The sequence below is a fragment of the Cololabis saira genome, chromosome 3 (assembly GCF_033807715.1).
Source record: "Cololabis saira isolate AMF1-May2022 chromosome 3, fColSai1.1, whole genome shotgun sequence".
Lineage (NCBI taxonomy): Eukaryota > Metazoa > Chordata > Actinopteri > Beloniformes > Belonidae > Cololabis > Cololabis saira.
In genome coordinates, this window is record NC_084589.1 from 19,539,062 (window position 1) to 19,683,240 (window position 144,179).

A 144,179-nucleotide genomic window follows, 5' to 3' on the forward strand; every position below is an offset into this window, starting at 1 on the left:
AACAGATGCGTTTAGAAAGCAATGCTTTGAAGGCACAAATCTACAGATGCGATGTGATTAAAGCCCGATACACAGTTCAAAAGAATCATTATGCAAGAAAATGGAGTCCGTTACTGAGTATTTACTTAAGCATGTTAACTGGTACTTGGGATCGTTTTTAAATGTATTGAACTTCTTCACCAGCTAACTAATGTTAATTTGGTCAGTTCTGATGTCGCTTTCATCATCAAATCCACTAAATGTGCTCAATGAGAAATGATGCTCTGACATGAAGAAACACATAAAAAAAGTAATGTTGTGACATGTGTAAGTAGTTTTAATCTTCCTTCTGTGTTACCATGGAGATGATGTCCATGTTTTTACTTGTAAACTTTATTTCATAATTACATTACATCCATCCCTGTAACCCTTAAAAAAAAAACGGTTGAGACAGAAGCAACTTAGAACTTTGAATTAATTTAGAAAATAATCAGCATCAACAATTATAATTCAACAAAAGAGATTACTTCGGAAAGCACTTTAAAACAGCCACATTTGCAAATGCCAGCTGAAATTTTCCTCCACAGAAACAAGTGGGTTTCCATTACTGAGTGTCCATGGCATAACCTACAGTATGAGGATAGAATTGTAGCAGTAAAACTCCCTTTTTGATCCTCTCAGCCACTGTTTTCATCATAGTGTTAGACCTGTAGGATGCTCTGACTTAAGAAAATAACAGCCCATACCACTGGTGCGTGGTAATGCATTCCTTGCTGTTTTCCAGATGCCAATAAAAAAAAGAGAAGATCTTCCGCATTGATGGTCACGCGGAGCTAAGATCCGTTGCAGTTCCTCGACTGGCCGCTAGAGGCTGGTTGCAAAAGCGAGTCAATCTCCATTGACTCCTGTGTTAAAGTGTCCAATTTAAGAGCAGAAATAAACTTATTTACAGCCTGATTAAAAAAACCATTTTGGTCTTTATCATTTGATTTCAAACATATGACAACTCTGATGCCAGGACAGTTTATATCAAGCAATAAATATATTTTAAATATGATTGAGTGTCGGCTCAGCCAATCGCTAGCTGTTATCGCTTCCTCATCTGTAATCGTCATGCTACCGTGCTTAGCTAAGAAACCACCCGTTTGTTTTAACCCAGCGTCGGCTAAACACGATAGTCATTTTTGACTTCACCGCTGAGTCGACATTTAAACTGTATATCCCACTGGAAATGTTGCTTAAGATATTCCAGCGGGGTTCGGCTGAAGGAGCTGGGAGCAAAGCTAACTTTGCCTGAAGTGCACTGGGCGTGTGCCCTTTGGCCTGCTGAACAACATGAATGTGTCCTGTACGAATTAAAACGGGCTTGAGAAACCACTGAGTCACGTGACCAAATGGTTTGTCCATTGTTATATAGTCTGTGTGAAGGAAGAATAAATACAAACTAAAACATTGTGATCAACAGAGATGGTTTCCTTGTTTTTGTTCACTTTGTTTGCACACACAGTGATGGTGGCTGTGAATAAGAGAAAAGACTCAAACTTTAAGAGTACATCAAGATGGATGAACAACAGAGAAAATCTGATTCTGATACCAGCATCGGATGGATTCCGCCAGGAAAAGGATATCTTGATCTGTGAGTATTTACATCTATTTACCATCTGATACCACATGAATTTTACAAACAAAATCCCCGTTCTTCTTCATGCTGTCAAAGCCGGCAGAGGAGTTGAGCAATATTGGCTTGCAAGTTCCTGTTTTGGGTATGCAGTTTGAGAAGCAGTGAGTTGTTCAACTGGCTTGCTATCTAAAGTTAGTATTATGTTAGAAATATGTTTTCATTTTAATACTGGAATACTCTTTGGTTAAAGGTGGCACAAGTGCAGCAGCCACATAAAGTACTGTATATGAGGAGAATATTAAGTCAAGGGGGAAGACAGAGGAACCACAACAACCGACTCCCCCCACAAAAAGCCATTAAGCCACCAAATAATGTTAAAAATGTAAAAATCAATGAGTCATTGGAAGGAAATCTTAGTTTTACAAGTTAAATTAAACATTTGAAGTCAAAGTACAGTTGAGGGTAGGGCTGGGCGATATGGACCAAAAGTCATATCTCGATATTTTCTAGCTAAATGGCGATACTCGATATATATCTCGATATTTTTTCCGTGCCTTAATTAGGGTTTCCCCCAAAGCATTATAGCATAGCATCTCTGTTAGCTTCATTTTTTTCTGAGGTAAACCCTTAAAAAAGTATTGTATTAAAAAAGTTTTAATACAAAGCCTCGTGCCAAATGTCACACAGGTACCTTTGTTAACAGAGGTCTGCACAATATCAAAATGTATAAAACAAATGAAATAAAAATAAACTGCCTGCATATATAGAATAAAAATGCTTCTTGAATACAATAAAACAAATATCCCTTTCCTGCATAACAATTACATTAAAATACACTGTGCAATTAATACAATGTAGACAGTAACAGGCAGACTTTTCCACTGAGGTTGACAGTTGTGCAAATAACAAACATTTGTGCAAATCTCAAATAAAACATTCAAGTCAATTTGTCAGAAAAAATAAGCTATATCAAAATCATTTAAAAAAAAAATGTTAAAAAAAAAAGTAAAAAAAAAAAAAAACAATTTAAAAATCGATATAAACGATATTGTCTCGTACCATATCGTGTTTGAAAATATATCGATATATATATAAATCTCGATATATCGCCCAGCCCTAGTTAAGGGGATTAGAAATACATCTCTTTAAACATCATGACACTTTGAACATGCTGTTTCTCATGTAAACTTAAAGAAGTACAGTCACACAGCTTTGTGATGGACCTCCAGCCTGATATCACACTGATATCTGATTGGTACTCATTATCTGCTGATACTCAAAGCCCAGGTAACAGAATTTGGAAGATGTTATGGAGTTGAATCAGTGCCCTTGGGAAAGGTCATTTACACTTCTGTGATACCAGCATTATGTTGAAAAGTACATCAAGATATTGAAGGAACACATGCTGTCTTCAACACCTCATCTTTTTCATGGACGTCGATAAATCCGTGAAAAAGTTGGTGTCATGAGGCATCTTCTTATGCACATGCACACCCTAACCCTTATCCAGTAATGCAATATCACCCTCTGCACACATTACTAAGCCCTATCTGTGAGGAAAGAGGTTACAGGTATTGAATTGGCCTGTGTGCAATCCTGAGCTGTCCCTCGTAGAGAACAAGCAGAAAAATTTGAAATGAAAAATGATGTGTTCACAATGTATCAAGACTATGTGAACTGATTCATTTCTTAATTTTAGATTGGACTGGATGGATTCTCAGTTTTTTTTTCTTTTTTGTTTCACATCTCACTTTTTTAAAGAGCTTTTATTGTGTGTTGGTGCTTTAGAAATAAACTCAGTACCTGAAGATCCACTGCGTGTTATGTAAACAAATAGCAACATTTAAACTATTAACAGAAAAGGTGAATCAACAGATTACAGGATCATTATTAGTATTTTCATTAACAGTCCTGTCTATCTAGTCCTGCATTCTCTATCTTTTAATTTCCCCACCTGAAATATATAATGTTAGAAATCATAACTCTATCTTTTGTGGACTGTAGAGGTAAATGAAGATTTGATAGATACAGGGTAAATCCGTTTCCTGAATGCCGAGTGGATGCTGACAGCATGAAAGAAAACCCGGAGTGAGGGGCATTATGACTGATTGATTGTACCTACTGAGCAATTAGAGTTTGATTAATTACTTGGTTGTCACTTCATTGGCCTGTTATTAGCCAAGGAACTCCTCTCAGGAAACCATTTCAATGTGAGGTAATTGACATAATTGTTTTGGAGATGACAGAACTCCTGTGGTATTACAGAACACTCGCTTTACCCTCAGTAGGTTCATATTGAGCTAAATGGCAATTGACAAAATGTTGCAATTCAAAGAGAGGATGCATCAGCATGAGATGGAAGCCAGCGGTGAAAAAAGTCATAAAAGAGTAAATCCGTGTGTGTGTGTGTGTGTGTGTGTGTGTGTGTGTGTGTGTGTGTGTGTGTGTGTGTGTGTGTGTGTGTGTGTGTGTGTGTGTGTGTGTGTGTGTGTGTCTGCATGCATGCACATGCGTCCATGCTTGAACAGCATGGAGTTTAGGTCATGGAAACATAGCTGCCTCTGTATTTTGGCCTGTGGATTAGTTGGCACATGGCTTCAAACTGGCTGGAATGGCAAATATACCACACACCATCCACACACTCATACATGGTAATCAAGCCAGAGTTTGAGTGACCTTGCAAGTCTACTCCTGTTAACCACCTAAAAAGTTTGTAGGATATATAAATGATCCATGTAAAGCACTAACACATATCACATCATTTTTACAGCTCATACTCATTGTGTATTTATGATCTTCCTCGGTCATACACTTTAATATTAAAGGTATAATAAATATTTGATTATTTGGGTGTAATGAGTGCAATATTCGCTGAATTAAAGCAGAAAGGATCACATATAGTATCTTTGGTGCAGCTTTAGCACAGGAAGTGTAGTGGTCATCTTTCAATTGGAAGGCTTCAAACATCAATTTCCCCCAATTCATGAGTGTCCTTGAGCAAGACACTGAAGCCCCTCAATATGTTCTCCACCTGTGAGTCGCTTTGGAAAAAACGTCATCTCACTTAATGGGATGTAATCTTCTCTTTGAATTATCAATTTGCATGAAAGATTTGAATTTCCACATTCCACAAATCACTGAAGGAGATAAGACTGGATCAGCGGTCCATTTTTTATGTTTGTTTTTGTGTGTGCGTGTGAGTGTGCGTGTGTTTCTCATAGATGTCATAAAACTATTAGAACTGTTCCCACAAGATAACTGAGATCATGAGTGAGATAAATAAAGTGAAGACATGATGTATCCGCTCCAATTTGCTAATAAGTGACGAGTTTACTGTAACTTGGCTGCTGTGATGTGTTCAGAAACAAATTTGTTTTAACCCACACAGATCAGGAGCATCTATAAAAAGTCTAGAAAATTACATGTATTTTGACTCTTTTCTCTCACAGCAATAACACACAGTTGCAACAATAAAGTATCTCAGCTAAATTGCAGAAAGCTCCTGTGTCACTCACTCAAGCATCTCACACTTTGTTGTAGAATTGGCTTCATTAATTCAGGTAATAAAGGGGAGGGTCTTGCATGGTTTCTCATGGGTTTTTTTTGTATTTGTCTTTCATCTACGGAGAGAAATAAGCAAGCACCACAATGTTTATCGGAATAGGATCTTGTAGAAACTCCATATGGTTTGCAAATGAAACAACTTTACTATGTACTGTAGGGTTGAGGCGTAGGCATACTCAGGCAAGGAATCTGGGTGATCAGTATCTAGATGGTATTTGCTGGATAATGATCTGATTTGAAATATTTATGCATGATGATATGAATGCCACAAAAAAAGACAAAAAAATCAAACTCTTAAAAGGTTTTCAATTATAATTGATGGAAGCATGTGTTAAAGAGTCTGCATTAGTGAGTATGCGTCCTGTGCAATCTCCTACAAGATAAAATGCATTTGCCATCTGGAAAAAATTAGTGTGTTACAGTTGGGCATATCTTTCCCTCAGCAAGCAGGAAATGGCTTATTTCTCCTGAGTAGAGCCTGTCCCAGCTCGGGAAGTGGCTAACCACATGAAACTCGTGTGATCCTGTCTGTTTACACTCAGTAATTTGCACAGGTGAGAGAGCATGGGCTGCAGGGATGAATGCAGCAGGCTTGTTTTCGGCCCCACCTCTAAGGAAGTGAGAGGGTTTGGAAAAGTCATGAATTGATTTCTTTCTTCAATCCCAGACCAAGATTTGTTTAGGCATTATATCAAATTTGTTAAAACCCATATTTGAGTCAATTTGAGTTTTTTTCAAATGGGAACATTAATGAAACACAGACCATTAAATGTGGAATGTGTAGGCTGTTTGGTCTGATTCTAACTGACCTAAATATACACAGTACATCCATATACAACACACACATACAGCACTTTTTAAACTTTAAATTAAAGTGACTGTTTAATGGCAAATCTGCATAAAGCAGGACCCGTTTAAAGCATGGATTAGACAGTCTTTAACTTTGGTTCTAAGAGTGGAACCAGCGGTCATAGCAGAGGCGGTACACTGGACCAGTGGTCTACCCATTCAAAGCAAAAATGTTTTTGGTTTGATCCAGACACAGCGGTCAACTGGGGATTTTCTTCCATAATTATTTGATCAGCTTGTGCTCTATTTTCCTTTGAGTCAGATTTTAGTAAATTAATGCAAATATATCTGTTGAGAAAAAGAAAAAGAAAATTGCTCTTAAACATCTTGTGATTAGCTGGTTATTTTTTTAAATATCCTTTATATCCTATAAATAGATGGTTGAGCATGTTCTTTTGGTCCATCAGCGACTTATGGATGTTATCGAGCCATCAATGTTTCAACACTGTGCAGAACGGTATCCAGTTGTTTCCTGGTGCTTAGACTATAAACACAATAAATATCACTTCTGCAGTAATAAACCAGTGGCAGTAATGCTTTAACATATGCATTTTATGTTATTTGTTCATCATTCTTTTTTGCCATCAATTAAAAAAATGCATGATACTGAAAGTGAGAGCAAAATTGTCAATAATGATCGGCTTCATTCTAAGGTTTATTCTACAAAATTGAAAAATAGATGCAGTTACCTGCATTGTCTGCATTTTTAAGCAAATACTGTGTAATCCGAGTATATATAGTAAAATTCTTAGATAAACATGAAAAAATTTAGATAAGTTTTGAGTGGTACGGCAAGTAATCTGTTTAAATTCTTGGTTTTTTTATTTTTTTTCTAGGTTACTACAATAAAAGAAAACATACTTTTTCCTGAACAAATATCAGTTTCAACTTAATTCGAAGAAATATTTGATGGCTTTTAGGCAGCATCACATGGCTCTGACCAACTCTCTTTCCTACTTTCTGCAAAATCCAGCCAAAATAACCATCCCGGTCGTATCCCTTTACTATGTTATGCCCCACATCAACAATGACTAGCTCACAGAGCTGCAGCGGACATCTTGGCAGAAGCAACTAAGAGACTCCAAAAAGTAATAACGAGGGAGAAAATGCGATCCCCTGTAAATACCTTTGACTCTAACAAACTATAATACAGATGTGGAATGTGCCTTCAACACATATTTGCAAATGCATGTGCACCAGTTCACACTGGCTCACAGACAGTGATTCACTTCCATACTCAGTTTGTTTATTTTACTTTATTTTAATTTCAGAAATAGTTGAGGGAGGTCTACTAAACTGGACGATTCATGGTCATAGCTTGCTACATAAATTACAGCATCTAAAGACACATTTTCTTATCTTTAAATATCTATGATGTACAATTATTTCTTCATTATTCTCTGTTTATTAACCGTAGACAACCTTTCTCCTCATATGTGCTCCTTTTCGGTTTCTTAGCCCCCCTCCCCACTTCACCCCATCCCACCACTCCCAACCTCCCACTCCTTTCAGGCCTTATTCAAGGTCACTGAGAGGTTACTTCATCCCGACTTTCTTTTATCTTTTGCATAACAATTTACCGTCCATCCAGCCTCCTGCAGATTTACCTCCCTTATGAGCTTATTCAGCCTTGTTTACAACCTCTTCTCCCCTTTCCTCTCCTCCAATCATTCTTTCATCCGTCATCATTGCTGATCATCCATCACTGATGCAGCCCTTCCTCCAGCTTTATCGTTCATCTTTAGTTTATGTCTGCTCTATATGCCGCTTACTGACCACCCTTACTTTTATTGGGGGCGGGGGGTGAGCGTCTGCTCTCACCCTTGTCTTATATCCCATTTCATCCATCAATCATTTCAGCATAGTCTTTTTAGAATACACAAATATATCTTCTTTACATAAATCCATCAAGATTGCTCACCTTTACATTCCTGTTTCAGGTCCCCCTCCTCGTGTCCCCAACATCATTTTTAGCCTATTTGGCTTTGTCATCATTTCTCACCCAGATTCCCTGCCTGAGTATGCCGACGCCTCAACCCTACATAGTTTCATTTGCAAACCATATGGAATTTCTACAAGATGTTATTCTGATAAACATTGCGGTGCTTGCTTATTTCTCTCCGTAGATGAAAGACAAATTTAAAAAAAAATCACCCATTTTTGACCACGAGGAACCATGCAAGACCCTCCCACATGATGGGGGCATGTTGGGAGTGGTGGAAGGACATGTGTGTGGGTGAAGTGTGCCTTTTGAAAGCTGACTGGGAGGGAAGCATGTACTTACACACATGCACACAAACACACACAAACACACACATCAGACCCTGTCAGGCGCCCATCTCGCACTCCAGTATTTATTTTTTCAGACATATTTATGCAGCAATCTCCTTCCACATCCAACTCACACCCTCCATTCTCTCTGAGCAGCTGGCCCTACTTTTGAAAGTGTAACATTTCATAGACATTGAGCAAAGACAGGAGAACGGGCGAGAGGGAGAGGGAAGGAACACAGCTAAGGTAATAACCTGATTTCGCCTCAGTTTGGTTTTGATTTAAGAGAGGAAGAGTGTGTCAGAGACACAGCAGGCGCTCTCCTGTCTGGGGTCCATGCCAAATTTTTGGTGAGCACGTGAGAGAAGGATGGAGACGCAGCGTGAAAGGAGAGACAAAGTGAACAAAGAGAGACAGAGATGTTGAATCAAGACCCGTGCCAGTAAAATGAAGTGAAGTGACACAAAGAAACAGATACCACTGAAAATATGAGCTTTCAATGAAGGAAGACAGGGGACAGGGACATGGAAAAGGATGGGTGGGAGGGTATTACTGGTGAAAGAACGTTTGACAACGCTAAGATCAACCGTATAAAGGAGCTCAAACAGAAATGAATATCTTTCTTCCATGTTTTAAACTCTTTTTTTTATGTTGTAACATTACCTTTATTTTTTGGGTTTTGTTTAATACCAGTTTGATTCTTAATCAGTACATTTGACAGAGTACCTGACACCAGAAAGCAAGATTCTCTCTCTCTCTCTCACACACACACACACACACACACACACACACACACACACACACGCACACACACACACACATACACTCAAAGAACATGAATCCCCAAAAAACATGTCAGCCCTCACCCATCTGTCTGTCATCCTGAGAGGCCCAGACAATAACATGAGCACAATTAACTTAAGCTTGGAGAATAAGCTAATTTATCTCCCCATTTCCTGCTTACAGTGTCAGATTTGGTTTCAGATGTGTATTTTTTTCAGCATAATCTTTAGGCATTCCATTTTCCTTGCCAAACGAATCTCCATATGAACGAGGATGTCCCAATTTGCTGATTTTCAGGGATTTTACAACTCACTGCTTAAGCATCAGTGTTCAGTTCCAGTGTAGCTACATCCCAACATGAAAAGGCTGTTTTAGTCATCAAGCAATCCAATTTGACCAATTTAGACAATTTTTATTTGCACCTGTGTTCTTTCTGAAAATGCATATTCATAGAAATAAATAATTGCAAATCATACTTTGCATAAAAGTATCACGTATACATTGGTAGCATGTTAGCAGAGTCAGAAATATCAATGGTATTGCTAATGGATTTAAAAAAATTAAAGCTATTGATTGTATTCTTGATTTAAAAGCACCAATGACCCGGGAAAATGGATATGACTCCTTGTTTTGTGTATTGTGATTAAAGTAATTCAACACCGTCACTGTCACTAAACAGTGTGATAATAGTTTATTGTAATAAAAATAATAATGGGATCGGTTTAGCATAATGCATTTACCTTCTTTAATACAACAAAAGAGTCTTTCCCAGAGTTGGATAGTTACTATCCTCCATGTGGCTGACAGCAGTCAACAAGACGAGATGTGCAAAATGAAATGAGAAATATTTTTACTTTATCTGTTAAAGATGAGACTGAAAATCTGTGTAACTTTGCAAAAACTCAACAGCTGTGTCCTGCATTCACACTGGTTTTTATTTTCTACAGTTCTTATGATAAAAAGTTGACTTGTAGAACGATGTGGCAGCCTGTTGCAGTTTCTCTGTCTTTCTTTGTAACCAGGGCAACAGGAAAGTTGTTTAAATGTGAGGCAGCTGAGAGTGATATAAAGCCAGAGTAGTTCCCCCAGTGGGATCCTAAACCCCTACGGTCTGGTGCGGAGACGCTGAGGATGTATGGCAGAAGAAACTGGAGAGCAAGGATGAGGATAAGTGTAAAACATTTCTTTGTACGATCGCTGGCAAATAAAAGGAACAAGCTATGAGCACTGATGAGACCACAGTTCTGGCAATGAAGTGCTATATCTGGACTCCAACGCTTCTTCGTCTCGCTATCAGATTACAATGTAATAGCAGAAACATCACACAGACAGAGCAGCAACAGTAGAGGAGGAGGGATGTCAGTCCATGTCAACAACAGATGTCCAAATAATCTGACCATCTATGCACTTCAAGGTGCTCAAGTGCTTGGCTTTAAGTTAGTGGAGGGAGTTCACCGGTGTTGGCTCTGGACACTATGTTACATCATAAGCTCAGTTGCTGCCAAGATACAAAACATAATCACCATGCTTTACATTTCAGAGGAAATGGTTTAGCAGCCATGCCTTACATCCTCCCTGGATGTGAAAAGAACTAAATAAGGTTTAGAAATCAGAAGCACGGCACATGGTTCAGGTTAGCGGGGGGAAATCACGACTTGGTCCAAATTCAGTTCTTTCAATAATATATTGTTTTATTAATATGCCTTTTTTTGATTGATTGATTTGATTTGATTTTGTACATGTAAAAGTCAACAATTAAAAGAGAATATATGAAAACAAAAAAAAAATACAAAACAAAGAATTTCATCCTTTAACACTTAATATCTTAATTGGTTTTTGATCGCTTTAGTGACAAATCAACACAAAATCCAAGACATTAACCAACAGGAACAACAGGTACCTACTGGCTCATATGAATGGCAGGATTCTGCAATTTCATCACTTACTAAATGGTCATAATGATAATATTCCCTGAAAAGTTTCAGATTTTGAGGTCAACTGTTTTTGCATGTCTACATTGCTACATTGCTATAACTAAAGCACCGGGAACAAAAAAAGCCCATTTGTCAAATGAATATATTCAGGACGACATGTGGAATTCTCTGAGAACAGATTAACACTGGAACAAAACCAAAAGCTGATTACATGAGTGTTGTCTTATGTCAGAGATGGAATTTACTTTATTCTTTACATATGAAACAGAGCAGTAAAATGATCAATGTACTTTCCAGAGTCTGAGAGATTTACATTTTTGATTTAAGGTGTGATTAAGGCTCCAAACATCCATTTCAGAATGTCATTTTTATTGTTTGGTTGTTGTCTTTTCTTTTCAAGGGAGATGAAGTCGAGGTTTTCTTCTGACTTTGGGAAACATACACTTCATCCCACTTGAAGTGGGATGAAGTTAATCAATGTAGCTTTTATACTGTATGTGTGCAGCTTCTCTTGTAATCTTAAACATTAACACATAATTGAATGATAGGAAAAAAGACTCAAGGATGCACTAAAGCAATAATCAATTTCATTAAGTCAGTGTTTGTTTATAATTTTCTTTTGTCTAAATGTACATTGTACCACTAACCCTCCCTGTTTTCACACATTTATATGCCAATCAGGTTTCAAGACATTTATTCAAAAGCCATTATTTACGAAAAAAAAAAAGAAAAGTATCTTTGTTTGTGCTTGTTATGCACTCCTGCTCACATCTGCTATGAGGAAAACTAAGTAGACCACAAGTGATGATGTCATGTCCTAAATAAGTTGAATGACAGTGAAAATGTTCTCTGTGAGAAAAAGACAATACATGACAGCATATGAACAGAATTCCATTATTTTGCAGAAATTTACTGTAATCTTTACTCTATAAAGAGCTGAAGATTTTGGTGAGAGTGAACGAAAACAATGAGTTATCTTGTTTAGTTGCTTATTTTTTAGTCAGGATGCCTTCTGGATGCTTCCCCAGGGGAGTGTTTCAGGCATATCCAACCAGGGGGAGAGATGATGCAGACCCAAGACGCACTTCGGCAAGCTTGGATGGACCTTGGTTATGTTGCCATCACTTCATGTGGCTAGATCACACTGGAGCCTGATGGGTCTAATTTAAACAATAATGTGAAAAGCCACACACAAATAATGGGTCAGAGACAAAAAAATGTAAAAAATCTGAATTGAGCATTAAGACCTGGAGTCTGAATGTAGACTTTAGACCGCAAACACTCACTCTGGTCATGGATCAGAGAACGTGGTTGTTTTGTCTCTGTTTTACAGCCATCTGTCCAGTCATACATTGCACATTTATTTCAATAATATTACTGTAAATGGGAAGCACAGTAAGCATCTGTGAAAGTGCACAACATTGTGATCAAAAGTCTCCCTGTTTTTCATCTTCTTACAAGTTATTACTTTTTTACTCAGAAAAGGTGTACTGTTTTTGTTTCAACTTCAGATTTTTAAGGGTAACTAGCTATAAAGAAGCGTATTAAAGAAAAAAAGTAAACAACCATTAATGATTCTATACTTTATTACAATCGATCATGCAAAAAAAGTGTTTTTCATAATTTACACTGAAATGTTGATTGACATGAAAAATATTTAATGCTTTCAAAATAAAAGTTTCTAACTAGTATCTAGCAGAATGTTTGACCGGTTTTTAAATAAGCTTTCATTTATTTGTACCCATTATCAATAAAAGACAAATGGAAAAGAAAAAAACAATGGTGACAATTTGATGAATATATAGTGGCTTTCATTTGTTAGTTTGTTCCATTATCTTACAAATATGTTTCCTTCGTGCAATGCAGTTAACTAGCTGCCTTTGAGAGGACTGACAGATTATTTCCTGGTAACGGTAAACTTCAAAGACATACAAAGTTTTCTTTTTCATCTATCTTTAGTAAGAAAAAAAGTAGTACAGTACATCTGTAATACATTTAAAATACAGTGATATTCTTTCCTGACCTGTTCTTATAACCAAGGGCTCTTATAATGACTCAAATTAAAACTTCTATTAATCCAACAATGTAATCCCTCCACTGCATGGGGCACTCTTTTCATCCAGAATGTGGATTAGAGAACACTGAGACCCTGTGTTGGTGGTCACTGGTGTATAACACCTCATAAAGATAATACGCTATTTGCTGTGTGCGTGTGCGTGTGTGCTTGTGTTTCCTGCAGTGCTGGTGGTCAGCATTATGCAGCCCAGAGAGCTTGTGTGCGTGGGAGGGGCAGGGTGCTGTACATGTGGATAATGTGCTTCTTTTCCTCTTTGTGGCTACCTGGTGAAGAGGAAAATCCCTGTGAGGTGGTCTTCTTTCAATGTGGACCACAATGGCTGGGGCCTGTAACAGAGGAAACAGTGAATTATTAAAATAAGCCCCCTGAGTCGAACACTGTTTGACTAGTCAGAGGACACAGACGCAGGGTGGAGGGAAGGGTTTGGTCCGCAAAAGAAAACATGAGGCCATGCTTAAAATGCCACTATCTGAAAATGTTTTTTGGCCACCTGGAGGGTTACAATGGTGCTCTGATTGTGTTTAAGCTCGATACATGCCATATTTTGTTCCTTATCAAATAAAGAAGAACATATTGCTATATACAGTTTTATTTCACATTTTTTTCTCAATGTTGGGAACTTTGATTCTCATAAATGATATTTTTGTTTAAAGTGAATTCAGCTCACTGGACACACTTCAGCATCCACCTTTGCTCCAGCAGCACATACTGCTGCAGTAATTACAGTATAGTATCTATATATAATAGCCTAGCACAACCCCCACCCTGGAGGTGAGGACAAGTGCACCTTTTGATCCAAAGAGCTGCCTGTTTCTATGATATATTTAATTAAAGGCAAACGATACTGGTGGGCAGACACACAGGTGGTGTGAATGAAAAATTCAAACGGTAATAATAGTAAACATTTATATCCCTCTATTTCTCAGTATGGGAATATCGATAGCCTGTAGCAACAATGAAATTATACTGGTAAGAACTGCAGGCCTGCAGACCTGTCATTGGAGCTTAAAATGAATGTTTTCATCACTCATAGTCATTGCATCCCAAATGAGGGCAATCTTAAAAGGTTGTCTTAAACATAAAAACTGTTTATCTTTATTGAGGCAATGGTGCATAGTGTGCGTGGGTATGAACAATATGAGGATGCGCATCTAATGCAGTATAAATGTATTCATAGCTTGCTTTTATAGCCATGAAAATGATGCCCATGGGTCTCCAGAGGCAAACAAGGAAATAGCATGTCTTTTTACATCACTGTGAATGTACAGAACAATAAAAGTGAATGCTGATGGTTTGTTATTAAACATATGCCCAGGCAAGTATGTGTGCTTGTAGAAACTAAATTTATGATTTTGTCTAGTCTGGTAATGGGATGTTTTAAAGCAGATAATGACAACGTATATGAGTTAAACTAAAATAAAAATAACTTTCAAACCTTAGTTTATGTGTTTTTCAAACTTCAACTGGCAGATTTAATGGAAAGCACTTATTTTCAGATGTTAGCTTGGAGTTACACCTTATGCACCAATTCACTTTAGACCAACCCTTTTTTTGAACCTTATATTTCTGCACTGCAGCCAGTTATGCACCACTGTAATACTGCTGGAATGTCCCCAAAAGAAACTAAACTACTTCTATAACTAACTACTACAAAAGCAACTAAACTACTCCCAGAAAGTGTTGTTTTATCAGTGCAGACTAGACCTACTTTTTTAGGCTTTAAACAATACAAAGGTAGAAACGTATAAGGTGTCAGGTATGGTGCTGAGCAAAAATCTGCTAATCTTCTAACTCTTTGCTATTCATTATTATTTCACAGAGCGGCCACCCCACTCAGCCAGTCTGCCAAGCTCCAACCCAGAGTTTGATGTTCCTCCAACATCCAACAGGCTATGATTATTTCATTCCTTTTTTAACATAATGCATCAATTATTCAACTTTTGCTAGGCCAGATTTGATTTTTTTTTTTTTTATGTAACAGAAATTAGTCTGTGTGTGCATGTGCTTGTGTGTGTCTCCACCAATATAAGTGAAGACTGAATGTGAAATGTTCCACAAAGATAATACCTCATGTCTCAGATGAGAGATGGATGGTGAATAGGTGGAGGAGAAAGAAAAAAAATACAAGTATTCAGGAATAAATGATTGCTGCATTAGCATATGATGGCAAATACTACTTGCACTCTGCAATAAATTGCTCCCTTCCACAAGACAAACTGTCCACACAAGATTCGTAATGGTGACAGTGGAAGGTTTGTGTGGATATTCTATTGCTCGTACGACTGAAGGGCAACACTGATGGCAGCATGAACACAAACACATGACATTCATTTACAGAAATCGTTTAGTTGGTTCTTGTAGTTCAAATACTTACTGCTTAACTGGGCTAAACTTTTATTATGGAATCCTAAAACGCAAATCTTACCGGTAGCATTTTATTCTTTAATTAATTTGCAGAAGTCTCTCATTAATTCACACCTTTACAAAAATGATTCTTTTATCCTTCGGCCTCATTTCCTCCCTCTTGCCCTTGCGCGCTCTCTCACTACAGTATATCTTCCTCCCTCCTGCCATTCCTCTCCTCTTCTTACATCCTCATTTCAGCTAATGAGCCCACTTAAATCCAAGCCAAAACACAAACAGCACGGGAAAAGGAAATAGGTGCGGTGCTTAGTCTGTTTGTTAAAGGATTCATCATGTGAGCTGTTTTCAATAAATAATAAATGCAAACTCTGACTTTTGTCTGTAGACGAGACTTCAGTGCATGAATTATGCATTGTTATTCTTGGATAGGGCAATATGAGGACAGGGTGGCAGTGTGTGCGCTGTGCATGTAAGTGTGTTAGATCCGCGATGTGCACTGTGAACACACTTTCTGAGGCTGAGAATCAAGGCATTTATGAGGATGCCACGCACTGTGATTACAACTCTAAAGACACTGTTTTGCTTGCAAATACATGTGCGGCCTGAACCTTAAGCTCCTCAAAGCTCAATTTAAGTCCATTCAAACTTAACTCCAAAGGATGCAAACTTCCCTGCTCAGCTATTATTAATAGGTTATCTTTTCATCAAGTCTCTTTAATGGTTAAGTAATGAAGAACGGGATGTGTGTGTGTTTTATCTAACCTGTCCTTTGTGTTTGAGATGTGTGAGGTAGCCCTCCCAGCACATTTGTGTTTGTGGCATTTTTCCATTTGATATCTACTCTTTTCCTTTTCTCGCCATTTTTTTCCCAAATTTTTCCAACTTTTAATTACAAAAACAAAGGAATCTACATTCCCAATAGACAGGGGAATGATCCCAACAGAAATGCAAAAATATGTGGGTTTTCTTTTCTGTTTCTCCCCCCTTTTCTCATCTATAGGCAGCAGGAAACATGAGAGAAAAAGTTGACTGAAAAAGCAGGAAAAAAGAGAACAATTACAAAGAAGAGAAAGACACTCATCCACCCGCGACAGCAATCATGATCTCTACTGTCATTTCAATCCATGGTAAATAATTCATCAAAAGAAACAAAGGGGAAACAAATATGCAAATAAACCCTAAAAAGGCCAGGAACACTGGCCTGCCACCACAGGGGGAGAACAGTGCTGGATTATTATCATGGCAGGTTACAACTGTGATGAATCTGAATGCCTCTTGTTTCATCTACCTTGACAGTACTGAAGTGACACAGACACAGAGGAAAAGAAAACCTGAAGGGATTTGAGGGTTTGATTGAGGAGGGGAGGGGAGGGGAGGGAGGGATGGAGGGATTAAGGACAAGCGGAATGGAAAGATAGGGGGTGGGGTGGGGGCAGAGGCAGGGAAGAGAGGTAGTAGACATCGGAGGAAAGAAGAAAGAGATTTGGGAGGGGATGGGAGGAAAGGAGGGAGGGAAGCTTTTGAGGGTGTATTCGGCAGTTCTGTGAAAGGTAGCCATCAAGGGCTTTGATGAAAAGTGCAGGCCTTCTAAAGCTTAGGAGTGACAGCATATGATTTGGTCAAAGCATGAAGCTTTTCAAAGGTAGACATTCTCACTCTCATTCATCTCTCTCACGTTGAATATAACTTTTGGGCTGAGCTCTGGCAAAAATGTCCAATTGGTTTGACAGATTGACTGCATGGGGTATTGCCCCAGCGACATACAGACAGTAGGCTGCCAGGAAATGTAGACATCTTGAAATGAGGGGGGATTATTGGCTATGTAATGTTTCAACAAGCTGCCCAAGATCTGCAGCAGTGCGGGAAGACAAATTTTGATCTAGGAGGTCACATAAGAGGTGTAATTCCCTAGTCACCAAATTATCTTTGCCCTTGGTTCTTTAACACTAATGTGATGAATGTTTGTGCCTGTTTCACTCACTCCTTCAAGAAAAAGGGAGGGTGGGTATTGTATTTCTATTTAATACCTGAGAAAAATGTCTTCCTCATGCTATTTCCTGCATTTTGTCACATTTATGTAGCAACATGGGAAGATTTCATGAGCAAAGAGTAGTTAAATTCAGGGTAAAGTGACTATGTTATGCCCATTTTCTCTCTGGTACCGCTACAGACGCTTTGAAGCATAACTCCATATAGGCCCCTGATTTATTTCAGAACGACATAAACTGAGAGTCACAAGGAGAGGCTTTCTTCTTCAGACAAGCAGATGTGAAGGCTTGTCAGTGGCCAGTGTAATGCTTCATGAATACTACAGACACTCTGTCATCATATCAACATCCTGTTAACGCTACATTTTCAACACCTCCTGTAAATGACCTCCACACCTTAAATCTTCCTGACGTGTTTAAGTCAGAACTGGATTGTGATTCCGAATGTGTGTGACATGCATTTTTTTCCACTCCTTTTTTAAATGCTAACATGAGAAAGGGCATAAAAGTTTGAGACTTGGCAACTGCGGTCACTGCCGCCACAATGTTTGCACTAAAATGTACACATACTGTATCAGCTGCCAACACAACGCAGTTTCTTTACTACCTGCAAATGAGCCTCAAAAGCTTTTAGCTTTGAAACAGCATCAACTTTCCGCTTTAGTCTTTTTGAAAATTCAACAACATGCAGAGACTTATTCATACAACAGACTGCCCTGAAGTGTCAAGAAAAACATTTGCTCCGCTACTGCCCAGAAACACAATTTGCATCATGGTTGGACGATTTTCAATCACATAACGTATTCCTTTAAAGACATTTTGGAAGTGAAAGTGCAATACTTTAAGTAAGATCCACGGATGGAAAACATACATGATCCGTGCTACACACTCTTGTAAACTTCCGCTTTTAAAATGCTGCTGAGGCTCCTGCTCTCTAGTGGATGTAAACTGTCTGGAGAATATGACAGTACAAGGAAATTCTGTCCTGTAGTATGTCATAAGAGAGCAGTCACTAGAAAAAGCAGGTCTTTTATGCATATAAATACTACAGTATACATAAATTTCATTTTTGGGGGCCTCCAACTACTTCTAAAATAACAAACACTCCAAAAAACAAAGTGGAAAAACATGGAAAAGCCACTCTAGACTTTACATTCCCGGGTCAGGGGTGAGAGGCAACAAACCCACCACATAATACCAGCATGTCATTTTTACTCACATACTGTACATAAATATATCATGCTAGAAATGGCATGCAATTTTAACACCGACACACATCGATGGACAGGCACAATCGCAGCACCCCTTTTTACATGAAAAAGCATGCATGTGCACGGAAATGAAAGCACATGCCTATGAGGCTCTTGTCTGATAATTTTCTCTATCTCTTTTTCTCATACATGCACACACATACGTACACGCATAGATAATTGTGTCTAATTTAGGCCCTCATATCTGTAGGGTTCTCCAGAGGACTAGACTTCATCAGGAACATACTGGTGACCTACATACTGCAGTGGAGACAGACAGACATATACACACACACACACACACACGCACACACACACATGCATACCAGCATGATAATTGCCCATACTTCAACACTGGAAACTAATCTACAGCTCTGGGATTTTGTGGGTGATACTGTGGCCACACAAGACACACACATGCAGGGACTGGAAGCATGACTAAATGCAGTTTGCATGTCTACCCCCCAACTGAAACACAGTTTATACAAAACCATAATCACTTAAATCTTCTATGAGAGATTAAGAGGGTCTTCACACAGCCCTGTAACCTGAAAAAAATAGAATAAAATATTAAGATGTTCAATGATGGACAGAAAAAAAACTCTGGGTTTAAGAGTTTCCACACAGTCCCACCATTTTCACCGACTCAACACTAATTGGGCAATTGCCTGATAAGCGGCTCCTTTCCTGGGTCTGACATGCTTCCAAATAATTTTGTGACAAACTAAGGAGATAAAAGGTCTGGAGTAGATTTCAAGTGTTGCATTTGGCAGCTGCTCATGGGAACTCCCCTTCTGTTGTCCAAAGAGGTGTTGATTTGAGCGAAGGAAGCCAGCCGAAGGATAAAAAAGAAAAGTAAAACAAAGAGATCACAGAAACTGAAGACATTTACAAAATGAACAGTTTGGTTAATTCTTAAAACAAATGGACACAGTAGTGGGTCTGTGTCTGTGTAGAAGTAAATATGCTACATCAGCTAACAAAGTCAACAACATTATTTGAAAATAAGTATTTAAATGTCACTTTTTTGTACTTGAGAGCATATGTTAGTTTTTGAAGTAGCTAGCACTTCCATAATTAGAGTTAATAGAAACTTGGCACCACTTAAATCTGAAAATGTGTCCTCAGGCGAACCATTCAGATTTGCAGGGTACTGTGACGTCACAAAACAAGATCAGAGTAAAACTATGCAGATTTTCCATCTTTGTCTCCACCCAATTTCACATTTTTACATTTGCTGGAGCTCTGAAGTGCTTAGTGCACAACAGTAACACCAGTTAAAAAAAAAGGTGAGGGGTGGTGTCAAATGCAAGTGGATGAATCCATCCATTAAAGTAGCAGCTATGAAGAGAGCTGTAAAGGTCTCTTCATAGCTGTAAAGAGATTTTGTACTTTATTTTTGCAAATAAAATACAGATATTTCACTAATAGTCTCTATTTTAAAAAAAATAGTCATAGGTCTCTCTCATTGTTTGAGTTTTCCAAATGATCAGAATTGTGCTTTAATTTAAAGTATACAGTTAAAGACATCACTGTTCTGATCACTAAAATGCTTATGAGTGTGGAAAATAAACTTGAAAGTGCCCCATAAAAAAAGAACAAATCTTGCGACAGTAAACTGGTTATTTGCAATAAGACAATAGAAAATACACATTCCTGTTATGGCTGACTAGAAATATAATGACGTGATGCGACATGATTGTACCTGTGCCCATATTTAGAGGATGCCTCGGGTCTCAGCGTGTTTAACATTATCCAGGACACATCTGCTTTAATTTTACAGTTCATTTGAAAACCCACCAGCCAGCTCTTCATTTAACATTCTATGCAGAAAAACACTCCTGATTGCAGTTTGGTGGGTAATTTCTACTTCAAGTGGTCCTGGTATCTTGCTAGGAGCAAATCCTCCATTAATATGGTACAGAATCTCACCAAGTTTGTGGGAAGGAAGGCTGGAATTGCTGTGTCTATTTTGCATTATGCATTTTGTTGGCACCAAAAAGACCCCCAGTTATCATTCATCATTCATGGGCATCGTCTGTCAGCTTTTGAATCGTATAAATGTCCTAGACCTGATGCAGAGCTGGAAAAGGCAAAAGGGGGAAAAAAATCTCCACTTAATACACCAGAAGGCATGACTCATGCAGTTATCAAACACTTAGTCAGAGATTAAGCCAGAGACAGTGACAAAGTGAAAGATAAGAGACCCAGTGAAATGTGAAGCTTTATGAAAGGGAGAGAGTAAAAAGGGGATGATTATTACTTCTATGAAATCTGCAAATCCTTTAATTATCTCCTATCATCAAAACAGTCGAACTTTACAGTATGTTCAAAGGCAGGTTAAAGGCACATCCAGACTCCTTGCAGTAAGGTCTCTGGCAAGATTTGGAGACATAAGCAGACATTTATGGATGACTATGTTTATAAATGGCTTAAAAAAAACTGACTCATACACATTATTGGTTTAAAGAAGAAGGGACTGAGGTCGGAACCACATCTGATGCAGAAATAGACATTTGAACCAGCATGGAAACACATTAACTATTTTCACATTTATGGGTGGTTGGAGGACTCGGCTCAATGGTGGAGAGGACCTGACTCATGCATAATGGTGTCTTTACTTCGCACCACAGCTAAAATGTAATAGTAGCTTTTGCAGCTGGTGTTGGACCACAGCTGATGGAGAACTCATTCACTGCAATTACTATTAAAGAGGCACACTGCCTGTTCTATGATGTATTTAAAATAAAGGAAATACTCAATTAAATTCCTAAAAAGTCTCCAAGGACAGATAACAGAAATATGGATTTGATAATTGAAAGGAAAACATTTCTTGATGCTTATGAACAAATATTTAGTCCCTTATCAATCACATATGAAGCTTTTTCCAGAAAGATTTAAATCCAGTAAATCAGGCAAAATTGCAGTCAGACTACATTTATGTACTCAAATCTGGCTTGTAGAGCCAATGGACCTTGATGTTTGTTGAACATTAAGAGCTAATCATGATGAACAGGCATGAGGGAACCTTCTTGCTATCCCAAAAAAGGAAATGTTAATTTAGAAATTTAAAAAAAGGAGAAAAGCATTAAAAACAGTTTGCTGAGGCATGACTTATGAATAAGGCATGCTGAAGACCTTCAGTTTTATTTAGCCACCATGTCACATGAGGGAGAAACCGATATAAAGTACTCTGTATGCACATAGGAATTATAACTACCTTATTGAAGCTAAAAATATGGCTGAGATCAATTCATCCATTATCTTTACGAGCTTATTCCTATTCGGGGTCACGGGGGTCATCTAGAGTCTAACCCAATGGTCTTTGGACGGAAGGCAAAGTTACACCACAATCAAGTTGCCAGTCTACTGCAGTAATACAAACCGTACAGACAACCAACTATACACTCTTTCTTATTGTAATTTTGCCATTGGCTTAACGTATATGTCTTTGGACTGTGGGAGGAAACTGGGGGAACTTAGAGAAAGCCCATGCAAGCACAGGGAGAGCATGGAAGGTCCGCACAGACAGGTCCCTGCCAGGAATTCAAATCAGGAACCTACTAGCTGTAAAGCAAAAGCGCTAACCACCAAGCCACCTCTTTAAAATAAAACCTCAACACTGACAGATTACATCAAGTTTGGCCAGGCGGGCGAAGACCTTTCAGGTTTATTGAAAGGCAATCTAGCAAGGCTGATTCTTCTTTCTGTGAGAAATAATAAGCAGAATTAAGTGCCTCCCATTAGAGGTTTGGAGATCTTATATCTCTATCGGTATCAGCAGCATTCTCTTGGAAAATATATGCATATCGGGCTATACATGCCCCCTCTGGCCAGCCGGGGCGCCAGATGGGGTGGGGAGGATCTGGCCGGAATATCGTGATCCTTCCACGCGCTACATCTGGCCGGAGAAACCCCACCCTGTCTGGTGAAAAGAAGCGGCCTGATCACTACTCAAGTTAAGGAGGAGACTTGAGCTCAGTATAGGGCCTCCTGGGGTTGGTAGAGGGTGAACAATGCCCAGGACTTAGATAGGACCGCTGGGTGATAAAATTGGGAAAAAATCAGGATAAAAATATTTGAAAAAAAAATAAAATATATATATATATTTATATATGCATATGGAATATCAACTGTTCAGAAAAATGCACAGTTGTGCAATCATGGAGTTAACTCTAGCTTTCTTCTCCAGCTCCCACTCAAACCCTTCTTTTTGCATTCTGCCAAGTAGCTGGGGTATCTAGAAGTAGCCGCGGTCTAAAGGCTGAAATATGGTTCTGCGTCAAAACGACGCCGTGCCTATGGCGTGTGGTTTGGGTCCACGCAGACCACACGCCGTCACTGACGCCGTCACTGACGCCGTCACTGACGTGCACCTCCCGAAAATTGTAACTACGCGTCGAGCGACGCAGACCACACGCAGACGGAGAGGGCTGTGATTGGTTCGCTTGGAAGCAACGCATTTCCGGTTTCCGGTTTGAAGCAGTCGTGAACTTTCAGGACTCTTTTCTTCGTGTATGCTTGATTTTTTTTGTTTTGGTTTTTTGCACAATAGTTGTCCTTATCTCTTTGATTTACTGTGACTGTAAAAAGTCGTATAAACCATTCAGAAAAAGATTGCTAACTAGCGGTCGCGGGGGGTACTGCACCGCGACGAAATGGAGTGACGGAGAAGTCCGAAGGGTTCACGACGGCGTCACGGCGACGGTGTGTGCTCTGCGTTGGTTTGACGCAGAACCATAATTCAGCCTTAACTCTTAAGTTGGGGAAGGGGCTAATTGGTGTTGTACATATTCGTGCCATCACTTTTTAATCACCATTTTCACCGTCAGGACAAACAATTCTGGCAAACTGCAAGGTCAGTAACACCACTGTTGACAAGTATCACAGTTTTCAATCACTTTTTGTAATATCTACATTAATTCAATTCTTATACGTGTTTTTCATTATTATCCTGTTCTAAAAGCCCTCTTCTTTAAACTAGCTTTTTTTCCCTCTCAGACAGTGCAGTGTTTGCTTTCAGAATTTGAACACATTGTGTTGAATCCAGTCCTCCCTCCAACAGAGATACAATCCCTGTAGCACTGACTGCAACAAAGACCAAATGATCGATCCTGCCTTGGAAAGGTTTCTGTGTCTTTCCAACTGCCTTTTGTATCCCGTTTTTTTTTCAGTTTATTACAGCTCAAAACTTCTGTTTCAACTTCATCAGTATGCTGTGTTTTGAAAATGCCTCAAACTCATTTATTCTGACAACTCTTCCAAAGTCCAGCAAATCTTTCTTAACATATTCTGTTGGTAGGGACTACTACTACTAATACTACTACTGTCATTAAGCAGACGCTTTTATCCAAAGCGACTTACATCTGAGACACACACCATGGAGCAAATACGGTGAAGGCCTCTCTCAGGGGCCCAGAGTGGTTCATCTTGGTTGCCATTCCGGGGTTGAACCTGGTCCTCCAGACCCAAGCCCAGCTCTGTAGCCTCTAGACCAGTAGACTACCCCACCCCCTCTGGGACGAAGGAATATACTGCATAGATCTCACACAAAGCTGCATTGCTCTTGTATTGAACTCCACCATTATTGCATCATCTTTTATTGATGATACTACAACGCGATCAAACCACTATAAAAGACTTCCTTCAGCTTTTTCTTGCTTTGAGGTGTTGGTTCTTCTAATTTTGCTAAGCAAGATTTGGGATGTGGCTCTTGACTATGTTTCTGGGGTTAGAGGACGATAAAGCTTAAACCAAACGTCCCTTTATTTAGAGTATGTTCAATACCACAATGGTGGAACGTAATACTTCAGAACCTGTTAGAAAGGTTTTGTCAAATCTCAGGAATGGACATCCCCAATCCTCACGGAATTCTTCTCATCTGTACTCCTGTTTATAGGCCTTTGACAGAGAAGTCAAACATTTGTTTGGTGGGAGCAGTGACATTTTCCACAGCTTGCCACACAGCCCAACATCGTAAAAAATGAAGGCAGCTCCTGTCCAGTATCACATGCAGCGAGCAGCAGACCCTCCCGCTACAAGACCTCGCCTCCAGAGAGCATCTGTGAACAAGCTGTAGCCATTAACTATTAACATTTGGAGACTTTTGGTAAAAGTTATCTCAGAGTTCTGAACTCATGGACTGTCCAAGCTTCTACTCCTTTCCTTTTAGTTTTTATAACAAAACTATTGAAAAATTATATTTCTAACTTCAACTTGGATATTAAGTCACACAGCAGCAGAAATGTTATCCTAACTTCTCTGGTCAAAAATCTCCAACTATGTCTGTAGGATTTTTTGAAACATTATTCATATATCGTATTACATTTATTACTTTTTGTGATTTCAAACGGACTACATTTAATTTCTTTAACACTTACTACCGTGAATATCTTTTTTTTTTTTTTTTAAATATCTTTTTATTTCACAATAATTTTCACAATTCACATTTTCACATGCATGATTTCTATTATACCCACATTCCTACCCTCCCCATAATTACCCTAGGGGAAAAAAAAAAAAAAACATACATTAAGGGAGAACAAAATTAAATAAATAAAAAAATAAATAAATAAATAAAAATTAAAAAAAAAAAATATATAATGGCAGCAACAGCGATATCAAACTATATATATATATATATATATATATATATATATATATATATATATATATATATATATATATATATATATATATATATATATCCATATATACATACAAACATACATACCTATAAGGCACAAGTTCGAAAAAAAATAAAGATACTCATTGGTCCCCTTTGGAAAAATTATCCAGTTTTGAGAGTAACGGGAACCAAAATTCTTGAAAAATATGAGCACGGTTGTATTTTTCTAAAGTTAATTTTTCCAATGGTAAAAAAACTGAAATTTGATTCAAAAAAAACTTGAAAGTTGGAGGGGAATCATCTTTCCAAAGTAAAGTACCGTGAATATCTTTAAAAAACTCAACCTGATGAGATTTAGGCAACTTGAAACTAAAATACAGCAGCAATGAGGAATACTGTGTGACGGCTGATGGCGATGTGTCGATATATGTCAGTTACGTGGTGTTGTAAATACTATTTTGAATGAAATTAGGCAAAGAGTTAAGGAAAAGCAAATTTGAAGGGATGGAAAGTAAGAAAAAGACTTTCACAGGCCCAAAGTAACAAGAGGGTAAATGAGGCAGACAGCATCTTACGATCATATATTCAGTGTGTGCCAACAAAGAGCTGAGCCACTGTTATGTAAACCGGAATGAAACATTCATGAGCAAACCGTCATCTTACTCTAAACCTATTGGGACGCATGAATGACCCATATGGCGTGTTGGTCACTATCTCCAATTCATCCGTGTCGTAGCAAATGGGGGTACAAAGGTCAAGTGTGTTATCAAACTCAGAGAGAAAGCAGGAACGGAAGTTGACTTCAATCCTATAAATTAAAAAAAAATGTCTAAGAAGAAGTAGGGAGAAGGCTTGTCGGAGTTAGTGAAGGACAAAAAAGGGAGGTGTATTAAGAGGAAGAGAGAAATGAGAGAAGCGAGGAGGATTAGGCAATAAAACGACAGATGAGATCAAGAGACAGTTCTGACACGCTCGGGCAGAGAATACTTTCTGTGAGCCTTGAAGCAGCTGAGCTTACACACCCACACAAACACACAGGCAAACAGACACCCACACAGATGCACAAAGTTTTGATGTGGTTAGCTGTAACTTTGTGCTTGACTGCTTGTATATATGAAACGTTCCGAGAGGGGCTGCGCTGTAGGAAGTTGTGCCAGATCCATGGCACCACAACCCACCAACATGAGGAGAGGAGGACTTAGTGGACTTTGGGCTTCTGTTGTGGTTTCTTTAATTCTCTCCCCCTCTTTTTTTCTGTCTCTGACTCTCACTCCATCTCTCCCCTGGCCGTCTGTTCCTCAGCCCCATGCTCTGCTTCCCTTTGGCTCTTTTCTCTCCATTTTCTTCCCTATAGACCTGGCAATTTCCTATCATTCTTCACCCATTCATCTCTCATTTTCTTTGAAGCATCCATGAATAATATTTGTGTTCTTGTATCACGGCTTCTGCATTGAAGCAGATTTTAGATTAGCAATGTAAATTCAGTCAAAGAAGAGTGAATATCAGGCAAGTAGAGTAAGAACTTCAGAGGTTTTTCAGAGAAACCTCTTTTAGACATGTGCTGGTCCAAGTACTGTAACACCAACACAGGAGGAGTTTAGATTCTAACAGTAATAAGTGAAGGAGCCTCCTGTGAGGTAAACAGCACCACTCTGTCATCATGAGGCGGTGGGCTTCATTGAGGTTTTGGGCTTCTGTTGTGGTTTCTTTGTTCTTCATTGCCATTTTACTTTTTTTTCCCTCACAGATTATCATGACATTCTGTTCATCATTACACAACCTTTTCTCCCTCTCACTCTATCCCTTTTTCCTTCAGCAGAGTCTGGTTTAATTGCCCTTCAATGACTGCAGCATGAGCAATAACCAGACCTACATGTTCACAGGGATGTAGCCGGCTTTAAACTTTCCTCCTCCCTCTCTTCTCTTTCTATTTACTTTCATACAAACCTTTCCAATAGGGGGGGTCGGTGGGGTTAAATAAAAGCGACTACACCTAAAATGTTTCCACCAGGATCAGCTCCAAAGACTGTATGGACCCCCTGCTCACATGTGCTCACATGTGCTCAGACCTACACATCCTGTGACTGCACTAATGCGTACAATACAGAACCCAACAGTCAGATTTTCTATCTTTACCCATACAACTGTCTACCCAGTTCCCCTACATTTGCTTATACTAGTGATGCACCGAAATGAAAATTTGTGGCCGAAACCGAAACCGAAAATAATAATAAACACTTGGCCGAATACCGAACAATACCGAATATGGTTCTTTGCAGTTTTTCATTTATTTTGCCAATTTTTTCACCATTGCATAAATCAAATAAATTAGATTTAGGCATGCTTTTAAAAGAAAAATATCTTTTACAAAATTACAAGGTAGAAAACATTTGTTGAACATAAAAAACTGAACATTTTTTAATTTCCCAGCATTTCTTAAATATTCCAGCAGACATTATACCAGCAAAGAACAATAACTTAAAATAAATAAATTGGCAAAATAAATTTTTTGGCCATCTTTGAGCTTACGTTAGGCTTAACTGACTGAACATTGTAACATAGGCCTTAAAACAATAAAAATGCATTCAAGCTTCTTTGCCACTCTAAAATACTTCCACACTGCTGACATGTTTGCACCACACCACTTCACTCCACGCTCTTCGCTGTTTGATTTCGTCATCTAAACGCACCTGTAATAGATTGATTTATGTTGTTTTGGTTCCACCTGCTGGTGAATGTTAGGTAAAATTCTTATGTGGTTAGTTTTTTGTTGGCCAACGATGTATGTGTTGCGCAACAGTTACGGAGCGGCCAGTCTATTTCCTTATATTACAACGCCGTTATTAATTGTTCGGTTTTTTTCCCACTTATTCCACCGAACACCTAAAGTGTTTTTTTGCCATTTTCGGCCGAACAATTTCAGTTACCGAACAATCGGTGCATCACTAACTTATACCACATTTTCTAAACCCCCAACACCCACACACTGACTCCTCAGTCAACGAGACCACAGTGAAGCCTGGACTGTGATACACATACATGTCACAAACAAAAACATGACATCAGTGTGTGCATTCATTTAGGTTGTAAGAAGGAGTGGCCCAGATATTACTCATTTCACGGGGGCACGTGTTTACGTTCATAGTAAAGTAAGGGTTAGGTAACTACAAATTGTGATTTTGTTTATGGTAAATATACAGGCAATGACACGAAACCAATATAATGCCCTCTAAAGTTTGTATCCGTGTGTGGGCATCTGTTCAGTGGCACAGGTTTTTATTGGCCCACCCTAAACCAGACCATCTGCAACCTGAGCAGGAACCAGAATGACTCTTCCTCCAGGCTTCATATTTTTTTATATGCTCTGGTTCAGGTCCAATTCTATTGCTGTGAGTCTTCAAGTCTACTTTACACTTTTTGTAAAAACCCATGTGGATACAAAAGAACCCTGCCAAGATCAGACATCCCACATCATGATGGATGCGCTCTATGTACTTCAGCGGCTCCAAAGTTCAAGAAACAAGTTGGTATCAAGTATCGTGAACACTGCTCAGGTGGTGAAGGGTCAGAGAGCAGAGGTCAGCTTTGGCCTTGAGAGCACAGATAATAGAAAATTAGCACAGCTAATGGTAGTAACAATGATAATAAAGCAGCTGTCAGTATTACAGTTCAAAGGGCTTAATTGTCAAAGTTATCTTCGTCTTTCTAAATGCATCAAAACACGTGATTTTAAATATATGACATATGTAATATATCATCATGACAGCGAACATTCTCTTGAGGCGAAATGAGGAGTACATTAGTCATGCTGTTTAAATCAGCATGAAAAGAGAGACAAAAAAACCTGGATGGATCATATGCAGCACAGCAAGAGACATGGCTGATTATACTGACATCAGATCCAGTGAGACAAAGTTCTGCTTTCAAAATTTCTGGATTTGTGATTAGTTATTACTAGCAATATGAACGTTTGGCTCTTTGAAAGCCCCTTCCACTTACCTAGCATACTTGTGCACTTCTGCACCTTTAAAGGGACCACTTGGTTTTAGCCGGAGAGTTTTCAGCTGCTTGAGGATTGATCGTTTTGGTTTTGGGTTAGGGTTGGAGTAAGGTCAGGATAAGGGTTGGCCATTCAGTTAGGGTGATGAAGTGTTAGTGAATGCAGCATATCTGGACACATCTCCAGAAAAATCGGAGTACAAAGATGTGTGTGTGTGTGGGTCTGTGTGAATTAGAGAACATTTTGACCTCTTTTGCCATGGCTCTTCCTGCTCATTGTGATAATTGATGAGTGACCTTTGACCCTCTAATACATTCTGGCTACCCTTACTCAGCTGCTCCCCGTCTCTCTTTCTCCTCATCCTATCTTTTTTTTTCTTTCACTGCCTTTCTGTCTGTCTGTCTCCTGTCTCACTCTCAGTCTCCCTTCCCTAATGAGACAGAGACTTCCCTCCCTGTTGGGAAAGAGGTCAGTGCTCCTGACACACACATGTTCCCTCTCTCCCTCTCTCTCTCTCACACACACACACACACACACACAGAAACACACACAGACCTGCATGACACATGCACATCTAGATAGGATGCATGCAGACATCCACACATCCGTGCGGATAAAAGGACAAACCCCTACCAATACTGCTACTGCTACTGCCACCCACCCACACACGCACATGCACACACACACACACACACACACACACACACACACACACACACACACACACACACACACACACACACACTGACCTAGAAATCCCATCTCTATTATGCAGAATATCAGTGAGCTGATAGTAGAGCTGATTATGCAGCTACCCTCTGCTTGCCCACAACTCCCTCGTGGATATCTGCCTTTAAAACTCGCAATCCCAAATGCCTTTTTAGCATATCAATGGAGAATTATTTATTCCTAAACAGTAGGACTTGCATTTATACAGCTTTTCACAACTTCCTCGTCTTAGCATGTGCCAGTGTGAGCCTGATTTTTTTTTAAGAGACAACTTTAAGCAAACATTTCACACACACAAAATAAAAATAATAATGAAAAAATATTTAGCTGTCACGCTGATATAAAAACTCCAGGGGTTTCTGTCACATTTTGTTTTTCCATCTATCAGCATATTTGCCCTGAATGTTGTATAAGCAAGTTCAGATATTTCATTTACTGAATTAAAATGAGAAAAACCTGATATGATAATATATCTATTTTCTGTGATGTTTCACCATTGGTCAAGCAACCATGAAGTAAACTCTTGAGTGACTGTGACGATAAGTAATGCTGATCACACAGAAAATGCAACATTTGAACAGTTTGGACTTATTCTGTCAGTGACAGGGATTTTCCCAAAAGTTACTGTAAAAACACCTTTCATTATAAGTGAGGTATGACTTATCAAAGTTGTGGTAAACCTCTACTGCCTAGGCAAAAGGCAGGGGTACCTGGACAGCCTACCAGTCCATCACAGGGCCACATATATACAAACGACCACACAAGCTCACACTCACTCCTATGGGCAAATTAGGATAACCAATCAAACTAACACATAAAGTTTTTAGACTTCAGAAAACCAAAGCAATCAGGATGCGCACATGCAAACTCCACACAGACTGCTGGGAGTTGAACCCGTAACATTCTCGCTGTGAAGCGACATGCTGCCCCATTTTCTATTAAACTGCAATCATTTGTATTCACATACAGTCTACTGTTTACACTGGAGGCCTATCTTACCTGTCCTGAGAGCAGTCACACACCTCATGGGGAATTTCTGTCATCGTTTTCAGAAAGGAATTGGGTTATTTACTGCTCAGGAGAAAGATTTTCTTTTTTCTCTCTCTTTTCTTTTTTGTTCAAATGATAGTTAAAGTAAAATTTTCTGAAGTGTGTTATCACATTTTTCCTGATGATGTGCTAACAACAAGATATCCTAAAGTAAATCAACTCTGACAATTGATATGGCTCCAACATCCCTGTGACCCTGAAAAGGATGAAAAGGGTTTAGCAAATGGCTGAAAATCAAGATTATTTTTTTATAACTAAATAGCAATTACTTTGTTCTTTTTTGTTATTATTATTATTAATAATAATCATCATTTTAGTTGTAAATTGCTCATTTTTGTCCTGAAGACAGAGCCAAATGTAATACATTGAATGAATTTAACACCTTTCTTTGAGTAATGACACAAAGTCACTGTGAGAGTATTTTCTAAGCAGAAAAATGCTACTATGTTCCCCAGTGCTTTTGGAAAACGAACAAAAAAATCACTATCACTGTTAACGACAGAGCTCACAGAGAGATTTCAACTCATATTCTGGTAAAACACACTCACAGCCAAAATTCTGCACAGAAACTGCTCCTACAGCCGAGTTCTGTGCTCGATGTGACCATTATACCATTTAAGCCGGGGTAGACATTTATAGCCAGACATTTCCTGTCCGTTTCTTGATTCAGACTTCTGGTTGTCTAAAAAATGGCTTCTGTGGAAAGTTCTCTAAAATCTCCAAAAGGTAGAGGTTGCAGCGCTTTACATATACACCTTCTACTCATTAGGAGCAATAACAAAGAAATGCACGTGTTCATACTAGACAAAAGCTCTTTTTCCTTGATCAAAAGACTGGACCAAACGTTTAACAGCTCCCTGGGAATTCTTCTGAAACACCTGATTGGTTACGACCGCAAAAGCTCAGCAAATAGTGCAGCTTAGCCATTTTTTGCATGGTTGCTGGTTTAATCCTCCACTCCATATATGTCTACTCTGGTATACATGAAGGAAAGATTCATCTTTGGCCCTTCTTTTCACTTTCTCCCCTCATTGGGTGAAAAATGATGCTAAAATGACAGTTTTCTGGTTTCAGTGGTACTCATTGGCTTTGGAGTGAAACAGTCTACTATCATGTTCTTTCTCTGAGCGAGCCTCAGTTGGATCACCTGGACTGCTCTCTAGCTGTCTAGGCCTCAGGGACAGGTGTAGGTATGGGCAACAGGAGCAGGCGCCAAGGATGGCATCTTGACAGGCGCAATGCGAGCACACCAAAACAAAACAAAAAAACAAACAAACAAAAAAAAAAAAAACGCCATAAGCATTTTTTAATCACTATTTTGAAGCACACCACCGTAATGATGTATCAGTCATCAAGTCATGCTCATTGGATAAGAGCGAAAGAGTGTAAATAGCTGAAAGGTTGAGTAGAAAAAATAAAATATAATGTAAAATCTTTCGTCCAGCACATGTAGACAATTCTACCTTTTAGTTTGGATTAAAAAAAAACTGTGTTGAGCTACTGGAAGCAATTTAGAAAAACCACCAACCAGGAATACAACCATTCCTGTGACATCATCGCCCTACCTCCCTAAAAAAAAGGTAGCTGCTTACTGCCTAGTTCATCATGTCTATTTTTTGTCAGAAAAGACACTTTTTTTTAACTTTGTCTTCATTTCAATTGAAGGTGGTATATCCTGACATAAATATCCAGTACTTCAGTTCCACCTATATAAAAAGAGTGACCAGAATTGGCAAACTGATGTTAGGTGGGGGTCCTAACATCACAAGAATAAGTTCATAGCTTGAGAATCACAGTCCCGAAAGTCAATTTCATTTTCCTGCATGCTGGTTTTGAGTCAGCAGCAGCAAAGCCACCAACTTCAGATCACTCTCCAAATGCATTGGCTCAACTGGGCCCCAGAGGTCTGGGTTTATAGATTGGTGCTGTGTGGAGGTGAGGGCTGGTGACCCTTAGAAAGATTGCTTGCTAAGCAAATAAGCAAAGTAATCAGGCCTTCAGTGCTTGCACATGTGAGTGTCCTTATGTTCACACATGCCGTGTGCTAGCCTATTTGTCTGTGCATATCTGCAAATGTGTGTACGTATGTGCATGTGTTTGTACCTTACTCATGAGGGCATATGAATGTGGTCCTTCTTGCGTGTTTATTGATAATACTATGCATTGCCATTCTGCATGTTTTTGCTTGTTAATTGAAAGGCCATCTGTGGTCTACTGGGGAGATTTAGTAAGGGGTAAACTCCAAGGCTCATTATTTTTTTGGGGAAGGAAGCCCTTAGAGGCCAAAATAAATTAGTCTTGTGCCCAATTTAACCTTCGGAGAACTCACTTGGCTGTAGGTGAGGTGTATACATGTGCACTATTTATGCATGTTCTGGAGTAGTTTAAGGAGGCTTTCACACATGCTCTCAGATAGCAGCTATAAAACAATGTCAAAACTGGCCTGTTTCTAAGGGAAAGTAAAACCAAACAGAAGTACTGTTTTGTCAAAGAGAAAAAAGTTTTGGCTCTAACTTTTTCCAACTGTCCACAAAAGAAATACAACTTTTCAACACTACGTTGTGTGTGCCTGCTGCTGTCTGTCTGCAGGAACCATAGTCTTGGAAACAGACTTGACCTGCATGTCTCAGCAGTTTCCTGTGTAAGCTGAGCTATGTGTGTGTGTGCTTAAGTGCCCCTGTGGTTCGCTTGTCACTCCTCAGGCCTGCAGAACAACCTTTCTACTTTATTAGTTTGTCTCAGTGCCTGAGAACCAGCACATGTGTGCCTGCTTTTACATATATGCTCCTTTCCATCTGTCTCCTGTCACCAGCAATCCTCTCTGCATAATTAGGACCTGTTAAGATCTTGGGTCATTTCTCTAGAGGTCAGAAGTCACTCTTCTTTAGGTGGAAAGCCATCAGGGTCAGGTTTGGTGTGAGGTGACATTGAACACGCACACAGCTGCAGCACAGACGCCTTGGGCAACATCTAATATATCGAGTACTAAAGCATGCCGGTGTTATATAAAATAAGACAACTTAAAGGGCATGAAGTTAATATAAAATCTAATGAAAGATGATTTCATGTTGGAGCCAAAATGTGTGTAAACCATTTTGGCAACTCCTTAGTAGTACTCCTTAGTAGTACTGAACTCAATGGAAATAGTTGGACTTAAACACTCAGATTTTGCTGTGAAAGTCGGTCCAATCGCCACCTGAAAATGGTCAACTGTGACTGAAACAGGCCTAAGTGGTCTGCAGACACTCAGCAGTTTTCAATCCAGGTCTTTGACCCCGAAAGTAACAGATGAAGCTGATACATAAAAGAAAAACAGCATGTCTTGGGTGAACCAAGGGGCCCATTCGCTACGGTGCAGACTTGTTAGTCCAATACGGACAAGCTGTTAGCGGGAACTATCGCTACCTATCATTGCAGATGCTGACATACTCTGGTGTGTTAATCTATTTATTTTGCATGCGTGCATGTTGGGAGTTCAGAGAAAGAAAGTCGTCCAATTAAAAGGCTGAGACGAAGTAAACCTGCAGCCTGACAAGACTGCATATGTACACTACTGACTATCATGAATGGAATAAAACCAAGCCCAACATCAGGCATTACCATCATTTTAACTTTTGATCAACTGAAAATGTATGCCTTTACAATAATTTAGCAGACGAAGTCATGATACTTGATATTTAGTCCTCACATAAACTGTTTAAGCATGATGCAGTTGCTCAATAAACTGCTGGATATTGAAACATCATTCTCAAAGTTCAAAAAGAGGCCGACACGGGCAGCCAGATGAGCCACATATTCGCTATTATCAGGTTTCTAACAATGTTTGGATGCACACTTGAATTTGGACAAAAGGTTTATTAGAATGGCAAATTTTGAGAAATTTTATTTGGGAGTGATGGAAAGACCTAATGTGAACACAGATCACTGAATGATTGCTTGAGCAATCAGATGGTTTTGCTTCTGGAAAATAAACACAAGCAATACTCGCTGACATGAAATAATAAACACAACTTACTCAGTTGTAAACAAATCCTGAAAAAAAGAAAGAGAAAAGAAAATTATCCACAGTTGTCCCTCAAACGGTCAAAGCTTTTGCTTGTGTGGTCTTTCTTCAATTCCAGTTAGTTATTTCTTTGTTCTCTTCGTTACAGTCAGCTGTGTATTTTATTCACTTCAAACCAGCCAGTTAATGGAAACAGGTTGGACTTTTATCCCATAAAGCAACATTTCCAAAGCCAAATGTCTCAAATGTATTTCACCACTGGATGGAAACCATGCTTCTTCATCTTCTTTCGTTTCATGTTACATCACCACATCATCCTCAACACCCCCACAACATTCATGACGATTATACATGCTTCGCCTGCATTGTTGACATCCGCATTCCGGTTCTGTTCTTTGTCACAACAAGTCTGAATATAATAATCTGCTCAGGCTCTAATACTTTGCATGAATACAGTTTTGCCACATTATGCAAGTCTCGTTGGGACAAAATAGAGACACGCTGTAAAAACAAGCATCTCAGTCAGGAGGAAATTGGCAGAAATGCCTAAAAGATGACTCAGTTTAAAATGACGTGTGTTTAAAAAGAAATAAAAAAAAAAAGACTTGAAAGTTGAGGAAGTTCAAGTTCACCCTGAAATTAAGGATAGGGGCTGTTTGGCTTATATACACAGACATCTGTTAACATCCACACACAAACGCACCGTGCCCTCGCAGTGACACAGTTGCACACACACTGCCCAAACAAACATTTTACAAAAGTACCTAGTCAACCTATTCACCCAATCCAGGCGGTTAAAAAGCCAAGTTTCCCCCTCCAGCTAAACTCAACAGCTGACCATAATTGAGTCCACGCATTCAAGTGATTTTATTGAGTTCCACTTCACTGCTGCGTTTTTGGTGCTTTCATTCTACTTTCTGCACGGTTGTATTGACAGTTTCCGTGTCTGACATCTTGAAACAAGGGCCTTTGTGTGATAATACATTCTTTTTTGTGTGTGTGTGTCTTTTGATCCATTTTCCCTAACTGGGACATTTGCAATACGGCATTAGAAAATAAATCGCAGGGTTAACAGAAGAGCTAACTGACTAATCCTTAATACAGTATGTATGATACCGCTGGAATAAACGGTAATTTACTAGAGAGTCGACACAATAGCCACACTTCTGTGAAAACATCTGCAAAGCAGGAATTGTGGGCTTTTTAGATTGTACTGGGGAGCCAGCAAAAATGAGATGAGCCTAGATGGTGCAATAAAAACAGGTCTTTCTACTTCGCCTTTACACAGAGGCTTATTTTATATGGCACAAATGAATGTGAAGCTTTGGATGACATAGCTTGACAAACTGTAAAAGCCCTACATGAATGCTACTGCTCCGTGATACTCCTACAAACAATCACAGCAGGAGTCTAGACAGCTACAGGACTGCAGGGAAAGGATTCAAGACCTATTCCTAATGTTCTGCTCTACTGTATTGGTCACCAAGGCAACAGATCATATCTTTGTGGTCATTTTATTGAATTAACAACATCCAGGTGAAGTAATCTGCAATTATTTTCCCTTATTAGCATCATAAAATGTTTACTTCCTGGCCTTTGCCACTTTCTCTGCCACTCAGTCTGCCTTTCCATAGTCAACTATAGAGGTAAATAACTTACAAAGAAAAAAAATACAAATATAAGCTGTGACATAGGTTCTTAAAACATCTTTTATCAGTTATTTTGTACATTCTTAAAACTTTGGTGATATTTGTTCCAAGATGAACTGAAAATGATCTAAATCACTGCAAACGTACACAGACGAAACCCCTTGGAGGTCAGAGAACATCGATGTGTGTCTGCGTGGGTGTGTGTTTGAAGGAAAGGTATGTGGATGTTCATATGTATGAATGCATGTCCATCTCCTCAGTTGAACAGGATGTGGGAGGTCAAAGGAGAGGGTCAGAGGTTGAAGCCTGACTAAATAATTACCAGATAGTCTTTCCAACACACATACATGCGCACACATGTCCACACGAACACACAGACACTCCATACAACCATAAGAGTTGTTATTTTTGAAAAGTCTGGCCAGTGTCTTCCTTTGTGACCTCCTTGCTCAAAACCACACTTGAACATCATTCCCTTCCCCACTCGTCTCCGCGGGACCCACCCGGCTTCACACACACAATGGAGTGTCACACACATAATATGGTGACAGAAGGGGTATCAGTGAGGAAACAGAGGGAACGAGAGGATACGAGCGCAAAAGTGGGGCAGGGCGGACACATTTAGCTTGTCGATTCTGAAAGGTCAAAGGTTGCAATATAAGCCCTATATATATAACTATATGTGCACAGGAAGATATACAAGCACTTAGACACGTACATGCATGCACACACAGATCCACACATGCAGAGAGGTTAACCACAATAAGGTCAAAACTGGAAGGTAGACAGTTGGCTGGGTTTACTGAGAGGAGGTGAGAGCAGACAGCTGGGGAGGTTTACTAGTGTCTGCCTTTAAAGAGTCTGGATGAAAGTTTAAAGAGACCACGGGTGAGTGTTTATGGCAGGGTGAAAGGGGGAAGAGCTTATCTCAATTGCTCTCAGTAACCTTGATATCGATAACACCGCTCTTAAACAAACATTCTTGGATGCCTTCTCAGTAAATAATGTGATCAGCAAAAAGAGGCAGTGAAAGATGCCACCGTGCGATGGGATCAAAGGGATCCAAGCGGTTCTGTTTCCATATTTTGCCCCTTTCTTTGTTACTGGTTATTGTTAAAACAGAGGAATGAAGCAGGTAAAACATAAACACTCCCTTTGTCTCACTGCAGCGCATCTTCCAAACATCCAGATATATGGGCTCAAATTAAAGCCAGTAACTTCTTGTGATCGTAAATTAATGTGCACAAATGATTCCAGGGACTGTAGATGTAAATCACGATTCGTCACCCTGTGATATAAATCTCCCTGAGAAACTCATGTTTTTGCATGTGTAGAAAAGAATTTGTGCCTTGATTTACAACTTAAAACTTAGGAATCATTTGTGAACATTAAAATAGAATCGGAAAATGATACTGGCTTTAATTTGACCCCATTCAGATCAGCTTACATCAGGAAACACGGCTCCCATCTCTGGACTCAAAGTCTCCTCCCCTCCTAAATCCATCCATCCATCCATAATCTATCCCAGCGTCCTCCTGTTCATGGTCTCTGGGGTCTGCAGCTTACCCCAGCTGTCTTCAGGCCAAAGTAGGGGTACCCTCTGGACAGACTGACCGTCCTTCCCAGAGCTCTCTAAACTCCATCCACAAAAAAAAAGATAGACCAAAAAGACCTGTATGGTAAACATTCTCACAAATAGGTACTGAATACTTAATTTATCACACAAAATGCACATGTCTACTGACAACAAATGACACCCTGCCTTCAGACAGAGAAGGTCACCCACTGACACATGTACTTCCCTTTGATTCCAGCCAACAATATGGCCTCCAGGTCAGGTAATTGCACTTGCGACTTCAGGCCAAGATAAATTAGTGCCGACGTCCTCTTAACGACAATTTTTTTAACGCATGATTAACACCCAGGATAAAAAAAAGCGCATTACATAATTTCTGGTGGTGGACGGCATCCGTAGCTTGAGGAATAGTAGCCTATACTGAACTACTGCGTGAACTTTTTTGAAAATCGAAGAAAGATGGAGAATGAAAAGGGACTTTTGAACGGCAAGTTCACTTTCAAAAAGATACCACCCCCCATCGTCAAAAGCAGACAACGCTGGATACATGTGAGGGGAGGAGGCTGGTTCCTCACCTGAATACATTAGAGGAGCAAAGACAGATCTGTTCCAAAGAATCTGAAGTATTAGCTAATTATAGCCCAACTGCACTTTATAGGTTGAGTTACACTCGCTGCTGTTACATGTGCACTTTATTTGTTTGTAATTTATTTTTTGTATCACTGTTACGTGCCATGTGGCACGTAACAATCACCCTGTTTTGATCCCACTTAGGAGAAGGAGATATTTTTTGAGCCTTTTATTTTCCTCCATATGAGGTTAGACATAATTACATGGAAAATTTAACTAACCAATGCACTTCTTGTACAATTTTTGTGATGCATATGGTTCATTGTTTTACATTGAGCTGCTTAAAAAATCTTAGGAATCTTAAAGGAGCTTGAGGCAGGATTGAGGCAGGATTTATGAAAAAAATTCGTATACGTTTTAAGTTTTCTAGTAATAATGTCAGATGAAGCGTTTCAAACCAAAAAGAATTAGCCCACTAGCGTATCTCTCTGTTGCCTTGAACAGGCTGTGTGCTGCAAAATGTGCTGCAATTCGGGGTCCAAATTTCCCGCGCTGGGCTGTGGATGTGACGTCACATGACGCTGCATGCACGTTCTCCCCGTTCTCCCGTGCCGGCTTCACTGTTGGCTGCAGTACCCCCGACGGCCGTCGTGGTGAAGGGTGGCGCTAGAGAGTCTCATTTCTTAAAAGGAGCCTCAAGCTCCTTTAAGTTCTACATTGTGTTTGTATTTATGAAGGAATGTTTACAGTCAGGTCAAAAGCTTTTTTTGTGGAAAGTTGAATAAACAATAAAGCAAGCATATTTACCCTTTCTCATATTAACAGTATTAAAAACATTAAAAAAAATACCTCAAGGTAATTTAGAACAGCAAAGAATGTGTCAATAAATGTGCGATTAATATGCGATTAATCACAAGTTAACTATGGACAACATGCGATTAATCACGATTAAAAAAAATAATCGTTTGACAGCCCTAATATATATATATTTTATATATATATTACATTTCTTTCTTTCACTGACCCCTTTTTACATGCGGGGACCCCTGATGCGCCCCCAAACAGCACGGATGGAAAAGCCTGAATAACATGACCATTCACAACAAAATGAGAAGCCGAGCCAGACAGAGCAACGTGGCCAGTCAAGGACGGGCAGCCAAGTGGGGTGTAGAAGGAGACTGGAAGGGAAGAATATGGAGCCGAGCATGTGGTCAACACAGCAGGAAAGCCAGTGGTCATTTCACCCATGGACACACACAGGCGCACTCAGCCTGATGGACTTGCTGATAAAATGAAAGATGCATGATCAACCAAACATGGAGACAAACAGAAAGAGGCCTGAAGCTAGATGAAAAGATATCAATGCACACACACACACACACACACACACACACACACACACACACACACACACACACGCACACACACACACACACACACACACATGAATGCACGCATACACACGCACACACACAAATAAAAACACAAGAAACACAGACAAATGAGTGGAACTAGCCAGACCAGAGAGAGTGAGTGTGATTTGTCTCTTGTCTGAGTCATAAATCCAATTTTCCCACACAATTTTATAATTTTATATTAGCATTCCATCTCTCAATCCACCATTAATTATGCAGAATGTAAAGGAAACGTGAAAAATAAGTGAAGCTTTAAAAAAGTCAACAAAACACTCGGCAAAAGTCAATATTATGTACATGTTATTGATGTGCAAAAGGTATAATAAAGGTGCAAGGTGAATACTGAAGCAAGGTCAGGGTTAATATTACATTTATAACATCGTTTCTATTTTTAATAGGCTGTGCCAAGTACATACAAAAAACATCCATCTTAATAAGTAATTTCATTTCGCATTCAGCCTTCAAATCTGTGTGAGACTGTTTTCAATACCACACCTGCCCACAATGCTATTTCTAATAAAAAAGAGCCCCGTCCCACAGGACAAACAAGACAGATATTGCCCTTCTGGATGATTTTAATCTAAAAAATATGCAAATGAAGTGCTTCGGCTTTGTCAAAACCCGAAGGCTTTCAAAGTAAAGAGATATCTTTAATACTACCTCAGGGCTAGGAACATTTCTTTCTTTCTTTCTTTCTTTCTTTCTTTCTTTCTTTCTTTCTTTCTTTCTTTCTTTCTTTCTTTCTTTCTTTCTTTCTTTCTTTCTTTCTTTCTTTCTTTCTTTCTTTCTTTCTTTCTTTCTTTCTTTCTTTCTTTCTTTCTTTCCTTCTTTCCTTCTTTCTTTCTTTCTTTCTTTGTAATTTGGGTTGACTGAAGTACTTACTAACGGGTAGTTAGCTTCTGACCTGCAATATAGTGGTCATAATTCACTCATGTAAGAGTCAAGGAGAAATTAAGATGAGGCGCAAAACTAACTGCTACCCAGAATGAGGGCCATGTAGGAGACTATTTTTATCATCCAACAATTCCTATCTGAAAAGTTTCTGAGTGGCTCACGTGATTTTGTGGTGTGGATTTGTTTTTTTCACACTTTTGCATCAGAGAGTTACAAGGAATGGGTCACATTTTGGGACATAATGTTTGAACACAGACAGCGGGGCGTGTTGCAGCAGTCGCTCCATGACCAAAAATTAAAAGAAATAATAGAAATGGTGTTTCCACACTTTTAGGTCGGCCTAAACAAGCTCATTAATTAAGGCCAGTTGTCATGAAGCATGATGCTCAGGCAAGGGTGATATTGACCAATGGCAGCAATGACTGTTGTCATGTAGCTTGTTGCGTAGTGTTTAGGCTAAAGTGAACACAACACTTGTGAACACGATCCAAACTAGATGAAAAAGGGATCGATATCAGCATTTCTTCACGATTCTCCAGAGTGAAAATGTTGTGAGCCATGTTTTCCACAGACCATGCCTGCAAGGTTCACACAGCCTCACTTCATGAAACCCAAATATTCCCTCAAAGGTGATGATATTTATCATCTAGCCTGATCTCACTAAATCATCTAGCAGCTACAATAATTCACAGAACAAAGGTTGCAGTTTTTACAACAAATGTTCAAATCATTTGCACAATGACAATTATTTCCTGATCTTTCTCTTAAACCTATGTAGCTACATACCTATGTCACTCTTAAACTAGTTGCAACGTAATGTATGGTCAATGTCTTGCAGGGATGCTATGTGGTGTAGTGTTACTGCATCCACACTTCCCTCCATTACAGTGTACAGTTTTGACAAAATCTGTCTGGACCGGCATAAGAAGGAAGAGAGAGGCTTTCATGAGATTAGGACTCATCTAACACTGTCCTTTCATTTTTTACTTTGCTCTAGTTCAAGAATGATTAGGGTAAAGGATAAAAAAAGAACATACGGTTGAGATTAAATATACAGGTTAAATATTTGTGGTGAGGATTGGATATTACAAAATATATGGGTTTCCACATTTGAATATTTATGGATGGTGGGTACATTGGTCCTATGCAAAACAACATCCCATATATATTCTTCCTGCCTTCTCACAACTAACCATGCATTGTGATGCTTTACTACTACATTTCAGAGATGTGGACAAACACAGCTATTGTGTGTTTTCCTGTAAAATGTTCTAGGTTATACATCTGTAATTATTAAATAAATGATTAATGTAAATATTATTCAACAATCTTCCTCTCAGGGAGTGGGGGGGGGATGCACCTAACTTGGCCAGTCACACTAATTCACTTCACAAAATCTTTCTCTTGAGGAATTGGTTTGTTAAACCTTCCATTCCCAGCCGTTTCCATTGGTACAGAATGTACCAATAAATTGCAGCCGGGTGGAGTTGGCTTTATGTAATGTCACTATTCAAAACAACCAATACGGCTGCAGAATTGCCAATAATACCTGTATCAACAACGTTTTAACAGGAAAACCAGCGATAGTTACCTACCAGCGTTACTACTCCACAGCACGCTGGTTGGTGACTTTGTTGGTACCGGTCTGGTTGTTGCTTCATTTCTCTGATTGGTTGTTTGCTTACCCAGTGGTGTTCAGCTCTAGTTTCCTCTGCGTCCATTGGTCCTGCCCTCTGTAACTCAAAATGGAATCCAGAGAAACCAAACGGATTCTTTGTACTGAAGAGCATGAACGTTGGGATGGCTGGCCAGGCTACCTTGAGTGTGTTCCCACAGAAATCTTAAAAGGTCAATGAACTTGTGATGTGATTAGACAAACTCAGTTAGAGCACCAAGCCCACATAAAACACATCTGTAATGTCTCTACTACTTCATGAATGTACTATATAAAGAGCAGAAATGAAGAAGAGAGCTTGGTTTTCTAAGGAGCTGTAGGTTAAATGTGAGGCTGAATGAAGCAACGGGCACTCATACATATATTATGATCTGTTTTCCAGGTATTGTTTACATCTAGGTTGCAGTGGTAAATTAAAGGGTCTGTTATGGTTATAGCATGAACATACCTTTACCTCAAAAGCTTTTCTCAACTCCTCCACATTTTATATGTTTTTTGTTGTAAAATCAAGCATAGATATAATGATTTCTTTCTATTGTCTTTATTACTCTAAAACTTAAACTTCTGTGTTCTGTTTCCTCGTGCTATCATTCACTCTCTGCTAGAAGTTCCTGTTTACATATGTGTACATGTGTATCTGAGTCAGAAAGCCTCTCTCATCATATACTGCTTTTTTACATGCTTGTCTACAGTAGACACACGTGCACAAATAACTGTTTATGCATCACTAAAGTCTGTCTAGAGCTGCCTTTGATATTCTGACAATATTTTAACTTTATATCAATTATTTCACAGACTTGCATCACAACTGAAAGGAGATTTTTTTTTTGCTTGTTTGCTCCAGATCAAGATAGACACACATAAAAAAATATTGTGCAGTGGCTTCAAGCAAGAGAACAGTTATCTATGTATTCATGTTCATCTATGCCAGACTTTAATAGTGCATCATGATGATGTGGTGTGACAATCTAATCTGATGGCAGTAAAAACCTCCACCTAATCACACTGGGAGGGGAAAGATTGCATGCAAACGCTTTCTCGCTTGCTAAATCAGGCGAGGGGAAACGGCACGTTATACAATGGCTCTGTTGTATTATTAGCCCCTCAGAGGAAGCTCTGCAAAATCTTTGGATCAGACTCCAAAAAAAAGAGTAAAGTAAGTCTGGGAAAATATCAGCTTCCTGCCCATGACTTCAGGGTTTTGTCTGGAGTATGTGTGTGCCTTTGTGTGAGTGGCTGAGAAAGACTAACAGTAAAATGACACAAAGTGTGTTTATCTTATTGTTTTGATTACAATACTTGTTTTTTTCTTGTGTAGTAGTTGCAGTCTTAGTGATATTTGTGCAAATACTGTATTTTCCTAAATCTCTTGGGCTCCAGTTCAAGTGAAAGAGTGAATACCAGTAGATCTTCCTCCTACTTCCTTTGGTTGGTGTTCCAGTCTGTATATCCCCGGGGCCGCACACACTATCTGTCTGACCTCAGCTGAACTCAGCTCAGCTGCAACAGCAGCCTCACCGCTGATGACGTGGAGCTGAAAGCGAAGGGGTATGAAGAGCTAAAGAGAGCAGCAAAGCCAGGGCAGCAGGGAAAGAAACTAATTCCCTTCACATGTTACTGGTGTAGATGTTAAACCAAGGACATACCCTCTGTTAAATCGCTGTACAGAAAAATAGCAAACTCAATAGAAGAAGACCAACAGTAATTATGCATCACTGTTTAAAAAAAAAACAGTTCAATACAAGAAATTTGCTGAAATGCTGCAATTATGCGCCAAGTAAAAGAACATTATGTAAAGCATTGGACTGAGAAAACATTTGAGTTGTTCAAACTATGGCTGAACCTAAAATGATAACAACAGAACATTAATGATGGACAACTCTCCTAGTGAGAGTCAGACTCTCCAAAAGTAACAAATGCGAAGTAAATGCAAATAACAGTAAAGGGGAGCTTGGGATAGGATAGGATATGCTCACTGCAGGGGTTAGGATCATCGCGGTAGAGGAGGGGAGGGGGCACACACACAAGCCATGGCCATCTCGGCAGTTAGCTGCAGGCTTTCCAGGAGGTCAATAGCAGATATGAACTAGTTATCCCAGTTTCTGACTTGGATCCATGATATATCTTTCTACATATCAGTGTAGTTCTGACTTTTGATGAATAGGAGAAAGACGGGTTGCAGCAAAGAGGAAGAGGGTGTGGCTCCACGATATCCTTAAGTAAAGACAGGCGTTGGGAGAGTTTATGCTTGTTCAGGAGCTGCAGCTGCACACTGATCATTCTCAGATGTACTGCAGGCCGACAGCCTTATGGAGACTTTCAGTCGACACTATTTTAGGCCCAATTTGCCTGTTGCAGAGCTTACAGATCGGTCAACGGCAAATCAGCAGGCAATTGGCGGTCAGAAGTTGGAAACTGGTTATTTGTGAACAACTCAAAGACTTGTAAAAGATGCTCAGCAGCGCCTCCCTGAGCCATTGCTAACAGCAAATGGATAGCAGACGTGCCAAATATCTGGAACTGTTGGGGGAAATTCTATTTAAGTTACAGCCAAAGTAAGAGCAAGGAATCTGGTGAAGTCACCGTGAGGAAAGGAACCCAAAATGAGAAATCAACAAAGCAAGGGGAAATGCAAACAACACCATGCCATAATAAGGAAAGGCAGTTGGATGTTTTTTTTTTAACTTATCTTCACCTTTCTAATATCCACATATGCTTATCCATTCTTTTACTCATGTTCTTTGCAGTTTCTTCTTTCCTTTGCGTCCTGAACAAATCCTGTCTCAAACAGCAACACCACTGCTGGTTTCCTTTCTCAGACCAATTTCAGAAAAATCAAGTTCTCCTACATTTTAACAACAGTCAGTTGACAGAGTCATTGTCATGTACTTTGTGACCCTCAGTTAGTTGGCAGTCACATAATGTGATCAGGGAAAAAACTTCAAGACTCCCAGTTATAAATGAGTAAGTCATGTAATCTGAACAGCCTGACGATCTAATTCTGTATTCTGAAAATGGTCTGAGGGGGAGATCTGTCAGATCTGTCTGCTTCAAGGTGCTCCCTGTTCCACAGAGTTCCACAGTTTGTTGAATTTCTGAAGCACAAGTATTAAAGGTAGAAAGAAGTTGAATTTGAATGGTAGAGGCAACACTGACAATGAAAACGACACTGAGAAACTCCTTCACAACACCAAATGACCCATTTTGCAATGTTAAACGGAAAACCTCTAAATGTCTGTTAGATCCAAAAAGAGACACACAATCACAGCTACCTTTTCAAGATGTTAACGGGGTGGAGTCACCACCCCTCTCTTCCGTGAGGCATGCATCTTTTGAAATAAATGTTGAAAATTAACACTACCGACTTCAGAGCAACAGCAATTGCTCTATGATGTCAAGTTGGGAGGAGCTAAAAATAGCAATTCTGTCACTGCTCTGGGTTTCTGATGTCACAGAACTCTTCAGATCTGGACTCACTGATTTGTTAGATACTGATTGATAGTCATGTCAGACTAAGATCCTCTGCATATGGGGAAGAAACAAAGACAAATAACTAAGGCAAGATTTAGAGATTTTTTCTTTTGTCTATTCTCTGCCCTAGAGTTTGGTAGGATTTGTGTATTCTTACTTAAAACTGTGACATAATAATAGAAAAAATACAGAGGCAAAGAAAATGTGGTGGAGAATGGACAAATTAGGTGGTATAAAACAGAAGAAAAAGGTGACTAAGACAGAAAAATACGGAGAAAAAGGTGAGTGGGTGTTCTTAGGCCTTCAGAGATGGAGCAAAGGTAAAGGAGGGGAGTTATAAAGTGGGAAAAAGGGTCCGGCAAAGGCCTTAGATCCAATAAAATGACTGTTTTTGATTTGGTTTTTCATTTCACATCAAGTAATGTTCAACCCCCACTTGCCCAAAGCCAATAACCAAGCAAACGCTTTCAGTGGGTACCTGGTTTGAGCAAAACACTTCTCAGTGCCCCCAGATGAACTGTGCAAACTTGCTGCAGCTGCAGGTCGGGAGACAAATTCTGTAGGATTAACTAACTATATTTCACAACTGCAACTGATGAAGATTTCTTTTTAAACTTATAAATATGTAATTACAACATGGGATCTCATTTTAAAATGTAGCTTTATCTTGTCAATCCTAATTTGGCTATATACACAACTACTACTACTGTCAATTAGCAGATGCTTTTATCCAAAGTGAATTACATCTGAGACACACACCATGGAGCAATTAGGGTTAAGGCCTTTCTCAGGGGCCCAAGGTGGTTCATCTTGGTTGCCAATCCCGGGGCTTGAACCTGGTCCTCCAGACAGAGGCCCATCTCTGTATATATATATATATATATATACATAACAATATATAAAGAATGCTTTCCATAATAATGTGCAAGACAGGACAAGACGGATTAAAAGACAGTAGGGTGTGTAGTGTGGTAATTGCTGTTTGTGAGATGTGTCTTAGTGCTGAATTGTGTTGTGGTAAAAAGAACAGACGTGCTAACAAGACAAACAGACAGAAAAAAAGGTATAGAATATAAAATAATATATATACACAGTATATATATATTTATATGTTTTTGTTTGTAATTGTGTGTGTGTGTGTGTGTGAGGGAGAGGTACACATACCTGTAAATACACGGGTACAAAAATAATAATTACAGTAAACGCAGTGAAGAAAACTACAGGGACAACAACAACAACAACAACATGAGACCAGTATCATGATTGCTAGTATTATAATTAGTACTAGTACTACTGTTCTGGATCCCCCACAGTTATGCATCCACCGGCCGGTCCCACACAACAGCAGGGAGACGAGCCCAAGAGCTGCATGCAGCCCCTGAGCCATCACCCCTACAAGGGCCGCAGCCCCATCAGCAGGCCTCCATTCACCAGCAGCTGACCCAACGGACTACCACTCTGCACAGGCTGGCAGCAGTAGCACCACTCCTGCCACCTGCCAAATGCCAGCAGATGAAAGGGGAAAAAGATAGCTGAGAAGGAGAGAGGGAAGGAAGGAAGAACAGGGGGAACACGAGCAACACCAGAAGGGCCATGACGCCCACCGCCAACAAGAGGGCGCAAAAGAAAACATCAGGACAGTCTCATGCATCCCCCACACCAGGATTCACCAGTTAACAACAAGCCAACACACCACGTTAGCCAAAACTCCCCAAGGCCACCCCAAGCACCCAATCCACCAGCAGAAACATGCCTCAGCCCCACACAAGCCCCCAAAGGTCCCTGGTCCAAGCCAGGTCCTGACATCAGACACACACATCAACATCCCAGCCACCCCGGACCTCCCTGGGACCCATCTGGAAGAATAGGTCCTAAACACACCCTGATCAAACCGGCCGTTAAATATATTACATTTTTATAATTTCAAGTTTGTGTGTTGATTTTGGAATGTAATAATAATAAATAACTTTATTTATCCGTTAGGAACTTCGTTTGTGCAAAAGCATCAGCATCAGTGCGTGTACAGCCAACATATGTAACAGGACAACACAAAAACAAACCACACAATCAATGCAAAGCAACATCCACTGGGCAATCACAAGTACTGCTGGACTTAGATGCTGTAAACCATAGCATAGCAATGTGTGTGTCTGAGTGCATTAAAAAAAATGTAATGTGCAAAACTGCAAAACTTACCTTTTTTACCAATCTTATATAATCAGTTTAAGATTAAATTGAACATTCTGTTCTACTGGACATTGACATGGATGAATCCTTCAATGATTTAAGTGGTGAATGATCAGTCAGTTGTGCTGCTGCATATACATTACCCACATCTTTAAACAACAAAAGTCCTGCTACAAACAGGGGCTACGTTAGCAGGTTGTTCTACTACCAGGCAGAACAACTAACATTTGAATGGATCTTCATATATGACAGGCTATTTACATGAGACATTAAAACCAACTCCAAAGTTTTATTTCTAATGTGTTTAAAATAAAGATCAATTTACATTCAATCTCATCAACATAGTCTAAGCAGCTTCTGTTAAAATAGCTTTATTTTTTTACCCTAAAAGAGAGTATTTTACATAAGAAACTGTAATTTATAAACAATTTTTTTTTTTCAATTTCTGCTAGAGGTGGATTTATCCAGCAATGTTCCACAGCGAGGAAAACCAACTGTTTCAGTTCATGTGTACCCTTTGGCGAGATACTTAACCTAGGTCCCACGACTGCATACGATTATGTTAAATTCGCTGCTAAAGTGACTATTAAATGAATGTAAAGTAGAATTAGTTGTTTGTGAATGCCCTCATATTAAAGCTGAGAGTCTGCACTTAAACCTCATAATCATTACATAACTGTTACCAAAATGTGTTTCAGCAAACAGCAGAAAATATATCAGTTAAAGATCACTTGATGGTTCCAGTAAGAGAAGAGAGTATCTGCTTCTTCCAGATGCACATTCAAAACCAGTCAACAAGAAAACATATCTGCTAATGTTACATCATTCTACGTCAAATTATCTGCTCATCATGTGCTTACAAGTCATTTCAAATTATGACTGTACCACCTGTGTTTTGATTTTTCATCCCTTGCGCACCAGCTTCCATCAAAGCACTGGCAGAAGGTGTCAGAAAGATGAGTGAGAAGCTGCTTCTCTACAACTCACATTCAAAACCAATGGCAATATCACTTTCAACAACAACAAAAAACACATCTGCTGATGTTATGCCATCTTAAGCCACACATTGTCTCTTTATGTAATCATTTTAAGTCGGTCTAAATGACCTCTGAATTGTCAGTGTCCATTTCAGGGTCATTAAAGTTAGCTGATAATGAGTGCAAGCTTCTGTCAACACACTGCAGCTGTCCAGATATCCAGTTCTGGCGGGTTTTAGCAGCTGAACTTTTATTGCAAAATTCCCCATGTAAAACGTGTATAGGTTGTGCTAGATATTCTGTTTCATTACAACTACACAGACAGATGCTCAGACAAACTGCGTGCTCGCTATTCAGGGGCCTGTGCAGGGTATTCAGGTGCAAGTGAAACCTTGCTTTAACTCACATTATGAAGTTATTTAACTGTTAGGATCAATCAAAAGGGGAGAAAAAGAATCATCAACATGTAAAGGATGTTTAAGGACTAGATAAAACAGTTTAAATGCCACACATTTAGTTGTTATTTATTTAATTATTAAAGGTAAGGTAAAGTAGGTAAGGTAAGTAACTAACCCTAACCCCGAATGGAAGAAACTGATACAGATGGTGGATATTAAAGGTAGGGTACAGGTTTTTTTGTTTTTATTTTATGGCGTCAGTTGCCTTTATTGAAAGTGAAATGACAGGAAATGAAGGCAGTGATAAGCAGCAAAAGGCCACAGACTGTGAAACGAACCTGGGACAGCCGCACAAGAGCATCAGTCTGTGCTAAGGGCACTTGCTTAACCAAGCAACCTGTCTTGTTGACTTAAAATAGAAATAAATAAATAAATAAATAAATAAACATCAAGAAAACACAAGATATCTCTCCTTTGCTGCAGTGCTCCCCAAGAAAACACACCCAGTCATGAACTCTCATAAGACCACTTCCCAATTTATGTGCATTAGTACCAGTATGAACCTTCCCCCGTCACGCCTTCACTCTATTTGTTCAAGTTTATAAAATCAGGGTTGTGTAGAAGACGGTGTTTCCTGTATACTGTCTTGTTTACAGTATACTCATGAGATGGGCAGCGGATAGTGAAATATGGCAATAACATGTTCTGGGTTAGAAAGCGTATAGAAATGCGTACCCTACCTTTAATGTAAAACAAGTTGTTATTGTCTTGAAAGTTTTGTAAAGTTTTAACAATAACATCTTGTACTTACTTTTAAAATGGACAGTTGGTGCTAGAACTTAAAACATGTCAATATATACCCTCACCCCTGCTTATGAAACCATAAAAGTAATGATAAAAACTATTTTTCACTTATTTGGAAAAGCATATTGCCAGTCTTTTCAAAGTCTAAGGAGAATGCAGTGGGACACTGAAAAGTTAAGAATCGGCTGCAACTGTCATGAATACTGCATGATGCATTACTACAACAAATTCTGATTGAAATTTCCGTGTGGTTCATATTAATCCTCACAAGAAATGAAATATTGATTAGGAGTGATATAAAGGTTGTGAGTAGTACACACAGACAAACATGCAAAAAGAAAACAAAAAATATATAGTTGTTTTCTACAACCTGTGTGAGGTCTCAGTGGCAGCTGTTTACAAGAAATAAGTAAGAACCGGTTGCAAACAAACTGTACACACCTACATGGTACTCAGAACTACATGCTGTTACATCAAATGCACAAAATGAAACTAAATTCCCCAGAGACTGACTTTTTTCTGTTATTATTGTAACAAAAAACCAACCAAAGGAGGTCAGATTTCCTGCAAACACATAAACACACTTATAAGTTTCCTTCCAACATGGATTTTCCCAAAATCGACTCACTGGTAAACACACATGACGTCTTGAACAAGTGCATAACACAGCTCATACATAAATACAGAGTCTCACATGTTCACATGTGCAGCCAGGCTGTTTGCCTCCCACGTGCACTGTTTGTGACGCATAGGAAAAGTCATTACACTCGCACTTCCTCTCCAAACAGAAGAGAAGGAAGAAAGACTGTCTTACATGAAACAGACAGGAAATGTGTGGGTGAATGCCCACGCAAGTGTGTGTGTGTGTGTGTTTGTATGTGTATGCACATGTCTCACAGTCTGAAGTTCTGCCCCTAGGGCTGGCGACCATGGTCTTGTAATTGCTTGCTTTGATTGTCTTCATGGAGTAGACTAAAGCTACAATTACAGCAAATTAGGATACTCAGTTATAAAAGGGTCGGTTTGCTCGGCCGACAAGATCTTGTGGGTTCAACTTTGGTCCAAAGGTCTCCCCCAAATTTTCAGACTTATACTTACTTGAATTATAATCATGCACTATTTATAGTTATAATTAGGCAAGAATAAATTCTTATTACTGTAGCATTACACATTTGTTGAGTTAAATGAGGTTCCGAAATGTAAAACATCTACACTCACATGTGCTCTGAGCAGTTTCACAAGTTTCATTTCTCCCCATGAAGATACAAACATATAGAGCTTCTGCTTTTTAATGAAACTTGTACTTCTAATTGTGTAAGTAATCACTTGACATGTAAGGGTGTGTGTGTGTGTGTGTGTTTCTCATGTGTCTTCCTTTGCAGGAGCAACGATTTTGCATAACGTCCAAACCAGCACTTCCGTGTGTGTCTGCTGGTGTGTGGGTGCGTGTTTTATCTGCATCCTCAGTAAGCACTGACAGTTTGTGGTGTGTGTGTGTGTGTGTTCCCGTATATGAATGTGTTTATGATGTTTGTCGAGAAGGTGAATATACCATGTGTATGTGTCAGCTGAGCCGTCTGATCTGCTTCAGCATAGTCAGAGAATAAACGGGCGAAGGAGGGCAAAACAAGTGAACAGAAATAGACTCTAGGAGCTCACAAAGACACGAGTCAACAAAGACAGGAAGAGGGGGAAAGAAAAATAGTCCAAGGGAGGCAGAGGGAGAATCCTGGGGTTTGGACATCTGCAGAAGCTTCAGGAAACTCAATCACTTCTTGGCTGCGAGTGGAGATTTGACCTATGTGCACGAAAGCATATCAGCCTCTGCACAGACGCCTACACACACTCGTGTGTGTGTGCATGTGTGCGTGTGTGCATGTGTGTGTGTGTGTATGTGTGTGTGCCTGCGTGCGTGTGTGTGTGCGCGTGCGTGCGTGTGTGTGTGTGTGTGTGTGTGTGTGTGTGTGTGTGTGTGTGTGTGCATTGAAGACTACAAAGACAGGTGAAGGACAGCTTTCTGACTTCTGCAAAGGAAGCTTATTTCCTTTCACACAGACACGCACGCACACACCAGTGGATTAATTTGGACACTCTGAGTCTCTGCTTGTCACTGCTATGAACATCTGTCACCTCAGCATGATCCAGACTGCCAGTAAACATACAAACGCATGGCTTTGCGCGTGCGTGCGCACGCACACACACACACACACACACACACACACACACACACACACACACACACACACACAGTATCTCTATGTCTGAATCCTTTGGTATATTACACACAAAGCCGTATATCCGTGACTTTAGGGGACATTAAATTGACTTAAGGCTCCTACAGACTGAGAAATTTCTGCAATCCTATAAGTTTATTGCAAGTCACACTGTGGAGCATGGATCTAATAAACATGGGTACGACAACATGTTTGATATATGTGGCGTGCACGGTGATAATACCCTCTGAACCACAGGTTACAGCTCAACACTCCAACTCCCTTTTTTTTCCATGTTTTATTCTCCATGATAACAGCAGGAGGACACATAACGCAAACACGCCTCTGCTAACACAATGCTACTATCTTGTTCTTTTTTCTTTTAACCTCCCTCTGTTTTGTTTGGGTCGCTAACGACCGGACTGTTGTGTGGAACGGTGCCTTATTTCAGGTCACAGAAGGATTAAAATCGCAAGGTGGCCGTCTAGGATTTTTGACATTTTCTCACAGTACACTGTAATGCTGCTATTTTGGACACAAAGACCAAAGATATTGTCGCACTGGTTTTTATTTTCTCCCAGAGACTGAACGGTACAGGGCCAAACATACTATTCAGTTTGAAAATGTACGTTTTGATTCCGTATTTGATCACCTTGTTCACACACACCTGAACTCACAACCAAAATAGATGTCCTAATCTGTTTTACGAGCACTTACTGACTTGAGGGGGGAAAACAAACCGCTTCAAAAACAAACAGCATCACGGTGGAGGAACTAAAACACCTGTCTTTCCAGATTCCCAGGGGTGTAACTTTCTGCACTGCTAGCTGAAAACACTGTCAGGTGCTGTTTATTGGCACGTAACTGGAGGAAGGCCGTGCGAGGTTCACGTCTGAGTCTTCCAAACCAGAATGGGAAATCCCCACTGCACAACAAACGATTAAAACATGCGTAAACATGCAACATATGATCTTGAACTTTTCAGCTGCAGGGTGAAGATTTTGTTTTGCACTGTTCAGTTTTGTTTAACTTCATTGCACACAGTGTCTGTTCTCATCCACAATAAATATAAAGATATATTCCTTTAAAAAAGCTTGACACCAATGCGTTCCACTTACTCAAGAAATGCTATTCTAAACATTTTATCCTGAAACTGATATGTTGCGGTGGGAGAGACTGAGTGGAAAGTTGATGTAAGAGCAACCCAGTGAAGCAGAACACTAAACCACCATGAAAAGGCTTTTTAAAATGTCTCTCAACATTAACTTTACTTTGCACGTGAATCTTAGCAGTCGGTGAGCTGGTTGGAAAGCATCTGGCAAGCCACTGTGGGCTGCTTTCGAACTCGCAGAACCGTTCGCTCACCTCACTTTCACCATCAGACTTTGGTTGAGGAGTTTGTTGCAGCTTAAAGGTTAGCTTTGACGAACTGAACCTATCCCCTTTTCTGTAAGCAAGGTATCAGATAACTCTATTTGACTCTATTTTTCTATCCTAGCATCAATTCAACTGAATGTTATAGTGTTCCCTTCCGGTATATTGTATATTCCCTGCCAACTTGTAAGATCTACTTAGCTCTTTAGTTCTTACATTGCCATTTCCGTAAAATGCTGTTAAACTGTATGTATTCTAGTAATTTTTGCCTTTAGTATTACCATCTCATTACATCACAACGGCAGGAAGCACAATTCCTCTAAACTCAAGGGTTGTTAGTGTAAATTGCCGCTTTAAAAAAAAAGAAAAGAAAAAAAAGATACATTACAATCGTGCCTCACCTGTGCAATCCAGCTCCTCAGTACATTCTTGCTGCAGAAGTCTGGAGTCAGTGAAGAATCCTCATGTGTTAATTAAACCGTCTGTCTTGGAGAGAATTAAGGTCATGATCTCTCAGACCTCACAACACCCACACACCCTGAGAAAGAAAGAGAGAGAAGAAAGGAGACTTAATGAAGGAGTTAAAAGATGAAATGGCTTAATGAACCGCCTAACGAGGCCTGCGGCCGTTTAATAAGGGCTTATTACAGCTTAATTAGAGCAATAATCCAGCTTGTTTGGAGGCATTCACTGTTGACTTGTGGCTGATTGCGTTTTATGGCAACTGGATAAACAAGGAAGAGTTGTCATTTCTTAGGAGAGAAGACAAATTTACCAGTGTGTCTGTTTGCTTGTATCTTTTATGATTCGAAAACCGATGTTTTCGAGTCACGCTCGCAATCAAAGGGGAACCCTGCCTTTCTCATTTAGTTTGATTCATGTCTCTCATCCTGTCTTACTATTCTCCCATGTCCTCCTGAGCATAAACGCAATCAAATATTGCTCCACATCTTATGGATGATTACCATGTGTACTCCATGAGTGGTGCAACCACGATGTCTGCACTTGCTCTTCTTCCAGGTCTGTAGGGCACAGGGATAAAAGTTGTCCAGACACATTGAAAGTGATAAGGGCCTTAAATGTAAAGGCAGGTTATTTTGCTTAAAGGAGCATGGGGCTCCTTTTAAGAAATGAGACTCATTAGCGCCACCCTTCGCCACGACGGCCATCGGGGGTACTGCAGCCAACAGTGAAGCCGGCACGGGACAACGGGGAGAACGCACATGCAGCGTCATGTGACGTCACATCCGCAGGACAGCGCGGGAAATTCCGGTCACAATTGCAGCACATTTTGCAGCACACAGCCTGTTCAAGGCAACGGAGAGATACACTAGAGGGCTCATTCTTTTGGGTTTGGAACGCTTCATCTGACATTATTACTACAAAACTTAAAACGTATACGAATTTTTTTCATAAATCCTGCCTCAATCCTGCCTCATGCTCCTTTAAAGATTGCCTTTATTTACGTAAGAACTCAAACTCAACAGATGTAGTTACTTTATTTTATGCCAGTACTCAAAATCTAATTAGATAAGTGTGAGACTTTTAGATGACAGTGTCAAATCATAGAATACAGTCTGTTACACGGCTTGAGGGTGAAATGATTCAACTGCACATTTATTTACTCACTGAATTCATAACAATGCACAATGTTTTCACTATAGATTATTGGCATGACTCATATGAGTCACAGACCGACCGTAATGCCCAGGGAGCCATTTAAAGAGTGTGAAACAAGCAGAGTGTATGAGGCATCACATTTTCATTATTCAGACAGCGATGTCAACCCCCACTGGAGAACAAAATCAAGTTGTGTACAGCTGGTATTTGGAAGCCACGTTCTGCCGTCATCCCTGTGGTTTTTTTGCCCTCTGAGTGATTCATGTTGCATCATTCCCTCTGGATGCTAAAAGTCATACTCTACCAGCTTGTATGGGCTTTATGAAAGGAGGTTATCGTGATTCTTCCTGGTCACAACGACTCTGATTCTTCATGGCTCTGACAGACAATTCTACATCCTGAATCGGTAGAATGCTTACATACATAAGCATTCTACTTTATAAAGTAGGTTTTCCTATAGTAGACACAAAGTGGCCTATATGGCGGAACTACTGTTGCCATAGTAACGTGGAATGTTTTGAATGGCTCTTTTTATGCCGGATTGTTATATGTTGTGTGCTTGTCAATAAATAAATATTACGGATCAAGCCGACCCTCAATCATTTTACACAAAGTTTCCGTATTGTATGGACTTTTTTTTTGTTAGATCACTTTGAGGACGAAGAAAAATAAAATAAAAAATGAAACCTGCAAAAGTCAGTGCAGTGAGGGTGTGGACATTTCTTTTACTTACTGCATCTACTTGCCATTCAAGGAGCCGCACTTTAAGACGGAGCAGAAAAGGGGAATTAAACTTAATAGTGTGTGTTTGTGGGTTGTTCGGTAGGTGGCCAAAAATTACTCATGTGTAAACATGCACAATGGGAAGGAATGAAACGGAAATGTGTATAACTTGTGTGTGTGCTTCTACACTTTGACTTCTTTCATTTAATGTATTTCATAAAAAAAAAAATAATAATAATAATCTGACGTGAGATTGACAGTCAGCACAATCACGACCATATCGGTGTGTGTGTTTGTTCATGAATATTTACCTGACATTTGGAGGATTAGGGGTTTCTGTTGTAATAATTATGATTTGCTACATGCACGGACACACACACAGAAGAAAATACGGACAGCAAACAAACACACACCTGCCTCATACTGTGGTCGAGATTATCCGCTATGCTGTCACTCAGGATGTGATGCCAGAACATCCACCCTTCTTTGACACTGTCGGCATTAACTAGACTAACATTCATTTCACTTCTGGCCCAAATAGCTTTCCTTTAAGGAAGTTTACGTCAAGGTGTCCTGCTGCCAATTTTTATGTTTTAAGTTGCCATATTGACACTCTTTTTCTGTAGAGTAGCCTTACTGTATTACCCTGAAAGCCTGTTAACAAAAAGACAGAGAATCACAGACAGACTCGTAAAAACAAGATTTGGCTCAAGTGTTTTCCTATTGGTTGAATTCCTGGAGGCTTGTCGACGGGCAGAACTAATGGCTCTTGAAAAGATAACAGGTGGATGTCTCTGCTGAGGAAATTCTATATTTAATATCAGTGTTGGCAGATTCCAGTCCTCAATGTTTTAGAAGTCACCTTGCTTCAACAGACTTTATCCAAATTAATGTGTTGATAACAACCTTGATAAAAAACTGATGATGATAAATTCATTTGAATCAGGTCTGTTGAAACAAGGAAACATGTGACACGCAGAGGTCACTGTCCCTCGAAGACCGTAGTTTAGCAACACTGGTGTCTACAGATAATTTTCTGCATATGTGTGGTAAAAGGTGTAGATTTGGGAAAAGTGGAGACATTGAGTCAGAAACATAAAAAGTTAATGGAAAAACTACTTTTGACTCCATTCTTGCCAACAGTTCAGACCGTGTTGTGTTTTAATCAGCGAAACTGATTGCTTTTTTCAATGAGATGCATTGAATTGAATTGTTTTTCCTGCCACTATGAGACAGAGCATAAAAGTGTGAAACCCAGCAGCTGTGATCTATGTGCACTAATAGTAAACAACACAGGTAGTTCACTCACCACTTGTGCTTTAGACACACAAGCTTCTAACATTGAAACAGGATTTTCTGCAAATCCAGCAGTGTACTGTACTTGTTCATAAAACAGTCCTCTATGAAGTGTTGCAAAAAAACAAATGCATTTGTTCTGCTGGTCCAGATAAACACACTGCATCAAAGAGCAGAGATCAGCTAACTTTCTCTTACAACCAAAACCACATTTATTTGAAGAAACAAAACCAAAATACCATTTAAGAAGTACGTGGTTGAGCCAATGGACAATATCACCATCCACTGTGGTGGCTGATTGACATCATGATGGGGAACCACCATTGTTATAACACCCTTGCAGGCACATACTAATTATGTCCTATAGTCCCAGTAATACTTCACATAAAGACTTTGCAGGAAATTCCCTGAATATTAAACTGAGCATAGAACTGATTGGTGTACAGGGTACGTTATAGGGACTAATGAAGTTAAAAGAGGTTTCATGCAGAGTGTCCCCATCCTGCAGACCCCATCAGGACGAAAAACATATGCAGTCCAAGCTGCACAGTCATAAACGCATCCCTATAAACCGTTGCTTAAGTGTGTGCTCTTATGGACGTGCATTGCAGGGAGAATACGACCAAATAAAGAAATGCTGCCCTCTATGAAATCATGCAGAATCTCATTTAGAAAAAATTAAGTATCTAGAAGAAAGCTTTTTCAGCACGCTGAACACTGAGTACTTTGTGCATAGTCAGAAAACACAGTGAAGCATAATATGGCCACTTGAGAGATTTTAGCCTGGAGCTCTCTAATAAGGTTGTAACTTTTCTGTTTACTTTTTATGTAAGCTTAAAGTTTTACATTAAATTACCGCTGCTTGGGAACTCATACAATTTTGCCGGAGGGCAGACTAAAGTCACCCTCTTGAGGGTTATTAAGCGATTTACACTTGGAACATCACACATGGATGTATGACAGCGTTTCATGAAGAAATGTTTGAACTCTTCCAGTCACAGTTCACGGACCATGTCTCTGGCAAGTCTGCCGCCCCGCTAAAATAAAATCCCATCTGTTCATTTCCAGAACGCCAAACAGCTGATGATTCCTGTAGAAGGGCCAGCAATTTCCATACTTGTCATATAGTTTACCCCCTGGACGCATGTCAGTTTTATGTCAGAGGATGAGGGATGCCAGTCCTGGGGCGTGTGAATGATGTCAGTTTTCCTACAGGGCCTTCTCTGTGAGATGTAGACAAGCAAAGAATCTGACAATTCCTAGAAAGATGCCAGGCCATCACATCATTTACACAGCTCAGTCAGCTGCTCTTCAGCTCAGTCAGTTATGTGCTGCTGTAAAAGGAGAGAAAAGGGGGGGAAATGACGTCATCTTTCCGAGAGGGCTTTCAGTTTCGGAGTTACTTTTGGGCTGCTCTGAGCCTTGAGAGGAGGACTGGTGGTGATGATGATGATGATGATGATGATGATGATGATGATGATGATGATGATGATGATGAGAATGATGATGATGATGATGATGATGATGATGATTACGGAATGGTGTTGATGATAGTGCTGGTGACCGGACCGGTCACGGTGGACATCACAACGATGATGTTATTTTCCATAAAGATTTTCCATTGCAAATAAACATGTGATCAGCTTTTCTCATCTCTCTTGGCAGTATTATGAACTTTTACAAACAAGATTTCAATTCCTTCCTTCAAACGTCTATCCATATGTTTCCATTGAATTAGCACCACCCATACACACCATCTTGCTGTTCAAGGACTGCTCGTGACTGACACATTCTGTATTTGGGATTTATAGCCTTCAAGCAGGGGAACTGAGTTCAGGCATACTGACGGGACCCTGAAGTCTTGTATTGTTTCATTTTTGTTTGCATTTCTGATTGCGATTGCTATCACGTTATGTTTAGTCTCTACAACCACTTGGAAAAACATAAAGCTCTGAGTGAAAGTGCCACAAGTCTGCATGAAATACTTGCTTGATCTCATTGTGTCATAAGTCAAGTGAGTTCGGTTTAGGTCTTTAAAGTAAGTGATCTTGCATGCTGAAAAATGACATGATAACAACTAAAACAATGAGATCTCAACCATGCATCCATATTTGGTAAGATGGGTCTAAGGAAAAACTGGAACCTCACTCTCGGCTGTGACCTGATATGCTGGAGGAAATTCTTAAAAGATGTTATTGGGGTGATCTAATGGTATTACCAGTGTTTTGTTGCACAAAGGCAACTTCCTTTTGTGAAGTCTAAATTGCAGACCCCGGTGCTGAAGAGGCCATCCATCTTCGATTGCACTACTCAGCACTGATGAGACACTGCACTCACTGTTTGTATTCTTGTCAAAAGCAATTACTTCAACATGCTGAAGTTTCTCCTGTGAGTGAATTACAGCGTATCATCATGCTTTTTTCCCCTCTCAGAAAAGAAAATGTAACCATCACTGTTTCCATTGTTTTTAACTTTCTTAATGTTCCCTCATTTCCAAAGATTCCCTGCTATTTTCCAGTTCCACCCTTGTGTGTTAGCTAAATTATAAATTATGTTACTGGGCTCCTTGCTCATTATGGCTAAACTGATAGCACATGCAGAGGAGTTTTTTGCTGTTAAAACTTTTAAGCACAAAACAGCTGACTAAGCCAGAGTTAAAAATGAATTATGCTACTTTCCACAGTCTTTTATTATAAAGGGTTCATTGAGCTTGAATGTTCTCAAACGGCTTCCTTTCATCTTTTGCAATTCATAAACTGATGTGCTTGCTATATACTTTTGCATTTAATCTTATTAGTGGACACAAAAGCCAAAACTGGGACTCGCTATCAAAAAATAAATAAAAGTCAGTATCTTTATTTGTTTCCATTAGACTCTGCTGATTTCAACCATCTCTCCCATTTCCTACCCTCTCCCAGCTACACCCGTGTGTGTTCAAATATATCCACTTTTACAGGGAGTATGATGTCATTCTGCCTGCGGGGCTTTCCCACATTCATGGCTCAGCTGATAACACATGTGGTGGAAAACTGTTAAAACACATGGGTGTGTAGCGGTTCTAAACTCCTAACCCATATCAACCTTCCATGAGAAACAGAGCAAGGAGGGGATTTGGCAAGGAAAACAGGGCTATTTTCCCCCCGCCAGCAACCAGCAGCTTTAAAGCTCATCAAGATTGTGATTACATTGGCTAAATACAATAACCCAGCCCATGTTGTTACAGGCAGGCTACAGCTGCGCTTTGCTCCATAAAAACCTTCTAAAAAACATCTCATACTATAGTTATTCCTCTTACCTTGCTGATTCACAGAACTACAACTTTGAGGACAAGTGTTTTTCATCTTTAGTGGTCCTGATGTAAGAAGCCTGTTCGTATGTTTTGTCACACACAGTAGAACTAAACACAATCTGGTGCAGATATGGTCACATGAAGCTGTAGAAAACACGTTTAAAGTAACACTGACTTCAGCTATAGTTTTAAGGGAGAGAAGAGCACTGAAACAAATTCAAGTCCCACGGGTTCACTCACATGGCAAACTCAGCAGATATGGACCCTCAAGAGGAAACTGGAGTTGTTTATGAAGGAAATGACATCACCGGGCTTGGCTCAGACAATGACTTCATGCTGACTTGATAATGGCTGAGAGGGAGGAGAGGGAGGAGAGAGAGCAGCGTTAGGAGGGGTCATATCTAAAGATAAAAGGTGAATGAGTGCAATGTGTTTATTTTAATCACAATAAGAGACTATTTATTGCAATACATTTGGTAAGTGTCTGAAATGAAAGACTGCCTCATTATTTAAGCAATAGCACATTACAAATGCATATTTTTATTCCTTAAAAAACAACATATACTACCTATTTACAGGATGTGAGACATGCAACAAATATGCATTTAAAACATTTATGGACAAGAAAGAAAAGGAGAAGTCTCAATATGATCCATCAATGGTGTTTTCATGGCTCAAGGCTTGGTTAGATGTACTGAACACTGTGTTAGGCTGCAATGGGTCACAGTATAAGAAGGGGATTTACATTTCCAGATCACTTAAAGTAGTGAAAGGAAGCCATGTTGAAGGCGATTGGTTTATATTAGGGCTGCAAATTGTGTTTAATGCCTTTATTGCATGTGCCTTTTGGGACACATGACCCTCGGGCCAACTCGCAGTTTGTAGAAACGAGATGTGATGCAGCTATAATAGGCTATAAAACAATTGATGAAGCATTAAGTCACATGAGCCATTGGTTTCTGAAGAGCAGGTTTGAGGCCTCTTTATCCTCTTATACTCTGCACAGTGATGTTGCTGAGGGAACACGCCCACTGTATGTCGAAGTTAGCTGTGGCTACCAGCTCCTTCTGCAAATCCCAGGGTTGCCGGCGGATGTTTACACCAGAATATCTCGTTTCACATGTTGATTTGGATGGTGAAATCAAATATCACTGCTGTATGTAGCTAATGCTGAGTGAGTACAAACAGCTGGTTGCTTTGCTAAGTGCGGCAGCGTAACGATTATGGATCAGGAAGTCATAATAGCCAACAACTAGCTCAACTGACTGTCAATAAATCTTTATTAAAAATACATGAATTGCTTTAAATAAACTATCCTGATGTGCTGCAAAAAAGAATCACGCCTAAAAAAACTCAAAATATTTCTCATAATGTGATGGATCTCTGTGGAAAAGTCTTAACATTAGCAGTTAGACAACATAAAAGGCTCTGTGAACACTAGCACCACTGAGGTGATCTCACTGACGTTAGACGGTTAAGGGTTTTATTTTTTGAATAACATTTTTGTGAATAACCCCCATTTTATCCTTGTTTTCCTTATATTACAATGTATATCCTGATATGAAGACGGAAAGAGAAAAGAAGAAGCGAAAAGATCACAATTTTACCGATCCGATTTGGAAAGATAGCAAACAAACACAAAAAAAAATGTGGATAGAGGCAAAAGAAAAAACTGTTCTCTATAGAAGATACTTGTCAACTTTTGCAAGAAATGAGTGGGTTAGTGATGCAGGAGATGTTTCAGACTTCAGTGATGAGGACTGGATTGATGAGAAACCCTCCGGCCCTGAGCTGGACCCTCGCAGAGAAAAAAAAAGGCAGCTGACACAGCTGTTAGATCTACGATGGCCATGCAAGGTAGGGAGGGTTTCTACACAGACATTATTTTGTTGATACAAATTGATTTCGTAGCCTGAATATATAAATTGACCGCAACAAATAAAGAATTACAGCAACGCTGTTTTTCTCAACAGCGTAACCAGCGGCTCACTACAATAAAAAGATCTATAACTATTATTAATATCATTATAATAAAACCACAAACACACAAGTAAGCAATTACGAAAATAATAATAACACTGTAAACCCAATAAATCGCAACAGAATTGAGAGAAACAGTTTGTCCATAGCACGCGCACATTATCCTCTGTGTGTGGATTGTGACCGTGTTGCGTGTTTGTTTTATATGTTTGTTAAAATAATGTTCTATTGAGGAGTGTGCAGGTATATATTTTGACACTTAATATTTTTCACTTCACGGCTTAATCGGCAATACATTTCAAATAAAAAAATGAAACAATCAGTCACAATATCAGTCCCCCCACCTCACACACACGCCACACACACACAGATGGGCACAGACAAAATAGGAACTGATTTCTGTACCCTAACAAGGAAATTATATCTGATGGTCTGTGAGATGGCTTTGGCCCTTGTTTGGGGGGTGCTAGAAATCTAGTGGTTTTAGTGATAACGATGAAACACTTGAGTTCTTTTTTTTCATCTGGGCTCTGATCTAATAAATAAATATTTTTAAAACATATGAAGAAATATTGGCACGATAGGCTAGGGGTGGGCGGTACACCGGTGTCATAGTCTACACCGGTGTGAAACTGCGCCACGACATGGATTTTGCAATACCGTCAATACCGTAATAAATCAATTATAAAATAATAAGCCTAAATAAGGCATTAAAAACGTCGGTGATATGCAAGGTTTGCTGCCGTGTTGTGACAGCAAGAGGTTGAAACACAAGCAACCTGTTTCATCACTTAAAAAACACGCACGCCCGTGAATATGAAGAGGCAACCCGGGCCAAAACGAGCGCAAGTGGGACCAGCAGCTGGTCCCGCTGGGACCGCTGCTCCGCTGGTGCTGCCCAGCAGCACCAGCGGAGCACGTCCCAAGAGTACACAGCTTTCACTGCAGGCATCCTTACTGCTGCTACACCTTACGACAAGAGTAGTAAGAAATGACAGGGCTTAAAGTATTCCGGCACCGTGCCGGATCCCCGGCGTATGGAGTTTTTTTTCTCGGCGTGCGAGTTTGACTGCTTAAAAAAAAAAAAAAAAAAAGTTTGAGAGAAAAAAAAAGTCTTAGTCAACCGTATTCGTCTACCAATGGAATGAGAGGAAAGCAGCTCTGGCGCTCAACCAAACTAACACTAGCCAATCAGAAGTGGAGCTGGGCGGGTCTTTGACGGCAGCGGAGCGCAGAGCGCTGTTTCAACCTGCTGGAATACCAGTCACCCACTTCAAGATGGAGAAAAAATTAATGAATGTCGGTTTAAAATAATCTTTTTGCCCAGAAAAAAAAGGAGTGACAAAAAAATACCCATAACCATGTTCTTCTCTCGAAAAAACACACCTTTACTGCGGGCTTTAGAAGAAAAAGACGCTGCAGCGCGAGTCGGGATGGAGCGGCTCAGAAGAGCAGTGAAATACGTGCGAGGCGGTGTTGAACTCCGCAATTTGAAGCTTTGTATAATAATTATAAAAAAAAAAAAAAGGGTTGCTACTATGTGAATATCACTTATCACGGGTTCTTTTTGGAACGTAACCCTCTCGAAAAACAAGGGATTACTCTATATGAATACTCATGGCATAAACCTGTCAAGTTTTGGATTTAAAATTAAGGGACATTTTCCACCACCCGCTGTCCAACCAGCCCAACCGAGGTTCAGTATTAGATTTTAAGACGGGTTTACAAAATATTTAAAATATAATATAATAAAAATAAATATAATATAATATATATATATATATATATATATATATATATATATATATATATATATATATATATATATATATATATATATAATAAAATATATATAAAAATATTAACCTTATTCACATAAAGGGACAGGACAGGCTACTCCTCCCAAAACGTACCAAAAAATACCGTGATATTATACCGTCACCGTTCAAAAGATGAAAAATACCGTGATATTAATTTTAGGTCATATCGCCCACCCCTACGATAGGCAAAGCTTCCATAGAATGTGAGCCTACATACCAGTGGGGCTGGGGGGGGGTATTGTGAACTTCCATATAATGCAACTTATCTTGTTTGGCTGGACTAACTGGGAGGAGTCGCTGCATAGTTGGTGCTGCTTGTGGACTGAAGCAAATATAATTAACAAAACCATTGGGAGGAGGAAACAATAGTCCTCCTCCTAAATTTATGGAAAGACTTTACTTCTCTTTTGAGAATCTCACTTTGTTCATTTTAGAGGAATTTAGATAAACTGATGAATTTAAGTTTTCTACTTAAATCAAACAAAGCTAAGTTAAGTACATTTCATGTTGCTGTACTGGATTTATATTACTTAAAATGTTGCTGTTCCAGACTCATTTACTCAAACGAGCGGTCACTTTAACTTTCCAAATCCGATTTTTCTTGCTCTGCACTTTCTGTAAACTGCTCTGCGATGACCTCTGATGACCCCCAGGGATTTGGACAATGTGACTGAAAAAGAAAATCTTTCCCACTGAAAAAATGACCAGACTTGGTTTGAAGGAGGTCTTGGACCTCCCGAGAGTAGAGCTGGACCAAAGCCCAAAAACAAGGGATCTTTGAAAATGCCCTGGATTATGGAGTCAGAGAGCCAGAACATGCCTGGAGACCATGATGGAACAATAATACTAATTTTGGAATTTTGGGTTGTGCGATTTTGAGTTTGGCTTTATCCAACAATAAGTAATTACATTCGGTAACATGATGTTACAAATATTTGTTTTCCCTATAATGAATCAATGTGTATTGGGTTACAAAAATTAGAAGTGATCACCGAAGACAAATTAAAGTGTAATATAAAAGTAAGTCTTCAAAAAGCATGGCACCATTACTTTGTATATGGAAAAATCTTTCCCGTTTTAATACGGTTTTGCTTTAAAAGAAAAAAAAATATTTTTCATTTCAAAAACTGACAAAAGTCTGTATTTAATATAATAAATTCATTGAAAGGGATCAAATCAATTTATAAACCCAATACTCCCCCCCAAACTGCAATGTTGGGAACCTTGTTTTATATGTTAACAAGACAGAAAGCAGTGAGTTGCATATTATATGTTATTCACAAGAGGACACAAAAAACTTATGAAATGTTGTAAATGTAACATTTCACCATTTCATGAAACATATGACCTCATTTTAAACATGATGGCAGAAACACATCTCAAAAAAGTTAGGACATGGACAACTCAAAACTGGAAAAGTTGTAGTACTAAAAATAAACTACTGAAGGAAAATCTGCAACTAATTTGGTTAATTGGCAACAGATCAGTGACAAGACAAGGGGTAAAAATAACACCTTAGAGAGGTAGAGTCTTTCAGAAGAAAAGATGGGCAGAGGTTCACCAGTCTGAGGATAACTAAGTCTAATTGTGAAACTGTTTCTGGAAAATTTGTCCTCAACATAAAACTGTAAATACCCGCGTGATCTTGTCATGGAAATCGCTGCATGGGTTTAGGAATACTTCCAGAACAAACCATCCAGAAATATATCATAAATTAATAAAATAGAGGAAAGATGAAACCATATGTGAACATGACCAAGAGACTCAGCCATCTCTGGGCCAAAGCTCATTTAAAAAGGACTACAAAGCTGTCCTGTGGTCAGACAAATCAAATTTCTTTTGTTTTTTGGGATTGTTTTTTTTTTTTTCTTTTTTAGGGAAACCATGGACAACGCATCGCAGAGCCAAGGAGGAGAGTGGCCATCCAGCTTGTTATCTGTGCATAGTTTACAAAGCCTGCATCTCTGATGGTATCAGTATTAGTGGCTTTAGAACGGGCAGCTTGTACTGGAATGTAAACATCAAAGCTGAAAAGAATATAGAGTTTTAAGAGCGGCATATCAATGCAATGTATTTTTCAGCAAGATGATGCTCAACTGCATATTGTATCAGTTACAAACACATAGCTTTATAGCATAAGAGTCTTGGTACTGAACTGACCTGCCCACAGTCCAGACATTTCAAAAGTTGGAGTCACTGTGAAATAAGAGGGGGAAAAAAAGTAAATAAATCAACAAGGAAGGCCCAGGGGCCTCATTTATAAAAGAGTGCGTAGGATTCATACTAAAAGTGTACGTGCGCTCAAAAGCCGAAAATGGCGTGCAAACAAAAAAATCCTGATTTATGAAACCGTGTGTACGCACACTTGCACGCAATGTTCGCTTTATAAATCACAGTCCACCTGGAAGGTTGCGCACGTGAATTCGCCTCATACCCCGCCCTCTACACGCCCACTTCATACCATGAATGGGCAATGCAAACTACTTGATGACTGTATTTGCATATAAATGAGCCTGCTGAGCATGCGCTCACGGAGACTGAGATCGACTGAGATGTTGTGGATGAGGTGGAGGCCAGGAAAACGACATTATTTGGTGGTCACAGTAGTGGCATCACTAACAAAAATAAAGCGAGTGAGTGGCAGCACGTCGTTGCAGCTGTAAACGCTGTGAGTGCCACGGACAGATCCTTCAGATTATGAAGCTCAAGAATGAGATCAAGTCCTATTTAGGCAGAAACAACTTTTCATTAACTGTATTAGGCCTTCAATCAATTTTTGACAGGTAAAAAGACCCATTTTAAGGGGAAAAATCAGATTCTGGCAGGCAATCACTTTTTGGCACGACACCGGCACGGCGTGTCCTGCACCGCGGCTGCAGCAGCAGTTCCAGACAGAAGAGTCTTGACTGACGCTGTGCTTCAAACACAGAGGGACACGATCAGCGCTTTTATATTATAAGTCTGACATGGGACGACATTAAAAGTATGACATGAATCTGGCTTCATTTCACCAGCTCACCGTCTGCGTCGCCAGTTCCCCATATCTTCAAAATGTTTGTGCACTAGGATCAAAGTTTGCATAAAGATACGCACATTTTCCCGTTAGTTTTTTTTTTTTAAATCCCAACCTTTGCGTAGAAGGTGGCGTGCGCATCTTTCAAGCCCTGTTTTGTGCGCACGCAAGCTTTATAAATGAGGCCCCAGGACAGTTGAGCTGCTTGAATCCTGTATCAGGCAAGAATGGAACAACGTTCATCTTCCTAAAAGTCCAACAGCCGGTCTCCACACATACAAGAACTGTTGTTAAAAGGAGAAGAGGAGATGCTCCACGGTTGCAAATATAATCCAGTCACATTGTTTTCGAGATGTGTTGCTACCATTAAATTGAAAACAAAAAAGGAAACGGAGAGTCTTCGCATCGTAAGTGTTTAATAGCTCAGCATTCATGAGTTATTCTTCTTGTTTACCAAAGCTAAGAGGGTAAAATTACAATTTTCTGAAGCACAACTAGAGTTAATATGGTGAGACTCAGTTGGCTGCTCCACAGTCCAACTGTGTTTCATGTTTAAAGTGCGAAAACCACACCAACCAGCTGGACTGCTGGCAGGTAGAAAATTGGGGAAAAAAGGAGCTGACCTATAGCTTACAGAAAACCACATAAAACCCCACGTTCAGACATAAATACATAGAGTTGTAAACATAACAGCAGCTGAGTGCTTAAAGCTTGCTCAGTCACATAAGCCATCAATACAAATGTGCATACTGTGTACATTTCCTGAAGATAGTAGTTCCTGCAAAAAGGAAAGATTATCAGGTTTGACATATTTACACTCATATTAGTCACAACTTTATAATTAAAATGATTTAAATCCCTTTAAAAATGAATAAATAATGAAAACCCTTTAGTTTAGTGCTGCATTTTTACAAAAGATTGTTATAAAATAAATACCTTACAGGAAATTGGATCAAGAAACAACTCCTGGCATTTACTGGAAAATCCAACAAGATCTTTGAAGATTTTTATTCTTAAAAATGTATATTTCAATAAATATCTTTCATTAATTGTGCTTCATGGAAACATGTTGTATTTCTAATGAAAAAATGTTCTAAAGCCTGTCAAGGATTATCTTTCGAGGTCTAACGACTCACAAGTAGAGGGAGTTAATTTACACAAACAGAATGGTCCCATCTGGGCTTATTAGCATACTACACTGCTAATGCTAACTTTTAATGGTGTGATCATCTCACACGCTCATTTTCACTGAATCTGTAATGCAAAATTAGCATATTCGAACAACATATTGTCTCTCACCAGCCCAGGGGCCCTGATGCACAGTGGTGTCTGATTTCATTTCTGTCTTAAGGTGAAGTTTCAACAATGAACAGTGGCTTGCTATTCATTTAGACACGCACACACACACACACACACACACGAATAGAAGATAATGTCAAAACATGTTCCCTCCAATGAGAGAGTAATTAAAGTAAATGATCAAATCATAACTTGTTTTTAAGCAATCAAATCAATGAGACCACTGGCATTTGCGGAGGTGTTTCCAGAGATATTGGTGGTAAACAACTGTTATTAGTATTCATGGTGGGTTTGTACAAATACATCTCTTTTTTTCCTAATCAATATGTCTTGTAGGATGAAAAATGTTTTTGACGAATACAAATGCTGTTCAATATTTTATTTATTTTATTTATAAACCCAAGCACATTACTTAATACTAATACTAATACTAATACTAATAATAATAATAATAATAATAATAATAATAATAATAATAATAATAATAATAATAATAATAAAATAATAATGATAAAAATAATAATAATTAGTCAGTTTCATTTTTTTTGGCACCTTTCTGCACCCAAGGTTACAGACATACCTCTCACATATTTATAGCACAGAAATGTGAAGGAAATAGTGATATATCTGTAATATCAAGCAATATATATATATATATATATATATATATATATATATATATATATATATATATATATATATATATATATATATATATATATATATATATATATATATATATATATATATACATATATATATATATAGTGTATATATAGAGTGTATATATATATATATATATATATATATATATATATATATATATATATATATATACACTCTATATATACACTCTATATATACAGTGTGTATATAGATAGATAGATAGATAGATAGATAGATAGATAGATAGATAGATAGATAGATAGATAGATAGATAGATAGATAGATAGATAGATAGATAGATAGATAGACAGACAGACAGACAGACAGACAGACAGACAGACAGACAGACAGACAGACAGACAGACAGACAGACAGACAGACAGACAGACAGACAGACAGACAGACAGACAGACAGACAGACAGACAGACAGACAGACAGACAGACAGACAGACAGACAGACAGACAGACAGACATATGTTTGATTATCAAAACAGAAACTGGCTTTCTGTTCAGCTCAGAAAGCGAGGACTTGGGCAGGTGATGGTGGGGAGAGGCGGAGAGGCGGAGAGCTGGTAGTCGGGGAACCACATATTTCACCTTCGTTCACCTGCTGACACGGCCTCTCAAAGAAACCTTTCATTAGACTCTCTGAGCAAGTAGCTTAGTCTGCCCAGTGCCGTCAATTTAGCTGTCATATTACACCGGCTCACTTTTTGCTCTTTCATCTTGGGGATTTTTCATTCGATGATTTTCATTCGGGAGGACTGCTAAAGAGGCGCATGTATGGGCAGCTCAGAGGCTGAACTATCTAATACATCCATTACGTGATTTAAGGTTTGCGTCGTTATCTGAATACCCCCAAGAATAAAAACGTGCCTGGTAAGGAAACACCTTGAAAGAGAATATTTCAGCACATCTTCAGTCAGAAAGGATATCTCTGCTTTACTTTTATTATCAAAGTATACTGTATCTAGTCCAGTGTTATAAATTGAACAACCAGGGAACTATTTTGGGACTGTTTCTTTATATCACAGTAGCTTCAAATTTGGCCATCATCTAAATTCTATAAAATTCATCCTACATTTACGTTTAACTATTGTTGTCAAGCGATTAAAAAAATTGAGATTAATTCATAAGGATCTGTAATTAATTAATCTAATTTTGAGCTATCATCATCAACTTGAAGTATCATTTTATGTTGCAACTACACGGAGCATATGTACGGGAGCTACGATGTAGCATTCATGCTATTGTTGTTTGTGTTGCGCTGTGTTTACATTAACACACTCAAGATGGCGCTGCAGGTTGTTTGTGCTGAGTTTCCCATCGTTTCGCAAATAAAGCATAACTAATGATGGTTGAAACGGATAACCACACAAACAAAGAAAATCAAGATTTATTTTCCATATTTTATATTTTGCAATGTTCTGGCTGTCACAATAATAGTTCTGAAGACCTTAGTTATCATGTTTCTCACCACAGCACCTCATTTTATGTGTGTGTTTATACAAGCTTTGTTTCAGCTTAGCAACCACTACTTTTAAGTACAGCCAAGCTTAGCTTATACCACCACTCTCTTTGCCCAAAACAAGGTAATGGAAATGTGCCCTAGCAACAAAAAAGCATTTACAAGCTTGAAAAATATGCTACTACCAAGTTCTGATCACACAAGGAGAACGACTTACGTTCCCTTTTTTGTCTGTTTTTGTGACTGTATTTAAAAATGGCACACAAAAATGATTTAAAAATATTAAAGAAATGTGTAATTTCTGATTGCCACCAGGTACTTTTCCGCAGTAACAGGAGTTGTGGGCAGGTGTGCCCAAACTTTTGCATGCCACTGAACAGGATCTCAATGGGGCCTTTCAGAAGGCAATAAATTAGTCTGCCAACACCTCTTCTCAATCATTAACTTTAAAGAAAAATAGTCAAGCCAGCTTATTTTTTTTCACATAGCTGCGCCGTTTGAGGAATGCTGAAAGCACACACACATGCGCACAAACACACACATGCAGAGGACCTAAAGTAAGACAGAGTTATACAGAAAGTGAGATGGAGAGCCTCTCAACGCTCTCACCTTAAAATAGAGCACATCAATAACATTCTGATGTTGATGTAAGACTTCAGAGGATTGGCCGGTTTCACTTTCCACAAAACAAGTTCAAACTAGCCTCCTGCTTCTAAGTGTTTTAGGCCACCCACAGATCACTCTTCATATCCTTGACATGTAAAGGGTGGTGTCAGCAACTTCTCATACCATCCTGCTCTGATGTCTCCCAGCTGATCTTAAGGGATTTTTTTTCTTTTTCATGTTCATGTCATACAAGCAAAACCATACATGTTTATATATATATATATATATATATTTGGGAAGGGCACCTGCGCACAAGCACCTCACAAGGTCGCCTTTATTAGCAAAGCTTTGCAGCCCGGCTCTGTTTTATATTTCCCTTAGCTTTTAAAGCTGACTTCAGGAATCTCTTTCAGAGAGCTGCCAACTGTGTCCAATTTGAACTCAAAATTCCTGAACAAAAATGACATGAGATACAGAGAAGATGATGGGAAAGGAGTTTAAGGCACATAGCAGACCTACCAATTTCACACACACACACACACACACACACACACACACACACACACACTCCTGAACTGTTTTCATTCAGACAGAGGAGACCTGACAGCCCAGAGACACCGTAAAACTCCACAGTCCCACTGTTTATGCAAATATCACAGCATCTTACTCTAGCAGGAATACTCTGCAGACAGCAGTTCATTAGAAAGTGGAAGGTGAAAACTGTGATCCAAGAGTAGAAACATGTGCAACAGACAAAACAGAAGTGCTTCACACTGGTAAGTAAAATGTTTTATGACATGAATTATTCTTATTTTCATTTTGCTCTGGAGTCCATTTCTGCTGTGATAATATTCTTAAAAAGGTTACAATACCTCACTGGGGAAAGGTGAGGCTGTAATAACTAAAACCACACTTTTTTTTAAAGCTGCCCTACAGACTTATGGTCTGCAAGTTAAAAAAAAGTACTATATTATAAAAAATATAAATCCACTATATAATAACAATAAATCAGAGACAGGTTTTTTAATGGAAATGCGAGAGAAAGGGATAACTTTAAGTGGGAGTGACGTAAAATGTCAGGAACAGGAAAATTCCAAATCATGGAAGTGACATCTTTATTTTGACATGTCAAAATAAATTGTTGCCAGTGAGATTGCATACTATTTAAGTGTGATGGGGACAAATAAAAATAAGTGGATGGTTTCGACAAACTTAACTCAGCTTCCTATAAGAATGAGATATGTTTATCACCTTACGTAGCAGTTGCATGTAATATGTTGACATTGAGTGGTGGTACTAAAGAAAAAAGTAACAGTAAACCTGATGAAAATATTTGAGGCAATACAGATTTATGGTTTAGGCAGTCTGACTGCATTTGTAAATAATAAATAAATAAATATGGAACTCTTTCTGCTCTCCACTGAATGTATGAATCTACAACATCATCATCACCTCAGGTAGGTGATGCTTAGCAACTTTGCAAGAACCAGAAGAATTTTGAAGTTCCTTTTAACCTCCACCAGAAGCCGCAGAAATAAGGTAAAAGGACGTTTACCTGTCCATCAGAAATGCAGTTCCAACCTGTCCGTTCCCTCAAGTGTAGCAGTCGAAAAAACATCAAATCAGCATAACTCTTGTTTTACTTCTTCAATTATCCACCCTTATTTGGCCGTAGCTATGTCAGAAACAGATTTTCTTTTTTTGACCCGTACCGTTTTTAGTGCTTTTTGCCACTGAGCTTATTCGCTAAGCCAGCACGATGTGCTGCCATTAGACCTGACAACTATGATAGCTCCACCTGGCCCTGCTTGTCTACAACACCAGTCATGCACACTGAGTATGCATGACAAAAGTAAAGATAACCACCACTGAAACAATAAAAAAAAAACTGTTAATTGACATAAAGGAACCAAAAATGTTTTTTCCTCGAACCAGGTGGGGTAATAGGGCACTTTTTTTTTTACAATGCCCCAGCCTTGACAGATGAAATGTGTTGTTCATGTTAATCTTTGAATACTTATTGAATTACTTACTGTATATTGAAAGGTCAATATGATTTTAATCAATGTAAATGAAAAAATGCTTCTTGAAATTATCACCTACTCCACTTTTTCAGCAGATTAAATAAAATTAGTAGACAAGCCACAGGAATTTTTGGTGCACAGTGCTTAGATAGTGACAGTAACTCTGCCCTGCTCTTTTTAGATGTTTCCCTGTTCCTGCACAGTTTAACCAAATGGATGGGTCATTAACAAACGTATTCAGACCTTAATGACAAGCTGATTCACGTAAATTGTGTCAGCTGTACTGGAGAATGGAAACATCTAAAGCATGCAGGGCAGCGGGCCTCGAGGACGGATGTGGAAGCCGGAGAAACCACTGGCAGTAGTAAATGTAAAAGGAAGGAAAAGTAAAAGGATTTGATTTGATCCTTCATGGCTCGTTATATTTCATTTGTCATTTGATTTTATGCTTCTCCAAGTGACTTTTGTTTCCAGATTTTGAAGGACTGCTTTCCAGTTTCAAAATGTGCATGTCATTTGGCAGTCGTGAACCACTGACTGACAAGTCACCATGCTCACTCATTCCTCTCATTCAAACAAGAATAATGGCAGGTTTCCAAGGGAAACATTTAGTGATGAGAGTCTAGAGACCATAAGACCATACACGGAGTCTACGGTAGCATCGGTCAGCTGTAATTATTCAGGTCAGTCTCATAATTTTCAGTCACCATGTGTTTGTTACTTAAGTATGTACGGTTCAGAAAACATCACCCAACACAGATTATCCGTTGCCGTCCTTTAAGTTGTGTGGGTAGGTAGGTGTATAAAAAATACAAATACAAATACAAAATAAAAAATAATTTTATTTTCAAATATGTTTTAATTGTTTAAAAAAAAAAAAAAATATATATATATATATATATATATATATATATATATATATATATATATATATATATATATATATATATATATATTTAAAAAAAAAAACTCTCATGGCTTTAAATGGCATTTGTTCATGCCCACATCACCAGCAGAAGACACTGGTCTACTCTGTCTCCTGCAGCTCTGTGATGCTGTTATTTCTCCAGTTCTGATAACAGAATGAATCCATCCACACCTGTTTGATCCAGATCGGGATTCTCAAGAAGAAGGATTTAGGCAAGCAGAAATATGAAAGTGGGAACACCTTCACTTAATATCACTTACAATTACATTAGATGTGCACTGCTGCCGGCAGGCGCTGCAAGCTCCCGCCACGGGAGTGAGCAGTGCTGCTCAAACGATCCATGCATTGAGTACAATTGGTATTTAAGTAAAACAGAGGAAAATGGCATGTAAAAGAGGAAAGAAGAAAAAGAAGAATATATGTTAACTCACAGACTCAGAAGAATGGCTTAAATAGAATTAAAAGTTTAATGGTAAAACCCTGCTGTCAAATAATTACAATAAGTCTACAGAACGGGAACAGTGTCTTCTGTAGTAGTTAAATAGTTAAACATCTTTTTATTTTTTTCCCTTTTTCCCCCCATTTTATCACCCAGTGCTCCTACCTAAGTGACAGTCCTGGGCATTGCTCCCTCTACCAACCCCGGGAGGGCCCTGCACTGAGCTCAGGTCTCCTTCTTATCCTGATGAGTGAGCAGGCTGCTTTTTTTCACCAGACAGGGTGGGGTTTCTCCGGCCGGACGTAGCGCGTGGAAGGATCACGTTATTCCGGCCAGAAACTCCCCACCCCATCTGGCGCCCCGGCTGGCCAGAGGGGGCATGTACAGAGCCCACAGCGTCCTCCTTACTCCAACTACTTTCTCCACCTACAGTAGCTTGTGCTAACTTCTCCTCGTAACTTGCTTGCTTCTGACTTTGTTGATTCCTCACAGTGCATACAAATTGGCTGCGACAGTGGTCAGGATTTGTTCCCCCAATACTTAAATAGATAGACAATAAACAATATAGCATGGATGTACAAGGATAAAAACATCATTTATAATATGGTGGCAGGCTTCAGCGGAAGCAGTACTGTACGTTCATTATTAGTTTATTTACTGCAATAACTGCTTATGTTAACTGAAAAATGTCCTTTAAAATAAAACTAATAATAATTACAAATTATGACCATGTTTTGTGTATTTATTGACATTCAGTGGTGCATTTGTAAATAAATTCAAACTACTTCAATTTCAGTTTTGTGAAATATCATCAAATTGGAGTCCAGTGTGTAAAAAGACAGCACTCATCTTCTGATATGCAAACGTGCAAGCTAAAGAGTGAAAGAAGCAAAAAAACATTTTTTAAATAAAAACTCCACACATTCATACAGACAGCTACGCGCACAGTTCGGCCACCCAAGATGAGAGAGTGAGATGGAAACTTTAACTGTGTTTATGACTTAACTGTGGATTATAGGGTAGACTGAGAAAGAGAGAGGGAGAAGGAGAAACGGTGGGGAGTGGGGGAGTTTGTTGCGGTTGCTCAGCTGTAAATAATTAAAGTGCGGGCCTCCCCTGCTCTCTTCGAACCCCTACCTCACCCCTGAAAACACAAGCACACACCCACATACACAGTAACCCCTATTATGTTTATTATGACTTCCCCACCTGATGTATAGTAGCTGTCACTTTTACAGAGAACAAGCACAATTGGCCTATCTTGTTAAAATGCAAGGTGTGTGTATCTGTGAGTGTGGTTCTCCGTGATAAGGGAGCTGGGGCTGGCGGAAACTATGGCACAGCTACTGACAAAGGCACCCGTTCTATAAGACACATCTGCATCTCGAATAAGAAAAATAGACTTCCAAATTTACATCCAATGTTTTTGTTTAGTTTTTTTTTATCCTGAAGGCTGCCGACATTGCAGGCAGGGTGACTGACACTTTGCCATATCGGAGGTCAGGAAACCTTTGTGCTCCTCAAAATCAATGACAGACTCTGCAACAAATATCATTTTGAAGCGTTTGAAACCACTGTGCATAAAAGTCAGCTGCGACCCATTTAGTTTGGAGGCTGGAGACTAGCTGCCAAGTCTTAAACAGCATGTCTTATTGGCAAAGCTAACACACAGCTGAAAGTCTTATAGATGAAAGACTTACAGGCTGTACAAGGCCTGAGGCTCATAAAAGCATTTATAGTGTGAACAAGGCTGGGAAGATTACTTTTGGAATGTAATCTACTACAGATAACAGATCACCTGCTTTAAAACTGTAATCAGAGAGGAATTTCGTTGGAAGTACTCGGTCTTGGAAAGTGAACAGAGACTGGTTTTCCAAGTTGTTGGAAGTGCAAGTGAACCAGCCGTTAAACTTGATCGATCTCCACATGGCAAACAGTGACATATTTCTGTTTAAAGGGCCTGGCTAAGGAAAACAGACACGATGCAGATGTAGTTCAATGGTTTAACTTAAAAGGAAAATGCTAATGTTGCATTTCTGAGAATAGCAGCGTTGGCTGGTAGGCACACCATAGACGTATCAGTTTTTATTAGTTGCTAAAGAGGCAAGAGTTCATAAGACCACATCCTGCACCTCACAGTCTTCATTCAAAGACACAAAATGAGAAACATAAGAAGAACTTGCAGCAGCGCCTGAATGTTGATATATGTGGTCTTGAATGTAGCTTTCTTAGGAAGTTTTTTTCCATTTCTTTGATGCAAAAAGAATCCCAACTCAAACCTAAGCGAGTACACACCTCTCCCACACACCTAGCAAACACACACATGAGAGCACACGCTCGCACACCGTTGGTGTTTCCATGGTAGTCTGCCAAGCAATGCGGGTCCAGAGCCAGAGCTTTACACTGCAAGAAGTTCAGGGTTCAGTGCATGTCACATTAGTGGTTGACTAGAGACATTAAAATGTGTTCTCTGCAGCCCATATCCTTCTAAACTCAAACAGGCCAAGGAGTCATGAACTCTAAATACTTTAAAGACTTAATGTTTTTTTTGTGTTTTTTTTAATGGAAAAACTTATTTTACTTGTGAGGTAACTTCAGTCTTGACTTCTGCCAGCTATACGTTCCACATTTTCTTTCTTCTTCTTCCCATTTTTTTCTATTCTGTGATATTTTACAACCAGTTGACCCTAAAGAGTAATACATACTGTATTTGAAGTTTAAAGTGAATTAATGAATCTTGCTGTTTCTGCCCCCCAAGTATAATTCACCAGCTGGTTTCACTTTCTCAGCCCTTCTCCTTTATTAACAGTCCCTAATGTCATCATTCAGCACATCTTTGCCTTCATCGAATAACACTGGTCTTTTGCTCCCATTGTGCAGTCACATCTGGATTACTAATCCTGTGTGTGTCAGTTTTCATCAGCTGTTTTCATCATGCCTCTCACAGGTGGAGACAGTAATAAAGAGAATAAGACATAGAGGATTATAAATTATAAGTGAAGGTTCAAATTATTGAGAAAGTGTAGAAAAAGACAATAGAATCCCGATTCTGCAGGTGCGCAGATGTGCCTCAGAAGCAAATTAGTACATCTCTAGGAAAGTTGGACTAACATATGTACCTGAAAACGAGCCGAAACAACTCAATATTTGTGTTTGGGCAAAGAATCCATACACTCCAGCTCCGCGTAGAACCCTCGTAACTCTCTTTAGTGCAGCCCTTGATCTGAGACGTAGATATATGGATTCATCACTTCAAAGCATTTTTTGAACTACCTGTAAACAATAACACGGGGCCCAGAAGAAAAACAGCAAAAAACCAAACGGAGCATAAACACAGATGAATATCATGAGAATTCACCACGTTTCCACAACATACAAGGATTGAAAAGTAAACTTAAGACCCCGAGGTATAAAAAAATCCGCCAGAACAGACAGCATGTTCAATAAAATTTTAAGCACATTGTAAATAAATGTAAGCAGTTGTAAAATATAGTGAAATCCTTGTAACAGGTTGTAAATTCAATAAATGGTGCATGGGCCAAATGCATGGTACAGTATTTAATTTCTCAGCTACAGGGGCTGATATCTGTCACCGTGACATCATGATGTAAAGGTTATGTAACCGATTATATAACACATGTATTTAATGCCAAAACATGTTGTTTTCCTTATTCCTAAATCAGCATTTTATTCCCTGATCTTAATAGGTGTTTAAATTAAAATAATTTAAAAAAAATACTGTGGAACAATAGTTTCTGACAAATTCAATTCTTCCGTGAGCTGCCTTCACATGAAATGATTGTAGGCAGGAATTACAATTAATTGAGTTTGCTGGCAAACACAAATGATGAAAACCAGCAAGCACTAGTTGGCATTCAGTTGTTATATTTGAAATTCCAAGGATGCAGGCCAATATGTTGCCGAGCCATCTGCGATATCAGACAAGTATGTGGCACCTGCTAAATATCTGGAGCAGTTGGGGACCCCACATCTGAGCTACAGGTAGTGAGAAGGCAAGGGATAGGGTGAGCTAAAGTACAAGGAAGGAAACCCATGAGGCAAGGGAGAGAGGTCGTACAACACTCCACGGACACACAACAACAAAGAAAAACGAGTAATATGGGAACAAGAAAAAAGTTTGAACTCGACAAGTAAACAGCTTGCACCTCTGTTATTTTTCCAATAAACAACTTCTGTTTCTGTCTTATTGTTTTGGTTGGGGGTCATTTCCCATGTCATCTCTGGTATGTGTTCTGTTGACAAAACATGGTTTGGTGAGCAGTTGGGTGACCAAGTCACTGACAGATCACGTTGTGTGTGACCTCCTTTGATCAGTCCCACGACCACAACAGCTTCAAGGCTTCAGATTAAAAGACAGTGAGTCATGTAGTCTGAAAGCAAACGGATGTGCTGGAGCACTTTGTTGGTTAGTCAAGCAATAAAGCTTACAGGTAGGTGAGTTGTGTTCCGAAGGATTCATATTAACATATTATCCTGTTGACTGTTGAATTAAGTATTTAAACAATATTATGAAATCGACAGAAAACACTTCTGATGCACTAATTGACTTAATTTTTTAATAGATCAATAATTGTCCAATTGGCACGAGGGTCATATGGTTTCAATATGTCTGACCCCAAATAAGAAGCCTAAATGTGGACTAGGAATGGGCGATATTTTACCGTTCACGATAAACCGTCAAAGAAATTCCCCACGGTAAGAATTTGTCATCTCGCGGTAAAAACAATAAATTCCCGTTGATGACGTTTTTGTGTAAAGCTGATTTATGGTTCTGCGTTAAATCCACGCAGAAAGGAAGGAAGGAAGGAAGGAAGGAAGGAAGGAAGGAAGGAAGGAAGGAAGGAAGGAAGGAAGGAAGGAAGGAAGGAAGGAAGGAAGGAAGGAAGGAAGGAAGAAAAGAGGAAGGAAGGAAGGAAGGAAGGAAGGAAGGAAGGAAGGAAGGAAGGAAGGAAGGAAGGAAGGAAGGAAGGAAGGAAGGAAGGAAGGAAGGAAGGAAGGAAGGAAGAAAGAAAGAAAGAAAGAAAGAAAGAAAGAAAGAAAGAAAGAAAGAAAGAAAGAAAGAAAGAAAGAAAGAAAGAAAGAAAGAAAGAAAGAAAGAAAGAAAGAAAGAAAGAAAGAAAGAAAGAAAGAAAGAAAGAAGGATCAATTCAATGTAATTGGTGTAGTTTAGTAGTATTTAGTATCTTTTAGAGCAGTGATTTGGCTGCAAAGACTGAATGTGGTTATAGATTTATAGTTACAAAGATGGAGTTGAATTGGTATTTTTTTATCGTTATTTTTATCGTTATCGGGAGAAATGCCAGAAATTATCGTGATACATTTTTTAGTCCATACCGCCCATCCCTAATGTGGACCAAATATTTGGGGCCCATAGGGGATCGACTGAACTAAATAGTTATGATCTAAGAAAGGGGTAAATTATGTGGGTGCTATAGTGTCAGTCACATATACCTCACCTTAGAACATAGACCAGTTGAGCCCCACCAAAAAGCTAGAGAGATCCCACTCAAAGTCCATATGGGCAAACACGTCAGGGCCCCAGGATCCTGTGGACAGACCCATGTGGGACCCATTTTGCAGCACATTTATAGATCATATGGAGCTCACATATAAATGATGTCTGGGGGAGAAGATATTGCTCCTTAAAGAAGCATAACCTTTGTAGGTATTTGGTCTTATATGCTGTAAAAAGAGAGAAAGGCTTAAGCAATTGCTTAAAAGAGAAAAAGAGAGAAAAGAGGGGAAGGGCACGGTGGAAAGAGAGTGTTCGGGGGCATGTTCTCACAGCTTCATCTTCATTACTTTGCAGTGATAAAGAGAAATGGGAAAAGAGCATGACCCAGTGGTCGGAGCTGGCACAGAGAAGCCAACCATGTCAAATGAATGACCTTTCAGTGACCTCTCAGATCAACCTGGTCAGTTTTTTCTCTTTCTTGCTGTCAACCCACTCACCGCCTATTTCAAGCTCCTGCTGTCTCTTATCTTGCCTTCTCATTTTTACTACCTATCTCTCCTTGGTCTCCTTCCCCCTCCATCTCTAGCAATCCCATCCACATAGAGTAACTACCCACACACCGTTCCCTCATTCATGCTGTTCAATAAGTCTAACATTGGCATTATCATTAGGTTTTTCATTTCGTTTACACAATAACCCTCTTGCCTTTCTTCCTCTCTGTCAGCCACAACAGCTGTGATTATAATATCCATCTCCTGAACATTTTTATGCAGGAAATTATCAATTTCATTTCTATCCCTTAATTTCACTCTCAGTTGCTACAATCTTTCTTCATCAGTAACAAAGTAACTGCTGTGTTCCTACTCACCAAAAGAAAAAAAGAGTTCTTCAGACTGTGCTGAACACACCAAGTAGTAATTGTCATCATTAAAAACATCAATGTTTTATTGGAATGAAATTTTTACAAATCAGACAAATACTTGGGAAGAATGCAATAACCAACAACCACACAATAACTAACATACTATCCATCCAGACTATATTCTCTCTATCACCGTGCTTGTTTTTGGCAATTGTTAACTGCATTACCTCCACGAGGGCATTCATGCACGCCTGTTTGTTTACAGGCTGACCTTCTGGAAATCTAGCACTTACATGCATTGATGGATAAAGGACGATTACGAGGACGAAAGAAAGTCATATCACTCTGACGGTCAGACATATTTATCAGATTTGTACTTCAGAGAGGAGGACTGGAATAAATTAGAAGACAAGGCACAGATAATGAAGGCAGTTAACATATAAGAGGATTCTGCTGGTGTTCCTGTGCTGCCAAATGAGGAGGAAAAGTTTAACTTCGAAATGAATCAGTTTTGGTAGGCATTCATATTGTAGAGATACTATTTTGCCTCCTCTACATCAACTTGAGGTAAAGACAAGGCCAGCTGAACTGAGATGTCAACTCTCAGAGGTGAGTAAAGAGGTGAGTAAAGCTACTTGGTGAATATACTTTCACCAGATTTTTGTAATTTGGAAACATGAAGACATGAGTCATTTTATCTGGTTATCCATGTTACAACACAGTTTGCTGTCCTGGTTACGTGGTTTGTGTACAACAACGTTGTAACATTGACCACGTTACACAGTCTGAGTCAATATTTCTGTTTGATATAAAGATCCCCTCCTTATAAAAAATCCACAGTTCAGGGTTTCTCAAACAGTTGTGAAGCCTGTGAAATCTTTAGTTGTTTTTGATGGTGAAAAGAGACAGTTCTATACCCCCAGTGCCAGGAGAGCTTTACGTAGCTCTCTATCGGAATTCCCTCTGTTTCTTCAAACTTCAACCACTTTGACCACTGTCTACTGTACGGGTACGGGGTACAAGGTACTTCACCCCATAACCTCTCGAAGACAAAGGAAGGAGGCACTTTGACATTGTACTTAATGTTCTCACTCTTGTTGGACAATGTTCGTGAGTGTTTTTCTTAGTTAATAATTCAGAGCAAATGAAAAAAATGTCATGTGGACTCAATGAAACACGCTATATCAAAATGTCCTGTGTTGCGAAGATGTGGTCAAAGTTAAACAAAATGAATCACTCTAACTTTCTGTGCTACCTCTCACCATGTCTGGCCATAACAAAACCTCTTTCTACAAAGCCATTACCTCTGCTACAGCTATACCCTTATCTCCCAAATGGGTCTCATACACAGACACACAATCATCATATACATCAGTGGCACCTGGCTGGACAAACACACACAAAGTACACGACCCACACACACGCCTTCATTGGCACTGGATTTGATCTCTTTACTGCTGTCCATTTGTGGTGAAAAATGCAACACTTTAAAAGAAAGAGGGGAGGTGGGGGGACTTTTTTTTGCTGATGAAAAGAAAGGCTTGTGTTGCAGCAATCTGTCAAAGCAGGCAAAGGTTCAACCGTGGGTCAGTCTACTGGGGGATTTTTTTTTTTCACTGTTTTCCTTCTCAACCTAAATAGTCAAACAGTGGGACATGAGGAGAGGAATGAAGTCATACACTCAGGTGAAAAAAGAGAGCATATTTCATATTTAAGCAACTCGGTGTACATCATACATATACATAATTATCCAGCAGCAGTAAATGAAGAACAACACTTTAAAAATAATCGTCTGTGCTCATTTTCTTCTCGTTATCCTGTCACTTTCTACCACTGTGTCCTCTTTACTGAATCCTGCTATCTGTCCCAGTCCTCCTGTTTCAAATCAACAAACTGAAAATAACCACAGGCACTGAGGAAGAAAGGGAGGGAATTGTGAGAAGGGGGTACAGAGAGGTAATGAGATGGAGAATGAAAGGTGTGTGTATGCATGTGTGTGTGCGGGGGGTGTTTAGGAGAGCGAATGAAGGAAGGACACGAGACAGAAAAGGGCACTCCTTGGTCCAATGGGGTTTGGGGTTAAAAAGTCACCGGCATCACGGCAGACGCAGACCTCAGAGCCCATTCTTTCTGCTATCGGTCCTCTCTTTTCAAACAAGGATATAGTGTGAGATAAAAATGTGGTTCATGCTTACAGGGTGGCAGTGTTTTGCTTATATGGTCTGAATAAAGGACTGCCATCTAACACTGAAAAATCCTTTTAATATTCACTTTGTGCGTCAATTGGGCTTCTAATCTTCCCATGGGCTGTGATGATTTACTTTTATTCATTTCAGCAAGACAGAGTTACGACTTCAAGAACAATACCTGCTGGACTGTATGGAAACAATATCGTTCATAAAATACTTCCTTTACTGCAGGTTTGAATGACTGATACTGGTTTCAAAGGTCAATTCTTACAAAAAGAAATGCATTAGCCATGATTTTAAAATGATCATGCCAACCCAAAAGATACCGCTAAGATGTTGCTTAGCAACCACCAAGTGTCTGGCCACTGATCAAGGACTTTGCATTACTAAAAAGAACTATCTTGCTCACTTGCCCTTTCTTATTGCTCCATAATATTTTATTTAGTTTTGTTTACAAAAAAAAACATGTCAAGTTGTGTTGACCATTTGAACAACCAGAATAAATTATTGTCATTGCAATGCATCAGCAATGTATAATATAATTTAGTGTATGACAAAAAAGAAATCCTTCATTGTGTTCAAAACTGAACTCTTGGGATAAGTTGAGCTTTGAAGAACATCTCCCAATAAGCAAAAACAGTCAAAGAGGAGTTGGTGCAGCTTTAAAACATTACCAGAGGGAAAACACATAGGGAACAATATCCCATTTCACCTATCGATTCTCACCATGTAACATCTGACGACGCCGAACTCCCATAAAAAAATAATCCGCAGGAAAATGAGAGACGAGTGTGCCAAGCATCGGGAAAATGATTACATTTCTCTCTGCACTGTTTGTCAGAGAAAATAAGTCAGGGATGGGAATGGAATATTTAGGAGTTGTAAGTAACTTGCCAAGAGATCACACGAAAGCAAAACAGCAGAGGGGAGAAATCACAGAGCACCGTTCAGAAAAAAAAAACAAAATGTGAGTGGAAAAAACAACAAGATACAGTTTAGAAACAGACAAGTGTGTAGTTACAAAAAAAGTACTGAGATGAGAAGATAATACTGGCACTGATACATAGGGCACAGGAATATGAAGAGTATTAAGATGGAGATGAGGAGAGAAACTGGCATGAGAGAAGGAGTGTTGCTTGTTTGTGTATTTTCCCTTATTGAGATCATTTTACAGCTGTTTTATCTCCCACAATATTGGCCAACAGTTAAAAAAAAATGTTTCTTGTGAGAACAGGCAATCAAGTTTATAAGATATTAACTATTTCAGTCAGGTTCTTGCAGAAAATTGTATTCCACCCCGTGTGGAGCCACATGGAAGTATTTCGAACACTGCTCATTTTTCCTTTTGCTATAAATTCAAAGAACACCCAAGAAGTTACAGCAGGATTCTTTTACAGCAACGTTTCCCTGTTATAATTACCCCCAGCTGCAGCCGGATCTGCCTGCTGGTATACCAAGGACCTGTGTCCTAAAAGTCTTCTTACTGACAGATTATCATCTAAATCAAGAGCCCCTTTCACACAGAGATTCCGCAATATTGGTGTAAAGAAGTCCTGCCAATACGCCGCCTTTGTTGATTCACACAGAACCATACAACGCCGGCATAACACCGCTCCCGTCTGTAAATTCACACAGCATGCCGGCGTTCCGCAATCAGAGGCGTGACGACAGCGTCAGCGTCTAGTGGCATGCCGGCATGCCGGCTGTGTCATTCACACAGACCCCGTTTCGGCTCTGTGACTACCTCCGCTGCCGGCTTATTGGTGGGGCCACTTGGCCCCCCCATTCCGCCTCCGTGACTTTCACACAGAACAGCGAGGCGGCTTAAAGGCGCAACGTTCCCGCCTCGAACTGGCTGTGTGAAAGGGGCTAAGGTCTGCTATTGCAGACTCACAAGGTAAAGGTGAAGCAGACATAATAGGTCTTGCATCAATAGTCTATGATTGTAAAAGCTTCATATCATCAAGTGGATCACTACACCATATGTTATGTGACACCTAAAATATATCACTGGATAGATCACTGTTTAGCTGAGATGATGTTATTCAGTAATTGGCTGCAGGTTTACCAGACTGGTTTCCAACACTTTACATAGCAGATTGTAACATCAGTGCTTCAGTTGAAAAGAAAGGAGTCTCATAAGTATGCAGACAGAACTGACCACATGATAACCTGCAGGTCAACAGAGCCTAGCAGCCCAGTTGACTGAGCTACAGGTAGTCAAACACAGTGCAGCATGCACATCAACCCACTGGCTAGTAATCACTCAGCTTGGAAGGGTCTCAGGCAAAGGTCGTTCAACTGGACGACCTCCCTGCTGCAAGAAGTAGAATCTAATGAGCCAGAGGCAATCCAGCTGGCATCCTCCAGTTACTGGAGAGCAGTGTTCAACCAGGGTGAAGATAGCTGCTTCAGGCATCTTTGCTAAGCTCTGCCCCCCAAACCCTTCCAAGCCAACCCAGAACCGGTTGCAGCAGGTTTCCACAGTTACAGCACAATACGAATGATTATGCTTGTTAGGTCTTTATTCACAGCTTAGAAGGGAAGCTCACTGAAGATTTGAAATCATTTGACTCCATAGACTTAAATTGTCAATCAAGACCACAGCCCTAATTATGCATGTGTCTTTATACCGATTTAAAGACAGTTGCATATGGGCAATATAACAGGTACATGAAAATTAACCCCCTGTCATCAGTACTCGAGTTGAAGGGGGATGAGGGGGGATGGCATCCCCCCTGAAATAAAAACGGTCCAAATCATCCCCCCTGTAAAACTGCCATCCCCCCTTTCCATCCCTTATGTCATTTCATCAATGAATGAGGTTTTACTGCTATTTCAACATTTAGAGTCATCACCAGAAAAATAACACCAGAAAAATAACTTATTTGACCATTTTCAGCTGTTTCAAGTAAATTTTCACTTGAAATTAGTAGAAAAATCTGCCAGTGGAACAAGATTTATCTTCTCATTACAAGCAAAAAAAATATTGTTCCCCTGGCAGATTTTTCTACTTATTTCAAGTGAAAATCTACTTGAAACAGGTGAAAATTGTTGTTTTTTTCCAGTGATGAGTCTTGTTTTAAGTGTAATAAGATTTTTTACTAAAATGAGACATTTTAACTAGAAATAGGACAAATATTCTTATTTTGAGTTTTTGCCGTGAACCATTTTACTGTGAAGGACAGAATCATATTGATAATTTCAGAAAAGTGTTTTTTATTGTTATGTTTTGATGTATTTGATGTAAGCCCAGTGGATATTTAAGGCTTACAGAAAGCTGCATTTAACTGCTGCTATGTCATTCCTGCAGTATTTCTGCAGGTGTTTTGGTCAGTGCTATTATTTGTAATATATTATATTATTTGTAATCAGCACAAATTATCTGTCCCCATATGATAAAATCCACCATCCCCCCTGATTTTTTTTTACAACTCGAGTACTGCCTGTCATAGATGTGTACTGTAAGTATAGAGACCAAAACCCTTTTTTTTTTGTTCATAAATCAGGCTGTAAATATGTTTATTTCTGCTGCAAAGTTACAGTTTAACATGGGAGGTCAGTGGAGAGTGACTCACTTTTGGAGGCAGTCCCGAGTATTCAGTCGAGGAACCACTGGTTGCCAAGAACGGTTTGCTGCAGTTTTCTTTTTTCCTTTTCCAGGATTGTGTCACATTAGCAATCCAGATGTACCACCCTGATCCGAACACATATATGTATTCAGGTTTTCCCTGAATTACAAAAAAGAGAGAGAGGAGATAGTCTTTATTGTAAGATTTGCAGACTGTAAGATTTGCAGACTGTTATTTTGACTGAGATTTGTTCTGTTGAATTCCTCCAATTGGTTGCTGAGTGCTGTAGCAGGGGGATAGTCACGGTAGAGCTGTTTTGTATGAATAACATTTCATGTGCAATAATCTGTAGCTTCCTTGTCACAAATTTCCTCTGTCAGGCCGACTGACAACAACAGAAAGATGCATAAAACTGTTATTTGCATTTTCTTCTCCTTTCTGACACTCACTGTTTTCTTTTTGACAGGAGTGAGGAGTTTGTTCTGTCAGGAATTGCATTTATAGACCACATCCACTCAGAAGTGTCTTGGGCTCATTACTTCAGCGGGAAGTTTGCCATTCACTGTGCAAAATGACGTGGTCCGTTTGACATGAGAAGCTTGTTTTTATCTGAAAATGAATGTGCTGAAGTTGGAATGTCTCTCTGAGTTGACTTGTGTGGAAAGCAGAACTGCATGAACACTGGAGCCAACTCAAGCAGAGAGTGATGTGGAAACTCGAGGCCTGCATTGCCATATATCACAAATTATGTAGGAAACACATTTCAGCCAGGAGTTAAACTTCTGATATAAAAATAGAAGTCTTCTGAAGGATTTTTAACCTTTTTCTATCTTTGGGGGGAAATGTCATACGAATTATTATTATTGGAAAGAGTATTTTCATAAATCCTCTAACATGCCTGGAGGGGATCTTTAAGTGACAGTCTCTGGCATCTGAATTTAATTAAACTTAAGTTTTATGAGTTTTATTCAGTTGATTTTCTTTTTTCTTCCTCCCTACACTCTCCAGCTACTCTGGTTTTGTCAAGTCTGTCAGCAGATCGATTAGATGTACGCTTGCTTCTGTAAAAATCACTATTATCAAAGAATCAAACAATACAGCTGATACTAATAACCCCACATCAAACTGTAAGGTTTTAGAAATGTTAAAAAAAATAAGATAAATAAGGGAGGAGAATTGAAAAACAAAAAACAGATGGAGAGGAAGGAGAGCAGCATTTATAGAGGGCTGTTATGCCTGGGATATACTTGCAGTTCACAACGCGTACACGTACGCATCATGGCCGCCACGCGTATCCTGCGTTCATTTGACGCGTTGACATGCACGTTCTCAAAAAGACACTGAACGTGTACGCGACCTGCAGTTCTCGCTGTGGCGGTTACTGCCGGTACGACGCGCTCACCTCGCGTCCTACGCGAGCGACGTTGGGGTTGGTGGTGCACTCGAACGGACGTGAACGGATGTGAACGGACATGAACGGACGCGAACGCAAGCACCAACAGCAAGTATATCCTAGGCTTTAGAGGGCTGTGAGGGATGTCTTCTTGCTAAAACATAAGATGCATTAACAAGCAGAAAACCACCTCTAATTGTCCAAAGAGCTGTTTCATTGACACGTTCAAACTGTTAATCAAACCAAACACTATCATTGTACAAGTAATCTCTTTTCTCATATGCGTTAACCAAACCCCAATGCATACCATACCAAAGGTGCTGCATGTTAAACATGTTCCGCACACCCACTAACAAAGGCTGCATATCTGTACAATTTACAGAATTTGATTGATAACTGCGCAAATGCTGAACAAATTGGCAAATTAATGCTCTATGTTCCCTCCGACAATGGACATGTCTTGGAAAAAAATTAATTGTTTCCAAAAAGACATCTTTCATAGGGCTGTTCCAATTTACAGGATACTGTGACATCATAAAACACAGATTAAAGAAGAATAATCCACCTTGTTGATGTAAATCTCTGCCCAACATCACATCATTAAGCATGTGCTATGCACAAATTTAAGTGAAAATTAGATTGCCACACTGTTCAGACTACAAGACCCTCTGCTTGCCAAGGTGCATCTTTGATTTGGAGCAACCACTGACCACTCATCGATTTGTGTCCAAGAGTTTGCAAGCTCAGCGGCTGGCAAATGGGCCTTAAAATCACATAGTGTAAAAGTGGCACCACACTGTGATTTAGAGTCCTTAATGATAATTCAAGAACTCATTATCATCTCAAAGCTATTGAAAGTAAGTGATACAAAGTCTGTTTCCTTGTCAATGCAACAAACAATGATGAGCAAAATATGTATTCAAGTCTACTTTATCTTAGTATATGTATTCTTCTAAAAACGTCCTTTTTCTCATCTATTATCAGCTCCTGTCAGTCACAGAAACAGACTGGACCTCCTTTTGTAGACAGAGAATCGGTTTCAGCTCATGATAAATGTAATATCAATAGAAAGAGACAAAGAGAAATGCACATGCGCGTGGCTATGGAGTTTTATCTTAATCACAAATACGAGTGCCAAATTCACTGTGTGACACAGAACAACTGTGCTCATGTTAATCTGAGCATCTGTGTACAACAGCCATTTTACCCAATTAACAGTCAAAGATGGAAAAAAGTAATTACAAAGCTAAGTGGGAGACTGGAAGTCAAGCTGAGACACATAACGTAAATACACACATGCATGCATAGAAGCACTTACATCTGCCCTTAACTGAAAATCTTACTTGCTTGTAAGAATATAGACATCTTATGACAATCAGTTATTCAGGCTCACATTTATATTAAAAAAAGAAGCTGAATGGTGAAAAGTAGACATAAGTGAAAAGATGAGACACTGAGCAAAGGAGCCAGGGGGAGAAAAAAAAAATCTGCAGAGAAAGCCTCAAAACCCCGTAATCCATAGAGGTATCGTGTTCCTGGAGTGTTTTGAAACACAGACAAGTGATTTTTACTTTCAAAGCAGGACTAGACGTGTAGATCCCCGTTGATTTGTCTGCACGGATCATATAATATCATGCCAAAACTGCAAACACACTCTTTTTATGTCTCTGTCACACGCACATAATGACACTGTCAAGGCCTCGAAAGACCTTCACACCTCGATTAATGGGTTGCACATGTGAAGTTATACAGATGTGCTGTAACATACTTGTAACACCAGAAACAACAGTTACCACTTTTCTGTCATTCTTAAAGTTGCTGTAATTAATTTGCATATAATTTTCTGTGTGACATGACTCTTGTGTTTATGAAAGAGCTACTGAAAGTAACCTACTGTAATGGACCAGCAAGCTTTGTAAAACCACTTTGTAACACTAAAGGTGATGTAAATTATACTTTCTGACTGAGTGGCTATTCTACTTGCATTTCAATCATGTTGAGATTAGCTTCCAGATAGACCACTGAGGTGTTCGCAGACTGGTACAGGGCAAATCAATAGAGTTGGCGCATCGGCACTGAGCCCCAACAATCTCATTTCCGTGTTGAGCCCAACACACAACTAAGATTGGTTGCAGCTCCTTGACTGGCTCCAAACATGAGTCACTCTCCATTGATCCTTGTGTGAAAATTAAGGCAGAAATAAACATATTTACAACGTGGTTCCAAAAACATGTTTGGGCTCTGTTGTTTAACTGCATATCCATGAAAACTCAGGTCAGGGGAATTTATGTAAAACAAATGTATTTCCAATATTGGCTGAAGGAGGTGGTAGCCACTGCTAACTTTGATTGACATACGGTGGGTATGTTACCATCAGCATCCTGAGCCACATGGTGGTGTGCAGTGCGAGGAAAAAGAAGCTTTAAAACAGCTCTTTGGCAACTTGTGGTTCACGTGGCTGATGTGTTCTCAGTTATAGATATGACTGGCACTTTGGATATCTCACAGCTGGAGCTGTCAGAGTCAGAGTCAATGAGAGAGCAAGGAATAGGCTGATGTCATTATGAGGGAAGGAATCCCAGAACGCAAAATGCTGATCATTACTTTTTCAAATCAAACAATTTTGAAGACACCCAATTCTGAAAACTTAAAGGAGCATGAGGCAGGATTGAGGCAGGATTTTGTGAAAAAAAATCCATATACATTTTAAGTTTTCTAGTAATAATGTCAGATGAAGCGTTCAAAACCAAAACGAATGAGCCCTCTAGTGTATCTCTCCTTTGCCTTGAACAGGCTGTGTGCTGCAAAATGTGCTGCAATTCGGTCCCAAATTTCCTGCGCTGGGCTGCGGATGTGACGTCACATGACGCTGCATGCCCGTTCTCCCTGTTCTCCCGTGCCGGCTTCGCTGTTGGCTGCAGTACCCCCGACCGCCGTCGTGGCGAAGGGTGGCGCTATAGAGTCTCAAAAGGAGCCTCATGCTCCTTTAATAATGAATAAACATACAAGCTGGGGGTTTTTTTAACATACATACATGTGTTTTATTTATTATACCAGTAGGTTGGCCAGGTCACGATCATATGACAAAGTGTTGGGCCCTTAAGTCAGGTTAGAAGATGGAGAAGCCACAGCCACTATGGCTCACTCTCAGTCAAAGGAAGTCCTACACCACCACCAAAACCACATTCTGTCAAAAAGCCACATCTAGAGTTGAAGAGAGGGGGCAATAAAAAGGCACAACAAGGTCAACATTGGCATTGCCTTCACCAGAGAAGATGACTTTTAGCAATAAAATAATTGAAATATGATGCAGAACTGGCAACGTTACTTACATAGTGTGCCTTTAAATAGAGACATAACATCTTAGTCAGCTGGTGTCTTCAGTGTGTTTGTGTGTGTAGGTGTGAATCGATTAAGTGACAAGACAACAATACAAACTTGGAGAATCTGAACAAGCACAGGCTTGTCTGGAATGACTGGTTTCATCAGCAATGTATTGATAAAAATCTATGCACTTTAGAAAGTACTGAGGAACCGAATGAAAGGTTAAAAAAACAAAATCTTTCCAGTGTCAATCAGCTCCACTGTGACCTTACTTCAGGACGAGTGTTTAATCGTCCTCCCTCTGCCTGCTAGTTGTAATCGGGGTTCTGGTGACTGATGAGGTGATAAGGGTGTCCAGAATGTTTCCCCCGAGTCACATAAAGTCTTTCATCCACACATATGGAGGTGTTTACTTGGAACAGGTGGTGAGGACACTGAAGACTGAAGAGTCTGACAAAACACACACACACTGTCTCGTTATCCCAGCTCCCAGTAATTTATGGTGCTAGATCAAACATTAGAAAATGATATGCCTGACACTCAACTGCATATCATCGAGAAAAAAAAAATTAAAAAGAAATGGATGAAGCCTGACTAACAGCTGTCTTGTAATTTACTTTTCTGTTATCATTGCTGATTATACCAAAGAGAAGGTCACAAGGACTCTCAGACAACCAAACATCGCATGATGTTGCCACGCAGCACGTGTACACTTGTGAAAATAGACCAAAGAAGACTTTCTCACAGCTCTTGGTTTATGGCTTGTAATTATTGTCATAACCACAACTGTCAGTCAACACCACACAGACTCATTTGCACACAAGATATTTCCACCTTAAAGGAATTCCTCTGTGTTTTTTTCTTTTTTTCTTTTGCTCTGTTGTTGCAGTTATTTGTTCATTTCCTGTCTCTCATTTGGTGAGTCATGATCCTTTTCTATCCTGTCTTGCAAGGAAAAAAACAAACAGTCAAAAAAGAATGAGGAATTTCTGGATGGATGGGCAGATCTTCATCAATTTTATTGCACTTGAAGAACTTTCTTTCTTTCTTTCTTTCTTTCTTTCTTTCTTTCTTTCTTTCTTTCTTTCTTTCTTTCTTTCTTTCTTTCTTCTTTCCTTCCTTCTACTTCTCTGTATTAATTTATTTCTGCACCTGTAAAATCAATATGACCCTAACCAAATGCTTAAGAATAACATGACACAAATGCAAATTTCAACATGTTATTTTCCTCTTATTCACGCCACTCTGAAGCCGCCGCTGCCACAGGAATGACAACCCTTGTTGGGATTCTGTCGCATCAAGCCAGCAGATTTGAATGCTAAACCCATTAGCCAAGCATCACTCACAGTCAGAGCTGGCGATGATAAATAACCCAACCAGAGAAATCTGATTAGCAGAGACGGAGGCAGGGGATCAGAGGGAATGAGTAACAGCAATGTCGCCGCTATCGGGCCTCAGTCAGATTGAAAATCACACAGCGAGAAAACATGAAATGTTCATCTGCAGTGGGTTGTGTCGGCTGTTTTTCTTAAACATGGATTGGGACCCAAAATTGGGTCTTTGGTGGGTCGCAATTAAATGAAAGCTGAACTTTGTGTGAATGTTGCTGAGCGTTGACACATCAAAGTCATGGATGTGCACAAAGGGCAGGTTGGGAAATAGGTTTACTTCAGCTAAGAGTTTCTGCGTGGTACTGTTGGCTTGAGAGAGAGAGAGGCTATGGATGAGTGAATCATTCACATTCACCTAGGCACCATGTGACATTAGGCGCTTTCATATGCCCATGCAATTATTAAAGAAATGTGACCAACAGTTTGTTACCAATAATTTAGCATTCAGATCTTCTCCTCGTCATTAGCCTATTCCTCAAGTGCCCTGTCTCGTCACATTCCATATCGGCAGCCAATATTCTCAAGATGTTTCTTGCTCATGCTTCCCATTTCAGCCTGTTCCAGAGACTGAGGCTTGTCTTCCTATCTGGATGAGGCACAGATTGTCATGGAGGAGGGACAGCTGAACGCTTCGCAACATAGGAAATATTCGAGAGAGGCCAACTATTTCACGAGATCGTCACGATTTGCAAATCATGCCTTGGCACTGCAAAGTTCACACGGCCGATTTAACAAATTTAACCTGAAGGTGTGAAGTGGTGTGCATGTGGAGCCCTTCATATTCAGCTCTGGCTCGCCTCAGCGGGGGCCCTTGACGAGCAATTGCACCTTGTGCCCTTTTGCACCTTTTTTCAAGCCCCACATTATTCACAAAGAAACTGGATTTCTTTTAAGTCTGGGGGTAGAACATTGCAGTAGTCTCCATTGTTAACTTCAAAAAGTGCTAAATGTGCGAGGTGTTATAAAAGTATCAGTGAAAGTGGGTTCAGGCCTGTTTTTTGTTTTTTGTTTTAATCTTTTGTCAAAGACATTTTTTGGCCTCTTTTTTTCGATTGTTGGTTGTTGTTTTTTAAATCATATGTTTGGCTGTTTGGCGTAAATACCAACTCACATGCTGTGAGATCACACAGATCTGGTGGTTTGAACTGAACTGTTAAAGCCCCAAAAATATCTCATTCAGTAGGCGTTTTTTATCACTGGATGATGAACGCGTGTTTAATGTATGTCGGGTCATATAAATGCAAGGCGTGTTGTTTGCCAGTCTGTGCCGGAAGGCGAGTTGAGGAATGGTGACTTATGTAACATAACGTAAGATCTGTCTGCGTGTAGAATGACATATTATCCTCACATCAGCAGGATTTATACGCCGTTGGACGGATGTAATTTTCAAAACCTGGATGGGTGAACATCCGGATGAACGCTTTTTGGCCGGGCTTTGCTTCTTGCAAAGCCCAGGTTTGTCATCTTTGTGTCCAGTTGTTCAAACAATGGACCATCCTTTATGGTTCCAGAAATACGCAGGTTTAATGGCGTCCAATGTAGAGTAGCTCATGGATCTCTTCGTCTCCCCAGTTACTCATCTTGCTAATATAGATCCAACCTGTGACGTCCTACTTCGGAGGCGAGTTATTCGCTGGGGGCCAGCTCGACACACAACCCTGTGTCGGTCAAAAAGGACAGGCGACACGCTAGATCCATGCATTAAAAACAGGGTATCCACCAGTGTAAACGGGGCTAGGGATTGCTTGAGATTTGTATGGTGCTTTGACCTCACAGATCCAGACCAGAGTAAAACTAGTAGAATTAGTTCCCATGATTTGTCTGTACTCACATCTTCACACCTTGCTATACTTGCTGAATATCTTAAGTGTTGTAATACAAACATGAATTTCACAAAAGCCAAGGACTGACTCCACCGACTGAAACTAGGAACCAGCCTTTCAAAAGGTGGATTTTCATTACGCGTTTTTGCAAAACAAAAGCAACAATTCTGGAACTGTAACTTAGGCCACGTTTACACGTAGCCGGGTATTTACAAAAACGGATATTTTCCCCTCTACGTTTTCAAAAATATCCCCGTTTACACGAACCCGCATGAAAACGCTGTTAACGTCATGCCAGCCAATCAGAATCCTGGAAAAAACATCAACAAATGACACGTGTAACTTCCAGTTAAGGCTGATTTATGGTTCCGCGTTACACCAACGCAGAGCCTACGGCGTAGGGTACGCGGCGACGCACACCGTACGGCGCGCATTGCCGCGTAACCTACGCCGTAGGTTCTGCGTCGATTTAACGCAGGACCATAATTCAGGCTTTACTTCCAAGACGGAACGAGAGTCTTTTATATGGAATATAAAACAGGTAAAATACAAGAAAATATTGACGGTGGCCAAACTAATTGTAAACACAGGTTGCACACATGACGCTGGTGAGTTTCTGGTGCATAATGTGACGTTTTGAAGCTTAAATCTCTGTTTTCCTCTGCTTTCCTCCGTTTTCCTCCGTTTTCCTCTGTTTAGACGCAAACGTGAAAACTGAGTTTTTGAAAATCTCCACTTTGGCCGGAGTTTTCAGAAATGATCGTTTTTGGGGGCTTTGAGCTGCGTTTTCGTGTAAACGAACGGCCAAAACGCATGAAAACGCCTCAGTTTTTGCTCCGTGTAAACGGGGCCTTAGTACCACTGCGGGGGGTCGGTATTTCAATTGAATGCCATTTTGCGAATGAGGATAGTTCTTGGCCATGAGGCTTCTTTGTATGAGCGTCACTCTCCTACAATCTCATTCTACAAGACTACAAGAAAAATATCTCTTTTCTTTCAAAGAAGATGGACAAAAACATTATTATATAGTTTTAGAAAAATGATTGCGACTGTCGCAGCCACTGTTGTGAAAATAGTCAACTGAAGACAAACGCAGTGAATGATCATTTAAATGGTCATATGGTCTGGTCACATGACTGACTACGTTACATCCAGTGATGCTGGACACGTGCAAATGCAAAAAGTGTTTCCATTACACTTTTGCAATAAACCGGATTGCAGACATGTCTGAGAAACCACCTCATCAATGCCCTGAAGGTATATGCGACATTTGACAGTATTTTCAAACTCTGGCTGTTTCCATTACAGCTTTGTCTTTGTGATATTAAGGCTCTGATAAAATTCTAGTTGTGGAAATTCATTAAGTGAGACAATTCATTTTAAAGGCACTTAACCCGGTCACTCACATCAGATGCATACATTTACAAGCATTACAATACACCTTACGGACATGTGAAATAAAAAAATGTTTTTGACATTTTATTTCTGCCCTCTCACTCAAACTGTAAACTTTTCGCATATCTGCCAAATTGAACACGTAATTAAATTTAAAATGTTTTTCTTTCAAAATGGCAAATCAAAGGCATTTCATATGAGCAATATGTTTAACTGCAAGACTGCCCCTGCAGCAATGGACACCCAAGAGCACCACAACATCCAACCATAAGTCCTGGTTAATTATTTAGAGCAAATTTAATTCACCCTCACCAGCTCACTTACAAGCCCATGCACCTCCTATATGAGCCACTTATAGGTTGCATAAGCATTCCTGGCGGCAAACAATTACACAAACACACACACACACGCATACATTGATTGACCTTTCCCACTGAGTGTTATTAATACATGCAGGTTGTATCAGGAAAGGTTAACGAGCAGTAAGGCCAGCACCGCTCACACAGAATACAAACAAGAACAGTGAAAATCTAACCTTACGCAGCTGACAGAGAAGCCATGTGACTATCAGGAGTTTTAATAATTGGAATAAATTTACAATGTGAACACGGAAAACACTAACTTTGGTGGCATAAAAAAAAAGGTTAATGGCTTTGTAATGATTTCAGCAGCATTCATCAAGATTTTAAAGGCCTTAAAAATGACCATTGACCATTGTATGTTTCACTTAAAGAGCACTCAGAGTTGTTAATCACACTTCATTAGCATCATCTTGTTATTAAGGGGAACAAAGTTGACTCAGATGTCACGGAATCTGTATCATGGGTAAAACTATTTTTGAAATCAATTTTCTTTCTCCACGGATCAGATTTCTGTGCAAGTTAAATGGACCTGTGAGCTAAGTTGAGACTGGCTACACACTGGAAAACTTAAGGCCTTTTTTTGAGACCCATTTGAGGCCACAATGGCTGTGGGGGATGGGTGGCTTCAGTTGAAGTCTGTTACAGCCAATCATATGTCCAAGTAAACCTCAAGTGTTTGATGTCAATATGGTTATTCTACCAGTCCAAATCGAGTTCGAGCTGCACCAATCCCATTTCTTGCCTTGAAGAGAACATCTGCATTACAGCAGACCAGGTAGCCTCACCAACCAAGATGTTGTGAATTTTACAGCTCACAAACATGATAGGGGGAATAATACGAAACAATGCAAACCATACACAAAAATAGTTTAGAAAAAAAGTATTAATGTGTTAGTGTAGTTTATAGGAAATGGTGTGCCTGCCATGGTCTGATAGAGTTAGGCCACAATAAAGACTTAAACCCTTAATTAGCAAACAAAATCAAATGAATTCAAGATCAAATCATGCAGTTAAGGGCTGACCACAGCAAAAACAATCACCATAACAATAACAGTAATGATGTAAGCATCCACAAAGCTGTACCAAACAATAATGTTCTGTAAACAGCGTTCTCGAGTGCACACTGCACGATCCAGCTGTACCCGAGCTTTTCATTGGCTTTTGATGAAAAGTGTTTCCAGACTTCTTTTGAAGGACAAATCTCATTCCCACTTTTGCATAAGCCAAAAATCAATTTCCTGATATCTTCATTATATTTTAAAGAAAACACCAGAAAAGACCAAACTTCATGGATGCCATCAGTATAAAACCACTTGGAAGAGTGTCACAGTTAATATCCTCAAACTTGAAACATGTGGCAACTGGACTTCTTTCTTGGTTCTTGAGGGTGTTTCACCTCTTATTTAAGACATTTCTTTAGTTCTTCTGAATGTCCCGTCAACAGCTGATAAGTCTGAAACATCTCATGAGTCATTTATAGATTTTTATAAAAGGAACTGTAGAAACCCCTCGCTACGTCACTCCTGGATATTCTGATGAGTGCTTTTGAAGCATCTTTTTTAAAACTCTACTTGAAGCCATATTGGCAGGAATGGACACAGCCCAACCTTGGTTAATTTGAAATAGGCAACTACACAAGCAAACCTGGAAGCCAGGTGGAACATGCCAAAATCAGTTCAGTTACCACAAGCCTAACATGGGACTTTGGAGGTGAATTTCGCCAGAACAGGCCTATCCAAATTAAATCAACAGTATCTCCACAATTATAAGGACAATATGCATAATCTTGGTCTCAATGGATAGCTAAGACTTCACAGCATTTCCAGTGTCAGAAAAATTGTGAATGTTCACATGCCTGAGCAAATTGTGATAAAAAAAAATGACATTTATTTTTAGTTTGCATAGTGGAAAACACCATGGTAGCAACATAATTATAAAGACACCACTGTCTGGATTCAGCAACTCATTGACTACAACTGTACTAAGTTACATGAGAATAGTTTAAAGCACCTAGATTTTATAAAGGTTTTAGTGTGGATAGTATCAGACAGACTCTATTTGGGCACTTTTGGGAAATATGAGGTAATTTAATACTTTTTACAATTTTCAGTCATAGCCCAGCAATAATTGAACATTTAATAAGTAGAAATGTGGCTAATATTGTCTGATTTTCAAATTACACAATGACATGGATCCCAAGAAAATAAAAAAATTTAAATCAAATGTGATATTATTAACAAATATTCGTATAATAAGAACATTAATAACAGTGTGAAGCACAGCTTTGGAGAGGTCCATTTAGGTCCACGATGGGAGCTGCATTTTGATTGGCTGTTAATGATTTTATCATTCAACAACTCAATCTAAAAGGGATCTTAATAGCCGCGTTTCCATTACCCCTAGATCTGCGCAAAACCAACTATCGTAAAATAAATCTAATGGAAAGAGCACTAATTTGAAAAAACTCCAGAATATGGAATAAACCTTTTTACTCCTCTGGGAGGTGGTTTTTCAGCCGATTCAATAATCCAATTATTTTCACAAAAGTATAATGGAAACATTTTTGCACATTTCCACGTCTCTGGCAGCGCTGAATTTGATGTACATGGTCAATCTAAAGCAATCAAAATCTAGTTTCCAGCTGTTTTTGGCCTCATTAATACAACGTAGCTGTGCTAAAATGCTACTTGATCATTATACATAACATAAGGGCTTTGCCTCTGAATAATCATTTGAATGATCATCCGCTGCATTCATCATCTGGCTACATTCTCAACGGCAGTAGTGGTAATTGCAATAATTTATCAAAGACTAAAGATGTTTAAGTCCATTTTCTTCAATGTTAAGATTTTTTTTTTTTCGTTGTTTCAAGAGGAGTCTTGCAGGACAAGATCTGGGGAGAGTTACGAGAATTACATTTATTCGAAAAACAGCGATCAATCGAAACACCTAGCCACCTGCAGCGCTACCTTTTATCGAACTTTCAGAGAATCAATTTTCTTTCGCGCAAAAGTGTGATGGAGACCATGTCACTGACCAGTGCTGTATTTGTTAAAGCTGTGGCGTGGACTCCATTCACTTGAAATGGATTAACATTTACAACCATTTTTAGCTAGGTGTTGTTCTTGGGGTGGACAGCCCGTAAAACTATCTGTGGAAATTGCATGCGAAGCTGAAAGCTACACTAAATGTGTCAAAAAGGGAACTGTAACAGAGCACTGAAAATATGTGGTTGTACAAAATATAAATGAAGTACATTGCAAATGATCTGTAGCGGGTCTCTTTCTTTCTTGCATGTCCAGAAAATGTCCTGTCTGAAATGATCTGAAATACAACTCTCCTTCCATCAGGAACCCAGGGCTTTGAAGCATGAAGTGAAGCTTTAATGGCTTTGGAAAGCGTTGAAACGTGCAGAGTCACAGAAATGAATGTGGGAAACAAATGACTTGGAACGTCTCTCTGTTCCCCCCTTAACTGGGTCAATGTGATGATGGTGTCAGTGTCTGGACTCAGCAGCAGCATATTTGCATCAGTCAGTCATCCCAACTAGACCGTGAAGAGAAGGATTTCCCTGATCAGCTGAGCCTGTGAGTCAGTGAAATATACCCTCATAAAACCCTGCTGGACTGAAAGGAGGCCTGAGGATAACTTGGATCCATTTAATGTGCTCAACTTCAGGCTCTTTGCTTTTGGCGATGCAAATATGTTAGAAGTGTAAGTGGAAAGTACCATTGCATGATACTCATACTCTACAAAATGATGCTTACAAGAAATATAGATAGCATTCATATGGAGTAATGTCCAGAATGGATGCAGATGATGAGTTCTACATGTGGTAAAGGATTTAGGATACAGTTGTACTTCTATATCTGGTCATGCTAGGTGGGAGGGGGCACTGAAAACTTGCTTAGCTTAAAATGGTTATTATATACTTGAGAGTTTTGCATATCTCTGTTTTTGTGCCATGTATTGATTGTATTTATATGAAAGATGCTTTCTTAAAGCACATGATCAAAATTTCAAGGCATGAAATTAACATTGTCAGGAAAAACACTCAGGGCCATGATCTGCATCAGCACTTGTGATGGTATGCACTCAATTCTGCTGAGACATTAAGACAGCCCTCTGGTGTGCTTTAAGGTTGGATAAGAACGCAGTAGTGCAGTCAGTGCCATGCAACCAAAGTCAGTCTCTAATTAGGCCAACTCATCCAAATTTGAAGGGCTGTGGTTACGAAAAACAATATCTCCAGCAGCCTCGGGACATCCTTAAACTTGAAAATTTGGCTGCAATTGCAACTTTGGGGCTTAATTAACTGTGAGGCCTGGCTTGTTGGGTCATATCAAAACAGCTTGGGATGCTATTCCAAATTTGTGATGAGGCTGAGCAGTGGTTAATGCAAATTACAGAGAGAGGTGAGCACATTTCTAGGATGCTGCATCTTCAGTTACTGGCATTTGACTAGGATCTATGACTCACCTTTCCTGCAGAATGAAGTCACACATCTTGAATAAAATATAAAACATATTTTTGTGAAAGATTTTTCACAGTTCATTAAGTGACTACTTGTCTTTTGTCGCTACATCCATTAAGGACAAACATTTAAGCTTCAAAAGTCACCTTCAGGTAATTTAAAGCAAAAGCTGCATGTTCACTCAAAAAAAAATAAAACAAAACATAAAGATGAAGAGCATGGCTTGACAAATTAACCAAATACACACCAAGTTCAGATACCAATATCTGAGATTAAATCTGGGATATTGGAAATAGAAACAACATGAGCAGACATGCAGGGGGATAGTATGAGAAGCCGAGTCGTGCTTTGTCCACATGCAGAAGGCTGGTGGCTGCATACTGACGAGGGCTGCAGAGGGGGGCAGGTGGAGGAGTTGTGGGAATGCATTCAGGTTCAACAAAATTAGAGCAAACGAAACAGTGTGAGAATGACAGATCTGACAGACACCAAAAAACAGCGTACTCAAAAGCTTTTGCTGGTTATCCGTACTGGTGCCAAGCGTGAGATGGAGAGAGTACCAGAGCCGAAGCTCCTCCAACAACACTGTTCATAAAGTTCCTGAAACAGTCAGCTAAAGAACAGGTGGCAAATGCAGCTGAAAGATAAATGCAGATCTGTGCAGCAAGGATGCTGACTCATTGTACTTCCATATGTGACTCAGGCGCGAGTTGTAAATAGAAAAGCATTCACTTTAGCAAGGCATTAAGCTAGAGCAGGGGTCGGCAACCCAAAATGTTGAAAGAGTCATATTGGACCAAAAACACAAAAAACCAATATGTCTGGAGCCGCAAAAAATGAAAAGTCTTGTATCAGCCTTAGAATGAAGGCAACACATGCTGCATGTAGCTATATTAGTTATAACTGGGGGAAGATGTTTTTTTCATTATGCACTTCGAGAAAAAAGTCAAAATGTTGAGGAAATAGTCAAAATTTCATGAAAAAAATCAAAATGTCGAGAAAAAAGTCGAAATGTCGAGATTAATGTTGAAGTACAATCTTGAGAAAAAAGTCAAAATTTCGAGAAAAAAGTTGAAATGTTGAGAAAAAAGTCGAAATGTTGAGAAAAAGTCGAAATTTCGAGAAAAAAGTCTAAATGTCGAGATTAAAAAGGAAAGGAAAAAGGAAGAAAAACATTAGAAAAATGGAAAAAGAGAAGAAAAGAGGAAAAAAAGGAAAAGAAGAAAAAAAGAAATAAAAAGAGAAAAAAAGGAAAAAAAGGCCAAACATTTTTGAAAAAGCTCCAGGAGCCAGTAGGGCACCACTAAAGAGCCGCATGCGGCTCTAGAGCCGCAGGTTGCCGACCCCTGAGCTAGAGGAAAACAGAGGGGGATAAAGATAAACCTACATGGCAATAGGCTAGTTTCCACTAGCGGGAGTTCCGGGTAGATTTTTCGGGGCCGGGCCATTTGTGCGGGTTTCCAGCCCTGTAACGTGGCATTCAGGAACGTTTACGGGGCCCAGTAGTAGGAAAGGGCCGTTTTTCGGCCGAGAGGGGCTACCTGGTGGGTGGTCTCTGCCGGTTGGGTATTCTAAAAGCAGGAAATAACATTTTGCCCTCTCAATTTAAATCATGTGATCACAAATCATTTAAGCATTTTGAACAGCGATATTTTGCTACGCGTACATTTGATGCAGTTAGAGAGCACATGAAAAAACGATGGATGAACCGATGAGTCGGTTCAGATCTTGCTGTAATATTACACCAATATAGAGGTCTGGCGGGGGGTTCTTTTAACTATGATCGCTACGACCGCAGTGTAAGTTTAAAAAGAAAAGCAAGTAGCATCCGTTGTTTACGTGTTTCTTCTTCTTTTTGTTTTTCTGCTGGGCGTTTGCAAACTGCAAAAAATTAGCATTACAGCCACCTGGTGGTCGGCGGGGCTATTTTTACAGTCAAAGGTTCATGTGTGGCACTAGAGTGTAGTGGAAACGTGGCAGCTGAAGAGACGGTCATTCCTGTTAGGGTTACACTCTGGCGGGTTTACCCGGAACTCCTGCTAGTGGAAACGCGCCTAATATTGTTTTTCAAAGCAGAAAAATGTAAAAAATAAATAAATAAATAAGTGGAATAATCCTTTTTTTCTGTGCTTGAGACCAGTTATTCTCATGTTAAGTCACTACCACCTCAAAACGTCAGATATAACAGAACCATGTCACTTTGTTTGTGGCTGCAGAGGGCTGAAAATGTCCCATTTGGAGAGTTGTTCTGATTTACCAGGTACTGTGACATCACACAACCAGATAGGAGTAGAATTATCTAGGCTTGCCATCTTCATCTCTACCCAACTGCACACTGTAAGTGGGGAATACAAAGCTGATGTCAAAGGCAGCACAACCTACGGATTAGGGGGAGTGGAGTAAAGTCGCCCCTAAAACTGACCAGTACGAATATATCTGTAAAGGCCGTTCCATCCATCTATCCATCTATCCATCCATCAACTTCCTCTTTTTTAAATATTTTTTTATAGTTTTTTTTATTTTACACAAAGAACAATCCACAACATGAAAACAAACAACATCAGAACAGGAAGAAGGAAAAAAAAGGGGGGACTGCCAGACAAGTGCCCACAGAGAAAACACACAACAAAACAAGTCTTTTTCAAGTGGAAAAGATAGAGTTATGTATCATGTCCCGCACTGAGCCAGAAAAGGACCCCAGACTCTCTCAAATCAGTTTTGCCTGACCGAGCCATGCAAGCACCTCTCCATCTGAATGGCTGAAAACATTTCAGTGAACCATTGGGTAAAGGTGGGTGGGGTGGCAGACTTCCGGGTTAATAGACTGCATTTCTTAGCCATGACCGTCCCTAGCTGCAGAGCAAGCTGTGTTTCCTGCAATAAAACAGAAGTCTCGGTGGAGCATCCAAAGATGGCCAGTTCCTGGTTGGGCTGAATAACTCTGGAGTAACCCTTTGACAGCAGGTCAAATATAGCTGACCAAAAATTGTGCAATTTAGAACAGAGCCAAAAGAGATGCGCTAGTGAACCCTCTGCAACATGGCCCTTATCACATACAGGAGACACAGATGGGAAAATATGATTTAGCTTTGTTTTGGAGTAATGCAATCTGTGAAGTACCTTATACTGAATTAACCTGTAGCGTGAGCTAATAAAACAACAGTGTATCTAAGACGGTGCTTCCTCCCAAAGTTCTGCTGATATTTCAGAGTTTAAATCTTTGGCCCAAGCTTCCCTGATCAGGGACAGAGCGTTGAGGTCAATATTTTCTGAAACAAAATGTTTCTCAGTTTCATCATGTGATGTCTTATCTGTAACTTTAAAATAATATAAATGAATTGGAACATTTTCCAATCATCAATTTCACAGATTTTCCAAACTTCTTTGGAAACATTGCTTTTGTGCATTGTGTTTTTTTTTGTTTTATTTATTTGTTTCGTTTTTTTGTCTCTGCTTCTTTCCTCTGGACTGGATGATCTACGGTAGTCTTAACTCAGCAGAGCCTTTAAAGCTCTCTTCCAGGTAAACATTCAACTATTATAAATGCCTATAGGTGCTTTCAAGTCTTTATCTCCTCTTTCTCCGCATCCTCACAGCTGCCAAGTGCTTTGCAGATAAACCCACTTCAAGGATCAAGCAGTCCGTCTGAACATTTGCTCACGCTGTTTGCTGTGCGGTTGCAGTTTTACATGTTTACAAGAAATGTGTGTATTAAGATATCTGGGAGTCACAGCATTTAAAAGATGAATTAAAATAGCACACTGATTTCAGATGTCAGAGTAAACTCCGTCTAGAGCTTCTTTAATGTGAACTCAGGTGGATGCGATCAGCATGTACACCGTCCTCATGCTGCAACGCAAGATGCTTATCTAAGCACAAAGCCACTTCCCTCCTCAGATTCAACTTCAACAAACTGAGAATAGCTCAGAAGGACTTGTAATGGTCTCTCACACACACATTCACACACAGACGTGCACAAACACACATCAGTGATCAGTGGTACCACTAGCTGTGTAAAAGGGACAGTTCCTCTGCCAACGCAACATGCTGTTGGCGAACACTGCGAGAGGCTGTCAGAGACTCTTCTGCTCACTTAAGACCCGGTCTGCTGTACTCTGTGCTCAGCAAAAGCTTGAGGCCAGTGTTTTATGCAATATTCCTAAAAAACAGTCCCAGATCACCTGAAAAAAGTTAAATACTCTAATTTCTGGAAAAACCACAGGTACAGATCTGTTTTTTAAATGAGCTCAGAAGGACAGAGATTTCGCTTCTTGGGGATGTTGGATAACTGATAGCCAACCCCTGCAGGTACAACATTTCAGCTCTACATATTTTACTCTATGTTCCCAAATGGAGGAAAAGTTGCATACAAAGTGTAAGTTTTGTCCCTCAACCTCCTTGTAGTTCCCAGCTAACATGGGGTTCCAATTCGAAAAACTTTGTCCACATGGGGAGGACACCAGAAGCACATTTGCGTCCGCTGTGCTCAAACATCCTTCCTTTGCTTTCTCTTCTGCTCCCATGTTGATCCTGCTGACACAAATACACCCCTCACCCATGACATATGCGCAAACATCAAGTGTTTCTTCCCCTGGCATGCATACAAAGATACACAAATGCTCCCTTCCCTCCCTCTCTGTGACATACAAACACACATAACAGCAACCTCACACATAAGAGAAACACCTCATGTTGGCCAACTGCAGTCACTTACTGAGAGGTGTTACTTTGATGCCTGAAGTGCACGTTCTGTGCAGTTTGCACGTGTGAAAGTTCACTGAGGAGTAAGGTGACAAAAATAAATAAATATGCAATTCCAGCACTCTGCGGACGAAGGCTGATCTTTAACCTTAGTCTAATTATTAGTCTCTTCTGTGCACATACACACATTCAGTATGTTTAAGTGCAGTAACAGAAAGTCAAATCGTTGCCTTAATCCGACCGATATCACATTTTTAAAGGACACCTTAGCCGGGCTGTAGTCGAACTGAACTGAAGCTCTTGAGATCGAGCGTTTAGTGACAGATAATGCTGTCATAATTTAAGTTATTCCGGCACGCTGAGTTACTGACCGCCCCAGCACTCCCCTTTCCGGATGTGACGACACCGCAAAAAACAGAATATCAACACAGTAGAACTAACCGGAAGAACGTCCCCTTGAGTCGAACGCACCTCACTCCATAATCCATGTATACTTGTTCTTCTCGGAAACAGTTTAATCCTTAGCTAGATTGTTGCCAATAGCTTGATTTAGATGCATGTAACCACACTGACAGAAACACATGCTACCAAAGCTCCTGCTCATTTCCAAGAATATGGGAGAGCCAGCAGTCAAGGGCAAGATAGGAGCCTCGAGTTCCACTAAACAAGAGCGTCCTACACTGACTTAGACCTGCCCTGCCAAAAAAATGTCTGCAATCTATATAGATCTGAGGTGAACTGGTAAAAAAGTATGTGTGCAGTCAATCAACGTTATGCTGCCTTGTTTCTTTATTTTTAACACCATTTCTATCTTTAATCAGGATCCGTCCTAGCCATAAATGCAGCATACTGTGACTGATGTGAGAATGTTTTCATATTGATAGACATGCCATCGAATTTCATCAGCACCAAATACAATCCAATGTGACAGAAAACAGAAATCCCCCTCGAGGGCAGCTCGGATCGGAGATTAAGGCTTCATGGGCTTTCATGGAAATTTGTGTGCTGACAAATCTAAATATTTCCCCAAAATTAGTAACTTGACACACATGCAAAAAGAAGAAAAACAAAGGTTAGTGAAGGGAGAATGGATGGATATATGTATGTATGTATGTATGTATGTATGTATGTATGTATGTATGTATGTATGTATGTATGTATGTATGTATGTATGGATGGATGGATGGATGGATGGATGGATGGATGGATGGATGGATGGATGGATGGATGGATGGATGGATGGATGGATGGATGGATGGATGGATGGATGGATGGATGGATGGATGGATGTATGTATGTATGTATGTATGTATGTATGTATGTATGTATGTATGGATGGATGGATGGATGGATGGATGGATGGATGGATGGATGGATGGATGGATGGATGGATGGATGGATGGATGGATGGATGGATGGATGGATGGATGGATGGATGGATGGATGGATGGATGGATGGATGGGCAGTGACAAAGTTAAGATCTTAAATCAGTACGGTGTTCAAACCACATCCTGATGGAAACAGTTGTTTAAAGGAGCTTGAGGCTCCTTTTAAGAAATGAGACTCTCTAGCGCCACCCTTCACCACGACGGCCGTCGGGACTACTGCAGCCAACAGTGAAGCCGGCACGGGAGAACGGGGAGAACGTGCATGCAGCGTCATGTGACGTCACATCCACAGCCCAGCGCGGGAAATTCGGGACCGAATTGCAGCACATTTTGCAGCACACAGCCTGTTCAAGGCAACGGAGAGATACACTAGAGGACTCATTCGTTTTGGTTTGGAACACTTCATCTGACATTATTACTAGAAAACTTAAAATGTATACGGATTTTTTTCATAAATCTTGCCACAATCCGGCCTCAAGCTCCTTTAAAGCAGTACAACGTAACTTTCAGCTTTTGTTGAGTTTGGCGGCTCCTTTGGACAAAAGCGGTAGTGCTTTACCAGTAGTGTGGAAGGGTTCCTACCATGCTCCTCCAAGTTACATAGTGCCAGTGAAGGCGATACAGACCCCTCAGACCATGACAGAGGTGTCATTAAACCTGTTGTAAGTTGATGTACCATCACAATGACTCTGGAAATATGATATTAAGGTGGAAAAGTTACATTGTGCCGCTTTAACTGCTGCAAGACACCTCACTGGCCTGGATAACACACAGTCATAATAATAAATGCTATTATCAAAGTTACGTCAAATTGCATATCCAAAACAGTTTTAGCTCCATACGTTAGACTGGAGACCGAGTTGATTACAAGGTGAACACAACCAGAAACATAAACACGAAGCTGCAAGCTTCACACTTGTGATTAATGGAGTGAGAATCTCAGCCGACCTTGTTGATCTGCATATAGGACTGGAGCTATGGAGCCTCGAGGCGGTGGACATGTTCGTGACTGTTAATGGGTACTAAGAAAGAGAGGTGTGTGCGTGTGGATTTGTGTTGCCGAGTTGGATTCCCGTGTGTGAATATGTTTATTTTTTTACGTGTGCATATGTGTGTGTCTGTGAGTCTAACATGCCCCGAGGCCCTAACAGACGGACTCTAAACCATGTTAAGCACACACACCACTGCCTCGCTTAATAGTGCATGAGATAAGAACATTTGGACTTCCAAATAACTCCCACACACCCTCTCTCTTTGGGAAATTGAGTTTTATGGCCCCCCAGTTTAAGACAATAGCTCCCATGGTTCGGACAGCTGAAAGGAAATTCCCCATCAACAACTGAGAAGTCCTGATTGGTTGAAGCGAAAATGTAACATAAGCAGAGACATATGGGTAGGGTCACATGTATATGCACAGAACATACTGTATGTGTGCAGACATGCAACAAGTAAATACAAGCGCAGACATGTAAATAAACATATATGTGCTTGCACAGATGCACAGACAGATACACCATTAGAGACATAAACAAGCTGGTTCCAGCAGAAATGAGGCAACAACACCTTCCATTGGCTATGAAAATTATTGCTCTGTCCATGATATGTCTCTCATTTCTTCATTGTCATATATTTTACGCTTTCCAGGACAAGTTAGATTAACGTTTGCTTTGGCTTAAATAACACTTCATTCATTACTGTGGGAACTCAGTTAACTTTTTGTCAGACACTACCTGTGCGTTTAAGCAATTATGGTAGCCTAAAGAATGACAAATGTTATCAGAAACGCCCTCAGCAGGTAATAAATAATGATCCTTCCTGTTCAAGTCGGAGGTAAACTGAGTGGGTGATGCCTCGCTCTCACCGAGATCAAATGACCTCAGTGTGAGACGGTGACTAAGTCAGGATGCAGCTCAGACACCTGCACTCCTGCACAGAGCGCTATAGTGGCTGGGAAAAATAAATGTGAGCAGGCAGGAATTCATTTACACATAAATACTGGAATGCAGATGGGAGTGGTAGAATGGGAGGAAAAAGGAGGCAGACAGAAACAAAGAGAGAGAGAGAGAGAAACAGAAAAAGACAGGCAGGCAGCCAGAAGGACAAGCAGGGGTCAGGAGAAACATGAGCAGGAGAAAACAAATGACTGACAAGAAGCCCGAGTGTGGCAGGCGGACAGGACTCCGAGGAAACTTTGAAGGACTGGACTGAGGGAGAGAAAAGCTGAGGAAGGCTACAGAGAACAATGAACGAAAGTCTGGGACAATGAGAGGCACAGGCTGATGGAGAGGGCATAACTCAGCAGGGATTCTGAAATTCCTGTTTAAGAAACAAGCCAACGGAGAAAAAAAAAACTCTGCCTGACACTGAGCCTGCACTCTTAGACCATGAAATAGTTTGTAATCAAGAGTCGGGAATCCAGATTATCATACATGCACACTGTAAAAGATGACTGCACTTCTTTATTTAGCTGGATAAAGAGATGTAACAAGGATATGGTAAAGGATGAATCTACAATACGCTGTGGTGGGAATGTTGCAGGATATACTTTATTTTGAAAAGGTATTGATGCAGATTTGACATCAAATGAGATGTTTGCGTTCCCGAGATCTGACACGCCATATTTTTAGACTTTTTAACAGCTCAGAGGACGGATGAACCAATGCGAAGTGACGGTGTTTCATCAGCGCCGGACAGACTACCACTGAGTACCGCTGAAACATAAAGCTGCATCTTGAAGTGCAGAAAAACTCCAGCTCCCCTTTCACATTGACACAAACGGATCCATAAAGTTTTATGCTAAAATTTGAGTCTAGGCTTTTTTGTCACTGCCAGATTTACATGTCTGTCCACCCCTATTTCTGTCAGAGTGGAGCAGCGTGAACTGGCGGTGAACTGAAGAGGAGGCTGGCACTCGCTCTCTGCTGCTGCAGCGGCAGCATTTTACTGTCTGTGTGTGGTAGAGAAAATTAGACAAAAAAAGAAAGAGAGAAGTCAGAGAAAAAAATAGAAATGCTAAAAGGATGAGAAGACTTTGGGGACTGGAGAAAGGAAAATGGGAAAGAATTTGAGAGGTTAACTAACAGATACTAAGAAGTGTGGTACAAAGGGAGGATAGTGTTGGGAGAGAAGGCGGGAACCCCTATCTCCAAGCGTCCTTGTGTCTGCATGCTTTCATGCCGAATATCTTTGTGTCTGAGTGGCCACAGATCAGCGTGTCAGCAGCTCTCATTACCACACGCATAGCTGAGGACATCAGAGAGCTTACCACGTCGCTGCTCCGGCAGCTTCTGTCTATCTGCATGCAAACAACAGCACCTCGGAGACCAACAGACACTCCACAAAACACAAACAGCAGGGAAAAAGATAGGCTCGCAAATGAACACTGATATGCATGAAACACTTTTACTCTCATGCATATGCATATGGTTGAGGCTGCAAGTGGATTATCTAGCAAACCCAACTGAAAAGAAGCCTAAATGGTCCACAAGGATTAACTTTGCATGCAAGAATATTCAGATGATTCTGAATTTATTTTAGGCTTGTAGACAGCCTGTCACGTTCATGTCGAATGCCTGAGGTGGTGATGTGAGGGTAGGTAGATTGTTTTAAAAGTTTATGAGTCTTATTAAAGCTAAATTAAGCTGCATGCAGGCATTTGTACTCAGGGACACTTTTATTTTGAAAAATGGCAAATTAGTCTTGTTAGCAAATGATTAACCCAAATCTAACCCCGCTGTAGTGCAAAAGTTAAAATGTATAAATAGTTCCAAAGAGGCATATTACTTTGAGTATTTCTCATTTAGGCCATAAATATTTACGACACAGCGATGGCTTCAGATTCAGATAATAAACACACCGTTTATTGATTTTCCGGAAGAGAGCCAGCACTCGCTGTCTGTCAGAGTGCAGCGTGACTGTCTAATGCATCATTGAAAGCATGATTCATGCTTAGTCAGCTTATTTCTCAGCTGACGATGAAGCCTAAACCTGAGAAATTGAGAATAAGAAAAAAAAAAAAATCGGTGCCTACCTGTCATTCAATGTTGGATTGTTCATTTGGAGGAGTGGTGGCTTTGGCTCAAGATGTTGCGAACATTGCCACAGGCTGTACACTGAACACTCTGGTGTGGGCTCAGGGGGTAAGTGTGATCATTTTTAGTGCTTTTCATCTGCATACATTCCACTCAGTCTGACAAAAATTCTTAGTTTATTCAGGAAGGACATTTACAAGTACCACGAATTTGACCCTGTGAACCGGTGCTGGCAACACACCACAGAACACAACAGCTAAAAGCTGATGCGTAGCAATTAGATGCATTATAACGAGAGCAGGGCATGACTCGGCCTTACTGAGACACATTTTCCCATGAGTGATCACACATAGACCAACACACCTGAAAAGACAGAAATCAACCTTTTCTGAGCCCTGGATATTTTATACTGTCTATAAAAGCATTAGCTTCAAGTTGCAGTGTGGATATTTTTGACCTCATACAAATGGGGCCAACTCACATTAGTAAAAGATGAGCGCTAGCAGAAAAAGTGAGCTAACTTTTGTGTGTGGTGCCATGTTTTACAAGAAATTGGGCATGTATCCAGATGTGCCCGTCATGCCGGCTGTATCCAACCTGGAACTACTACATTATTAACAGAGAAGACACTCACTTGGGCTTATTCAGCCCATTTCCAGGCACTCAGATTATGCTTCGCACAAGAGTGGAAAATCATGTCACAGCAGATACTCTTACGGGAAGGTTTTCGGTCTGCAGCGTAATCTGCCTCCAGGAAAGTCCGCTTTTTTTATATTCACCATCACACGGCTATAAATGGCACACCCATACTCAGAGATTTATCGCCGTATTTGAATGATCTCAGATGCGTATCATTGAAAAGAATTTCACTTCACTTTGTGGTGTTACACCATCATACGCTTTGCTATCAGCAAAATGCACCCCTATTTGAATAGTTGGAGTAAAAAGAAGTCAGAAAAGGCTGATGGTAGAAACATACATGTTTTGAGTCTTTCCGAAATTCGTAGGTCAATCGTGAAGCACATGTATTGAACATATACAACTTAAACTTAAAAACATAAGAACAAAATCATGTGCTTGGTAAGACCAGAAATGGAGAAAGGAATAAGTGTGACTGCTGCCCTAACCCAGACAGCAAAGAAATGATTGGCCCAAATATGGCCCCCATCTGAAGCTTTCCTTGGCCCACGTCTGGCCTTGACTGATGGTGCTCATTCAGGTTGGTGTGACTGCTTAAATTCTGTCACATACTGCATCCACCAGACATGCCCGGTCCTTTTGGTCTCTTGGCCTCACCTGGCCGCTGCCGCATTTACCATAACCCCTATCAAAGCCGGTTTATGATGTATGGACCACATGTGACCCATAAAATTCCTGCCACAACCCAAGTATTAACCTGCTTTGGCCCACAGCTGACCCACTCAACTCTTACCAGTGCCACAACTAAGCCAAGTGGAAAAAAATAGTTTATATTAGGTTGAAATGTGACTGCGGTCTGAAAAATGTCCTAGCATAACTGCGCATAAGGGTGTTCCAAAATGAAAACGATCCAAATGAGAGTTTCAGCTCTGTGTGAGAAAAGATCTCCATCTACATTACTCCGCCATAAATGCGTATCTCACGGCCGTCCATGCTCATGGGGTAAGTCTGCATAAGCGAAAAGAAGATGAAGTGAACATTAGAAGTAACCCTTTGTTATAGATTGCTCTTCGAATACCTTCTCCTGCACATCTAGGCATTTTACCGTTTTATTGAATACAGACAAACAGGCCAGCAGGGCTCACTCCTCTGTCTTCATGAAGTTGTTTACATTTTTAAAGTGCATCTGTGTGTTAACTTCCAATGATGGTCACATGAGATAAGTTTGGCAAATCAGGGAAGATTACATGGGACCCTGACAAGCTCAAAATAATACATGCACGATTTACAACTGCATTAAGAAATTAAGATTTTTTTTTTTTTTCAATTGTGAGAATCTAAAACTTGTAACTGGCACAGTTTTAAGTGACTCCCAACTCTGGGAGGCTTCATACACGCAGTCAGTGCTTCAGCATATCCAACAGGGTTACAGGGATGACAGTGACCAGGGATACAGTCAGATAATGCACCCATAATGCACTGCTGTATCCTTCTGCAGGGTTGTCATTCTGAAAGCGTGCACCGTTGAGCCAAAGCCAAGGCTTTCTCAAATCCTAACTATCTTTCTTATACCTAAAGCCACCTGAACGATACGGGAAAACAGAATTTAAAGTGAAAAAATAATCAAAGTAAACAAAAAGACAAAAACAAGTCCCATCTGGGACTCACAGAAAGGACTGTGGTTCTAAAAGCATAAATGAAGGGGAAAACAAAACGGCCACATGCCAACGAACATCTATTGCTACAACTGGTGCTGTCCTTTTTCTTTAAAAAAAAAAAAATAGCAATATTTGATGCCACGTCAAACTGAATGAACACAATCCTGATCGGTTTGTCTGTCTCCTACTTCCCAGACTGAGAGGTTTTTGAAACGACTAAGGCACCGCATATATTTACTGCCGTACGTATTATTCATACGCTGCTTCAAGAGACCCTCAGCTGGGTCAATACTCTTTACTTCTTAAGCTAAGGAATAAAAATGGACCTTGTAATTACAGTCATTGATGATTGGAAAAGGTTTCCATCAAGGCTTGGACCAACACGAAATAAGGGAACTTTTAATCTGAGAAAACAACAGAACTGTGCTGGTCTGGTTGTGAATGTAAAAGGATAAATATTAGAACCAGAAGGAATAAGCATGTTTAATAAATGATGTCACCAAAATGATTTACTGCCTGTATATCATGTCATTGCACCACAGTTAATACCAGTTTTAAAGCACTCCCATTACTGACATCACTTAACTACACTCTGCCTTCAGTATGCAAGCTAATGTTCATCCTCTAATGACACATGTATGTTTGTGCCTCCAAAATCACCGGCTGGTAATCTCTTAACCACCAGACAGTAGCAGATTTGTCTGTGATAAAATCCCTGTCTTTACACATATTCCTGTGTCACTACCGAGCAGGTTTATTGTCATATGTGTGTACTCATGTGGGTATTCTTGATGCATGCCTGGAGCAGATTTAGTTCTGATAAAACCCCAGTCTTTAGAGGGATTACTGGTCCATCCCCAGACAGCAGCATGCTGTGCATTTATGGAGGTAATAAGTTGATCTGTAGCAGACAGATAGGCAACTGGCTAAAGCTGTTATTGGAAATTGTGTCCCCATATCTATACCCGGGCTCGGATGAAAGAGGAGCAGAAAGCAGCATCTTCAGAGACAGTTAGACCTGCTGCGTAACGCGCCATGTGAGCTATCATCCTGTGAATTTTGATTTGGCGCTTACCTCTTATGTGCTTTCCCCTCTTTTTTCCATGCACTTGTATGGAATTTGGTTTTGGGCAAACGTGCTGCAGGTATTAACGTATATATCCTCGGAAAATGGGTCAAATCACGTTTAAACCCACATACAATATTACTAGACAGCAGTCTGAGTCAATTCCTGCCTGGTTGTCCACTAAATCCAATACTAGTTTTATTTTTTGATTCAATTACCTGTCTGCCTGTTTCACATCACTTCATTCAGATATGTAAAACTATGGCAAAAACACCCTCAAGATGTATAACATGTAACACATGGCTCAGAATGGTTCCATTGGTACAGTTATTTTCTAATATTAGTCCATGTTTTTCTGAGCTCATAGCTCCAATTTGGAGAAGCCCTGGAGTTATCCGTCTTCGGCGTGGCCTCAAAGCAGAAAATAAAATTACAGCTTCTCTCACAAATACCTCTCACTACTAAACAGGAGAAAGGCTGATATACAGAGCAGCTGGAGTTTATTATCGCCTGGATTCTTGTTCTTTGCATCTCTTTCCTGCTCCTTAACCTCCTCAGCCTCCATCCTGATATTTCCTGTCCATCCCTCTTTCTTTATTGCTCATCATTTACCCCCCGTGCTTCCTCTTTCTGCTTCACCTCTCTCGATCTCTCCCTCCCCTCCTTCAAACTCTCTGACTTGCACGCAGTCATAAAGAAATAATTTATTCCCGTCCCCCAGCGCCGGTGCGTATTTGCCTGCCAGCAGAACACGTTAACTTATCTCGTGGCTACAGGCGGCAAGTGGTAAAAACTAAGCTCTGATAGTTTGCAACAGGGTGACCACAGAATGCCTTTAGCTTGGAGAATTAAGACCATCGTGGCGATTAGTGATGGAGGGCCTAATGTTTTACTGCTCTGTCATCCCCTGTACTGTACCCAACAGTAAAATGTGCTCTTGTGCACAAAAGGATGATCAGCCTGAATTCAGCTCGTAGGGAAATTTCAAAAAAGATTATTATTGCTGCAGGTTTTGACAATCCAGTTAGCTTAACCAGTGCAGTTTTCCTCTTCTTCTTCTTCTTTTTTTTTTTTTTTAAACGCTCATAATAAATTACAAAATCTGCTTGGGCAGCTGTTACTCTTAAAAGATCCAACTCAAAATGTCTAGGGCCATCTGTCAGCCGTTGTCAGAAAGCAACAAACATAACACATAAGAGGGTAAAAATAGTATGACTTAAATGTAACACAGCAATGGCTGATATGTGTAGATATCAAAATAGATCAGGCCTTAACTGCATTCGCTGTTCTTTTGTTGTCCAATTACCCAAAAATAAATTGCCAGTGTACACATAAATGTATTATAATGATTCCTGTGAGGGACTGCATGCAGCAATGCCCACAAGCTACACGCAGACAGTAATAAAAATAAACCAGGTAGCGTTCCTGAGGGCGACCACAGGTCGTCTGTGAGAATTAAGCTTACGGTAGTGATCAGTTACTCTAGGCTTTATGTTGGATCCTAGTCTAATAAACATACCATCCTACTTGCTTGCAAACACCTTATGCATTGCAGCAATAAAACTGGATGAGATAAATGCCAATTGTTAGCCGGTTTTATTACATCCAGTTATGTTTATATCATGGACCTGAAGGAAGACTGTATGTCAAGTCATTTTACAAGGCAGTCATAAGATTCGTGGCTCTTATCAAAACTTCACCATAATAACACGGGACTTAATATTGGAGCAATAGCACACAGAGATGGACAAGAGATTATTGTGACGAATGTGTCGTTGTGCATATGCTGCATAAAAAGAGAAGCCGGTCAACCGTGACCCATTTTAATGAGTATTCCAGCTTAGATGGAGATTGAGACCCCAGGATTGGAAGATGCCACAGATTGGCACATTAATGGTTGCACCGTGTGGCTCGGCGGATTACGTTTGGATGCAAAGCTCACAATAATGCAGCCAAATAAAATAAGCTATCATACAGCAACCACCAAATGGCAAAATGTTAGGAAAACTGCACTCTATTTGATAATGGTGTTACCGATAAGCAATGTAATTAAGCTGCACACGGTGGAGCTTTCAGTGCAGCCGGGGAAACCTTGTCAGTGGAGAGCCTACCACGAGCTCAGGGCTCGGCCTGTCATAATGATTAGTTATGTTCAAACTGATGTTCCTTTTTTTTTTTCTTTCCATTTTTCATTCAGAAGTTCATTATCTGTTTACTGGAATGACATGGTAACGGGCCGTCTCGTAGGTAAACAGGAAGACGGTAGATTCAATGCAGCTTAATCTGAACAGAATACATAAAAGTGAAAAATTAAGTATTAACGTAGAGGACGAAAAAATGTTCAAAAGAACTTCATTACATTTCATCTCGTCTGTACCAGTGGGAAAAAGAAAAAAGAAAAAACTGAAATCAAGGTAAGAATTCCAGTGTGTCTGATTGAAATGCTTTACATACTCCAGCTCTGTCGTTGTCTATCTAATCCTGTGCACCCAACTACTACTAAGATCCATGACTCATCAGCTCCCACACGGCTCCACCTGTGCGTCACAGCGTGGACTTGACCTGGATTCCCACCGAGGGGAGTCATTTCCAGGCTCTGGTCTGTGTCTGGGCCACAGAAATAGCAGGAGGCAGATAAATGTCATTCTTTGTGGGTCTGATGCCACATCCCTGAGGCAGATATGTTCAGCTATGTATGTATCTTATACAGCATTTTAGATGGAAAAGGAAAGTTATCTTTCATTTCCTTAATGTTTGTGTTTAATGATTAAGCTTTACTCTGTTAATGAATGATTGGAATCTGCCTTTTATTACATTAAATAACTGCTACTGAACTGCAAATATGTGTGTGATTTCTCAGGGTTTTTTTTTAATTATCCTATTCTCATTTATATTAATGTCTCTTTTTTTCTTGTCAATTAATATAAAAAGAGACTTCATCTCTCCTAACTCCTCCGGTAGCTCCTTGCCGTTTGCTTTCAGTGGTGAAAAATTCATTTCTGAGCAGACTTGCTAGATTAACATCAGAGAGCATCGCCCCGAAACCAAATACCAATATTTGTGCCTCTGCTGCTGAGAAATGCTCGGTGAAAATGTGATGCTGCAGGACCATGTGGGCTGACATGCACAAAGACCGCTGGGGGCGGAGCTTGGTTGCCCGACAGCCACTACTGTAAGCTCTCATTGGCTCTTAGTGACATCATTGATAAAGAGCTGCAAATAAAGAAAGAGGGAGAGAGAGAGAGAGGAGTGGATCTCGCTCTCTCTCCCTCACACGCTCATTGAAAATAAGGGGAGGTTAAAAGGGCCGATGTCGTCACAGCATCAGCAGGTACAATGTAAACATGATGATGTCATTCTGAGATGGACTGATGAAACCTCTCCTGACTACAGTGCAACTCTCCTTCCAATAAGATGGCACCTCAAACCCAAACGTCACAGAATGTTACAGCTGAATGTAACATGGAGCCGAATGCGACCACTTGAACCAGGTTCAACAACAACCGGGCCCTTGAGGTGCACAACCACAGCCAAGCGTGCTGAGACGCAAACCCGGAGTACGACGGTACGATGTTGCGTGTGATATCGCGGGATTACTCAGGAACACGTACATCTAAAGTGGCAGAAGTGGTTCACGTCCTGTTGCAGAACTTTAAAAGATTGCATGAGTTTATTATTTCATCTCACAGTGTTCTTCACGTGTCTAAAACTGTCATTCAAATGTTTTTTTGTTTAGTTTTGCATTTTAACTAAATCCACAAAGAGTCTGAAAAAAAAGATCCAAGCAAGGGGAATGTTTCTGTCAGAAATATCACCATTTTTTTGACTGGAAAATCTTTGTTTGAAAATTCTCCAGACGGCTTTAGTTTCACAACGCCTTTCAAAATAAACTCATTATCGCTCATAGAGCATTGTCAGATTCATGTTGGAGAACATGAGCGTTACATCATGTAATAGGATGAGACACGTTCTCGCAGTTCGGCTGATGTATGAACTCAAATGGGAGTACATTAGTATTTGGGAGTGTTTGGGAGGAATGGAGCAGCTCTAGCTTCCCTGCTAACAAGTGGGTGAACAAGCACCACTTTCCACTAAAAACCAATCTTACCTGCACATATGGAGGGCCGAAGAGGATCAGAAGTGAAATATCCTTCAATCGTAGGGAGTCTGGCCTGGGACTCGTCTTCTAGAGACTTACTGCACATATTTTTATAATCCACGAAAGTCTCTCCATGACTTTTAGATTTCCAAGTGTGCCTAAAATGCAATCCAACTGGCACTGCTGCTGCTGAAGCCTAAATCCTTATATGATAAGTCTCTACCTTCTCCCCCAAAGAAAGCCGCACAGTCTCTTAATCCTCATCTTCGTCTTAAAAGTGGCTTGATAGGTGACTTTCTGCATCCTCCTTGTGATTTTTGCATATTTGTATTTCTTCCTCCCCAGGGAGCAAAAGATTTGCCGGTTAATCTGTGTTAAAATCCCACCTGAGGACAGAGAGATCCCAGAGAAATCAGAATAATGACATTTGAGAACGCTGTAGTCGAAACCAACTGTTGTCATCTTAACAGCATTTGCCGAACTTTAAATGAGTAAAAAAAATATTAAATTAAATTAAATTAAATCAGATATGCTCAATGAAATCTAAGTGACGCCTCATCCATTAAAATATTCTGTTGCAGTTAGTATGACAAAGCATTGATCGAAAAAGCAAAAAAATATTTGCAAAATGTGAAACTTTATTTTTCATTCCAGTGAGGACAAATTCTCTTTACAGTGCTTCCCGTAATTCTTGGGCCTACTGTACAGAGGAATGCAGCTAATTTAAACAAGTTGTTTGGCCACACCTTCACAAAATATAGTTTTGTTTATAATCATGTACATTTAATTTTTTTTTTATCATCAGGCAACCAAAATCCCAATGAAACTTTGTAATTAACCTCAAGTTGATTAATCTTAAGATGCTAAAATATACTGTATTTAAAAGAGGGGGAAAAACAACAAAACAAATCAACACTGGAAAACGATATTTAAACAATAATATAGTTAAACATACGACACTGAATTAAGTTAGCAGGTTCCAAAAAGTTATTTCCTGGTGGATTTGCGCTGATCTCTGTTGGTGTTCTTTGTATGGACTGAGAACAAAGGAGCCTTTACAGTAACAAAGACGCTGCAGACTCTTATACCTGTTGATCTGTTTCCACAACACTACAACAACTTTCTCAGAGCTTTTTCGATGCGCTTCTATTCTACGTTCATCTCATGTCATCTTCTTGTCATTAATAACATTCCTTATTCGTGCAAAAAAATTAAAAAAAAAACTTTCATTCTGTGTCAGCGCTTTTTTCCCCCTGGAGAGTTTACACCTGATTGCATTGTGCTGAATTCCCATGGTGCACTGACAACTTTGCCAAAACACGAAGGAAACTAACCAAAAAAAACGAAAAGCTAACAAGAATAGACTCCTTATAGAATAAAACTTGTCACTTTTTCTTTCTTTTTTAGCGTTTGACGCGTCCTTTTCCTGCGCAAACTTGCTTTGTCTTGTGTGTCGCAACATCCCCAGGAGACAAAAACACGGCACCAGCACAAACTCCCATCTCATCTCCATAAAAGCTCAGACATTTCATCCTGAGCGGCATAAGTTGGCCATAAGTGAGCGTTGTGAAGATGCGTGTGTGAGCATCTCCCTCAAGTTCTCTCCTCAAAGCCCCGCATCAGACAAAGGAAAAGGGGAGCGCTCCTCTCGCTCTCTCTCCCCGCTGCAATGCTTTCTCTATGTCTCTCGCCCTCTCCCTCTCCTGCTTTGTGCTCAAGTTTGGAGCGCTGACGCACCAACTGCAGCCGCAACTTTTAACTTAAAATAAATGCCAAAATCGCTCCGGAGGTGACGGCAAAGGCGGTATCCCGCTCGGAGACAACTCACCTGGGGGATGGTTTGCTGTGTGCGCGTCCCCGTGCGTCGTGGAAAAACTTTGTGAGGGCACATCTCTGCGCTGTGTGTTGTGGAGTCCCCCTTTGTCTACACGTGTGATAGATGGATGGGGCTCCTTCTGGCCGCGCCTAGTTCATTTCGCTCTCCAAAAGAGTCCCGCCCTCTCAAAGTCAAACAACTATGCACACACAACAATATCGGACAGAGGACAGTGGACAATACCAGTAAGCAGTGCTGGCAAATTGTAGGATTTCGTTCTTAAAAAAATTGGCTCGCCTGTAAACTTTTCTAACTTCACTAAAAATAAGTATGAAGCTGTTTATTAAATGTCATTTTTGTTTTGCTTTATATAACATAATCGTTTAATTGACTCTTAAAATCCCTTTTTGTTCTGCTGCCACTTGTTCACTCATTAACACCTTTTGTTTGTGGCTGACAGAAACTTTCTAGATGGGTCTCCTGGAGACCATTGTGTCTGGGATGCAGTAGCATGGGAACAAAGGGGTAGACAAAAGCAAGAGCTCCGCTTCTGCTATAGACTATAGCCTATAGTAGAGACTATAAATGTCAGAGATGACCAGGATCAGGAGTGATGCTGCAAGGTGAAAGATAACTTTTTGGACTTAATTTGTACATCTTGAGTTTCTCTTCTTTTTTTTTCATCACTTTGTCTTTATTGGATTTTCTGGTTATTACAACTGCACAGTTTTACCAGATTAGAAAGATCATCTGTATATTTACCATGCAACAAACAAACAAACAAAAATAAAAAAGTAGAGAAACATGAACATAAACTTGTGGGTTAGCACATTAATAATCTCTCCAAAAAAAGAAAAGAGAAAGAAAAAAAAAGGTCTGCATCCTTATGCTTTCTCTAGATAAAATGTCCACTTTTGCCATCTCTTCTCAAATAGCCCTTCCCTCAAACCCAGGATATGGGTCAGTCTTTCCATCATCCATATTTCTTTCATAATATCCAGCCACTGTTTTAGAGTAGGAGATTCAGGTTTATACCAGCTTCTAGTGATGGTTTTCCTAGTAGCTGTAAGGAGAGTCTTAACCAACCAGCGATCCTCTGCCTGCACTACCGTTGTAATGTGACACACAAGTATAAGACAGTACATGTCAATGGAATCTCATATCCAAGTACTTTTGCCAAAACTGAATGTACATCTTTCCAGAAAGATTTCACTTTTTCACAATTCCAAAAAACATGTGCATGATGTGCATTTAAAGAACCACATTATCTCCAGCAAGGATGAGATGTTGATGATTTTTTACTTTGGATTTTTTGTGACTGGATCAGAAGGGAAGGTCTCATCCATTTTCATGTTGTTTTTTTCTTGATGACTTGATGACCAAGGATGACTTTCAAATGAATGTATTTCCCACACAGTCTCATGGCACAGTTAGTGACACCTTGACAAAATGTAAATCCAACTCTGAGTCTCCTTTTTTCACCACTTTCACCACAATTCTTTTAAATTACATATTTCACCGACTTCTATTGATACATATCTCTAAAATAAAAATAGTTTCTAAAAACGCTGATGAAAACATGTTTCATGGTGGGAAAATCAGTGTTTAGAAGGTATGTTTGTTGGGGGGGTAATCTAAGCAGACTCAGAGGAGAAGTGCTTGTCTCTGATTTCCACCTTGTTTTGACTGCACGCCCCAGAGAGAGACAAACATGCACGCCAAACACATTTGATTTGTTTAAAAGGCCGTGCCTGAGTCCAGAGAAAGTAAAATGAAAAAGACAAACACTGTTGAATCCCATCCACACTGCCAGTTTGTTGGGCCTCTGTAACACCTTTTTTATCTTATCTACTGTGCCACGAAAAACCCATGGGGGCAGAGTGGTGAAATATTTCTCACCGCTGCTATTTTTCTGTTCTGTCTGGAGGAACTGCAGCCGTGTTTCCAAGACACTTTTGCACAAAAGAATCTCTGAAAGGTTAATAAAGCCAGCGCTGCAGGGGGTCGCTTTTTCCATTGATCGCTATTTTTCAAATCAGCGCAATTCTTGTAACTCTGTATCTCGTCCTGCAAGAATTCTCTTTAAAACAACAACAAAAAAAATCTCAACGTTGAAGAAAATGGGCTAAGAAATCGTTGGTCTTTGATAAATTATTGCGATTACCACTACCGCTGTAGCCAGAAAAATAGCCAGATGATGAAGGCAGCTGATGATCATTCAAATGATAATTTAGAGGCAAAGCCCCTTATGTTCTGTAAAATGATTAAGTAGTGTTACAGGACCACTACATCGTATTAATGAGGCCAAAAACAGGTAGAAACTAGATTTAAAAAAATTCAGATTGACCGTCTACGTCGCGTCCAGCGCTGCCAGAGACGTGGAAATTCACAAAAACCGTTTCCATTAAACTTTTGCAAATAAGTGGATTATATAATCGCCTGAAAAACCAGCTCCTGGAAGAGTAAAAAGGTTTATTCGATATTCGGGAGTTTTTTTTTTTTTAATTAGTGCCATTTTCAATACAGGATTTCTTTTTAGATATTATTACTAGGGGTAATGGAAACACGCCTAGTGGTGTAACAGCCACCAAACCGTTTCCAGGGCTGGTTCTGGGCCAGTGGTGGTGCTGGTTCACAACTCCTTCAACTCACTCCAAACGTCAGTTACGTTGCTGCAAACGTCAGTTACGTTGCTGCGTTTGCATTGGCACGAAAAATTGAAGCAACAACAACGTATTTGCTCTTATACAGACTTGGTCCGCGTACCACCCTCCGTGGACCATATCGCTAAAAGACAGGTTTTCTCCTCCACAGACCACTGCAGCTTTGCTGCATCCATATAAATTCATTGCTTATTTGAAAATGCTGCAGTCTCGCAGTCATGCTACCGGTTTTTCCGACCCGGAGCCAGTTCTCTGTCGTACCCCTTTTCCACCAAACCGGTTCCAGGGCTGGTTCTGGGCCAGTGCTGATTTTGGAACCAGGTTTTCTGTTCCCACTGAAAAAGAACTGGCCCCGGGCCAGAAAAAGCGGTTCCAAGGAGGCCCCAACTCTGCGGGGCTAGAGGAAAGAGCTGCTAATGTAAGCGGAGGGGGCGGAGTTGTTAAGACCAATGGCAATAGTAAGACTGCGACACAGCGCCATTTTTAAATACTGTATTTTCATGACCATAAGGCGCATATAAACGTCCTACATTTTTTTCAAAATGTGCGGCGCGCCCAACAGCGCAATGCGCCCAATGTGTGTTGTTATTGTAAGGCGGACGTAGTTGAGGCCACCATGAGAACATTAAAGGGGGAAGTATGGGCGTGATTGCAGACGTAGTTGAGGCCACCATGAGAATGTTAAAGGGGGAAGTATAGGCGTGATTGCGGACGTAGTTGAGGCCACCATGAGAACATTAAAGGGGGAAGTATAGGCGTGATTGCGGACGTAGTTGAGGCCACCATGAGAATGTTAAAGGGGGAAGTATAGGCGTGATTGCGGACGTAGTTGAGGCCACCATGAGAACGCTGTTGATCTGGGACTCTATGCGTGCCCATCTCACAGCCGATGTGAAAAAAGAAGTGAAACAAATGAACGCTGCGCCTGCTGTTATTCCGGGAGGTCTGACAAAGGAACTCCAACCGCTGGACATCGGTGTGAACCGGCCGCACTGTTGTTCAAACTTTCGCAAAAGCCGGCATCATTTCCGAGGGGCCGCACGGCACGGAAAGTGACTCTGACAGCGAAGAAAGTGGAACTGGCATATCTGATTTAGCGCAGCTGTTTAATTCAGAAACGGAGGATGAGGACTTCGATGGGTTTTATTAATGACGCTTGTTTTAATTTTTGATTATTCATTGGTGATTTAAAAAATGTTAGTACTTTGTAATAAAGACTTAAATAAAGCACAATCAAACTCAGTTTTGCTCACGCTCTATTTTTAAATACGCACACTTGTATGCTTGTGTGTGTTGTTCTAAGGCGGTGCGCCATGTGTGTGTAGACTGCGCCTTTTTGTATGATGCGCCGTATGGTTGTGAAAATACGGTAAGCGACAAATTAATATGGATGCAGCAAAGCTGCAGTGGTCTGTGGAGGACACGACCTGTCTTTTAGCGATATGGTCCATAGAGGGTGCTACGCAGACCAAGTCTGTATTAGAGTAAATACGTTGTTGTTGTTTCAATTTTCGTGCAATGCAAACGCAGCAACGTAACTGACATTTGCAGCAACGTAACTGACGGTTACAGTGATGTAATGATGTTGCTCCCTTTAGCACCCCGAGCTATGGAAAAGAAAACCAATTATCAGCTGGTTCTCAAGTTGAACAAGTTGTCAACCAGCTCCAGCATTGTCTCTGAACCAGCTCTGGAACCGGTTGGGTGGAAAAGGGGTAAAAGAGAAACAACCTCTTGCCGGAAGCCAAAAAAGTTAAAGAGTGTGGCTGCAAAAAGTGATAAAACCTGATAAGCTAGCTAACAATACTGCAGAAGAAAGAACAAAAACACTGCCATGTTTGTTACCATGATGGTCGGAGAGGTAAGCTAGCTGTCCGTTTTACAAACTATCTAACTCAACTTACTCAGTGAAACCTGTTGCTGTACTTAGCAACCTGAAGGAGCCACCGTCTGCTGAGGCCAACATGATGTTTCCGCTCCTGCAGCAGTGAAAACAGCACTAATGCAAGCAGCAATGGTGAAACTGAGGCCAACACTGCTGCATGTGTCCCACTGGAACAACCAGAGCAAAACTTTGATTCATGACAGGATACACTCAGATCCCACTGAAGGAAGCAGACACCAGAGACTTTATGGAGTTGTTGCTGGCTGTGGAGTGCAAAATGAGAAGAAAGACCATCGGGTCGTGTCACGCCTTCATGCTTTGTGAAAGCACACACACTGGGGAGGGAATATTGCACCTTCGTGGGCTCATTTTGAATGCGCAGCTGGGGAGTGAAGGCGGATTAAAGAGGGGATCTCCAGTGTGTCTTTATACCGTGATCTCTGTGTGAAATGGGTTAGAAATGTGTCTGGTATAAATCAGGTTCCTGTCTGTGTGAATGCAAGTCTGTGGGAACCTTGACACAGAAACAGTCCGGTAGAACTGAATGAAACTATAAATTAATTTTCAGAACTCAAATCATACCCCAAGCAGATGCAGATAAATAATGAGAAACGAATGCTATTGCTCATGAAACCATTGAAACACAACTTGGACAAGGAAAGAAATATGGAAGACGGCATAAAACAGAGAAACGGAAGAAAGGGTCAAGCACCTCAAACTGTGCCACCAATCCATATTTTTGATTGATGGCTACATGCGATGAGATGAAGACACAAATGTGGAGTCATAGCTCTGTCACCCTCCTTGTGGCAGAGCTCTTATCCATCTGCTCTGCTGTGGTTTTAGGCCACTGACTTCATTCTCCTCTGCACTCCCCCAACCGTTACTTGTATATCCCCCACTGAGGAGTCAGCTGAGCCACAACCCAGACAATTGAAAGGAGCACGACACACACACACACACACACACACACACACACACACACACACACACACACACACACACACACACACACACACACACACACACACACACACACACACACACAAAAGAGCTGAAACCGCTCTGAAATTCAAAATTGCATACTATTCACTGAACTTATTTCTTCCATGAGACAGTTATTATTTCAGTTTTATAAAGTAAATGAAATAAGTATTGGATAAAAACATAACTATAAGATCTAATTAAATATGAAGAGTATGAAGTTACAAATTAGAGATTAAGCTTGCAATAAATTCTAATTATGTGTATTTTGTTAAGACGATCAGGGTTTATTTATTTGGTTGTGGATGTATGCTGCAAGTGGTGCACATTCACTTAATCCCTGTTCATGTTTTTTTGTTTTTTTTTGGGAGGGGGGGTGTGTTATAGGCAGAGTTCCTGTGTTTGAATGCAGGATACCATTCACAACCACTGTTGGGTGTAATTTATAGTGTCATGCGCTCATCTTTTATCACTCTATTCCTGTGCACCACAACTCATGACACCAGGATGGAGTCACATGCACAGATCATTTCGCATATGATTACAGCAACTGAAAAAAAGCGCACCTCTACAGAAATACATAGAACTACACAGAAAAAAGTCTCCTTTTTTAAAACCAGCTTGTGGAAGACACGAAACAACAATTAACTGAATTACAAACATGCGTTGATGTAGAAGGTAGACATGCCTGGTCATGTAATGCACATGCATGCACTTTGACTCAAACACACATGGAGTACACAGACAGACATGCAGACAGACATGCTTGTCAGCTATGCTGGAGGGCCCTTGGCTGGCTGCTTCTAAACAGCCCTTCCCCCACTGAGGGCCTGTCTGGAAGAGGGGGAAGGGAATCACTGCTGTCTGGATCTTAGCTCACAGGCAGTATTTTATTTTCTCTTTTTCAGCAGCCATTTGTGAATCATCTTTTTTTAACACTGTTTGTCCTGTGTTGATCGATTCATTGTAAATTGTTGAACATTTATTATGCTTGCATGTATACATTTGAAAAATTAGAAATGGGATCGGTTTAAAGGGATACACAACTTCACCCCTTAAGCTGATCTCAGATAAAGATGAATTAATTTGATACTGTGGTGTTTGTAAAAACAACATTCATGTTCTGTTTACAAGTGACGCAACTATTTCCAGTTTTCATCTTGTAACAATGTGGCTTGAAGCTACGCACCATATGCATTATTTTTAACTGATTACTCTGGTGTTAAAGGGAAAAAAACAAACGGTGTGGGGCATTTTAAAGAAGCAGACGTGCTGTTGTTTTCCCAAGCTAGGTCATGCCATATGGTGGAATAATTGTCCATATGGGAAATCCAACAAACCACAGATGCATGACATACACTTACAATGTATGAAGGCCTTATATCAAATATTTATAAATGGTATACCACAATGGGAATTTTTCACATCTTATTCACTTTTCCTAACACTTGGAAACATGTAAATATAGTCATATGAAAGTGTAAATGCTGATCATATGCACTAATTCATTGTGAAATTTTGACGGCAAAGTAATCTCTGTGATTTATGTGAATGCTTAGGAAATTACATTTTTGTTATCTTGGAAATAAATGAAAAAAGGTGCACAGAGTACCTGTGTTTTGTTGTTCTTTCACACACTGCAGAGTTCACAGTCATTTTTCCCAGAATTAAACACAAAAAAGACAGAATAAAAGAATTTCAGTTCCAGCTGATATTTATTTCCTCCTTTGAAAAAGTTCTGTACATAAGTTTGCTATCAACAATCTGACAGGCAGTGAATGGACACAATTTAGCTGGCATGAGTCAACCCCACCCCCCCCACCCCCCTCCAAATCTCAAAAAATGGGTGGTTCCTTTGTTTATGGCATGATTAGACAATAAATGATAATTCTACACAGCATATTGCACAGGATGGATGAAAAATAAAGTTAATATATTTTAAAAATGCTTTCATATATTTTTATATATATATAAAAAAAAAGTCTGAACTGACCACCTCAAATGTAAGTAAGGATGTGTAAAAGATAGCAGTTCTAGACAGTGCCTGTCCTCGATAGCAACAAAGTACATAAACACACAATCTTTTTGCTTTATGGTACAGTCAAATATACAAAGATCAAGTTCACGTTTTGTTGTTTTTCCTCATTTTTTTTCCATTTTTTTCTGAAAAACACAACAGCTAATAACCTCAGTCTGAAATACAAATGCTATTCACCATGCCATAAAGATACTAAAACAATTATTAGCTAATAGCCGACAAGTAGAAAAGATTATATAGTCAAATACAATGAGAAACGCAGTACAAGCAGGTGTTGCGGAACTCAAGTCAGAAATTTGAATATGCTTGATATCATCATCCTTGTTGTTTGCAATATTGGTGGTTGTTCAATCCAGTGGCTGATTGGCAAATGCAACATCATTTAATGAAAACATCAAGAAACACCTCAAATTTAAAGCTACAATCTCCTTGTTGTTGTCACAGGCAAGACATATGACATGGAATGCAAAAGCAAGTGGCTGCTTCAGATAGTGATGCTGTTAAATCCACATGGTCCACAGGAACAGCCTCTTCAAATAAAATGCGTTCCTGTGTCTTTAAGGAGCCTGCAGTTTGGCACTGTAAACGTAGAAGGGGCTGTCAAGGGAGGCTGGTACAAAGACTGGTGCTGCTTTCAAGTGCCGTTGGAAACATTGCAATCACATCTTCGTAACCTAAAGACTGTCACGCATGTATTGCAGATGTTTACGGATTGGATATCAAAGGCGTCTTGACAGTATTTTCTGGCAAAAGCTACAGTAATTTCTTTGTTTAGGGATTTAAAACCTACCCAATTCATAATAGCTCACCTCCTCAAAAGTAGTAAGGTGCCTTTTATTTGATAAAAAAAAAGTTAAGTAACAGGCACCATAGTATTGTAAGGTCTGTCCTGCTGTTTTTCCCTACAAAGTAATTTAACAGGCAGCAGAGTCTCGTAACTATATACGAGCTTACCACGAGCACTTGAAGGCAGCATGAAAATCCAGCCTGCCAGGCTATTAAAAACAAGGAAATCCAATACAGCTGTATCAGAAGGCTACACACACCGATTGTTGACTCCCCCATTTTCCATAAAGATTTGTACAAAAATACACTGAGAAAATAATCAAACTGTTTCCTCTCTTATGTGTCCAAAAGTGAGTACATTTAAATATAAAAAGAAATCAAAAGTGTGTTTTTAAAACTCTAGCCCTTCGCCTGAGAAGGAAATGTGACTGACAGACATACTGGCAAACAAATCAAAACAAAAAAAAAAAAAGGACTCAACTTGTGTAGGTTTACATGGAGTTTAAAAAATGCTTGGCCCAGTATATAAATACAACATCCCATATAAAATGACATCTGAATACATGTACAAAACAAAGTTCAGAAGGTGAAAAAAGTAATTGGTGTTTCTCTATAGCTATAATCTGAAATTAACACTAAAGAATTTTGGTCCTGAATCATAGAGAAAACGTGTATAAAGTTCAGCACAGAGTTGAAGTTGGGCTTGAATCCTGAAGTCTGAAAACGACAGCTGGTGATCATTTCAAATGTCCTTTTTTTGTTGCTTTTTTGTTTTTGTTTTTTTTATTTTTTTATTTTTTACAAAGCGAGCGCCACCTATCCTTTTAAATAACCCTAATACTAGTTTTTAAACTGCTCCAACAGTCTCACAGAAAATCTCAGCACAAGATAGGAACATTGTAGGCTATCATGCTTAACATGTTTGTTTTTTTTTTTTTTGCTTTTTGCGAAAATAGTCGACTTTAAATAAAAATAAACAAAAAAAAAGAAAGACAAACCCACCTCGATTTCATTAAAAAAAATGCCTCTCGGTGACAAAGATGTCGCACGGCAGTCCAATATTGTACCTTTTAGTGGTGAAGTTCACTTTGCGATTGAGAAAAAAAAAAAAAAAAGTTGTGAAATGTCCCTTTAAAAAAGAAAGGAAAACTCAGCGACAACATTGATTAAGTGAACGGCGGACCGCATAACGTGCAAATCAATCACAGTTAAAGTTATTCAGTACAAAACAGTCCCAGGACTGAGTGTTAGAAACTCAGCTGCTTCCTTTTTCTCTCCTCTTTAGTTTTGCACTCCCTCCATTTTGGTGGTTGGTTCAAGTCCCTCCGTCCACGCATCCAAAGAAAAGTCCCCCCCTCCCCGAAAAAAGCGAGTTTAGCTCTCCAAGGATTTGCAGCTCTTTCCCCCAGCATGTCGGAGCAGGGACGGGGGCCAAGTCTCATCTCTGAAACCATGGACCAGCAGCGCTGGAAACTGCAGCAGGGGGACTGTTACTGTTGCCGTCTGCGGACCGCAGACCCTCCAGACCCGTGCTTGTGTCAGTACGTGAACACCAGGTTGGAGATGGTGGACTCCAGCCAGTCCCCGGAGATCATCTCGCTCACCTCGGGCGTGCAGTAGTCGGGGAACTCGAAGTGGGAGCCGCCGGAGACAGACTCTCCGCTCAGGTCCCAGTCCCGGTCCAGCACGGACTGGGAGCCCAGGCTGCCCGGGGACATGAAGCTGGGGCTGGGGTTCACGTCGAACAGGTCGTCCTCGAACTCCTCGTCCTCCGAGGAGGAAGAGGAGGAGGAGGACGCGGAGGACATGGAGGAGGAGGAGTGGGAGCCGGAGGGCGAGGGCGAGGGAGCCCGCCGGCTGCTGTACGTGTGGCCGGCGGAGCTGCTGCTGCTGCTGGCGGGGGAGCCGGCTCCCTCCCCGGCTCCCACTACTCCCTCCTCCCGGCCTCCCGCGTCCTCGTACAGGCTGAGCGGGTCGCTGCAGTCGGCCGAGCTGCAGAGCTCCGGGCTGGCCGGCACCGTCACCACGGAGCCCGCGGGGCTGAGCGCGGAGCTCCCGAACACGTACACCCGCCGGGGCTTCTTGCCCTCCGGGATCTGCCGGGCTGCAGAGGAGGAGGAGGAGGCTGCAGCCTTGGACTTGTAGAGGGAGTTGTGGTGGTGTTCGTGCAGCTCTGAGGAGAGCAGTGCTTTGCTGCTGCTGAACGCGGGTTTGTGGGCTTTGCTGCTGCTGCTGGTGGGGGATTTGGCTCCACTCTTCCTGGAGGAGGAGGAGGAGGTCTTGCTGGTGTTATTGTTGCTGTTCGAGCCGCTGCTGCTGCTCACTTTGTCCCCCCTGCTCTCACCACTGCTGCTTCCCAGTTTCGTTGCGCCCGACTTGACTTTCTTCCTGGGCCGGTACTTGTAGTCCGGGTAGTCGGCCATGTGCTTGAGCCGCAGCCGCTCCGCCTCCCGGATGAAGGGGATCTTGTCCTGGTCTCTCAGCAGCTTCCAGCGCTTGCCCAGCCGCTTGGAGATCTCGGCGTTGTGCATGTCCGGTGACTGCTCCATGATCTTCCTCCTCTCGATCTGGGACCACACCATGAAGGCGTTCATGGGTCTCTTGATGTGTCCGCTGGGGGTCTTGCACCAGGCCGGGTCGTCCGCCGCGGAGCCCGGGGAGAGCGGCGAGGCGGCGGCCTCCATGTCCATGCTCGCCCCGGAGTCGGAGCTCGAGTCCCCGCTGAAGAAGGACAGCGCCTCGGCCGTGCTCTCCGTGTGGCTCATTTTCTGCACCATGTTTCCCCACTTATTCACACTCACACACACACTGAGGAGGGAGAGCGGGGTACTTTGCTCTCTCTCCCTCTCTTCTTGGGTTTCTGATTCACTTTAAAGCAAACTCAGCTCTTTTCTCTCTCAGTCTTTGACAGTTTGAGCCGAGTACAAATAATAATTCACACCTGAGATGCGCAAGAAACTTGATAGCGCTTCAGTCCAGAGTTGCCTAAAAAAGGCTGGATGCATGAAGGAGGAAAAAAAAAGGCTTAATTTCCAGGTTATGTGTAAGTTCTCTCTCTCAGTCCTTTTTCCTTCTGTGTTTAAAAATAAAAATAAAAAAAAAAGTCAATTCAGCCCTGTGATGATGAACATGCTCTGGACTGGGTGCCACGCTGTGCACTCTGGCACCTACAATGGGCTCCCGAGTACAGTGTGTAAAGTAAGTGCTTTTCTCTGCATCTGCTCTGTCCGCTCTCCTAGAATCAAAAGCAGTACATGCTGGCGTCTGGAAACAAGAAGTTGGAGCGCATCACACTTGCCCGCCTCCCCTTCAGCAAGCCTACTGTCGCGTTTCAAGCAGCGTTTCGGAGTCAGGCCCCCTTGCCTGCATTTATCCCTTCCTCATACAACGGCGATAAAAATCCACCAATCCGACGCTGTCGCTAGCCTGCCTTTGCGCCAAAGCCACGCCCCTCGACGCCGATTGGTCGAAAATGGAATCTAATAATAATCAGCGTGTGCAATGAGGAGCCTCGTGTCTGACCTCATTCCAGAATACAAGAAACTTAATTTTTTTTTTTTAAAGAGACACTGGCTAATGTTATGAACCCCCTTTTCGTCTCTGCTACAACAGCCCATGTGTCTTCCATTAGCATATAGTCTTGCTATATGGGAAGTCAATTATAGTTCCACTTTGCCATATGGCAACTTGAACACTTTCCTTGAGACAGAATTAATGAAATATTGTTTCTCGGTTATAGTAACCTCCTTTCTCTCAATTTGTGCATTGTTAGGATGTCGTAATTGCACCCTGCATAATAAATAAGACTAACTCAATATATCTGATATAGTTATGCATTGCAATATAGCCTATTAACGACCCACAATAAACTATGTGGGCGTTATTCTTTTTTTCCCAAAGTAGTGAATTATTTATGTGATAAATAAACTGTTGAATATTAAATGTGATTGTTTTTATTGCCATTTGTTTCCCTGCATGTGGGCACAGACCTAAGTCATGAATGATTCGCAGGGCTTTTAAAGAAAACAATGTTCAACAGTTGAGCGTCTATAACTGCCGCACCAACGGGAAAGTGTCGCTCGGACGCATCATGGTGTGAGAGGCGACTTCCAGCCAAGCTTTATATTATATATGCAGCCTCTCTCCGGCTCTCTCCGAGGCGGGGCTGGGCTGGGCGGGCTTTTTGTCACATTACACGCATCGAACCAGCCCCCCTCCAGCAAGCCAGACAGAAAAGAGAGGGGAGTGAGGAAGCAGGCGACAATCTGCCTGCGAGAGCGCACACATCCACACCTCCAGTCTGAAGCCTGAATTATGGTTCTGCGTTAAATCGACGCAGAACCTACGGCGTAGAGTGCGCGTACCTTACGCCGTAGGGTCTGCGTTGGTGTAACGCGGGACCATAAATCAGCCTTGACACCGGGGCAGTTTTACGCAGACAAACAACACCATGTGGAAGAAGTCACAGGACGCAGCGCTCTGTTCACAGAATCCCTTTTACGCATAGGATAAATTGCGCACAATTTTCCACAGTCAATATTAAAGTTTTATAGTAAAATGCATAAAAAATGGAAAAGATGATTAACAACGACATAAAAAAAAAAAACATGTCCGACTCTTTAAAGTCTATAGCCTGGTTGGTTTTCAACACTCTCCTTAACGTTAATGATCAAACCAATCTCTTTTCGTTATTACTTTTTTTTTTTTTTTTTTAATAAACAAGTTTTGCGTCTTCATTTCACATCTGCTTTATTCCATCAACGAATTTTTATTTCAATCCACTTTAAATTTACAGACATGCGCTGGGAAAAAAAGGAGTGGAGGAACGACAGGGGATACAGAAGCATGTAGTAGATGTAAAGCAGCGTGCAGAGTCTGCACTTCGCTAGATGGCGTCGCAGAGCCGGAGAGGACGCACAGAAGTTAGGGAGGGTAAAAGAGATCAGCGCAGTTAGCTGGGGTGAATTACATAATGTCTCTGTGTTAAGGGGAGGCATCGGAGCGGATGTGTGTGTGTGTGTGTGTGTGTGTGTGTGTGTGTGTGTGTGTGTGTGTGTGTGTGTGTGTGTGTGTGTGTGTGTGTGTGTGTGTGTGTGTGTGTGTGTGTGTGTGTGTGTGTGCCAGGGTAAGGTATAACAAGGTAAGGCAGGCTGTGAAATTAACGGGAAAATTATAGCGGTTTAGTGTTAGGAAAATAAGCTCAGATTGATATCAGTCACCATTTTAATGATTTCTGCTTTCAAAGGAGCACGTACATTTTTGCAGATTAAGAAACACCATCAAATATGGGATGAACTGGGATGAAAAATGAAGGGGGGGTGTGTACGTGTGTGTTGCACAGTTAGACCAGGAGATGTGGTTAGATGTTCTGTCTGATTTTGACGGGAGGAGAGTCAGAGGTGACTTGGACCACAACAGGGAAATTAGTAAGAAAGTATAGTCACCACCGTTCATGGATGCATTTCACTGGGTACAATTATATCTGATATGGCCTCATATCTGCAGTGCATCCAAGTAAAGCAGTGGGTAATTGGGCTCCAATTTGTGTGCTCACGTAGCAGAACTGCAATGGAAATAAGAATGTCAACTCATAAACTCACAGCGCCCTACAATGCCATTTTAATAAGGAAATGCGAGAAGTCGTAGCACACAAGCACATCCTGTTGAAGTTGGTGAATGACTTGAAGAAAGAGCCTCTTAAATTATGCTGCAGGGTTTACAATTGTGCACATTTAAAGCAAAAACAAACACCAGCAGCAATGTGTCATGGTCCAGTGATGTAATAACGACCACAGATACATTATAAATTCCTACAGCAATTCAGAGGACAGAATACAGTCGTCTGACTTTTATTTTTCCCAGGAAACAAATGCAGAGTTTATGCACTCAGAAGGGAAGCTGATAGGCTTTTCAGCTCACACCTAATTCAGTTCCTAGTTCATACTAGATCAGGTCTATTCTACACTATCGTACATAAAATAAGACCTTTCACCCAGTTTGGCTTCACAGTTGACATGCATACGCATGCCTGTCTCTTGGCAAACTTCTCTGTTTTTCTTTCTCTTCATCTCTTGCTCCCTCTCGGCTTCTCTTAGTCAGTGTACATATTAGAATGCCACACACACACACACACACACACACACACACACACACACACACACACACACACACACACACAACCTGAAAGGATAAGTAGTGCATTTGAACTTTCCTCTTGCTTTCTCTGCCGCTCTCTTTTACTGCCATTGTTCCTGTGAGGTGCAGCTGCCACGCGAGCTGCAGTGGGTCGCGTGCCAACCCTAATCTCAACAGGTGTTTCTTTTGTGCCCCCACAGGCCCCCCCCAACACCGGACCCAAACTTTCTTTGTTTGCTCTTATTCTTTCTCTCACACTCTCTTTTCTCACCCCCCCCCCCCCCCCCTTCTTCTTGTGCTCCCAAATTAATTAAAAGAGGAAAAAAAAGAAGTTTTTTTTTTTTTTTTTAGAGAAAACACAATTAACATACACAAATATGCCCACTCATGGTTCACTTTTGGAATCACCAAGTCCAGCATGCATGTTTCTGAAGTATTTGGGAGAGCCTGGAGTACTCAGCAAGAGCCAAGCACAAAGGAACCCTGGGAACTCCAGCAGAAAGGCTCCAGCTGAGATTTGAATCTGGAAACTTCAAGCTGTGAAAGAACAGTGTGAATCATGCCACCACGCCACACTATTTCAAACCATTCATTAAAATACTCAAATTTGATCATAGTAGCTGTACATTGATGAAAAGAGACCAACAACTGAAGATATTCCCTGTAATTTGTCATGCTGCACTTTTCCTCCCTGAATCTTCGAACAAGCACCGCAGGAAAGTTACCTTCTTAAGTGCAAACTGAACATTACTGTGTTTGAGAATGTGTTAAACTCTTGATACATGGCTTTTATTTCGGTAAGACCTTGTGTCCTCACACAGACTACAGCATAACAAGAGGTCTCCCCACCTCTAACTGTCTTCAGTCTCCTTCCTGTGTTTTGCTTGCTTTAGTGTGCTTTACTGGCATGAATGTTAGATGAGGAATGTTGCCAAATCACCCAGATCTCTCTTTCTTTTCTCTCCCTATCTTCTTCCTCAGATAAATCCGATCTGGGGTCATCTGTTATTCAGAGCACTTGCACCATATGGTCAGACAGTTCCATGAAAACGTCTGACACTTAAATATTAATGAAGGTGTGTATTAACCAGCTGTCACAAACCCTGCTTAGAAGTCAGCCTGCATGAACTTATATCATAACGGTAGCTGAGCTATAACAGACACGTAATTCATGAAAAGAACTTCCCCAAAACAAAAAGACCGGAGGTGGTAAAGTTGGATAAAAGCAGCTTTTAAAAATAGAGGATAAGATTTTGAATAAGAAAGCTGATCTACAATCTCCGTGCTCAACAAACAGCAGTACAATTGTTGAATTAACCATTATAATTCTGCTGTAGCCCGTCACATTATTCAACTTAGCTATAGGTTGACCTTTATTGCAATTAAAATGCAGTGCTTCAGGCTCCACGCAGGTCAGACCCTTGAAAAAGAAAAGTAGTTGTGGTAATGAGGATGCAGAGAGGGACCTGTGGGACTGTCTTTGTGAATGGGTCAGTGATGGGAAGAAGTGAGAAACTTACCAGGATTTTTTTATGGTTTTATTTGTCCAATCTATGTGACCATGTACCTGAGGTATGTCACAGTCTCTTACACGTGTGGTCGTTTTCACTAACTACAATGGCAAGCTGTGTAGAATAATGAACCACTTATCACTTTAACAGGGACGTTCACGTGGAAATGAACATTTGTTTTCCAACAGCTTAATGTCTCTGAAGGTGTTACAGGTGTTGTGTTTAGAATGCTGGCTGTGGGAAGATCCACCTTTGTGTGAGCTATGTAACAGATTTGAAATAACAATCACAAATCAGAAAACTCTGCAAAGATATGGGAAATAAGAAAAGAGTTCTTGAAGAATGATGTTGTTTGATGCAATGCCATCGGAGGAATAGGAGATCATCGGTGTCCAGACTAGGCTTCCCTTGCTCTTTATGCACAGTCCCAGTTATTTTCAATTGTTTAATGTCATAACGCACTCCTGTCTTTCTTTGAGGAACTTTTTTTTAGAGAGATTCAACAGCAAAGTGGAAATTCTCAGCCCATCTTTGCTCTTCAACGCAATGTTCACTCTGCTATCAAGTGACCCACATGCGCAGCATTGTCCTGTCATATGTAGTAGAAGTAAACTTGGAGGCACCAGCAGTTCTATCATTTATTTTTTTACATTTCGGTGTGGAAGCTGACAAATTCATAAACTAATTAGAAAAACAAGAATAAGAAGAACACTAAGTAAAAGGAAGCAACAATTTTTTTTAAGATTGGACATATGTGGAAAGATGACTTGAAGCTGAGAGATCAGAGCCAAGAGTGGTGGACTGTGACATGACAGGCTTCACGGAGGCAGATTTCTTCCCAAAAAAATCTGCCAACGCAGAATTGTGGTATTAATCAGAAAACTGTGACATCAAAGATGACATAAATGCGACCTGGCAGTTGACACCGAAGTCATATAGGAAAACATCAGAAATGTATCAGATGTAGGACCACGTACGAAAGTGACCTTGTTCTCATGTCTCAGGTTTCATCAGATATGACCAAAATATTGGATTGGGGTCAGTTTGAATGCAGCCACATTCTCAGCCATTTATGAATACTGCTTTTGTACCAAGTCGTCATTACAATCACCTGTTAAAAATCATCATTCATTGACTGCTCATTTATGAGCCCATAAATTATCCCCTAACAAAATTAAAAAAAAACGTATTTAAATGCATTAGATGATGAAAATAGCTTAAATATCTTGTGTTCACACTTCCAGCAAATGAATACAAGTCAAAGTAAATACAAGCATCACTGCATCTTACACATCCCGGTTTTTCTGATTTGGTGGTGTAGGTTTCGTGCTTGTCCAATGGCTTATGCATATTTGTTTCAGCCTGATTATGATTGCTTGCCTCAGTTTTGATTTTTATTTTACTCTGATGAAGACACAGTCATGTCAAAACATTGATCTGACTGCACAATTGAAGTCTTTTTATTTAATCAATAGTCTTCAATTCTCCTCGGTTCCTTGGAACTAGTTAATGGGCTCAGATAAACAAATGTATGTGATGGCACTGACAACAGCTGCCATTCACGTCAGAGACCACACATTACTGGACGTACAGTCGTTGGATCCCTCAGTTGCTACTGAAGTGTTTAATCAGCGAAATGAAAAGCTCCCCATAGACATCAGGCCATCCTTTCAAAACGGCAAGATGATTTTTGTTTGTTTTGTTTTTGTAGCGTTTAAGTCAATGCAATAGTAAGTAAAATTACAGTTCCTCAATTGACCACCGGGGACTGGTCCCAAAAAGTCGATCCCCATTGACCCGATGTTGAAAAGTCAACGTTTGCAGGAGAAATAAACGTTTTTACAGCCTAGTTCAAAAATGGTTTTGGTTTCCATTAATATATTCCATGTCCATGATAACTGTACAGGATGAATTTTAATATACAACTCATCTCACTCACTCACTCATCTTCTTCCGCTTATCCGTTCCCGGGTCACGGGGGCGGCAGCCTCAGCAGAGATGCCCAGACTTCCTTCACCCCAGACACTTCCTCCAGCTCTTCCGAGGGGAGTCCGAGGCGTTCCCAGGCCAGCCGAGAGACATAGTCTCTCCAGCGTGTCCTGGGTCTTCCCCGGGGTCTCCTCCCGGTGGGACATGCCTGGAACACCTCCCTAGGGAGGCGTCCAAGAGGATCCGGTACAGATGCCCAAGCCACCTCAGCTGACTCCTCTCAATGAGAAGGAGCAGCGGTTCGACTCCGAGCTCCTCCCGGGTGACCGAACTCCTCACCCTATCTCTAAGGGAGCGTCCAGCCACCCTGCGGAGGAAACTCATCTCTAAGGGAGCGTCCAGCCACCCTGCGGAGGAAACTCATCTTGGCCGCTTGTATCTGCGATCTTGTCTTTTCGGTCACTACCCAAAGTTCATGACCATAGGTGAGGGTAGGTGCGTAGATTGACCGGTAAATCGAGAGCTTCGCCTTTCGACTCAACTCCTTCTTCACCACGACGGTCCGGTACATCGACCGCATAACTGCGGACGCTGCACTGATCCGTCTGTCAATCTCAGGCTCCATCGTTCCCTCACTCGTGAACAAGATCCCGAGATACTTGAACTCCTCCACCTGAGGCAGGACTTCTCCACCCACCCGGAGAAGGCATGCCACCCTTTCCCGATGGAGAACCATGGCCTCGGTCTTGGAGGTGCTGATTCTCTAATGTACCACATTAGGTAAAATTCTACAAAGCAACAAATTTAAAGGGGACCTATGATGAAAAACACGTTTTTTTTTGGTTTAAAATATATAAAGTGGTCTCCCCTCAGTCTGCCAACTCAGAGAAGGAGGAAAGCAACCAAATTCTGCAGTGTCTCTACAGCCGCCCGGATGATCCATCCAGTGTGATGTGGCTTCAACGAGCCGTTCAGATTCTGCACCCTTTCGTTACGTAACCAAAATGCAATTTGCATTGGTTGGCCTCCGATGCGTGAAACCACGCCCACAACTGGCCTCCCTAAATTACATTGCAGACTCTCAGGGGCTGAAAAGGGCAAAAAGGATTTTACAGGACCCATCCCACCCCGGGCACAGTCTTTTTGACCTGCTGCCCTCCGGCAGGAGGTACAGAGTCCTGAAGCAGCGGACAAATAGATTCAAAAACACCTATTATCCCTGGGCCATTAGACTGTTAAATAATATACAACATAACATAACATAACATAACATAACATAACATAACATAACATAACATAACAATACATAACATAACATAACATAACATAACAATACATAACGTAACATAACATAACAATACATAACATAACAGAACAGGTGTATTTTCTGAATGATGTGGGAGTGATGTATGGGTCACAGTTTGTTGCACTTTATCCATTCATTGTTTTTATTGCTTTTATGTTTTTATACTGTGCTTTTTATACTTATTTATTCCTCTTATTTTGATTGCTTCCTTTGCACTTTGGTAGGAACATCCTAACCAATCTCATTGTAACCTGAGCACAATGACAATAAAGTCTATTCTATTCTATTCTAACTCCGCCGGCCGGAGCTTCCGCCATTTTTTCGTAGCGGTGTATCGCGTCATTCAGGCAGCCAATCAGCACAGTGCCTCATTATCATAGCCTCCCCGCCCACTCAGAATCCTGCATAGATAATGAGGTTAGAGAATGGGAAGATAAAGACATGGTTTAGAGGCTGAATTTCTAGTTTATTTAGCAAAACAATCAAAAGCTTGTTTTTAAGACATTCAAGGCCTGTTTAAAATAGGTATTAGATGCCATAATAGGTCTCCTTTAATATTAATAGGAGCGTAGTTTTTGATTGACAGCTAACTATTAATAATGACCAGCTGTCATCACTTTAGCTATATAGAAATCGGCACTGTTTTTACATGACTACTTAATTAAAAGGTATTATGCTTTATCTTGCTGTTAATTGTCCTAAGAGATGGCAATGGTTGGCCGTGAGTTGCCCTGGTTGGGTCCAATAAAACTTAGCTAAGCAGCAGTTACTTTTGTCCACCTTTGAGGGCTGCTACCCGGGCTAACTGGTGAATGGCCATTCAGTGGGCGCTTGACCTGGCCAGCACCTCCAGCTGAGACACCCTCCAGGTTGACCTAGACTCATTCAAACTGACTAACTTTACCCAAACCTCCGATGGGGCCCATCTTTTAAAAAATCCCAGAGGACCCAATCGCTACAGTCAATTAGCTGAACATTGGCTTGTTCAGGGTCAGATGGTGCTTGACTGGAGCTCCACCAGTCCTTGTTTCAAATGATATTTCAGTAGTGACGATCTTTGGCGTTTTTTTTTCTTTAAATGAAGAGCTTTTGATGTGATTTATAAGAAAAGCAACGATAGCATGGGCTCTTTTAGAGAAATGAATATCCGTATATTGAAGCAAAATAAGAAATTACAATGGCAAAATGGAAAAAAACTCAGATATATGGTAGTTCACCAGGTGTCAGATACAGCAGAATGCACAGTCAGATTACACATCCTCTTCATCTAGTGTGGCAAGCAGTGAATCACCATGACTTTGGCTAGAAAACATTCAACACACTGAAAATACTATGGCCCCTCAACCCGTATCCCTAAACTACCGTGGATACAATAGAGCTCTTTGATTTATTGTACTTTTACTGTCAACAAAGTCAGTGTTCCCAGTAGAGTCTTTTACAACCCTGTAACAGGCAGATGGTTGGTTACTGTATATATGAAATGTAGTTATTCAGTCATATTTCTAAAGACTTGTTTGAACAGGTGTTTTCAGGCACACAGAGAAAAAAGATGCATTATGCAAATACACACACACAAAGGAGTGTTCACACACCAACATGCATGCACCTTCAGCAACAAAGTGTTATCTTATCCAGAAAGAGCAGCTGCGAAGTATGACCCCATAGCTTAGCTGTTAATGATTGCTTACATGTGATTGGGAGTGTGTGCCTCTCTCCGTGCCTGTATACATACCTATTTTAGCCCCACAATCTCTTCTTTTTCTCAACTGACAAGAGCTCATTATTAGTCCTCCAGCTTTGATTTGTTAAGTTCAGCAAGGTGAATTTGAACATCTGTTGCATTTCAGGTTTGTTTTTTTAGGGGAAAGCAAACACAGGCACAGCTAAACTACCAGGGTAGTGATTTGGAGGAATACACACACATGCTCCCTAGACGCATGTGGAAAAACCCTAAGGATAATATGTGAGATTATTCCCTACACCCTCTTTTTAAATTTTGGTCAAATGTATACTTTTATGAGAACTACAGCTATGTCCAGAAGTATTTGGGCAATGACAGAATTTGAATGATTTTTGTTTTTATGTATCATCTCAATTTATTTGAAATAAAACAATCAAGATGTCATTAGAGTGCAGACTGTAAGTGTAGACTCTCAGTTCTAATTTAAAAAGTTTCACGAGATATGGCATTTACCATTTAAGAATTATAGAGTTTTCTCCATTTTAAGGGCTAAAAAGTTTTTGGATGATTAACTGAACTGGGCAAATCAAGACTTTGAATGTAAATACAGAGTTTACAACAATGTGCAAACAACTTGTGACATTAAAGAACACAAAAACCAAAATTTGATGTCGCAAAAAAAAAAGCTTCTCATGTTTTGAAACCTGATTCTTTGGAAGATAAGAGAAAATTATGGAGAAAAAAAAATAGAAAAAAACCCCTCATGTGCCAAACATTTTGGAGACAGTATTATGATATGGGAACGTATGTCTGCCAGTGGAATGTACTCGCTTTTTTGATTGTTGAGGATGTGACTGCAGACAATAGAATAAATACAGTATGTATTCTGAGGTGTATAAGCCCATTTCTTTCCTCATATTTAGCCAAGTGCCTTATGTGACACTGCTTCGCAGTGCATATGGATAATGACTAAAGATTCTGCAAAAGCAAGTCAAGACTTTTTGGGGGAAAAGAAATAGAAAATTCTTCATTTTCCAAGTCAGTCACATGATGTCAACACAAAATAGCATACTTTTCAGTTACTGAAGACACAACTGAACGCAGGAAGGGCTACAACGAGCAGCAGATGAAGGAGGTTGCAGTAAAGGCCTGGCAAAATATCTGCAGAGAGGAAGCTCAGAATGAGTGGCCATTCACTAGAAAAGTTTTTCATCCAAGTAACTTAAAATCATCATCATCATCATCATCATCATGGCTATATTTATAATTATGTTATTTTGTCCAATTGCATTTGAACCCTCGGAGACTGAGGTATTTTGCTTAAAATGATGACATTCCAATATGGTAAATGCCATATTTTCCTAAGCCTCTAAAATTAAAACTCAACATTTACTCTGTAATTACATCCTCATAAAACTTTTGAGCCCTTGAGAATGGAGGTACTTTGATTATAATACTTGTATTTCGTAAATGGTGAATGGCATATTTTTGTGAAATCCATTACATTAACGTTGAAAGTTAATACTTTTATCACATCTTAATTGTTTTATTCATATCCACTGTGATGGCAATTAAAGAGGGAAAAAAATCATAAAACTAATTGTCCAAATATTACTGGACCTAATTGTATCTTGTTAGTTTATTTTATTCACTTTGAGATAATATCTGCAGTTTGGAATTTTTAAATGCAAAGATTTAGTATCTGTTTGTCTGTTCATTGTACAAAGTGTTATGTGTTAAGCTCATTACCTTTCATTTACTGTTGCCCAAAAATGCATCAGCATGTTGCATAGCAACACTGCCAAATTTGGAAGCATGTTTAACTTAGATATAATCTATGTTTGTGCCTTGATAAAGACAAATAACCTTTTTGGCATACAAATACAAAGTATGGTCCAACAGATAAGTTACGTTAGACTGTGTTAGTGTCCAACCCAGGTTTATTCAGGTAATACTGGGAGGAGAAGTTTCAGTCCAGTTATCACTTATAGCATGTGTATATTTCAAGGACCATTAATGTGCAGTGTATATACTAAAAAAAAACAAACCAGGCTACACCGTGTGATACCATACTTTTGTACAGGTTAGTGGTTGCATATATATATATATATATATATATATATATATATATATATA

The 144,179-nt window shown here is 40.2% G+C and overlaps 1 protein-coding gene and 1 long non-coding RNA gene across 3 annotated transcripts; both read right to left on the minus strand.

The window, feature by feature from the left end:
• Positions 1–12,636: 12,636 nt before the first annotated feature.
• Positions 12,637–121,266, minus strand: LOC133440935 (uncharacterized). 2 transcript variants are annotated; one of them, XR_009782379.1, is made up of 6 exons: positions 121,138–121,266; positions 119,319–119,695; positions 87,571–87,723; positions 61,462–61,572; positions 54,695–54,831; positions 12,637–13,404 (listed from the first exon to the last, which is right to left on the minus strand). It is a non-coding gene; the product is annotated as an uncharacterized LOC133440935 (long non-coding RNA). The 2 variants fall into 2 exon arrangements; XR_009782380.1 differs by lacking the exon at positions 87,571–87,723.
• Positions 121,267–130,233: 8,967 nt separating this feature from the next.
• Positions 130,234–132,816, minus strand: sox4b (SRY-box transcription factor 4b). The gene has a single exon (XM_061716424.1). It carries the CDS (start codon positions 132,256–132,258, stop codon positions 131,020–131,022), a length of 1,239 nt encoding a protein of 412 aa, XP_061572408.1. The 5' UTR covers positions 132,259–132,816; the 3' UTR covers positions 130,234–131,019.
• Positions 132,817–144,179: the final 11,363 nt, after the last annotated feature.

Coding starts and splice junctions, on each gene's coding strand:
- sox4b (XM_061716424.1), bottom strand. CDS start 132,258: ATGGTGCAGAAAATGAGCCACACGGAGAGCACGGCCGAGGCGCTGTCC.